The following is a 144,179-nucleotide window of genomic DNA, read 5'->3' on the forward strand; positions in this document are numbered from 1 at the left end:
ATGTCTCAAAGATTGCTTAAATGTTTATTTGCCTCCATGTATGTTTATGAAATGCATGGGTAACCAAATCACCAATTAAATCAATTTCACTTTGGGCATGTATTTAACAATATTCTTTGATTAATTTTGTGATTTGTTTCTGTATTATAAGATTGCATACATAGGAGGATGGAATTAAGTTTGATCTGTCCATCTTACAGATTCCATGTAACTACATGGAATCTATTGTATGTGATACTGATACCAAAACCACAGGACACTGGATATATGACATGGTTTTAACTGTCGTTTAGAGAAATGACCATTTCCATATAGGTTCAGCTAGCAAGCTTTTCACCACTGATATACTCTGAAAGAAAATGGGGTTGAGATTTATTAGTGGTGTTTAGGATTCCTAATTATGGGCCAAGGCACGTTGGAAATACACTAACAAACCTGAAATAAGCTGTAATGAGCTGATGGGCATCTATATGACAGAGTGGTTCATCACTCTGTTGTGAATAGGCAGCTTATGACAGAGCACTTAAAACATACATCTTCAGAGTGTAACCTGGACAAGTATACGCACAGCTTACCAACATGGGTGTCATGAATAGATCAGCATGGCAAGGAGTCATGAATGACTGTTCTCCCCGCAGTCTGAGAGAGACGTCTAATCACACTCTGGGCAGATGAGCAGGAATCCTGAGTGTGGAAAATGCTGAGAATTACTGACCCAGTGAACTGATGATACTTGGTGTTCTCTGTACATCAAATAATATGGGCAGCTCTGTTCACTTTCTGGAGTCCATGTGCCCATATATTGCAATCCCCACACATGCAGCCTTCACGAACAGCCTAAACCATGCACGGAATGTTCCTGGGAACTAAAATATGATGTAATGCCTGGAACAGGGCAGATGCAGGGAGAGCGGGACATGGGGCAACCTGAGAAAGCCCAAAGCACCTCATAACTTCTTCTATAAAAGGAAAGATTCCATCCTGACGGCTTTTCCTCCATTACTGAATGCTCAAAGACAGACAAAACAATTCACTTAAATGATAAAATGCTATTTGCCCAAACTGGCTATAAAATGACTGTTATCTCCAAGGTGCTGCTCTTCCACCGGATCCATTGTTATGTACCAAAATTGTTAAATAACATGGTGCTAATCTAAGGGTGTTTTCATGGAAAAAAAAATGCTACAGTCTTCTCTTATGTATTGAAGCAGCATAGAGAAATAAAGTAAATCCTGATCTCTGAGCATAAATTTCAGTATTTTAATAGATGAAAGGAAATGTAAAGACTATCTTGAAGTTGATTGTATCACACAACCCCACCCCATAACTAACTTGCAATCTTTAAACTGCTGTGTTAAAGCAAAAAGGGAGACAAGATAAAAGATAAAGAGAAGGAGAAGGGGGGAGGGGGAAAGTTGCTGTTTTATAAAATAATCGAATGATATATATTAAAGCTTAGTTGAAATTGTGTGAGTTAGAGAAAGGCAGCAAGGAATCCGTTACTGCAATTCACTGCGTCCTCACTGGTGTCTGAAATTCTCATAATTTTTTTCATTTTTTAAGGAAAAGGAAAAATGTAGAAAACAAGAGCTAGGAAAAAAGCAGGGAACAAAACTGACAACACAAGCAGCAATGCCATTTAAAAATAAACAAAAAACCAAAACACGAAAAAACCTCAAACACCTAGAATTTTTATTTTATGTTATGTCATTAAAATCATGGCCCTGTGTCTTCTTTCACTTGAACCAAACTGGGCAATGCCTCATGGCACACACAAACAGGCTGCACAACCAGCACAGCCAGTGGAGTATCACCTTAGCATGTGAAACACAGCACCAGGGCAACGGGAGTATCACCTTCATGCAAGGAAATGCAACACCAGGGCAACAGCTTCCATTCCGTCCCTAGCTCCTCCTCACTCAGACTTCCTCTGAATGTTAAAATCCTGTCTAGAGCTCAAATTAGAATACATGTTATGCTGCACAAAGTTGTAATAGAAGATTCTGTGTACTGCAGAGGCAGTTAAAAGGTTTGGGACCTTGAAGCAGTTCTGAATTCATAAGAAAGGTTTGAAGAGGACAGCATTTTCATTTTAAATGCATATTTTTATTGATAAAAATTGAATATAACAACACAGACATCTCATGGGAATAGGATATTATGAAATCTTGAATTTGAAGTTCAGCAGAACTGCATAGTATAGCAGCAGTAAAATGAAAGGGTTCATGAGATAAATCTGTTACACAAATAATCTACTCGGAACCCCAGGCCAGTTAAGGAACAAGAACGGATTTGATCCCTGAGTCTCTCTGAATGTGACAGCAGAGAGCGGCAAATAGGTTGCAGGTCCTACCAGCTGATAAACCACCCTGAAACATGGGCTAGAACAAACCAAGCGAGTGCAAAGAGTGTGGCGAGACGGGGCAAGAGGAGGCAGAGCGGGGCATCAGCACATCTCTGCACAGCTCTGATGCCATTATCAGAGCACCCATACGACACAAAAAATTGTCAAAACTTTTCCAGATCAGACTGTGAGCCACAGCCTGTGGCAGATGTAGCAACTTATTCAGAGGTGGCTTGAACATAGGCACTCAAACAAAATCTGCATGCTTGTCAACATTTTCCTGTTTTTCACATTGGTTATTTGGGGGATACAAAGTTTCACTAAAATATTACCTGTCAGCTAAAATATAGAGTCAGATTAGTGATAAACACTTTAATTAAATGGCTGTTTTAGCAGTTTGCCACTTATGGACTTGTTAAGAGAAGCAAAACAAAGACATTTTTATTAGCTAAAAAACCCAGCATACACTCTTTTTTGGGGAAAATAAAATAATGGAAAAAACCTACCCTGCTTTTTTGGCTAGTTTTAAAAGGCAAGGAATATGTGTATTCCTTGGTGTAGACTTCAACAATCCTCATTAAGACCTCTCTTCTGATTGTATTGTCAGCAACAGCTTCCATGGCCAGAGGAAAGATATGGCAGAACAAGGGCATATCTACTAAGAAAGCTAAGGAGAAAATTATCTAATAACGTTATGAAGTAAATTCTATTTTCTGTGCTGTACATTTTGTTCTTCTAACCAAACTGAGTACCAAAACTAATGAATTGCTAATGTAACTAATGATTTCCCTATAAACGCTTTTGGCCCATTGTGTTAATTAAGGCTTAATTCTGAAGTGGACAAAAATGAAAGGAAGCAAAGAAAAATCATGTCTATATTTCAGTGTAAATTGCTATGTTAATTGGGATATAATTCTGCTGCTGGGGGAAGCAGGATAAAAAACACCAAGTATTTTTAGACCTGTCATCATTAAATATACTTGGTCCTGTTTTAATATTGACACAAACCAGAAGTGAATATATATGTTAAATGCAAGTACTGCTAAATGTTGCACATCCCTCAAGGGTTGAATTTACGTCCCGGTATAAAGCTCATTAAAATTAACAGTAACTTTTCCTCTGTCTCCAGCGGTGTCTGAATCTGGATATAAATGAGTATCCTTATAAAAAAGAGTAACAATGAAAAAGAAAAAAAATCAAAGAACCAAAGAAAGGTGATAGTTAAAATGTTGGTACAGACATTCAGTTACAAACACTCTTTTCCCAAGTTAAAATTCTGTACTCTCATGTTCTGGTAAAGCGGAGTCAGAAGTACCCACTTCCCATGTGCTTGATTGGAACTGCCACCAAGGTCCCACTGCTGTCTGTGCTCAGGCCATTCAGTTCTATTCAACGTGTTATTCTAAAATATTTGGTAACAGGGTGAACAAGGACATTCTCAGGAACAGTGCAGAATTAGAAATGAGGGAAACTACGTGTTAGTTTAGAACTTTCTACTGCCATGGTATCTACCTTGTGAATGTGTCAGTCATCACCAGTTAACTGCCCTGCATCCAGTCCTTTCATGGATGATTTCAAAGAACTACCCAGGTATCACCAGGGCTGGTGATTCAGAAGGTACTAACCTTCTTTTTACATCACATGCCGTTAGAAGTGGAAAAGAAGGGAAATAAGTCTTCTGAAGCTTTGAAATTGTTAAAATGTGTGACTTTTTTTTCAAGAGAAGCATTTGCCCATATCCTGGACAGATTCTGCTCCAGGTAATTACATTCCTTCTCTAGTTCTGATTGGATACATTATTCTTCATTTACTCTTAAAACACTTACGTTATTGTGGCAGTCTTGTTCCTTATCTGCTCAGCTAGTTGTTCCATGCAATTTGAAAGGTATTTTCAACACAGGACAAAATAAAGTAGCCTTTTCCTTTTACCAAATTAATCCTTGTTTTTAAGACTGTACATTCTAGAGGTCAGGGCATTTTCTTGAATCTCTCTGCAATTCAGATTACAGTGCTTTCACAACAGTCATGTTGTGAAACAGCTATTCCTTGCTTTATCTGAAGTAACTGCAATAATATAAAAAGGAGAAAATAGATTTAAAAAATAAGACCCCTGCATGTAAATATTGACATTTACCATTCAGATTGCAGTAGTGTCCATTGCCTGTTCTTCCCCAGCTTAGAAAAACAAAGGCAAATTTTGTTCCTCAAAGAAGTTATCAGGGGGTGGGGAAGGAGAAAAATCACAAGATAAAGGGAGGGCTATACCTCATGAACAAATAGTAGGATTTGGGCCAATGGGAGGGAAAATGCTTAGCCCAGTAAAAGATATTGGCAGATAAATTGGAAGAGTCATGGAACATCCCTAAGAGATAGGAAAAAGCATTAATCCAAGATAGTTTGTAGGAGGAAGAAAAGCAGAGAAGTGACTGAGGATTTTCCTCAACAGTGAGGTAAACATGGAAAGTGAAAAAGACTTGGGGAAAAAAAATCTTTCAGTCAAGCTTGTGATTAAACCCCTCTTTAAACAACTTTGATTAGTAAATGGCAACACATGAAGAAGATGCAATAAAGAGAGTTTAAGATATAGAACTGCATAATGGAAGCTATGTCAGAAATGAAGATGATGAACTGGTAGTACTGATAATTATCAGTGTAAAAATCTCAGGCTGAAGCCATATCAGCAGATATGAAGACACAGAGAAACTGCATCGAACTGCAGGAGAAGACACATCTCTGAAACATCTCAAGGAGCTACTCAGGCAGGCAGGTATTCCCACTCTACGTGACTGAATCTTCTGATTATTGAGAAATATCAAACGAAAATCATGCTGAAGGATAAAGAATGATAAAGATATCTCATGCATCTTTGTCTCAAAAATAACAGACATTTTTCTTACGTGTCGGAGATGTTTCTTCCTTATTGCTCTCATGATCCAAAGCACATTCTGATCTAGTAAACACACTGTTGCTGGAACAACCAAGTCTCTGAGCTAAGAAGCGACCCCTTTCAGTCCATTCACCAGAAAATATGAGAACTTTGCTTCCTCTCTGAAAACAAAGCACCCTCCTAGATGAACCAAATGACATTTCTTTTCCCTTCAGGACAAATTTCTAGAAAAGTTCACAGCCAGTTGGCATGCAGCCAGCACAACATTCCCTGGCACCACAGGCCCATTAAACTTCTGAGTTTGCTGGCACAAGCCAGCTCTGCATTCTGTCCCAGAGATGGCCGTATTTCAGCAGTAATGAAACTGCAATACACATAGAGCCACATTCTTCGCTCCAACACCCATGCAGCCGCAGTGAAAACAATGCAGGCAAAGTTAGAAAAATTACATGGAGGTGACCAAAGGCCACCCTGTCAAGCTTTTATTAAAACATCATTTTAAAAAATATTCCTTTGTTTCCTCTGAATAATCTATCAACTCCCCACCCCTCCACCCCCCCACCCAATAATTCCACAGAACTTTCTAACAAGTACTGTCAGTATTTTCCTCCATCCACCGGACAGGATCTTCTATGTCCCTTTGTAAGCTGTTCCTCACAACAGCCATGACTTTATCAGACAGCTCCCTGTGATAGCAACAAGCAGGCCGAATTAGCTCCAGCTAAGCATTAGTCATTGAAATAAGAGGTTTTTGAAGCACAGGCAGGCAACTGGTAAATCAGGAGACAGAAGTTACAGCTCAAAGGACAAGTGGTACTGTGCCTTGGAAAGGTATACTTGTCATTAAAGTTTATGGGCATAAGCAGGTCTCTTCTGGTTTTTTGTTTGGTGAGCAGGCGGCTGGGTATTTGACCTCCTTCTTTAAGAACTCCAGAGCGACGCTGGGCACAGGCAGGCCTGCTAAGAAACGCTGATGCATCTGTGTTGCTCCTATTAAATACAACAGCTCTTCATCCCTATCTCCCCCATTTCTTCCATATTCTCAGCTCTCTGAGGAGTTGCTCTGTCAAAGGGGCACCTCCGCACTGGCACAGTTGCTTGAGTGACCATCAGCGAGTGGCTCAGGCGCATGTGCGACATATACCGAGCTGAGCAGAACAAGCTGTGTGGAGAACTGGGTAAGTACACTTAACAAGCACACCGATTTCTATTCGCCAGTCACACTGATATGAGTAAAGCCGGTTTAAGAATTGTGTTGAGGATTAGCTAGATGATTCATAGGAAAATCCAAACTTAAAGGCCCGATTTACATTCAAAGTATGTGGTTAAGACAGTTGAAAAGGCAACAGTCTGTCTCTTGCTCAGAATGGATTCTAATTGCCTATTTCTTCTAGTTACAGTGATCAATCTCCAAGCATGTCTATATTAAGTAAACCATATGTGTGTGTATGTGTATACACACTTCTTTTAAAATACTGAGTTTCATATTCCCCTGTATGAACCTCAAAGCACGAAGGTCTGATCACGGGAGATTCACTCAGACTCCCAAAGGCCCCTTCCTGTTTCTTGTCATTTACCAAAGAGCAGTATTTACCCCACTGCCTATAAAACACAGGGCAGTTAAAGGCACACTGCAAAATAGTACTACAGTAATGACACACATCTGTTCCCAGAACACTGTTTGTTATTTGTGATTAATCTAGTTCACTGAAGAAAGTTGGGAGGGGATATATCTTTGTGTTTGTTCTTTTCCTCTGTACAATGAAAATTCCTGGGAGCTGATGACAATATCTACTGACAGAAAGACTAAAGAAATGAGCCTTTTTTAATATGGTGAGTAAACACACTACACAGCTAATAATTGCATGAGATACTCTTATGATTTTTACTTGAGAGACTGTATTTTCTTGATTTTGACATCTCTCATTATTTTTGCCCCACATAGAACACCCTACTGAGAAAGGACTGGTTTCTATGTACTTGATTTTTCACGACCTGAGCTCTCTTGCATTATCCATCATTTACACGGATTCATTATCAAAGTACTGCACAAGAGTTTAAGCTGTAAAACACCAAGAGATGTGTCTGGACTTCAGAAGAGATTTTATATGACATTTGGGAGCTACACTCTAGAAGAAAAATGTGTTTTAAACGCAGCATTTTCTGGATGCCTTGAATCTAGATGAAGCTTCTTTTACCAAGGGCAGTTCATTTCGCTGGTCATTCTTTGAGCTCTAGCATCTCCCACATATTCATTTGAAGCTGTATGGTCTCCCAACATTTCTAACAAGGAACTCTTCATCATACAACTTGGGGAAATGTAATATTTTGGTTTTTTTAATTCCTTTTCTATCTCTGTGCTACAAACAGAAAGCCTGTGCTTCCTCCACACCCACACTCCTTGCCAAAAGCCTCACTGCAACTTCCTGTCAGTTTTACACACTGCTGTGCACTTCCTCCCAGAAAAACTTTTATCTGAATGTACCATGTTAACTATTTGCTTACTAAGTGTTTCCTAGAAACATAAATGCTCATTTAATTTTAACCTTCATCAGTTAAACCCTTTGCAACTGGAAAATATTAGTGACACTCAGGAAAAAAAAAAAAAAGTTACTTATATTATTTCAGACTAAAATAACATAAAGAAATATCCTAATTATTTACAGGCGATGGGCATCCTGCTCTATACCAGCAGGGCTAATAACAGGCTGTTTGCATCCAGAGCTGTAATAATCCACATAAGAACAGTGGTGCGTTGCATTTCTAAAACACTGTTCACCGATGGATCTCAAAACCCTTTTAGAAATTTGAGAGATACTGCCCTGGCATTTATGTCTCCAGCTCTTGATGTTCTAAATTAACTCAAAGCAACCATGATGGGCTTTTGACATGCTTTTGAGGTCTAACTAGCCCATGGCTTCTACTTGGGGTTTACAAGATCTTGGGGAGAGATGGACCATGTTATCCCACAGAGAACCTGGGGAAAGGAGAATGGCATTATCCCAATGGACACAGCTGTGGAGAACAGGGCATCTTGGGGACTGTCTGGCAGGGCTGGCACTTGAATACAGATGAAAGGCCTGGCACCGCAGGGCAACTCTGGGCTCTGGTCCCCAGCTTTAACACACTTCTCCAGTCCCTGGCTGCTGAACAGCACATTTTGCTCATACTCCATGCCCACCCCAAGTCCAAGAGCAGCAGCGTGAGGACAACAACGCGTCCTGCCCGTCTGTACCCAGCAGCCACACCCGCGGGCCCCGGGCAGGCCTCCCTCCCTCGCTGCCACCACGGGCGGTGGCGGGAGCCCGCGGAGGCCGCAGAGCCGCACAGCAGGCGGCCCGGCCCGCCCCAGCGGGGTTTCCAGTCGCGGCAGCGCCGCCAGAACGTGGGCCACCCCTCCCTATCCGCCCTCCCCTCCGCACCGGGGGTGTGTGCGCGGGGGACGGTGTCAGCGCCCCGCGGAGACCAGGCCGCCCCAGGCCGCCCCGCCATGGGGCCCTGCGGGCAGGCGGGGAGAGGTTGGGGGAGGGGCGGCCTCGCGGCGCCGGGCGCCTGCGCAGAGAGAGCGGAGCGGCGAGGTCACCCCTCCCCTCCGCGCCGCCCCCGCCGCGCCAGAGCGAGGCTGGGCGTGCGGCGTCACGGCGACGGCCCCAAGCCGCGCCCCGGCACAGGCAGCGAGAGGGAGAGGAGCGGGCGGCGGGCGGAGCGCAGCGGGCTCGGCCGGCGAGGCGGCGGTCGGCGGGGAGCGGAGGCGCTGTCCGGTAGGTCGCGGCGGGGAGCGCGGGCTGGGCTGCCGCGGCGGTGGGGTGGGGAGCGGCGTGTCTGGTACAGGTGGCGCGGCGGGGCGGGGACGGGCCGGTGGGGGCGGCGGCGGCGGCGGCGGCGGGGGAGGGAGCGAGCGGCAACGGGAGCGGCGCTCTGTGAGGGAAGGGGCACGAGCCTGAAACATGGCGGAGGAGGAACTGGGAGCCGCCGCCTCGTCCGGCCGCAGGCGCGGGGGGACACGGCGGGGGGGTGAGGGAGAGAGCGGGGCGCTGAGGGGCAGCCGCTGCCAGCCGGGCCGAGGGCTCGGCCCTGCCCTTCGCCGCCACCTCCCTCCCGCTGGTCCCCGGAGCAGAAGTTGGAGCGGAAGCGGAAAGTTGTAACCCCGCGGCTCGGGGCCGCGACGTGGGGCCCGGCCGGGTGCGGGGAGGGGCGGGTGACGCCCGGCTCGGCCCCGCTGCGGGCGGGGAAGGGGACGGTCCCCGGCTGCCGTCGTCGTCGTTGTCAGCGGGAAGTCCGAGCCGGAGCCCCACCTAGTCCGGTCGTCGGAGAGAAGCTGCTCGCTCTTTCCGGCCGGTGTGTGGGGGCGAGGCGGGAGGGGCAGGTCGGGTGCGGCCGGCGGATCGCCCGGCCGGTCTGCAGCGGCAACACCCCGAGAGCGGGCGGGCAGCCCGCCCACCGCCGGGGCTGGTGCCTGGGGTGGCCACGGAGTGGGACAAGCAGGCAGCGCCGTGGCCAGCGAGTTTCCCTCCTGCTTGTCACGAAATAAAAAGGAAAAGGGGTTGACAGGGATGTTCATCTCGCCTAAACAACCCCCACAGCCGTGTCAAAGCAAATGGAAGAATTTGACTGACGCTTCCTGCGCCAGACCGGTCTAATAACCCTGAGATACCTCATGTCCTTCTATGTGTGTTGGTGAAGAAGCGGTGGAAGGAAAGCGAAGTTTGCAAAGGGTTGAATAAAACCACATCTGAGTGTTTTTGCGTTAGCCTCAGATTACAAAAAAAAAAAGGATAAAAAAACCAAGGTTTCCTGCAGAAAAGACAAGTCTGCTTTTACCCCCTTTTCCGTCTTAAAGAGATGGGTTACCTTTTTCAGGGTTTATAGAAAAAACAGTCTTTTCTCTACTCCTTTGGGGTATGATAGTAAGGTAGTACAGCTCCAAGACAGAGGGTATTTCATAGGTGCTCAGCTTGAAAATTGCCCAGCTCCTGTATGTGTTCTTGCATTTAGATGTTTTGATTAGTTTAATGTTATTTCCAGCATATAACAGCTACATTTTACCCCAATGTGAAATGTGTAGACAGTGTATGACAAGACTTTTCAGTACTCTTTCATGGTAGAATATACGTTGAAATTACTCTTAAAAGAAGACAGGAAACACTCTTCTTTGTCATAAGTTACAATTAAAGGCAAAGAAGCAATCACATTGTCTTGTATAGTAACCATTCAATACCAAATGTATTTCCTTTTGAAAAGAGATTATTTTATTTTCTATGGAAAACTTGCAAAATGAATCAAATTATTATCTTTTGGATGTCTTGCCTCTGTGTTGAAATCACAAGCTTTTTTGAGAGAGGTGGAGGGGAAATCCACACAAAGAAAACAACTTGCTCCAGTCAAGTGTTTTCACTTTTTTTATTCATTGCATCTTTTTTTTGCTTGAAGTCTAACTGTAGACTTTATTCTAGCTAAAAATGAGCAACGTGAATAGTGGAGGTTACCTTAGCTGTTCACATCAAAAGCTTTGCAAATAAACTTTCTAACTAATTAGATGTAGAGTGGTATCTGCATATTTTCAGGGATGCTGCTCTATGGTATGAACTACTTCAACTTGCAACTGTAGTGTAAGGCTTTATGGCTATCTGTAGCTAAATAACTGAGTTTTGAGTTGTGCTGTATAGTATAAATGTCATGTACCTTTTTTGCAGCAAAGCTGATCATACTTGGAGCACCTGTCTGCCTGGGGGTGAAATAATATGCAAAACAGAGTTGAAAGACTATAAGTGTAAAAACAGAACTTGTATTTGGGGAAAAAAAACCCCAATAGACTTTTTACTGTCTGTAACTATGTGTCTTGCTTCTATTACTACATACATGAACCAGCTAAGTTTCCTGAGTGGAATTAAAATTGTGCTGTTTTGTTCTGAAGCTTTGCTGTAGGACAGTTCATAAAAAATAAATCTGAAGTGAACCATGACAGTTATCTTCGTGCTGTGCCAGTTTTGCAGAGTAAAACTGACTGTCTTTTTAATTGAGAGCCTTTCTGGAGCAGAGGCAAACAGATGGGAATCTAGGTGAGGGCCTACAAAAAGAGAAAGAAATAACTTGTATGGCTGAGGAAGGAAATGTGCTGAAGACTACACTCTAGCTTGTGATCTAACAGTAAATGTGACTGGGAACTAAAATAGTTGTCCACCTATCATCTGGGATGTGGGAAGTGCAAGAGTCACAGGAGTACTTGAGTACTTGATGCTTAGTGCTTTAGTGCCAATCCTGTCATCTGCGGAGCTCTGCTAGCTGCTTGGAGTTAGGTATGGAGAGGTGCTTTTAAGTGTAAGAATATCTTGCAGATAAAAACAAGCACTCTGTTGTCCTTGAGTGTATAGTAAGAGGGTAGGTGGGTCCTTTATGAATTGACCAGTCTGAGCAACACTTAGATGAGTTTCAGATACTTAACTGATGTTTGAGAATGTCCTTCAGGGTAAGCTCCAGTTGTTGAGAGTTTGAATCAAAACTGCTCTCTTAGTAAACAGATCACTAAGCATACCTTGTGCAAGAGAAGTTCATGTTTAGCTTGTAGCTGCCAGCGCTGCCACTCTTTTGCCACAGAACAAACACAAACTGAAGTGCACTGTGTATGTCAGTGCATAGAATCCCTGCTGAGTTGGGGCAGGCTTCTGCTGTGCTCTGTTGCATCTAGGTCAGGTAGAGGGATATTTTAGACAGCCTCCTTCTTCAGAGAAATTGAAGTAGTGTCTACAGTAACTGCACCTTCGTATTTGAAGGCAAACTTTGTTTTATCGCTCAGATGTGGCTAAGATGGTCTGTTTCTGTGCTTGTATAAAATGGGAATAGAAATGTTTTCTGTTACTGGAATGCCATTAATGGGGACCTGTTTTCAAGTCGATTGAATTTTCAAAGTTGTTCAGCAGTTGGCTGCAGCAGAGCTTTAGCATTTTACTTAAAGCATCTAAAGTATTGCTCTCTCCTTAAGGCGTGTCAACAATGAGAAAACGGTGGGACAGGCATAGTAGAAGCAATATTCTGATGAAGCTCTGACAATTCGCTTGTAGTAGACAAGCACTATTTGGAGAAAGTCAAAGACCTTGGCTGCTGCCACAAACTGTTTCTTCATGGAACAGTTGAATGAGGCTACCTTCAAAAGCGACAGTAGGTTCTGGCTTGAAGCTCTCATCTCTCAAGCTTTAGAAGGCCTAAAGAAACATTGGACAACTGAAAATGAAAAGGTTTTATTATTGTGTTTGCCTGGTTATTTATGCTGTTGTGAGCTCCTAACATACTATGTGTTCCTGTCCTCTAGCAGCAAGGAAAGGGAGGAGGGCTCTAAACACCAGGTTGGAAATTTGCCTGTTAGGCAACTTTTGAAATATAAAGTGATTTGGGGGCCCTCTAGCTATTCAGGATGCTCTTGTTTTCAAGAGCAGTGTTTTAGTAGTATTTTTTACTACTGAAGCAGTAAATGAAAGTTACTATAAGAACACGCAGAAATATGTGTAGATGAGTTAAAGGAACATTTTTAGAGTTGAACCAGGAAGAAGAGGAGGTGTTCAATAATATCTTGTACACTGTCCCACTCAGTTTTCTAGTTGTTAATCTAAGGACTTGATGTTAGTTGGAGTAAATCCCTGCTATGCAACTGTGAAAAGAGACTGACAATTACAGTACACATAGTTTGTTCATTCCTGGCCAAGGGAGGAAGGCCAGACCATCATGCAGGAGTGGAACAGCCCAGCTCTAATGGACTGGTGTTTGCATCCTGTGGTGGAGAAGCAGCATCTCAGGTTTCTCTCCAGCCTGAGATTCTCTTCAGGGAACCCCTAGTTTCTTAGATCACTTCATATCATTCCTGCAGCTGTTGCAACACAGGAAGGTGTCCTAACTCTGAATGACTTGACCAGGTCTTCTGCAAAAACGATATTGTGTGCCACTGTTACTCATTTGTGAAATAATTTTCAATATGACTCTAATTGTAGAGCTGTGAGAAACCTTATATCATTAAATTTTTGGACAATATTGAAGAACTGAATCAAGAGAACAGTTTATTTTCATAACTGAAGAAAAACTTAAAGCAAGGATCTGTGGTTATAATTCTTGCCTGTTTTTGTAGAAACTCTGAGAATGTACTCTTTGCATCAAAATTTGTTGACACTGAGGTACACGTTACTCATACTTGCTTTAATTAGAACAGTTTCAAAGTCTTGATTTCCATAGGTAAAATGGATTAAAGGAAAATATGTAGTTTAACAATATTTCCTTTAGTGTGGCTTAATTGATAGCTTTATGTGAAACTAGATTTTCTCTCTATATCTCAAATACTGTCTGTTAGGCAGCCCCCTCTTCAGTTAATCTAAAATACCTTGTGAACACAGATTGTCCCTGCAACTGTTTCCTTTTGTTTCTCTGTATTAGTTGTCTTTGCTTTTGAAGTCTTGTCCTATTTTTTCTGCTCATAATCTCCGTTTCTGCAACCTAACCAGTTGTGCCTTATTTTTTTTTCATGTTTCCAGTGAAGGGAAGTTTCTTAAAAGCATTCTTCATATGTCAAGAGGAAGCAAAAATAACACTACCACACCTCTGTTAAAGGTGAACTGCAAATATGTGAGTTACCTGTGTGGAGTTGGAGAGTGGAGGTAGAGGAGATAGGAGGAGGATCCATCTGTTGCTGGTGTGGCGCTTCAGCACTACTGAAGTCAAAGTGCTTTTGGTAGTTGTAGGGCCAGACCAGCTACTTGTGTTTTTTTCTAAAGGTTTGATGTGTGGTCCATTTAAGATGAAGCTAATATGCTGTACAGTGCTTGAGCTGCATCAGAACCCAGACAATACTGATAGTTAAGTTGTGCAGTTGTACAGTCCTTGCTTGCAGTTAATCAAACTTCTATAACATCTCATCTTATATTTCCCATTAAAGTAATTCATTAGAAAGTTGCAATGTGTTTTCTTTTTTCTGGATGTGGAGAAGAGTAAACTGGAGTGTGGAATAGAAGTAATTATAAAATTGAAGTTATCTAAGAATCTTATTCTCTGCAATACAGTATTTAGAACTAGATCATTGGTTTATAATGTGACATTTACAGTTGAGACTGAGCTGTACATGGCTGTGTGTTGTGGCTTACGTTGTTAGTAAAGTGTGGGGCAGCCCAGCAACATACAGTGCAGGAGCCTCTTTTATTAGTCTTGGAAATGTGAAGTGGTTGAGATGAATTGTCAGATGTTGTAAGATGCAGTCAGTAACTCTCCTCTGATCTTCCATTGTGAAGCTACTGGCAAGATAACATTCTGAAAGCTTGATATACAAGATGACCTATAAGCATAGCCTACTTGGCTTTGTGTGATTGCTTTTTGCTCACAATATTGTTGAAAGATTTTCTTGGGGTTGGGAAAGTGTATAAATTGATACTGCATGCAGAATCTTGACTCTTAAGCTTCTGGAGTTATATAGTTAGTATGTATAAGTATATATCTTGCTGTCTTTCTGTGACCTTTCTAACTTGTATAAAAAGGAGAATTGATGGGCAATAGGCATGCTCTGAGTGTGGTGGTTTTATTGCCATTCAAGGAACGGTCCTCTTTTTATTTACTGCCTATTGTTTATATTGGTGCAAGTGTACAAAAGATGCTGGGTGCTTTCATGGATATCATGATGAGCTACATCAGAAATGAGTTCTTGGCAAGTGTAACTTCACCTTCAGAGTTTTTGCACAGATTATGTCAGTCCATAGATGAATTTCCAAGGTAGTTTTATATCCACAGTATTCAGTGAATATAGGTTTACAATTCGAGATGCCTTGGACTTGGGTTCTTAGTGTGCTGCAAAATGCTGTGCTCCAAATCCAACTTCTGCTGACATTAGTAATTTGAGAGTATGCCATGCTTCTAGAAATTGATGTCACCTGGTCATTTTAGCACTTGGTGGAACATAAGAGACTGTGTAGTAGTCCTGTGGTGTCAGGGAGCACTGGAAGATGCAAGAGTAGCTGACTGTCATGCTGGAGGATTACTCTTCCATTTTTCTGATTTTTTAGTAGCAGATTTGGTGTAGTCTCACCAAAGTAGAGACACCCTGTTACTTGATCTAGATCATCCTGTGCATTGAGTAAGTTTGGAGGCAAAAAACAGAGAGATGTCTGCGATACTATAATAAGCAGGCATTCATAATTCATTTTTTAACTGGATGCTTGGACTTCAAATGTTCTTACTTTTGGTTTACAATTTTCTGCTTGCTTTTTATATTTGAATACTAGAGAGAAACAAGCATTTCTGAATGATACCTATTTCTGCTCATTGTATGTTCTTACAGTGTGTTACCTTTTCACCTTTATGCTCAAGCAAGTCCATTTTCTTCAATGACACTTTTTTATTTTTTTTTCTCCTGATCTCCCTAAGCCTTTTATTTCAGGAAACACCACAAGCTAAATTGAGGTTCAGTCAGACATCTCGCATAGAAAACTTAAATGTGATAGCTGAGGTTCTGCAAAAACTGAGTAGCTAAAAACAAGGTTTTACAATTAAGTGCTTTATACTACGGCATGTGCTACTCTTTGACATCTTTTTAATCTGTGTGTTGCTTTTCATCAAACTCTTAAGCGTAATCTCAGAAGAAAGGTGCTGTATCTATGTGAGTATGAGTTAGAGTGAGAAAGTAAGAATATTTAATGTGAAGCCCAGAATCAAAGATCAAGTGGGCTGTACAGTTTTATTCTTGATGAACAAAGAAGTCCTGATGCTATCTCTGCCTTTTCTACTGGAAGTCTGTGTCCTATCTAGCCAGGAAACTGATGAAGAAGCAACATTAGACTTACTTATAGTAACCAATATTTTGAACAATGTGCAGCCTGCCTAACTGAAGGACCATCCTGCTTCTAGCCAGAGGCAAGATCTTAAAACATAGTTTGCAAATACTTTTTTTCAAAGACAAATATATCACCTTGAAAATATTTGTATCTTCAGGTAACGTAGTTCTTCCATTACTTAATCTTATTATGGACTACTTCTTAAATGAAATTTGATGCTCTAAGCGTCACAGAGGGAAGCTGAAGCCTCTTCTCCAAACTGAATGCTGAATCTGCTGTGATGGTAGAAGTGAAAATAAGGAACTGTTCAGAGCCTTATCTACTGAAGGCTGAAGTCATAGATCCCAAGAACCTAAACAGAGGATGCATTGGGTAAACTAGGCGCATCCTAAGCAATGTGGGAGTAGAAGACTGTGGTTTCATGATTTATAAACTTGCTTCACTGGGACAGTCAAGGTGGACTGAAAAGTCATTTTTTCACTGAGGCTTTGCGCAAAATTCAGCTTATTTTGAGGTGCACGTATTTAACTTGCTGGAAGTAAAACTCTTCTTCAGTAAAAGATTAAGGATGCAGTATTAACACTTGTTCAAATGCTGTGGTGATTGTTGTAGTCTAAATAACAGATGATTCCTAGAACACCAGACATGCTGACTTGTATTTAGAAAGGTCTTCCCATCCAAACCTCTGGAGCCGATTTTAAATTTCAGTATCCTTTGGACATCTGCTGCTGCCTTATCAAAGTACGTGTTTGATTGGACTTAACAGCAAAGTGAGTGTTGAGGTATGATAAGTTTCTCCAGAAAATGGCAAGCTTTGAAGATACAGAGGAACCAAAAAGCATGGTCTAAACAAGAACTGGAGTGACCTTAAGAAGATTCAGATAAACTCTTGTGGAGGCTTGATTAAACAAGTGTAACCCTCACTCTCTACTAAATATCTAGTCCATGTAATAGAAAGTGATGTGGGGATGATTGTGATTCAGATTAATTTGGGTTGTCATCTTCTAGTCAAGGTATGTTTGTGAGTTCGATGTTCCCTGAGGAGCTGCCATTCCTAGGTTCAAGATACAACTGCTTCGCTGCCAGAAACAGAACAGGATGCTCTGCCCAAGTTTCAGCTGCTTCAGTTCAGCATTTCTGACCTTTTACAAACCCGCCTTCATCAATGGATTCAGCTAATAAACTGTGAGAAGAGACAGTCAAAGTTGCATCTCCATTATTGGAGAGGCAGCAAAACCATGTGGCAGAAGATGGTAGTTATTGCTGGCTGCTGGTGTGTGATTTATTTATTTTTTTTTAACTTAACCTCAGAACACGTCACAAGCTTTAACGAAATAGCTGTTTGTAAAATTACGTATAATTTTGGTGAGTTTGAGTGAGGTTTGCTGCTCACGTTTAAATACGATGTTTCTATTCAGGAAGTATTGATTGAGAGGTCAAAACAGACATGAGTTAAAATTACTTGGGACTTGGCTGGTATGGTTCATTTATCCTGGAAGAACTAATTTTATCCCTGTTAATGAATGCTAGTAGTTAGTATTCTCAATTTGCATAGAATCAGTGTCCTTTCAACAGATAAAACTTCTAATCTTAATTAAAATGACGTATGGGAATTTGTAAGACAGCTCTCAGGCTACCAACCTGGTTTGTAATAGAATTACTGTAAATCATACTATGGAAGGACGCTTTGTATGTAAAGGGCCTGCATCAGCCAGTCTTGAATGGCCAGTAACAAAAGATCATATAATGAAGTGTGCCTTGAGTATGTGTTAGCAATCTAAACAAACCCGAATACAAACCAAACTTTTAATAATGAAGACAGTGCAAGTAATGATACCTTGGTATGTAAGTTCTGGCGTTGCCAGGGATGTAAAGGATGTGTGGGTTATACAGAAAAGTAGGCAGGATGGACAAAAATTCAGGTGTTATTGGAATTGCAGTTGAACTGAGCATTGCCTTGTGTCTGTAGAAGGAAATCTGATACAGGGCTTTACTGGTTCAACAGCCAGTGGTACAATCACAGTAGAGCTAGGATTGCCAGATGTTAAGCAGATAACACATGGTATTGGATGCTAAGTCTTGTTTCTGCAACAGAAGTTAAGCTTTCTGTTTCCAAAGACAAGTGACTTAAGCCAACTGGCAAGTTTATTCTTGAAGTATCTTTAAAACTGCATGAGTGCGTTTTTACAAGGAAAGTATCTTGACTCTGAAAAATTCCATGCCTTGCTTGTAGTCCTGCTGGTTTTAACTGTTTTTGTAGCCTGAAAGATGAAATTTAGCATTACAGTTGTGCAGAGAAACAAATAATCATATCTGCTTTTAATCAGAAGGATGCATATCAGGTAAAGCATGTTGGGTATACCATAATGTGGCAATCCATTAACAGATGAAAGTTTTAGAGTTAGGTACTGATGCAATGGTACTATGCAGTGACTATACAGCCAAATTCACAGCAGTAAGTTGCTGTCTTAGTTCTCAAAACTTGCTGTATGGTTGAATACTTAGCTTATGCTTAGCAAGATATCATAATGTGGTAATTATACATTCTCTGAATTTACTATACTTTTTAAAAATCTGAGTGTTCTTTCTGTTTATTGTCTGCCTGGATTTTCTTTGCAAGCATAAAAACCATTTACACTTCAGTTTCTTCATGAGTTCTGAGGTCATCATATTAGCTGCAAGTCTGACTGGTAGAACATGCACAAACAACTTTAATGGGGGATAGTGACTGTTTTACAGAAACAGAGCAAAAATGCAAAACCATGGCAAACAGTCACAAAAAATAAAAACGTTACAAACTCCAACTGAACCTTAAATAGACTCCATAGCTTAGATTTCATAAGGGACTCCAAATTTGAATTCACATATTTGAATTTTTGCACAACATTGAAAGTTGAACTCTGTAAGTGTTGGAACATACTATATTTTTAATAGCTTAATGTTCATTACACCACTTGCTTTGAAATTACTTTTTATACCTTGTATGAAACTACTGCAAGTTGCACATGCTTGTTAGTCTCTCACACTAGGAAGCTTTAATCTTCAGATAGCAGTGGCTTCAAGCAGATAAGTTTTCATCTTTAGAACATGCATTAATTTTGTGTTCAGATTTCAGATCTAGCTGGGAGCTGACATTGACTTGGGGGGAAAGATTCCATTGAGCTATACTAATTATAGACAGTGGAACTAGTTTCACAAGGTAAGCTTGTGTTAGGTGCTTTACAGAAATTCTCTCTAGGTGGGGTATTAATCAAGGTGAAATCCTTGATTAATAATCCTTCAGTGAAAGAAGGAAAACTTAGTTGAGCTTTCTCTGGTAGGTGTCCCTGTGGGCAGTTCAAGGAGCAACTTAAACCTCGGTGCCCTGTTTGTGTTGCAGTACCTTGTTCTCATGTCTCTGCCTTTTTCTCAGGTGGTTAGTATTTATCACACAACTTTGTTTTTGAAAGTCCTCTCAAGATTCTCTGGAAACATTTAAAATATTTGAAGATAACTGAAGAAATATTTTTGTCCAAGAAAAATTACTCTATTAGTGCCCAGAAGAGCTAGCTATCCAACTGACAAAATACTCGTTTGTCAAGACAAGAAGCTATCAAAATCAGGTAAAAACTAGAAATAAAAATAGCTTCTCGCTTTGTTTACTGAACAGTTAACTTGCTTCCAAGAGCATGCATTAGTAATGAAATAGCTCTACTTCTAGGAGTCTTGAGTATAAAAGCCTTTAATTAGACCCGATCAGCTTTTCAGTGTATCTTGTCTTCAGAATTGATTTCTGAATAATGTTTTCTATAAATAAGTGTGAAAATCAGTTCTGTAGCATTTTAATTTCTCTTTTATGAGAGATACCACTTACCGTGTTGAGTAAGGATTATCTGAGTTGCTTTAATTCCTGAAGCATCTAAAAGTTGGTGAAAATGAACAGCTTCCACTTTGGCTTATATTGTCAAGGTGCTGCTTAGGCACTGAAATTATACTGGGGAACAAAATTAGGGAACAAAACACCATAAAACTCCTTGGAGTTGAGGGATAAGAATTTAGGACTTCCCTTTGCATACAAGTATTTGGGGAATATTAAGAACAGCACTAATCATCTGTAATTAGTTGCTTCCCTGGACAAAGGGTGCTAAATCAAGAGACTCAAAATGTGGTGGAATCTGGATGGTACAGACAATTAGGAAGGTGTAGATGTGGCTGTTTGAGACTGCTCTAGTACCAGAAATGGGAAACATCTTGTCTAGGGAGACTTAATCCTCTGACCTTGGTTGGTCCTGTGACAGAACTAGAGTTATTTTTCCAAGTGTGTGACCATCGTTTTGTTCCATCTTGGGGCAGTATCCCCTCTCTGAGAAGCAGTTTTTGTTCCTTGGCTTTTTTTTTAACCTTCGCTGCTATTGTAAGCAGGTAAACCAGTTGCTTAATTTGCTTCATCTGTCATTCTAATGTTTGGGGCTTTTTTTCCCTCATGCAAAAAGTTGAGACTCATTTAGGAGTCTGTTCTCAAGGTGGTTCTAACAATCTGTCTCTTACAGAGAGGTAAATGTGCTGGAGCGGAAGCATTATGAAAATTTTAGTGAACATGCTGCAACTTCACAATACAACCAGAATGTCAGGGTCTGAACAAGAATCATGGTGTCTGTAAAGTGCTGAATAATCATGATCCCTTCTGCAAATGCTAATGCTTCTGGGAGGGACTATTAGTTTAATTCCAGACCTGAACAACTAGTTCACATAGAAAGTCTTGGGGATATCTGTAGTGACTGTATTTAGTTCATGTCTTTAGCCTGAGGCTGAGCTCCACTTACAGCTTCATTTGATTTAGTGTCACTTGGAAAGACTGGATTATTAGCTTTCCTATTCCTCACACAGGTAACAAAGTGGAATCAGAAACCAAAATTTGAAGCTGAAGGAATTGAAAGAAAAGTAACAGAGTAAATTAAAAAAATGTGGGGGGAAGATGGGAAGATCCACAAACAAACAAAAAACCCCTTTATAAGTATAGTATCAAGCCCAACTGCCAGTGGTATTTGAACCTTGATGAATTCTTCATTATGTGGTTGCTTTTTAAGAAAGCTTTACAAGCTCTAAGTGTGCAGGTTCTTCATTCAGTGTTGAAGTTTGGGTTTCTTATTCCACAACTTTCTTAGCATCGTTACTTTGGTTTGCCTTTTTCTGGAGACATACTTCAAGAAGTTATTTAATGAAATGTCCAGAAGGCACTCTCCCCTGTTTTGTCTGATAAGGGCAAAAACTGAAAGCAAGTTCCACATTTACAGTCTTTGACAGATATGAAGCTTTTAAAATACACTTCTAATGTGTTGTCTTGGTTAACCTGTCTTCCTTCTCTTCAATGGTGTTTGTTTAAAGATCTGCTCATCCTTCAAAGAGAATATTGGAAAAACTGTCCATGTGCATAGAAAGCTCTTGCTCCTCTAGCTTATCAAGTACTTTAAGTGTGCCATTCAGAAGTAGAATTAAGCAGTTACTTCAATACACTACACTAATGCATTAATACATGCATAAATTAGAAAAAGTAATATGAACAGACTGAGCAGATGTTGCACAGCTGTGATGGTTTTATGGACTGTTCCATTTCAGGAAGTCTGCAAGGCAGTTACTGAACCACCACTCACAGTTAACGGAGGCGACCTGAAAGTGAGCTCTCTGCTTCTGAGAGATTGTGTACTTGAAACAGCAGTGGAATCTGGTTTATGTGAAAACTCTATTTCTTGAAGAAGAGTAGCTTCCCTCATTTTTCTGGTCTAGTCTTGCATTAGACATCTCCAGAGTTCACAGTGATGTCAAGTATCTGTGCATAAAAATACTTAGCTGTTTAAAGCCAGTACCTGGTCCAGTTAAGATGAAAAAAGCTTTACTTTTTTGATGCTTTCTATCTTCTTGTTCTTTAGTGCCTACATAGAGACCACAGTTGACAATACTTTCCTGCCTAAAGATGGAGGAGCAGAAAAATGAAAAAGGAAAGGAAGCTGGTATTGCTCTTACTCCTTGCATGTCTGTCACCATAAAGGTAGCCAGCCTTCAAAGCAAAATTTCTCTCTTAAAATAGGCTCCACTAAATGAAGAGGGATACAGTTTATTTGGTAGGAGTAAGTTTAAACTTATTTAATCTAATTTTTGGGTGATTCAGTGGGTGCTTCTCATCAACTGTCCATCAAATCTCAGGAGGTTTTGCTTATATGTTACCCAGTTATTGTAGTCTCTTAATTTCTGTTTTGCACCTTTTGAGTATTTCTGTTTTCCAACCATGAAACTGGGTGTTCTGGGGAGTACAGACAAATATTGTTGTTGAACTTGAGCCTATCCTAGTCTAGAAATGCTGACCATGCTGTGATATAGCTGTAGCTTTAGGGTGCTAAGTTTTAGATGAGGAAAGACCTAAACCTGTCTCCTTATTTGAACGACTGCGATCATGTGATCTAATGAGCCTTTTTCCTCCTTTCCAGTTAATACAATTGCTTTCTGATAGCTTTAGAACTGAAGGTTATCACTGAAATCACTGGTTAGTGCAGACTGCTGGAAATTATTCTTAAGGTGCTACCTTGAGCTCTGTCTTGACTGTACAAATGGTTTCATAATTACGTATTCTTTCAAAAGTTCTTCCAGTAACTTTTTTTTTTCTCAGATGTGAGAGGGGATGACAATGTGTGAAATGCAAGGCACAGACTTTATAAAGAGATATTCTATGCACTAAGTCCAGTATCTGTTTTAGAATGGCTAGAGAAGTGGATTTGGGGGTGTTTTGTTTTTTAAATATATATGTAAACAGAAAAGGAAATCCACCAGAAGTTTGAGTTTCCATCTCTGGTTTTATAGTTTGCATCTCTTTCAACAGTTGAACTTTTCACTTTAATATCTTTCTTGGAGCTTAATGGCTGGTGTTGTTTCAAGTGCTACATGGTAACTGAAAGCCAAGGTTCTTTATGGCTTAAACCTTCTTTTTTTATACTTTGTCCTCTTCCTCCTCTTCCCCCCACTGGTGTGTCATCAGTGAGTCAAAAGGAAATTGTGTTGGCAGTGGATGGAGCCAAACACAATATTAGTTCCAGAGTCAAGCATTGTGTCAATCTGAACAGTAAAGTAAGAGCAAGGTCGAGGTTTCGGATGAAAGCGGTCTGTACAACATGTGATATGGAAAAATAGGTTTGAGCTGGAGCAGAGTCAGGTTGGGCTAGTTGGGAATCACTGGGAAGTCAAGTTCAGGCAGGATCAGAGCCCTAACTCAGTCTGGGGCACACTTGCAGCTGATGGACATACTGGTCAGTGAAAAAGTGCTTGCTAGGCTTTTATTCCAAATATCATGGCAGACTGTAGTGTCTACCAGCTTCATGGACTGGTGGTTTCTTAGTTGAGAAGGAAGCTAAGACCTGTAACCAGGGAAGTTTTCTTAGGAAGGTTCTCTTAGGTAGGAATTGTGTGTTTATTTTTGTTAGAAAACAGTAGGAGGAAGGTGAAATGACATCAAGACTGCCATTCAAAGCCAGTGGGGTAATAGGTCTAAGTGAGAGTAGATGATAGATGATGCTTCTGCCACATGCTGTGTTACAGATGTCTGAGTTAGCTTTCTTAAATTGTTTTGGAGAATACATTTGTTTGTGTTTCGTTCCAAGGCGTCATGGCCAGACTGCCTGATAATAGACAAGCGCAGAGATGCCAGGCTACCTCTATCACTGTATAGGTGAGTGTATGTATAGAGGGTTACTGTGTGCTATCTGAGACTTAAGGAGTAACTGTACAAATGACACAACAGTTGTCACGGCGAAAAAGGAAGTGAGTACTTACTTTGCTCATCGCCCAAAGGTCAGAGAAATGTTTGAGTGTACTGCAGTCTGGCTTTGTCATGCCCTCAAAGATCTTAAAAAAACTTTTTGCATAGGTCTTTCAGAGATTAAGATTGGCCAACCAAGAGGTATATATATGCTTTAGTTATGTGCCACCACTTAAAGTAGCGAAATTGCCTCCAGCGTGTGGTACAGCAGTTGGATATTGAGGGCTGAACTTCCAAATCTGGATGCTGAAAGAAGCTTTGCCTTGTGTTAAATTCCTGAATCCCTGTTTAAGAGCCAAAATGGAATTGCTAGTCTCTTACTAAAACCAAGCTGTTAGCTTCTTATTCAGGATTTGGAATTTTCTTAAAGAAATTGTAGATCATTCAGTAAGAAAAAGTCACAAATTACTCAAACCACTAGGTAGAGCTGGTAGCTGCTGCTTAAGTTCTGTTACTTCTAAATTACTGTCAGGCTTCGTTATTAACATATCCATATTTAGTTGCTAACTTCAGACTGAAGACTGAAAAATTCGGCTTAAACTGTTCTTTTCAAGACAGTGAAATTGCTGCAGTTCGCTCAGATTACAGTACTGGGATTTCCCCTACACCCACTACATTTATGTCATTCTAGTGACACCTTTCAAAAAATTAAAACAAACATTCAGTTATGCCTTTAAGAAACGACAGGTAATGTTATAGGCTTAACTTGTACAGTTAGAGACAATCCTTTTTCCTATTGTTTGTAGGAAAGCTGGACAACTTATGGGTTTGTGGATCTAATTTAACATTTATAGTGGTGCCAAATAGATTAAACTTGTGTTGTGCATGGTTCTGGTGGTCCATGTTTGCAAAAAAAAATCCATGTAGGGAAGAAAACATATTTTTATAAAGTCAGGAGTGAAAAGATGTTCTGTTAGGTGTGAAAATCACTGAAGAGTCTCAAAATTTATCGGTAATGAAAACCTGTGTAGAGACTTGCTTTACTGGCCATCAGGACAATATTTCCTTATGGCATTCTCCTTGCACAATTGTTGCTTCTTGAGGTGCAAGAAATGGTTTAGGTAAGTTGAAAAGCTGCTTATGTGTTTGCAAGAGAAATTAAATAGGACCTGGCCTGTTTGCTTCTCATGTCTTCTGACAATGTGGAGTTAATCAGTGATAACAAAGATGGACACTAACATGGAGGTGTTCTAATTTCTATGTAAATCACTTTACCATTTTGTGCTAAACACCTAACAGATGGTGTGACTCCCAGAGATGCTGTGAGATAACTGCTGATGAGAGAGGTCTTTCTTACCTTGCTTCTGCTGCTTGTGCAAGCACCTGTGTTGGATTCCCTGCACTTTCTCTCTCCCCCAAACCCCAAATTATTTGTCAGCTGAGGTGGGTTTAATCTTTCTGAGAGGGCAGAGAGTGGAAAAAGCAGGTAACTCAATCTGATAAGTGCTGGAGGCAGTGTGGGAAAGGAGCTGAGAGCTCCCAGGGCAGCAGTAGCAGTCCTGTTAGCTCATTTGCTAGAAGGACTGCAAGAAGTGTGTTTTCTTGAGCAGTATGACTTGTCCCAAAATTTGTGACCTTGTTTTGTTTTTGCTCAGTTAGTTTTTGACAAAGATGAGCCAGCAGATCTGCTTGACTGGTGCAGGCAGTGGCTGGGGAACAGCTCTAGTTTCTAGGAGAGAAATGGTCTCAAAAGAATATTTCTAGTTGCCTCTAGTTGCTCATGAAACTACAGTCATTATAACTGTGGTTATATGTCTAGTGAAAGACTAATCAACTTGCACACATAAGCTGGGTTTTTTTTTTTTTAAATTGGCTTCTGAGATCCTGCTGTTCTTTTTGAGAAATGTTTGGTGGGAAGAGGTTGATTTAATATTCTTCTGCAAGTCTTTCTCTGTGACTGTTTAGCATTTAAGTGTTTCAGAATGAGAAAACGCATGCTATCTCCTCTTGGATAATTGTTTCTTATCAGTAGTAACTGTTAGCTTTACTATAGTAGGATTTGTTCAATATTTCTTTATGGGACAACAGTAGTGAGGTAGAGGAAATACCATATCTGATGATTTGCAGCATTTTATTGTAGCTGCATTAGGAGCTGATAGTTCAAAAACAGCCACTGTATTTAAAAAAACAAACCAAACAAAAAAAAAAACTAAACAAACAAACCAAACTCAGTTAAGCCCTTTTATCAAACCTTGCTTAGTGAACTGTATTGTGGTGTCATGGTTGTACTTGCTGCATATAGATCAAAGTTTGAGTCAGTAGATACAAACTTTGGATGTTATTTCAAGAAAATGACAATAGAAATAAAGAGATGCTGTTGCCTGGAGAAGTTTCCCATTCTGTTTTTTGTCAGCATACTGATGCTTTCAGTTCTCCAGAAGAGACTGGAGACATTTCATGCATGTCAGCTCATATGAACAAAATAATTTACACCTCTATGTGTATATATATGAAATTACAAAAACTTGTGTGATATAAAATAAGTTTGGGGGATGGATGAGGAGAAGATGTAGTAGCTGTGAAATCTGAGACATGTTTTTGGAATTACTGTATCAGTACCATAGATAGCAAACATTAGCAGCTGTTTACCCAATAAACCTATTCGGCACTGTGAATGTAGTGTTTGTAAAACTGCAAGCTCTCCAGGCATCTGTGTGGCTCTTGGGAATATTGGTTTTGGTCTGTTGTTGCAAAATATATAGTCCAAGCAACTTCTCATGAGTGAACGAGAGATCTCGAGAAACCTGTGAAATACCTTAATGCTTGCTGTGACTATAGCTGAGAGGTGCTGTGGACTTGTTTGCATGGCTAGAAGAGATTTGGTATGTTTCTGGAAAGTGTTATGAGGTGAACTTACCTCACTGGATGGTATGCCATAATCCAAGTAATTTACCTATCAATGAAGTAAATCAATTTCTATGCCTGATACCTTCTTGCTGTAAATAAAGGAGAAGAATCCATCCAGAGGCCTCTGAGGAAGTGATGTGTGCACGTGGGTTTGAGCAGTTCTTCAGTACACTTGTGCACTTTCTTTGAAACATGTGATACTTTGGCAAGACTGTAATACTGAGGTCTTTATTACAGGGAGTCTTAATCTGTTCTTGCCTTTTCTCTAAATTACTGTTTCATGGGATATAAAAATCTCCATTTTAAAATCTTTCCGAGTCTGCACTATCTTGACTGTGAAATTAGGCTGGATAACACGTGAATAATGATGGTTCTTTAAGTGTTAAAATCCTGGTAACAAGAAAACCTTGGAGGTACTTTATTTGTCCTAGAAGAAAAAGTAGTATTGTTCAGCATTTACTGCGTCTTGAATAAATGTCCGTTGTTTCTGTTAAAGTGACATCTTGCCTAGGTTCTGCCTGGTTATAATAATGTATCTCCTGCATTTATCAGTTGACATCAATTGTTCATGTTGTGTTATATATGCAGTCTTGCAGTGGCTGTAGTAATGCTGAAATAGTTGTCCCGTTGATCAAAATGGTGAATAATTTATTGTGTTTTAGGTATTGAGGGTGATTTATCTCCTGCATCATGCGTGAATACAAGCTAGTGGTTCTTGGTTCTGGAGGTGTTGGAAAGTCTGCTCTGGTAAGTTCTCTGTGAGGTAGTTCAAGTACATTTTCTTAGGCTTCTCATGTCTTTTTATTTTTCCTCTAATACGCTCTCTGCTAACCCATATTTTGTTTATGTAAGCATGCACAAATAAACATAAATATAAGTAATGACTGCTGAGGGTTCCTGGCTAGAATAGGTGCCTCCTTCACTGGGTGTATCCACATCCGTTGGTGTGCTCTCGCATGCTAATATTTTTGTATAGGGTGGGGTGATGGTCAGATCTTTGCCTGTCTTACACAGCGAAGTGCATAGGCACAGTGTTATGAAGGTCTCTGGCTTCACTGGGTAACCCAGCCACAAGTCTGTGAAACATCAAGCTGTGTCATGAAACTCACACAATGGACTGATTTGGCTGTGTCTGGCCTTGGTAACTCCTGGCTCTGGAAAGGTCTTCAGAGTGCTGGTTGCTTAATATTCGATAGCAGCCTCTAAAGCTTTTTTAAATGCAAATACAGACATATATTTGCATGTTTGTAGGAAGTTCAGCATGTTTTCTACATCTTTCCCTGTGAACATGTGTATAGCTGCAGCAGGTGGATGTTTGTAAACCAAAGAACTCATGCATTTTAGTTAAATGGTTACAGAAAAGTTTAATCTGACCTAGACTAGCAGTAAAAAAAGTCCACAGAATGAGATGCTCCCAGCCCACCTAAGAACTTTACATTTTTCAGTTTAACTTACTTTAACTTACTGTAAGTAAGGCCTAGAGGTCTGTTCTATCAGATAAGAAGGATTATCTTACAAAGTAGTTCCTAAAGGAAGACGTGACAAATCATCTTAGATTGTGAAAGAACTTCTTCTTTTACCTCTGAATTCTTTATCTTACTGCAGCATTTCTGGATTTGAACCTGTCTGCTCTGACTTGGCCATTGAGTCTTAAAGTTCCGCTTGTGCTAAAAACATCGTACATGCTAGGTACACTGGAATATCCTACTGAGTCTAGTTAAGACTAGTAAATGCTGGCAGCCTTTTTTTTGACTAATTCCTGTGCTGGCAGTAAGTAGCAGAAGATGCAGTAGTTCTAAATGCAAATGTAAAAGACATGCAGCTGTACAGTATTCTATTCCAACTAGAAACTAATAATGATTCCAACATTTAGACAAACCTTAAATCAATGCATGCTTTAATTCTTACACTCCAAGTGAGAGTGGATAAAGGAGGGTGTAGCATTGCTTTATCTAACAGTACTTAGTTAAATAGGCACGTATGTCTAACTTCCTGTTATTTCTTATAGTTATGTCAATCAGTTTGTCTTCAAAAATGTAATGGTTAACTGAGTATACACCTAGAACAGTAATTTGTGTACAATGTTGACAAAATGTCACTATGCAAGAAGAATCTTACAGGAACTTTTGTATTGCAGACTGTACAGTTTGTTCAAGGAATATTTGTTGAAAAATACGATCCTACGATAGAAGACTCCTACAGAAAGGTACATGCAAAAGACCTCTCTAGTGTTACAGAAACTTAAAACTGAAGTACATACTGTCATATATTTGAGTCATTGCTTGAAAAAGGGTATGAATGGTCACGTGACATAATACCAGGTAACCGAACAAGTTTGAAATCCAAAGGTGCTCTTAAAATCTCTCTACAGGAATAATGCAGGCTAGCTTTTTAATGTTTAAGCATGATACCTTACTAGCTAGTCAGGAAAAAATGGTAATTTCATTGTCAGAATTGGAAACATTTATTTTTTTTATTATTATTATTATTTTTTTTTAATAAAATATACTATCACTTTTTATTTTTCATAATATTTATTGTTAGTTTGCATGTGTGTTAGTGTCTGCAGGTAGATTTGGACTTGTATGTTGGAGGTTCTAAGCTTTTTTTGCTACTAGGAAAATGCTAAGAACAACTTTGCACTCACCTTCAGAACACTAGAGGCATCATACTGTATTCCTGACAATTTAACTGATAGCTTGATACACTTCCATTAGATGGGTTATTGTTTTATTAATAGGTTAACACAAACCTATCATAAATGAACAAACGCTTAACAGTAGCCTGTTAGTTTCTCTTCCCCTCTTCAGCATGACAGGCTGAAAGGTCTGACTCTGCTTGCATCACCTTGAATCTCCATATTGCTCACTCTTCAGTTTCAGCTGAGACCATGATTAATATTCCAGGCTAAGATAGTTTACATCTGAACTGCTACCAGAAGAGTTAACCATTTGCTGAAGCAGATTAGTCTTCAGCTATGTCATTTTCTTAATATTTCTTTTTGTAGCTGAATTACTTTTCATTTGCATTGATACTCTGACATAGCTCACTGTGTGGCCACAAAAATGCCACTGTCTATACAAGGGAGACAAGACGTACCAAACCCTAGGAAGTGGGCAGAAAGTGCAGGACCTCCTCTTTCAGCACTTGGCTACACTTATATTGAAATAAAGAGGCTGTATTACCAGAATCTTTTCTGAACAGAAGAGGAATTAGTGAGAGCAAAATGATAATTTCACACTTGTTTTCTTTGACCTCATAGAAATCTATATGTTGGAAAAATCATAGTCTTAAGTATGTGGGCTTCCAGCCAAAGATAGAATTCTTATTAAAGAGGCAACAACAAAACCAAAAAATCTATAAAGCCACTTACTTTTTCTGTATTAGGGGAGCAGGAATTTTGGATCCCATCCCAATGTTTGGTGCAGGCCTTTGCTGGGTCAGGCCCAATAAATGACTTCAAAAATATTCACAAGCTGTACTAAAGTGAAACATTTCCTTTGTTACATATTTATATTCTTCAGGTCATACTAGATGCATGATGTTTGCTGGGTGAATTATTCCAAAGACTGTTTCCATGGAGCTGAAGAAATTTTGCTTTTTGCTAATTAATTTTTTTGGTAAAGACCTTATGTTCCTTTCAGGTTTTGTCCTGAAATGACTAGGAATATCTCTGTGTATCCATCTTCTCAACTCAGCCAGATTGCTGAAGTCTTGCTTAAGTCTGGACAATACTTTATGCAGTAATTTTCTTCCCTTTACTGCTAGTTACAATTCTAACTTGCTGCTTGACTTGGGTGACTTTAAAATGTATTAGTTTGGCAGTTGCAATCCTGTACTATTAATCTTAGATCTTAATTTTATAATATTTGAAGTTGAAAGGATGTGGCTTGAAATATTTTGTCTGGAACTAAACAATTTGGGCATGAAGTCTTGAAACTTGATGCCTTAGTTTACTCGTCAAATATTTCTTCATAAAGAGAATAGATGCTGCTTAATTAGCTGAATAACTTTGTCAGCAATGCATGCTAAAATAGTGGCTATTGAAGGAATCTCCATTCCTAGGGGACATGGGGGAGCTTTGAGAGGCATGGAAATACTCCTCTTCCCCACCCCCGCCAAGCTCCAATTCAGTTACAAAATAAAAGCTCAAATCGGAGTAGGGGACACAAAGTTTTTTCTGAGTGCTGGTCTGCCAACTGGGAATTTAACATGCAAAGGGGAAAAGGGAAGTATACTAATAGCTTGGAAGGGAAAAAAGAATAAAAACAAACCACAAAACAAACAATCAAAAACCAACAACAACAAAAAAAACCCCACAGACAAACAAAAAAAAACATGGGTAGCCTGCTTGAATGTGCTTGAGAGCACTTCCGTGTCCTTTGATGCGCTCAAGGCCATTTGGGTCGTGGTTTGTTTTTTTTTTTTGAGGTAGAAGCTAGACAGAGGAACTCTAAAATAGATACAGAAACTGATCCAGCTTCTTAAACCTATTTTTTGCAAATTTTTCTAAGCTGGATCAGTTTCCTAATTAGTGTCACTAAAGGCTGTTTTTGAGGACACCACTCTTAGTGGTTTGCTTGGTTTATTGCTTGTTGTGTACTACTTATTCTCCTGTTGATCTAAACTGCTATTAAATGAACATTAGTATGCCAATCCAAGTTTCTAGCTTTCACCTGTACTGTTCGTTCAATCTGTGAATGATCCCTGAAACAAGTAGAAATTAATTGTGCTAGTTGCTGATAACCATCATTACAAATTTAGCAGCCTCCTTTTTAATAATCAAAAATCCCTAATCACTTTGCAAAGTGGTACTTGGCTGCTGACGCTTCTTTTGAAAATGTCAGTAGGGCCCTTTGAAAGGCTTCTTCCTGCTATTTTTGAAGTGCATATCCACATAAACTTTTTAAGCCATTATGTTGCTTTATGCATTATGAATTTGCTTATAAAATCACACAATTCCTGTTGTCTTTGGAGGGGAGACTTGAAAGAGGAAAAATTCTAACCACATCTTTCTCTCTTCACAGCAAGTTGAAGTAGATGCACAACAGTGTATGCTTGAAATCTTAGATACTGCAGGAACGGTATGTAAAACAAACTTTCTTAAATACCAGTGTGCAGTGTTAAAACTATTAAAAGCTGTAGGGATGTAAATGATGACATGTTTCCTTCTTCATTCTCTAAAGAGTAACTGTGGTCAGTGCATTGGATTAAGGGATGTTCTTTAACATACTAGTATTCAAACAAAGCTTGAATTTTGCAGCAGAAAATGAGTTGCAAGTTTCCTGTGAGGTCATCTTCTGTAATAGTGGAAACATGAGACCAAGAATTTTAAAAGAGGTTGATGTGCTGTTTTAAGTTCATATTGCCCAGAGGAAAACTTAGGCCCAGTGATTACTTGTGTTTGATTTCTGTTGCTGTAGAGAATGTGATTTCTTCTTCTCTCCTTTTTCTTTTGTGTGTGAGATGTACTCTGACATTGGGATAAAAATAGTCTTGCTTTAGTCAGCCTATGTGAACTCAAATTGCAGGGTTTATGCTGACCTTTTTCATACTGGTCAGGTTTTACTCTGACTTGTTCTAAAACCTACTGAAAGCGGTCATTTCCTTCGTTGACTCCAGTGAGCAGAAGCTCAAGACCCTTGGAGTGTAGTATGTGTTCTCTGAACTATAATAGTAATCTGGTCCAATAATAATTTATTTGAATTCCATATCAAAGTAGGGCCATGTAAGACAACAGAAAGATGGAGTGACTGTTGTCTCGAAATAAATTGCGTTTTTCATCTGACATTACAGCAAGGGATTTGGTGAGTGATTGATCAGTTCCAAGACAGCAGAGTCACCAGTGTGAGAAAGGCAAATGCTCTTCCACAGTCACACTGGTGAGAGTTTTCAAACAGAAAGAGAAGTCCTAATACTGCAGTGCAGTGCACCTGCAGGTCTTCATATGCAATATCATAGTTGTCATGGAAGTCTAGGGAATGTGACAAGTCTATTGAGTATCTCCATCCTCTAGTCAATGTCCTTGAAAATGAAAGTAGAATTTAACATAGAAAACTGCCCAGACTACAAAATCGAGGCTGAAAAGGGATGCATTTACTTTATGATGTGTTTTAAAGGTCAGGAGATGGGAAAAAGTTGGTATGTAAGAGGGGGGCAGGGAGGGCACAAATGCATTGTACTTTTGATCCATTTGTATCCTGAAGTATATGGCTTTTTTTTTTTCTTTTTTAAGGAGTGTGCAAACTGAATGCAACGTCTGTCTTTTTTTTTTTTAATTACAGGAACAGTTTACAGCAATGAGAGACCTATACATGAAAAATGGACAAGGTTTTGCATTAGTATATTCCATCACAGCACAGTCCACGTTTAATGATTTACAGGATCTAAGAGAACAGATTCTTCGAGTCAAAGACACTGATGATGTAAGCATCTCTAAAAATGCTTAGTGCATATATTTACAGTTTTCATTACAGATATTGTAATGTATACGCTGTGATTGCTTAGCTTCCAAGCTTTAAATTAAAAGACAAATCAACCAGTAGATGTGTAGTACAGAAGTGCAACTCTTAAGGCAAACTGAAAAAATTGTAAGTTGTCACGTGGCGTATAAAGATAATTCTCTTTTTCATCTCATCCTTTAAGATACTCTTTGAAGCTGTATGTAGCCTTATTCACTAGTACTGCAGAAGACATTTCTGAAGTAACTCTATTCTCACCTCAGTTGCTATCAATGAAGGTTAAAAAAAAAATACAGTTCAAATTTTCTCTTTGATATACCTACTGTTTATGGTATTTTAAAAGCACAAAATTCTAAGTTTTTGTAGAGGACATTACTGTAAGCTTTAAACTTGCATGTTATGTAGCTTTTATATTGTGTGTGTGCTTGAAAGTAAATTTAGTCATACTATTTCCACACAATTTCACTATGTGCCTTTTAGCATGATTAAAGCTATAGAGGCTAAAACATTCCAGTTTATAATTGATTAAAAAAAAACCTTACTGCATTTGTAGGAAGTGAGTAGTCTGTTAATAAAAGAAAGAAAAGTATTTCAGATGTGAAACAGCAGTAAAAGTGTGATTTTTTTAACAGGAAGACCTTGTAGGTTGCAGCTGTCAGACAGAAAATCTTCCTTGAAAAAATAATGTAAGGGATGAACAGTTTAAGTGTGCTCATCTCATTTAAAGTGTCCTCACGGAAACTTTGATCCCTTCCTTACTGCATGTATCCACATATGCTGCTGCTGCCAACAGAGACAGAATGTATTAAATGTTTCAGTTTCAGGGAAGTTTGTTGTGACTCTTGTGATACAAACTGCCTTGCACTTTGTTAAGTGTAAGCATTTTTAAGTCTTGCCTATGTTCAGCAGATTTCTTCTAGAAGTGATTTGTTACCCATTATCACAAATGTATCTGAAAAAAACAGTATTTAAGTAATAAAGTTTTTCCTGTGCCAAAGCTTAGGCATGACTTGCTTTCTCAGTGGGAGGAAATTAAACAAAATATTGTAAGCCTTTTTTTGAGCACTTGAGCTTGGGACAAACTTAGCTATGTCCTTTGAGTAGTAAAAAGGAGAGGAGGAGGAGGGAAGGAAAAAAAAAAAAAGCTACGCTTTGTATGATTGCCTTTTTTTGCCATAAGGGTCAATTCAGTGTTTTCTGTAGTTATTTTGATAAGCTATCATGTTTCTTTCCTCTGTGTGCATCAGCTTACTAATAAGAACTTGGAGCAAACTGTTGCTGAAAGGAGTGCAGATAGGCTGGAAGCAGAGGAATGGTGAAAGGAGATTTAGTGTCCTTCATCATGCTGCCCAGTACAGCCTACTTTTTCTAGGATTGCTGAACATGTAAGAATCTTGTAGCAGATTCTTCAGTAGACTTCTTGATACCTTAAACATCTAAAAATGAAATCTCATTAGGTCTTCTAGAAGATGTGAAATTTTTTCAGTTGGCAGTGTACTGAATCCTCAAACCGTTCCTCCCACGGCCCTGCCAAACAGCAGGCAAAAAATGCAGTCACGTTGCTTTGAAGATTAAAGCCTCACACAACTGTAACCTTAAGTTTCTGTTACACCAGAGCTTGATTATTCCAGAAGGCCAGGATCCTCTAAGGATTCGGGTAGGGTTTTAGGTGTGCGTTTACATTGTGCCTTCCAAAAATGTTAATGAATTCTTTGCTGGTATTGAATTGTTTTTAGGTGCCTATGATTCTGGTTGGCAATAAGTGTGATTTGGAAGATGAAAGAGTTGTGGGAAAGGAACAAGGTCAGAACCTAGCAAGGCAATGGAATAACTGTGCATTCCTAGAGTCTTCTGCAAAATCAAAGATAAATGTTAATGAGGTAAGGCACACTACCCATGCAGGGGAGGGTGCAGGGAGAGGAGGACGGGACACTGAATTCTGTTAACCAAACATTACAGTCCATCAAGAAGAAAGTAACAAAATTATTAATAGCATTCACTATAATAGACAAAACTATTGTGAGAACTTGTGAGTTGCTTCTGCTAATGGATGTAATTAGCTTTGATATAGGACTTTAAAAATTATATTAATTGTAGTATAATTAGTTTTCAAATTGTATTAATATGAATTTTGTATAAATACTTTTTTCATGTTACATTCCCTAGTTGATATAATCTCTATCCACTGAGAATGCACTGCTAGACTTCTTCTTTCATTTTTTAAAAAATACCTTTAAGAGAGTGAACTCCTTAAAACCGATGGATTCAAGTTATTTGGTATTAATTTATTTGAAGTGGTAAGGACAAAAACTCTTAAGGATTTTGTCCAAATTAGTTGATTAGATAAGAGACCTAAATAGGTACTCTGTAAAGAAAAAGGGAGGCACAAGCCTCTCTGCTATATAGCTACTTATTTATTTAGCAGGAGCTAGGTGACTGATCAAAAACACGTGTGTTTTTGGGACTTGCCATAGCCTGTGCAGGCTTATCCAGTGGGAGTGCCAGCGTAAAGAAATGGATGCAAAAATTTTTAGAAAAAGAAGCTGAGTGTTTACGTTTCTGGAACAGCTTGAATATTATGATAAACCCTATAATTTATTGTGTCTCCTGGAAAACATTGCTGGCAACATCAGTCAAGTTAGAAGGGCCTCTGTTGCAAGACTTGCATGTAATCAAATGCGTATGGTGGGTTTAAGCACAGCTGATTTTAAAAATGAGTGATGTGTGTTTAATTACTTGGGAATTTCTGGAAACTATTCAGTTTTTCTTAAATACAGATTAATCAGCCTAACTGTATAAAAGTCATCTGTTTAATAAACCAGAACTTTCATCAAATACTAAAAGCCTTTGTTAGAATGTTTGCTGCTTTGCAGCCAGTGCTTAAGAAGCTGTTAGAATGGCTTTCGTATGAGGACTTCCTGGATTTAGGAGATGCAGAAATAATTGGAACAATGTCAGTTATGCATGAAACAGATGCTGTTTAATTGTGGTGTGTAGACTTGTCTCAAATTAGCCTTTCAACCAAATCATGTTCCAATTACAATTCTAGGAGATTCGAAGTGTGAGTGAGTCTCATACGTGAATTACTTTTCTAGGAAATGTTACGCTTATGTCATACTGTAGTACTAGAGAAGCTGCTGGATTACTTTAAAAGTACTGAAGTCTAGAAAATTATCTGGAAAAGCACAATCTCATTTGAATACAGAAGACTATCACAGACCATGCAGTGTACTTGAGTTAACATGAAAATGTGGAGTAAAAACTTACTAAAGCTTTCTTTAAAGTAATACTTTTGGAGTGATTTGAGTTAGGAGAAAGCTGTGGCCTATTTCTTGAACTTGGTGCTGAATTGCAAAGTAATAGCATATAGTAGTTGATCATTGTGACATACATCATGCATGTTCAGATAAGCTTGACGCAGAGACTGCCTTGACACGCAATTATCTTAAACAGAAAATAAACAGGTATTAAGTGTACAATTTAACTTTCTGGCTTTGTGATAACTAAATATTTACAGGGGTTCTGGAGTATGCGAGTACATTATGTGTGAAGATTCAAGGCTTAGGGTTATGAGAAGCCTCTTAATTCCAATAACCAACTGATTTTTATATTTACAGATCTTTTATGACCTTGTGCGACAAATTAACAGAAAAACTCCAGTGCCTGGAAAAGCACGCAAAAAGTCATCATGTCAGCTACTTTAATACATAGCTGTACTGTAGCTCTGAGCCAGGTAAACCGTTTCTCTAGAAAACAGACAACAAAAGAAACTAAACAACTGTAGTAGCTGTTGATGCAAACCAGCATTGAAAAGTCTTGATTTACATTATCACAGAAATTTTTATGGTCTTTATTTTGCTATTCCAAAGTCAGAACTATAAATGTATGCAAGATATACTGTTCACACTAGTATCAGTTTTTTTCAAGCTTCAAGGTGTTGGTAGTGCTCAAATTAAGGATGTTTGTTCTGATACTTCAAAACTTGAGCTTTTGGAAACAAGTTGGTTTTTTTAAATCTGATAAACTGAGCAGGAACTCAATTATCGGGAATGCACACTGTAAAGTATCACAGTTTGCATGTTAAAATGTCACTTCTTGCTTTGAACTCCTGCATAGGAGGATGATGTCATAGGAATGTAGCTTGCTTTCTTTGGACTACGTGGATATTTTATAGGCTACGTTGTAATTAGTACATTTGGAAGAGAACGGTGAAGTGATCATTGTAACACTCCAAATATTTAACCTGGAGCTATTGGTTATTAGATCAACTTTTACTCATTGGCAGTTGGCTAATGTTCTGTGTGACTAAATCTATGCATTAAGAACTATGCTGAAGGCTCAAGCAAGCTCCAGCGTGCTCCTTAGCAGGCCTTTTCAGAAGGCAGTCAGCAGGCTACAATTTTTCTGCAACTTGTTCCTGGGCAGGTTGTTTCCCCCTTTCTACCTCTGAGCCTTAGGATGGCAGAGGTCTATCTTGATTGACCTGACATCAGGCAAGTTGTCTGTTTTTCTCAATTCCCTTCGGTTTTACTGGACATGTGGTGGTTCAGGTGCTTCAGTACTATGATCCGTTATTTTGTCATCTGATAGACCTGTTCGCTATACTGGAGGATCCTGGTAGAACCATAAATTGCAGGCTTTTATTAATATGTAGATAGTGCCATGCTCAACTCTTTTTAAAACTTCCTTCATTTGTATCAGTTCAAAGTTAAACTTAGAGGGTTTCAAAAGCACTAACTGAGGATGGCAGAAGTCGCTGCTGCAATTCCTCATCAGGGCTTTTGATTCAGGAGCTTTGATCCTCCAAATGTGTTTTTGTTTTTGAAGTTGCTGGAGCTGTCATAGTGTAAGCAGAACTAGTCCCACCCATCAAATACTTACTTCCACAGTTCAGCTGGGATTACCATATGTATCCTAATTCAGTTTTACTAATTGAGATAGTTTATTATTTGTGTGTACAGTAGAAATCGTATCTACTAAAAAGAAGTGCTACGGTTATGTTCTGTTTGCAAAGAACTGTGCTAGTTTCTGCTTTAGTTCTTTTAACTAAAGAGCAATGACAAATAGTTGTTATTAATACTAACCTCTTGTTTTGTTGTTACAGGTCTGAAGAACTGTTGCCCAATTCAACAGTGCCAGCATTCCAACTTTATTAAACCTACCAACATCTTAAATGGACTTTCCTGTGGTGGTACCCTTTAAGAAATGGATGAAAGCTACTACATCAGTTTGCACATTCTAATCACTTTCCAGTGTCATGAGAGATTTTTACTTATAAATATTCTAAGTGTATGCAACTGGTAAAACCAGAGCCTACATCCAGTATTACTGATAAGAGACATTGTTCATCCTCCAATGTTGTACATGTATGAAAACTGTGTACTGTATACTTCAACAATCCCCACTTTCTATTGGAGAGTACAATAATGTAAATCCTAAAAGCACCACTATTTTAGCATAATAAAAGAAAGTCCAAAGAGCTCCTATATAGACTACTCCAGATAACTTTGCTTCATCGGTATTTGTAGCTTATTGTAACTTTTTTAAAGAAATACAGGATCATCATCATCGTATTGTACAAAAGCGCTTTGATTAACACAACAGCTATATAGTTTTTTAATTTTAGGAAAAACCTGTGGAGACAGTGACCTAGTCTTTAAGAGTCCTTTCAGTATAACGTCTGACTAAAGACATGGCCTTTAATATCTGTTGGGAAGGAAATGTCCAGACTTTTCAACCTTTTATTGTATGTTTCCTTTTCCTTGTTTACATAGGGAACAATGTTTATAGTTGTGTGTACAGTGGGGGTCTACAACAAGAAGTGTATATTTTAAAACGATTTTTTAATGATTTAACAATTTTTTGTAAATCATTTTCGGGCTTCTGCAGCTGTAGATTCTCACTGTGAATTCCCTTGCTTGCTCATGCATAAGTGTATTTGCAATACCAAATATACAGGTTTAGTACTTTTGCCTGTTAGTGATTGTTTTACATGTGTAACGTTTTGGTTGAGATGTTAAATGGTGGAAGAGTACTGTGGATGTGAATGTGGGAAGTAATTTTAATCATGTGTAATTGGTCACAGGGCCTAAGTTGCAGTAATTAACTTTTGCTGATTTATTTAACAATGCCTTGTTGCTTTGTATGCATTAACGTTTGGGTGTAAAGATTGTGTGTATATCCAACAGGGAGCCACAGTATTTAAATTGACCAACCTAATGTTACAACTGCTTTGAGGTGGCCAAATGTAAACTAAAAGCCTTAATTAAAGTGGTGCAATTTTGTATGACTTAGCATCAGTAGTTCAATAAATTTGGATTGCCATGCAAGGGCTTGCATTACAGTTAAATACTACTTGAATGTTTTGTGTTTTAGTAGTGCTGGTAAATATTGATTTTTACATCTCTTACACAGTGCAGATTCATACATCTTAGGACAAAAAGGAACCATTATGATTTTGTCTTCTGACAAATGTATACCGTAAACATCTCTTCTAATAGCATCCCATGTGTTAGGGTGGGTAAATTTCTGATTGAAGGAAATTCCACTTACAGTTTTGGATTTGGAATATTCCAAGTTCTAATGTAAGGCAGAGTCTAACAGAAAAATATCTCTTCAAAGGTCAGACTATCAGTGGCTGTTTTGGAAACTTAAAACAATGTTGCCTGCTATTTTCCTTCTTTCCAGGAAGAATTAATTGTTAAAATTGACTTAGTGTAGCTGAAAAAAAAAAATCTTGGGAGAAAATACAATTTTTTTGCATGATTAAACCATATTTGTTTGGTTTCAAGGAAATCTGCAGAAGAGCACTCTTGTAGTATTGAGTGTAGAGTTTTGCAGACTAAATGTCTGTTAACACTGTTGGACTGTAAAGTGGAATGCATGGACTGCAGATGATTTCCTGATCTTGGCTGTGCTCCCGAAAATTAATGTCGCACCCAAATAACTTGGTACCTCCTGTTTCTCTGGCACAGAATTATCAGAGCTTGTTCTATTCCATTCCTGCAAATTCAATCAGAGAAGGTTAGCTAATACCAGTAAGCTCTGAGATGGTTTATGTTGCCCAGAGTGAATTAAGGAGCCCAGCTGATCCTTCCTACTGGTAATTTCATCAGTCATCACCATGGTTTAATAGAGGGTAATACACTCTTTCACTGTGCAGAGTCAGAGTTAAGGCTGAAGTTCCTTTTCATTTACCATTAGAAACCAGAGCATGTGGTTGATGATCCCTGTAAGCATCTCTTTTGGCACTTTCTGCATCTCGATTGGTCCACAGAGAAGATGAGACTGGAGCACTGAATGCTCTAGTTCCTTTTTCACTAGGTACCTTCCTTCTTGATGAGCTAATCAGTATTTTTCCTTCCTTTCAAGATCTGCTTATTTGGGTCTTAGAACATGTCCCAGTTGTCCTTTTCTCTGTGTTCTTCTTAACGTGTTTCTTTTTCCAGGCAGCTGTACAGATGGCATTAGGTAGGAGGGAAAGAAAATTCTTTGATAACAGCAGAGTGGGGACCCTGGTCTGATCTCCATGTCCAGCCAAGGAGTATTGCTGATGGGGAACATCAGGCTGTGGCCTGACAGCTCTGTACTGAAGCATTCTTGGTTGCTCTGTGGAATAGCAAATGCACAGTTTTCCAGCACTGGAGGTAGTCAGTTTGGTGAAGCCCCAGGAACGTAAAATTTTTAGGAACTCCAGGTTTTACCATCTAAAGATTGTGCTAAAAAAGTGAAAAATGCTTTTGCACCCTTATAGTTGGAACTTAGGCCAGATTTGTAAAATCAACACATCACCCAGGTAATATCTAAAAACCAGTCTTTTTCTCCTTGAAATCTTAGGCAGGCTTCAAGGGAGCAGTGTCCTGTCCCAGTTGTTAGAGGGAAGATGCATGACAAAATAACGTTGATGAACATGAAGCGTAAGGAAAAACACATGAAAGAATTTTCTTCATATCCGAGTAATTGTGGCATAAGGAGCTGTTCCCACTGAGGAAGTGGAACATCCAGTTCCACACAGGAACTGGAACTACGTAAGCAGTCACTGCTTCTAGAAAAGAATCCTGTCTGCTGCAATTTTTGAATAAACTTTTACATATCTTCATGATAAATGCTTTGTGTACCGGCGCTTAAGAAGTTCACGCTTGAACTACTTGTACAGGAACAGAACACTTCTCATAAAGCTTCAGATGAAAACATGCATAATTGAAATTTTGAGAACTAATGCAGTAACTTTCCAAATTCAGTGTTAATACCCATGTATTACTGCTTGTAAAGTTAGCTTAAGCTTACAGTGCACACAAGGGCTGTGACTGCTCTATTTCCACCCTAATCTGAAATTGGTATATGTCAGTATTTAAATGTCTGAGCTTTCTACGGAAAAAGTAATGTTTATGTCCTGAAATATAGAAGTAGTATTTAATGGAATTGCACTCTTCCTATTAGGATTCTTCTTTCCTTGCAGTATAAATTTTTCTTAGACCTTACTTTGTTACTAATGCCCTATTTCATTCTCAAGTTATTCTGTGAAATGAATGTCTACTTGCATAACTTACAAAAATATTTTGAGTTTTTGCAAGATGTTTTCAGATGCCCAAACAAATGCACTGTAAACTCAAAGTAGTATTGCTCTTCTGCATAAGAGAACGTAACTTCTGGAAAAGTATTGTAGAATTTGTTTCATAATATGTACTGATGCTGTGATGCTAGAAAGCGGAGGTGGGAGAAGAATCCTGCTGGAATTTGGATTAAACTGTGCATTTTTTCTCCATTTCTGGTGTAATGAGAGTTGCTGTTTCCTTGTGGGTGAATGCAAAAGATGAGGATTTTCTTCTTGTAAAATGCTAAACTGTAGATGAATCAAACTTGATGGTTTTTTTTTTTTCAAAGTTTTCTAATCTTTGCCAGTTTGGGGAAAACTTAGATGGGGAGAAATTTTGCCACAATACTGTACTAATTCTAGATAGACTTCAGTTTAGACATATCAGCAATAGAAAGTTATTTCTAGATGTGAATAGACCACAATAGTGGTGTATATACAGTTGTCTGCAACACTTACTTTTTGAATTGAGATATGAAGATGTAGCCAAGCATTTGCATAGACAAGCTTTTTGCCCAGTGTTAAACTGCTGTCCCAACAGCATTAGGTACTTCAATTCATAGCTTTTATTTTGCCCATGTATGGGGAGGAAAATAGAAGCAAAGAAAAAGTTGCTTAAATAAGTAACAAAATGCAATTTTATCTAGTTCTTGCATTAGAGAAGCAGAGCACTTAAATTAGGTTCTTATTTCTGAGTCTCAAACACCTTATATTTTTCTTTGGAAGGTTTATGAACAGTTTGAAGAGTCTTAAACCCCCTAATTTAACTTATCTGTTGTAGAAAGTAAAACTTTGCAATGATACTTAAATTTATTACAAACTTTACATTCATAGTCTGGAACTATAAGCAAAGCTGTTTTGTAGTCTTGATTTTGTTCCCCGTGTTGCAATATCAGAGGTTCAAACAACAGATAAATGTGGATTTTGCTTATTTTTTTTTTGCTTTTACTTTTTGAATACCTTCCAAAACCATTTATTTTCAGAATTTTGAATCATCAAGAGGGTGGCTGCTTCCTGTTTTCAATGAGATATTCTTTAGGGAGAGATTTGTGAATGGGGAAAGGAATGTCTTCGTAATTCCACTGCACTCATTTCAGCCTCGAGAAATATTAGTCCTGCTGACCAACAAGCTCTACAAGTTCATTGTTTCAAAAAAGTTCACTGCCACCAGGATTTTACTTTTTCCTTTGAGGTTGTGCCTGGGGTGAGCTACTTCATTTGAAAGACACTGTAATTTCTAATTAATTCATGTAATTTCCTTTGGCTAACGTAAACTTGCAGGGAGGGGGCATGTCTGCAATATTGAGTACGGAGTTAAATTATAGTAGTAGTTATAGTCCCTTCTTAGGTCAGTATACTTTGCTTTTTCATATTCTGTGGCATTTTTACCTTCTAAATCTAGCAAGGAGGAGTCAGTAACTTCACTCCTGCACTAAGTACAAAAATCTACTTGTGAATTCCCAGCTCTCATAAACTGGGTTTACTGCTTGTGATGTCCTCAGTGCAACAAAGACCCCTTGGCACTACGGTCATGATTTTCAGACACAAATAAAATTACAGCTACAAATTAATCTCTTTATTTCTCCTTTTTAATAAGAAAGGGGTTTAGCTGAGCTTCCTTAATAGGATTATGCATGGGGATCAATTTGTTCAGGGTAGGACCACCAGAAGACGTTAATTTGAGAGTCAACAGAGGTGTTTTAATACTAAGCAAGCACATAAACACTTCAGTTAAATTATTGAGATTGGTTAAAAAAAAAAAATCCTTAGATTTAAACTTTATAAAGTAAAAAGTCACACTCTTCCAGGAACGTGTTTCAACTAAGAGAAGATGGGCTAAAACATGAGCTTTGTTCCTTCTCTTACAAAAAGGCAACACATAGTTCAGGTTCCACTTTTTTTTTGTACTGAATGCAGTTGTGCTGCTGTGACACTTTACCTAGGAACTTGGCCATCCTCTTGCTTTCGATAGTTCTGAATTAAGACTAGAATTTGGTATATGCAGGTGTCATGTTTGCAGCTTCACAATGCATATGGGGAATTTATTTCATTTGTGAGCTGTCTATATTTAAACATATGTTGTAAAGGGTAATTTGAGTTAGTCTGTTTAATTTTACTCTAGTATATCCTGAACGTTAACTTAGTACATCCTGTAAACCCTGATAATTCCACAAAAAGGCAGTAAGCAGCAGAGGAATCCTGCGCATCGGCAATAAACCTGTGTGTTTGTGTTAGTCGCGCTACCTGCTGGGTTATCTTGGCTTGTCCTGCCTCTAAGTACGGAGCGTTACTACCCCTTGTGAGATTCTGACAAAACCGCTGTAGTTTAGATCGGTGTTGATGCAAATATGTGAAACTTCAGATGGGTTTGTAATATTTAATTTAAATTCAGAGTCCTTTATGTCATGGTAAAGAAAAATTGTATGTGAGAATTGACTGAAAATTTGTATTCCCTCCTGTTTCTTGGAAATGCAAGATGCTTGCATGAGACTTCCAGTTCTGGTTTTCTCCTTTTTTCCTCCTCTTTCCCTCCTGTTGGATAAAAATGAAGTAGGATGCCAGTCAAAAAATACTGCCAGAAAACACCGTTTCCCTCTCTTGTACCATTACTGGAGCCAACTTGAAGCTTCTAAGGTGCTCTCCCAGCCTGCGTTTAAGTTGTTAATACAACAAGTTCTCAAGGCTCAAATATTTTTTCTTTTACAGTTTGTTTGTTTGTTTGAGTTTTTCATTAAAAAAACCAAAACAAAAAACAAAACAAAACAAAAAACACAGAAAAAACCAACACATACACAAAAAACATCAAACCACACAACTCCCAACCAACATACAAACAAAAAAACCCAAACCAGTATGTTATGGTCTTAATTTCTCCTCAGCTTTATTTCTTTTGCTTTCTTCTCATGTCATTGCTTTGAATAAACTTGAGATGGCATGCAAAGGAAGCGTTTTCTCTGTCATTGCATCTCTCATTTGTTAACACTTTTCTGCCATGAGAAAGGGTCAGCCTGAGAATTGAACCGGGTATTAATTTGTGCGTTACTCTGTTTGAATTTCGCACTGCACTACAGAGACAATAATGCTGCACTGTTTTGTAAGGATGTGTTGACAGGTAGAGTCTATTAAATATGTAGTACTGAATTAGAATAGTCCTTTCAAGCTTCTTTTAGTTTTCTGCCGTAATGAAGGTTGTTGCCTTCATTGGTGTGTTCATTATGTCTTTCTATCAGGTAGAGTAACTTATTTTATTTTTTTTTTTAATCTAAAACTATATTTCCTGGGTGATTCATCTACTCTCTCAGGGTCTTGCACACCCAGCCTTCATCAGGCTCCTCAGCTTTCTTCTTCTGGTGAAGCCACCTGAGGTCAGGCTCTCCAGCAGCTTCACTGGGACACCCAGCTTGGGCATTTCATGGGTATCTTAAGCAGCCTATGGGACTTTGTATTATCTTCGCTTTTCTGCCCCTTTTTTTTTTTCAGATGCATCCTTCTGTATGACGAATTTACACGCCCAATATGTGCAAAATACCCTCTGTAGCCCCAAATACACCCGAGTACTCGCCAGTTTTTCGGAACTTGTCTGTCTACTGAAAACGCAGTTTGGGCCGTTTTCATTGTACCAGAGTGCAAGTAAACGAACTGTCAGTAGCACCCACTCACTTCCACTGCTGCAGCAGTAACGATGTTTTCCTGTGGTTGAAAAAGCACAGGATCCATTTTGGGGAGGAACGGGAGCAGCAGTTGGGGAACGTTGTCGCTTTGCCCAGCCAGAGAAGGGCCAAGTGGCCGCACACGGCGGTTACGGCTTCAGGTCTCGGTGCCTGTACCCGAGTCACACCGGGAGGGACGCGAAGAGAAACACGAACGAGCGTGTGAACTGCTGAGAACAGCCTGGTTTTGACAAAGTGAAGCCCAGGACGGAGGTTGCTGCAGCTGAACGTTTAAGAAAACATTTTCGGCATGAGATTCGTCTTTCTCTGTGGAACGGCATAACCTGAACAGCATCTGAAATGTTTCAACTATTTTTATATATTTTTTCGGTTTTGTCGCCTAACCCGGGATCCCACTGCCCGGGAACCGACAGAGCAGAGCGACATTTTCCCGGGCAGCGAAGGCAGCTCTGCCCGTCACCCCCTCACCTCCCCCGCGGGCCGGCGCTGCCTGCCCGGCTGCCCGACGGGGCTCCCCGGCCGCCGCTCCCCAGCCCCAGGCTGCTGGCCGTGCCGCTCACAGCTGCCCGCCCCTGCGCACCGCCGGCTGCGGGGCCGCACCGCCCGGAGCGGCGCAGGCGCAGTGCGGGGCCCCGCCCGGCGCGGGCGGAAGCTCGCCCGTCTCCTTCCGGGCCGGCGCAAGCGGAGGCGGGAAGGCTGGAGCCGGGAAGGCTGGAGCCCGGAGCGCGGGTCGGAGGCCGCTATGGAGCGGTGAGAGGCGGGGGAGCGGCCGGCGGCGCGCCCCGGGGGAGCGCGGGCCCCCGCGGGTGTGGTGTGCGCTGCGCGCTGCGCGCTGAGCTGACCCGGCCCGGCGCATCCCCCGGCGCTGCGCTCACACTGCGGGCTGGAAACCGCAGCGACGCCGGAGGAGTTTCTGAGGGGTATCGCGGGCTTTTGTGTCACCGGGAGCTTTCACTCTGCTTGATCTTTTCTGGAATGTACCTATAGGTTAAACTGACGTTGTTAATTACGCAGGGCTCATTGAGCCGGGCCTCTGTAGGGTGCTCTGCAGACAGACCTGCTAGGGCAGGCACAGCTGCGGCCTTCACAGGCCACCGGTGGCTCTTCCTTTGCCTTTTAGTGACTGGTAACCGTATTTTCCTTTTATGCGAGATAGGTGAAGTTTCTCAGTCTGTGGTTATTTTGTGTATCTGAAGAAAAAAAAATAGTAAAACCATGTTATTCTTTCAGTTGAATTTTTCAGTTCACAATTGAATTTCATACTGTTGCATCTCTGACTAGCTTTTTTTTTTTAATAAGAAAAAGTCTGTTGTGGTGTAGAAGGAACAAAGTGTGGGTTCTTAGAAATACTAATTTTCCCAGGCTGATGAACAATACTAGATGTTCTGTAGAGGAAACTGGACATCAACACTAGAGTTAGAGGTGACTTAGACTTCATTTAAGTTTCCCAGTTGTGGAGTTACTTGAAGCAACAAAAAAAAAAATCTTGTATGTTCTCCTTGGATTCACTTGCTTATGTTGTTTCTATGTTGCTGTTCTCTAGAAATGTTTTTGAAGATGTGTCATCCCCCCATGATGCAGAGATGGCCAGACCTGGATGGAAGCAAAGCTCTCAGAAAAGAGTCTCTAGTATCCTTCTTCTGTAAATATTTTTTTATCTTCTTTTTAATCATTGCTTGGTGTGCTCATGAGGTGTGTGTAATTTTACCACTGCTTTTATTTTAAGCATGTTGAGAATGGTTTTCAAATACACAGTAAGTTACTCTTTGTTTTATACCTGTTTAAAGTGAGACATGTGAATACAGTGTGAAATTGTTATCTGGTTTGTGAGGTATTCTGCAGTAAAAATTCTGCTATTGAACTGTCTCATATTTTCCCCTTCTTTAGCCTGTATTTTGTATGCTATTTTCATGCATTAAGAAGGAGAAAAACTCAAAATCAAAGTTGTTATTGCAGTATCTGAAAACTAATAGAGAGGGCTATTAGTGAATGACTGAAAATATGACTGGGAAATCTGGATGAGTTTCATTTAGAAAAATATTCTGTTTTCAGCAGCACTGTACATTACTTGGCCTTTACAGCAGAACTTAGGAGCCAAAAGATGCAATTCTTTGCCTTTTCACAGAATAGTGTTTCCTCTAAATGGAGTTTTCTCCCCCCTCATTGTCATCTCAAACTGTGTCAAAGCTGTTGTAGTGATGGTTCAGAACAGGTTATTCAATGGATTTCAGGGAAAGTAAGAGATTGTTGAAATGCTTTTATGATCAGTTCTTGACTACAATTAGATTGATTATTTTGGTTGCGGGCTAAATATATTTGCAGGGATGTTGGATTGCCTACCTCCTAAACTTGTGCCACCACATTTGTGTAGTGTGGGGTTTTTGACAGTTTTTGTGGGCTTATGAACTCAGGTTGACATCAGCTCAGAGAACTGTTTCAGCCATAGCTAACTCTATCTCTGAGTTTTTGAAAAATAGAAGTTTTATTCACTCCATTTTATGGTTTTATGCTCTTTTGCATGTATTATGTTATCCAGAGTATTGTGATTATTCAGTGTATCTTAACTTTCCATCCACAGTAATAGGAAGAGGAGTGCACAGACATAGATTTGTATTTCCACAGAATTTTTTCTCACCACTTATTTACAATAAGAAGAGAATAGTGTGTAATTTGACAGCTAATATAATGGTATTTTTCTGGTTATGATAGCAAAGGAATCCAGTACATTTGCTTGTCCTGCTGCTTTTTCCAAGCAGAATAAAACTAGGGAGATATTTGCCCTGATTATATTGCCCCTAAGAATCGTGATCTTGGACACTGACATAATGTAGGATACTGACATAAAGTAGGATACTGAAACTTTTACACCACTGCTTCTTAGTAAACCATACCTACAGCACTGACCCTAGTTTCTTCCAGGAAGAAGCAAAGTAGAGAAACAGAGGCTTTTTTGTCAAAGCCATCAGCATCCTGGAACTGAGAGAGGATTCAGTCTTAGATTTTCTTTTTATGGTTTATGTAGTATAAAGAAGCTCCTCCTGGGCAGAAATATTCTCTTTAATCTGAGCACTTATGAGCAATGAGGAGTCCCAGACCTGTTGTGCTCATATTTCTGAACTTTACTTTGCAGCATCCCTTTTAGCCCTCTAGCTTTTAAGCTTTTGGTGAAACATTTTGTGACATAATTCAGATTGATGAATGGGACTTTCTGCTTTAGTCTGAAAGACAAGATGTGTAATCTTTGTAATATTTGAGCTACAGCAAATTATTTTCCATTTCCAAGTATTCACAATCATTTTGCATAGACCCGAAAGTGTGTTTAGGATACTGTTTCTTAACTTGTTTATTAATCAGTACTTACATCACTGGATGACACTATTGGAAACATGACGCCCAGAGGACACTTGATTTCCCGAACTCCTAATTCATTACTTCGCCAGCCAGGTAAGACTATTTTCTGTAGTATTTAGTTAAAGGAATATTATGCTTGGACTGCATAATTTATAACAATTCATAAGGAGAAAGACATGGATGCACTGTAGTGGGTCCAATGAAGGGCAAGAAAGTTGATGGGGGAATTGGAGCATTTGACATAACAGGAAAGGCTGAGAAGAGCTGGGATTGTGTTTAGCCTGGGAAAGAGAAGGCTTGAGGGGGTCTTGTCAATGTATATAAATACCTGATGGGAGAGAATGAAGATACAGCCAGGCTCTTCTTGGTGATGCCAAGTGAAAAGACAAAGGCAGAACAGGATATACATGGAATTCTGTTTAAACATAATAAAATACTTTTTTTTTACTGTAAGAGTGGTTGAATACTGGAATTGATTGCCCAGATGGTCTGTGGAGTCTTTGTCTTTGGAGATAACCAAAGCTGACTGGATGAGGTCCTGAGCAACCTTTTCTAGTTGACACTACTTTGGACAGGGTGGGTTGGAGCAGATGATCATCCAAAGGTTCCTTCCAACCTCAATTACTTGGTGATTCTGTGATTCTGAAGTTAAATACATTTATAAATATGAAAAAAAAAGTAGCAGTCAACATATGTTCGTATGTTATATATTTTATATATTTATGCTGTTGCTGAATGTCAATGGATTTTCGCCTTTCAGTTTTTTGGAGGGTGTTTGAGCTTCATTTTCTTTGTTTGGCATAAGAGTATGTCCAATATCATTTCAGTTTCTCCGATGTAACATGTTGAAACTGATTCTAGCTTTACTAGTCAGCAGTCTAGGTTGTTGTTTCCTTTTTTTCTGCAGCCTTCTTTTGGTTTTGCAGGAGGTTTTAATTCTTCAAGATTGTCTGTTGTATAGTGTCTGTCATGTAAAGTCTCTTCAGGTATTTTTTCCATCCTTTTTCTTCATGGCAGGTTAAATCTGATGCTGACCTTTCTACCAGGTGTATTTATTATTTGCCTCAGTAAATTATTTCCCTCTCTGCTAGCAGGAGAAATAGACAGTACATCTTGTAGAAAGGCTGTGGAACCACACATGGTGGCTAGGGGCAGATTGCCCTGAAACATCCCAATCTCACCTCCTGTGTTCTCCATCACCTGACCTGTACTAAGTGTGTTGGGGATTATTCCCAAACTGGCACTGGTGCAAAGATACCAAGTTCCAGAGGGGGTTCCTGGCAAGTTCTGTGTAGCCTCTGCTTCATCTCATTTAGGGTGATATCTTAGTGGCTTCTCTTTTGGCAGCCAGCAGCAAAGATAAATGCTGATAGCATCAACCTTCTTCTCAAGCATGAGCTACTCATGTGTCAGCACTGACAGCTCTCACAATGAACAGGCAAGTTGTTCTTAGTGTTGACTTGACACTAAACATACTGTGAAGAGGTCTGTAATCCTCTTAGAGCCACCCTCACTAGTTGTGGCTGAAGTGAAGAAACATGCCCATTCCTCACATTTCCCTGTTATCACTAGGGTTTATCTCCCTTTTCTTTGTCAGCCTCTTCTTGTAGTCTTTATTTTGTTGTCGTTCAGAGAGTTGTGTAAGGGATTCCTGTTTTTTATATTCATCTAGTCATTGTGCTTTCCAGCAAGTTCCAAGAGGATAGTTGTACCTTCTGCTGCTTCACATCCTCCTTTCAGGACTGCTTCTAGATGAGTGATGTGTTAGTTCTTTTTAAGAGAGAAGCGTTGTGTGTCATACTGTGATGGTCAGAGAGCACTTCAAAATCAAGTAGCTTTTTTCTCACTTTTATCTTCAAATTGGAACATGTGCATACCATCTTGACCATTATCTCTCATCAGTGAAGATCTTTATTTCCGTTAGCATGTTGATCCAGCAGCTTGCCATGATTTTGTCACTGTGAAGTTTCTATCCGTTTTCAGAAAGTTCAACAGTACAAAATTCCAGTAAGAGGTAGCATACAGTTTGCTTGTACAGCAGCTGCTCCCAAAAATATAGAGTCAGTTGAAAGTAGAGGTCACAGATGCAAAATACTCTGATCAAGAAGGTTTAATGTTGGGCAGTTCTGTTCATTTGCCTGGCTGGTCATCATAGAGATGTTACATCAGGAGATGTTACTAGACAGCATATATTCTGTAAACCTGCCACCTGTTTTTTAACAGACTTCAGAAGGATGATTTCTCATTTCTTAATAATGATTCTCTCTGCAAGCTTCCCTAAACAAAGCTGACAATTATCCACATGTGTGGCTATGATTTGTGATACGCTTTATTCAAGCAGCATTAGGAGTGGGCAGGCACTCCTTTCAAAAGGTTTACTGTTTGACATACCTGCACGTCCAAAGACTGCTGCGCTTCTCCCTTACAACCCTGTGTTTCTCCTTGGCTTCCTGGCTTGCTTCTGTTTTACCTCTGCCACTGCCTTGTACAGATTTTCTGAGTCACAAGTGTCATCTGCTACGTAGGCCAAAGCTGCTCCTCTTTCTAACTGTCTGAATATTATGCAACAAACAACACATTGGCATTTTCACTTCTGTTTCTTTTCCTCTTGTACAGTCCTGTTCCTACAGTGGAACATTTGAAGTGTTCAGATGAACCACATCCATTATCTCCCTTCTTGAGGACAAGGTTTTTTGCTCCTAACTGTGGATTTGGGGATATTAGAAACTGTATTTGAGAATTATAGAACGTAGTGATTTTCTGCCATCCCATAAATTCCTAATCCTGGAGTGTATTGTGTCATATGTGTAGGGGGGTTATAACAGTTACTTTCTGCTACCGTGGAGAGGAGAAGTATGACCTATTAACATTTAAATGCTTTGATCTACAACTTCAGAGTCACACTGTTAATGTTAGCAGCCATAATTCTGTCTCTACAGATTGGAAATTGATTTATCTCTTTGATCTTCCATATGCCTGACTTTCACATCTCAAGAGTTTAGGGAAAATTTGTGGTGATTCAAGATACGTGCTAATACAAGGACAGAAACCTTTAGTTCTTCAGCTTTCTCCATCTGTGTGAAAGTTATGCATGGAAAACCAAATTTACCTATTGATATGAAGCCTTCCACTTTTTCTGTGCCTGTTTGCAATAATCTTGGCCCCTTCGAATTTGAAGGTCTCAGAGATTTGATGAGATACACTACTGGTGATTTTCAGGACTAGGGGAATTCCAAGAAAGTTCTATTTACCTCAGTCACTGAAAAAAAAGTGCCATAGGCATTTGATCTTCTTCTGAACTGCTGCATAGTGTCTGGCATCCTGGACGTGCTCTGTATTTTGTGGTCGTATATGCTGTTCTAGGTAGGAATCTTTGCCTCTGAGTCTAACAGTCCTCAAGTCCAATAGAAAAAATAAGTTATCTCAATGCTGACTGAACCTGTCCTGTTATCAAGAACTGCTGTTGAGGGTTATACAACCCCTTCACTCTCCAAATTTGTAAACAAAACCTTGGGACTATGTGTCATTCCCTCTTTACCACTGTTGACAAAGCTCCTGGTTTGGCTGTCACAGTCTTGATGCAACCAATGTTTTTAGATGGCTTCACAGACTGTTTTTGATAAGGGGACCAAAGCAGCCACTGTCTTGATGCAAATTCTGTGGTGTTTGGGCTGTCTGAAGGTCTGTTGTGGTGGGGCTCCCTGTTGTCATAGGATATGGCATTTATTGTCTTGCAAAGCAATGTCACTGTTTTTAACATGGGTCAGATATTCCTGGGAACGCTAGCCACCGATGTGCAGGAGTATCCGGAGCAGATGTAGTGCTTGGTAAAGCAGACTTGTGGTTGCCTTTTGCTTCAAGGGTTTGGAGACCAATTTCCAAAAAAGAGCAACTGCAGAGGTATTGCTGTTTGTGGTCATGGTGTGTGTTTACCAGTGAACTCTAGTGAAGTTGTGTCACATATTTGGTGCACATATACACTCAGCTTCAGCCTGGTTTCATACTTCTATCAGGAGTGCTGCTGGTCTTGAGGAATTGAAATGACGGTAGGCTTTGTCTTTATGTTTATATATGCTCTGCTTGAAAAACTAGGGCTTGAGTATGCTCCAGACTTGGTCAATGGGGTGTTTATATAACTCGAGTGTAATCAGATGTGAAGATTATGAAGTTCCATTATTGGTAATTAACCTCCTTATTTCTAAGTGTTGTTTGGCCTAAGACTTGTTTTTCTTTTATAATTGGCATTTGTGGGTTTGGTACAAGCCTTCTGATGAAAGGAAAATGAAGATGGACAGGAGCAAGTTACTTCTCCATCAGGTTGTTTTGTCTGTTTCTTCTGTGACTGAGCAGGATTTCATGAATACTTCAATATCTGTTGTAAGAGTTCCTTTGGAGCTCCTTGATAAAGCGTAGTGGCTTTACCTTTTCTTTTCAGAAAAGGCTCTCTCTCTTTCAGGTACTGCACTAACTCGAAGCTCAATGAAGTCATCAGATATGTCTGCCATCCTGGGAACAGGAGGGAAATTGCCGCTGATTCTACCATCTCCTGGACTTTACAGCAATCTGTCAATGGTAAGGTGGTTAGAGCACCTTTTTCTCCTTTTGTTCCTGTGAAACTGATAAGAAACTACAAGTTTACAGTGTTTCAGTGCTGTTTGCACTAAGGACAAACTGCAGGTGGTACAAGCTTGCTAGTACTACTTCTGGTGGTTGTTACTAGTATTACTTATTACTGTGGTGTTCTTTGGGGTGTGGCAGTGAGGAATAATAGAGGCATTTAAGAACTTGCTAAACACAACACATGTGTTAAGCTAGTCCTTATAACATCAGCTTGTGACTACAAAAATCTTGACTTTCCTTGTTTACAAATTCTTCAAAGACAATTGTTTGACGTTAGCAAGTTAAATCTTCAGAATTTTTCTTATTTTAGCACTCTCCAGTGTTAGGCTTCACTTGGTTGTTAAAGTTTGGACTTCAAAGAACAATGTCTTCTGATGACTTTTCAGATTACATTGATTATCTTCTACTATGATGTCTTTGGAAAAACACTGATTAACAAAGTTATCAGTAGGGATGTCTGAAGTATTTTATCGCCATTTATTTTTAAATTAACTCAAAACAAGTTAAGAAGTCTCTGTGTGTGCATTTTAATTCATTCTCCCTTCCGGTTGTTTCTTTAAATTAATCAGGTTCTGGGGCCTAGCTGATCAACATGTATACAGCTCTTGGCAGTGGCATTTTTCCATTCCTTCAGAGCCTCTTGTCATTCTGTAACGGGTGTTTTGTGAGTGGAGTACATTTTAGGTTAGCATTTAGTGCTCTGACTTGAATCCAGTTTAGATTAGGAGGGGGAAAATTGAGACTAGACAAAGGCTTTCACAGGAGAGTGATGGAAAAAAGAACTTAAAATTGTGTATCGTGGAAATATACTTGCTGGTAGATAAGAACACTTATCAGCCCTTCTCGTATTTTCCTCAGAGACCTGACATGATTTTACTGGAACAGAGTTTCTCATTATTTTTACTCTATCATCGGAATGCTGTAGCATTCTGTTACAGTTGGATTAGAGGGTAATAATGGCAGAGGAACACTGTGGGTAGAAACAGGAGTGTGAAAGGAAGACTAACAGGTATATGTTCACAGTTTTCGGATGTGCTTAAGAAACCTCTGCAGCAATGTCATCTGGTTCCCTGTTGTTTGGATGGGACCATTTTAAGAGTCTGGAAAAAGAATCAACCAGTACTACATCTCTAGGTCCCTGTGTAGTATTAATTACTGCTGAGAAAGGAATTGCTGTCATGGAAACAGCTATAGGAGGCTGTCCTGTCAGTGCAGTGTATGTACAGTCTGTCTTCTGTTTTGGCCATTTTGTTGCTCTGATGTCTAATATCAAATACCTCCCCTGAAATAGCCCCAGAAAGATATAGGTATGTCTTTATTTCCCCCTTTAATATTCTGATACCTGCTATTATTTTAAAAACATATTGCTTCATTTGATCAAATGGTTTTGGGCAATGCACAAAGAAGGTTGAAAGGCTGGTAAATGTTTCTAATCCAAATTTTAACTATTTTGTTTAACTGACAGCTGCTTTACAACCTAATCAATGTTATTGTGTCTCTTTTTACTTTGAGGCAGAATACCTAGTAAACGTTTAGCATAAAGCATAATAGAAATGAAAGTTTAGAGTGATTATTTGTTTTAATATGAAAAATGATACAGTGTTCTGAAGTAGGTCATCTTTTAGATTAGCTTCTACTTTAGTTGTTTCCTGAAAAAAACATTCAGAATTTCTTCTTTCCAGGTTATATCTTTTCAGAGCCATTTCTTAAAAGCATAGTTGCACCTTACCTAATGGCAGTTATTTCACCATAAATTTTTAGAATTGCTCTGTTTATACCACTCACAGAGAATGAAAACCTTGAAGCTAGGCTTATAATAGTCTGAGATTGCTATTTATTTTCCTTATGTTGTTGTTATGATTTTAGTTGGATGAAAGTAGCTGGACAATGGCACTTTCACCTCAGCAGACAGGAATGTTTGCCAATCTAGACATGTCCAATATGACAGAAGATGTCACAATGAGCGCTGTACTGTTGCGTGAGGATGATCCTGGGGAAGCTGGTGAGACAATATGAAGTTTTCATAATAATTGACTGTATTTTTTATTTGCGGGATATCAATATATGGTTGCTTTGGGGTTTTTTTTCTGTGTTAAAAAGTTCAGAAAGTTAATCTCTTCCAGTTTTTGGTGTTTTGAGAGTTTGTGTCTTCTGTGGAACCTGATGGCACAAATAGGATGCTTTGGTGATGTAGGGGACAAACTGGATTAATTTTGTGGCGATACACAAATGAGTTTGTTGTTAAAACTTTCTCAGGTGACATGTTTACAGCAAAAGTTTTAGAATTATTTGACATACCTCATAGCTTTTGTGTATCTTACTGTCTTAGCTGATAAGTTCTTCTGACTTACGTGATATAAATAGTTCATATCATCATTGTCCTCATTTAGATTTATAAAAGACAAGATGCCTTCTTATCAGAAGGGCTTTTTTTGTAGCATATTGGGGCTTTTTTTACCAAGTTGTGTCTGACTAATGTGTCTGTTTCTTCTTTAATCTGTTCTAGCTACTATGAGCATGTACTCAGATTTTCTGCATTCCTTCCTGAAACATACATCAACTACAGTTTTCGATCTTGTGGATGAGTATGAAAGTATTTGTAGCAGTCAGGTAAGTAGTTTGCTTGTTTTTTTAATTTATTTTAGAATAGAATCGTAGAATCATTTTAGTTGGAAGAGACCCTCAGAATTGAGTCCAACCATAACCTAACCTAGCTCTAGCACTAAACCGTGTCCCTAAGAACGTTGTCTAAATGTCTTTTAAACACCCCCAGGGATGGTGACTCCACCACTTCCCCGGGCAGCCTGTTCCAATGCCTGACAACCCTTTCCATGAATAATTTTTTCCTCATATCCAATCTAAACCTCCCCTGGCACAACTTGAGGCTATTTCCTCTTGTCCTATCACTTGCTACTTGAGAGAAGAGACCAACCCCCTCCATGCTACAACCTCCTTTCAGGTAGCTGTAGACAGTGATAAGGTCTCCCCTCAGCCTCCTTTTCTCCAGGCTAAACAGCACCAGTTCCCTCAGCTGCTCCTCATCAGACTTTGTTGCCCCAGGCCCCTCACCAGCTTCATCGCCCTCCTCTGCACTCTCTTTAGTATTTCAATGTCCTTCTTATGATGAGGGGCCCAAAACTGAACACAGGATTCAAGGTGCAGCCTCACCAGCACTGAGTACAGTGGGACAGTCACTTCTGTAGTCCTGCTGGCCACACTATTCTTGATACAAGCCAGGATGTTGCTGGCCTAAACTGTTTTACAGTCTCTTCCCTAAGTACTGTAGCTATTTTTCTTTAAGCTGAGAAGTCACAGTGCTTAACATAGATAATTTAAATCTTCCAGCTGGTTGCAGTCTTATGAGTCACTGAACACTGGCATTGAATAACATCTCTCTCCTCATACACTACTTTGGCACAGGAATACCCATTGTGTAGCTTGCTGAATGCTAAAAATGTCAACTGGATGCCATTCCGCTGCAAGTGTCAAGAGGCAATAAACATGAGCAGATATATAGATTTTTTTTAATGATAATAAACTGGATTTAAAAGTACTTACTTCTCTTGAGTATAAGTAAATAAAATCATATTATGATGTTTTAGGAGTTTTCTGCTACATTACTAATAAGCTGACAGTAGAGGACTCAATGTTATATCTAAGGTGTCTCTTCTCTTAGACAGTTTTTATTTGATTAGCTGTTGACTGATAGTTTGGGATCAGCAGGGATTGGCAATTTGAAAGAAAGAAATTGTGATTTTTCCGTCAATATGTGTTGATCATAACAGACGGAGGTGGGCAGATTATTTTTTTAAGAGACTTCATACCTGTGTCTATGTTAACAAAATACATTTTTGGTAGAGGGTTGCTAGCCCTGTTTTGTGCAGATCTGTTGTTGTGGCTGAGTTGGACAACGTCGAAATCTTTAATGAGATGTGTCCCACAATTATGTGCCCAAGTGGGCAGCAGATGAGTGGTCTGTCTTGATTTGGTGAGAGACTTTCTTTTCCATTTCAGCTCAGAAGTTCCACCATCTCAAAGAATGATCAAGTTCACATTTAGTTTCCTTCTCAGAATCACAGAATGTTAGGAATTGGAAGGGACCTCAAAAGATCATCTAGTCCAGTCCCCCTGCCATAGCAGGAACACCTAGATGAGGTTACAGAGGAAGATGTCCAGGCGGCTTTTGAATGTCTCCAGAGAAGGAGATATTAATGTACATGGAAGAAAGTTGGTTATTTTAGTGTTTTGGTTTTTGTTTGTTTTGTTTGTTTTCCAGTGGTTGCCTTCGCTTCCTCACAGTCTTTTGATGCCTTTTAATTGATCAACATAAGCTATTTTTATCCTGGATTTGTACAGTACCTTGCAAAACAAAGCTGTTCTCTTGGTTTATGGCCTCTAGGCTGTGTTAGTATTATTTTTATTAATAAGGGAATTTATGGTGTGGAGTATCATCTACCTATTTCAAAGAGATGGTAATCAAAGTTGTTGTTGAAAGCATTCAGGATAATGAAAAGATTGCTGTAATGGCGTAGGAAAAAACTACAATGATGGGGAATATTAACCGTGTATCCATTTATTTACCTCAGGTGAATATACTAGGGAAAATAGTTTATCGAGCAACTCCTGGACAGCAAAAGTTTTCAAAAACTGCCAGTGTCTTGTGGCTTCTCAAGCAGGAGATGGTAACTTGGAGACTGTTGTCCTCGCTTTATAGGTAATTCATTTGAAAAGCACGTTATGTTTTTGCACTGAGCTTGCTTTCTTGGATATATTTTTTATGAGTATCTAAATATGTAGTAAAGCAATCAAGTACCTATTAACAATCTGCTTATGAAACTAGGTGCTGATACATGTGCCTTATCTATTTATGGAAATGAAAGTTATAAACATGCATATTCTTTTTACCTTTGCAACTTCTAGTATTTTTTAAAAGAACATTTTTCTAAAGGTATTTTTAAAGGCTTTTACTTATTATGCATTCTGCTGAATTTTCTCAGCTTTATTTTAATCATTAACCTTTTGCACTTTTATTTCTAGAGATAGAATACAGTCTGCACTGGAAGATGAAACTGCATTTGATATCACAGTAAGCTTAGACTTTTGGGTTTTGGGGTTTTTAAGCAATATGATAAGCTAAATGCTTGTATTTTATTTTTACAGTGCCAATATTGCAGCCACTCAAAATTCAAAGATGAAAAAATGAGATTGATTTTATTTTTATCACGACAAATATATTATTTCATGTATCGTGAAAACCGAATTTCAATATTCAGTTGTGAAGAGAAAATGTTAGTGTAAAAGTATTATAAACTATACTTTGTTTTATTTCCTGAAGTATTCCACATACACTTGGAAGATTCACTAGACATAACTAACTTATTTACTTTAAAAAGTTGCATCAGTAGTGGTAATGTTCCCATAGGTCAGAGACAGTTTTGGTTTGCCTAACAGAAGAACATGTGGTCTTAAGCTGTCTAGCCTTCACAGTCCTGATTCCAATTTTTTTAGCATTCTTGTTTCAGATGTAGTCATCTATGTCAATACAGTAATTCTGGCCTTTGCTGCCAGAATATGCTTATGAAGACAAAACAATAAGTGACTCTGCCTTTCCAAAATTTATTATCACAGTTGCTCTTTTCTCAGTCATAAAATAGCTTCCTCTAGGATTCCTACTGCAAAGTTGTCACTATTAAATTAAACGCTGTTGTGCCAAAAACCAAGCTCCTTTTACCTGTGTTTTTTAGGAAAATGCATCTTCTGTTCTCTTTTTGTTGCAAGTCTAATGAAAGCTAAATTAATGCAGGAGAACAGATGAAAAGATCAGGGTTCTGGGGTTGAGTTTTTTGGGTTTTGAGTTCTTTTTTATTTGTTCATGTTAAGTGTGCATATGGTCTTGGAAAACGTAATATTTTTCTGTGTACAGTAATAAATCAGACTTAGGATAATATGAGTGAAGCTAGTGGAATCAGTGGTTCTACTATGTAGAATCTTCGTGTTCATATGTTTGGGAATTATATTCTGACCCTAATTTTTACAGTTTTTAATGTGAGTGGATGTAAAAGATCATCCGAATAAAACACATGTATAATGTTGTCTGCTCTTAAAAAACTAGTAGAGAAGAGGTAGCATACAGAACTTGTAGAAAGTTTATGAGTTAGTATGTGTTCAGTTTAGTATTTGTTTTTTCTGGCAATTTTTCTATGAGGTGATGATCAGCTTTTTCTTAAATAGGTTTTAACTGCTAGTGAAAAGACGACTGTGGACAACTTGTTTCAGAAAGATTCACTTGTTCGCCAAAGCCAGGTATGATGGAGCGTTTTTAAGATGAGAATAGAAATAGCTCAGCAGGAGATGAGATGAAATGTTTATAACACTAATGCTTTATGCACTTTATAAGCTCTTTCTAATACTTTTTTTTTAATATATATATTCACTGAAGTGTGATATTCTCTGTATGTGTAAAAATGGTGCTTTTTAGCCTCTAAAGATCAGAAATGTTTCTCAGGCTGGCTTGGAGAGAATGGAAGGCTGAGAGCTATTCGCATTTGGAGCATCTGTTACGTATCACTGGTGATTAATAAACCATTAAGTAGCACTGTAGTAACTGCAGCATCTAGTGAGAAATATAGATCAGTTGCCTAAAGAACCTTCATATTGGACACTTAAAATGAGAGTGGAATAGTCTTCAGGATGTGTATACACCTTTTGTTACCATGTAGACAATTAGTAGATCTAGAGATGAGAGGAAGGCGCTTAAAATATTATTTGTTACATGTTTGTTTTAAAAATATGTCTTAATTTTATTCCAGCTGGTGGTAGATTGGCTAGAGAGCATTGCCAAGGATGAAATTGGGGACTTCTCCGATAATATTGAGTTTTATGCAAAATCTGTATATTGGTGAGTTCAGACTTTCTTTGATTGTATACATGCTCCCATGAAGTATAAGGTGCACAGACACAGAATCCCTCTTATAAATAAGTCAATTTTTAAAAGTTGTTCAGTTCATTTACTTATTTTCTTTAAATTCTTAGATGTAAAAATTGACTTCCTACCCATCTGCTGAAGTATATCTTCTCAAAAGTCAGCTACTGCTTTTGGGAGGAAAAGATGGAAGGAAAACTATCAGAGCAATTTAATTTAATCTTAACTTGGATGCAGATTTGATTTTTTTTCATCATAATGCACCATAGGAGATGGTCAGCTGCTGATAAGCCTGTTATTTATATTGGATGAAACAATTTTTATTGTGTGTCTCTCTGGTCACTTCTTTGGCTCTAATTTTTGCCTGTTTTAAGTTCTTGTCATCACTTCGTGTCATTGACCCTTCACCAGAAGCCATTATTGTTGTCTGTATTACCAGTGATGGATTTTATGGCAGAAAAGACCAAAGACTATCTTTCATGCTATATGCCTAGAATACACCTGCCAGTAAATACAGGCTTTTGGAATCATGTGTTCATCCTAAGTTGAATTTCTGTCCTAGACTAACTTTACAATGAATGCTAATGGGAAATTTTGCTCAAGCAGAAATCAATTCATAGTTAATAGATTAATGATTGAAATAATGGGTGCTTCTGAAATAAATATATGTGAATTGATTCTAATATTGTACCTCTTGTGAAATGTTGTATTTTCACAACAGTAGTGCAGTCCATTGACAAACCAGCAAAACCAAGTGTGTCCATTCTATAACCATATTCCATGTAACAAAAAATATTTTTCAATATTTGTGTCTTATTAAAAGATGCTTGCTAAAAAAAACATTTTTCATTTTTCTGAAGACCATTTCACTACTTTCAGGGAGAACACATTACATATCCTGAAGCAGCGACAGTTAAGTACATACATCGGAAGTTCTCGAGCTCTGGTAACAGAATTAGTAAGTATTATTTAAAAATAAGTTTTGGTTTCAAAATGTATTGGAGAGAGCATATATGCTATTTTCACAGGCTTCCACCAATTTTTAGATAATTGTACTATCCAAAAGTAGTTGTGCTATCTAAAAATTTAGTACAGAAATTGTGAGGCAGGGCACCTCTGGAGTTCCTTTCGGGATACATGGACTTCTCTTTCAGCAGTCACTTCCATAACCCCACCCCTCATCACAAGTACCTATGGTCTATTTGGTGAAGTAAATGGCTTTATTAGTACTTCTTACATCTGAAACAAACTCATGTTTCTAACCAGAAAAGCTTATAAAACTGGAAGCCCTTGCGGATAAGGGTGTGCTGGTTTTGTACAGTAACTAGCAAAATGAAACCAAGTCCTGATGAGATTCCTTGAGAGCTACTATAGTAAAAGCTAATAGGAGGGAGGTCAAGGAAAGCACTGTCCAGCAGAAGGAGGTAATGAACTGTCTCAGTGACAGTGGAGCATAGCAGATTAATTCAATTGGGGACTGAAATGAGGTATTGATTGGCTTGAGAAAAAAATCGTTTGGATTAAATAGAAGCGAGTACAGCTGTTATGAAATGCCTTCTTGGTTAGAAGGTGGAGGAAGAAAAAGTCTGGTAGGTAGAGAGGCAGAAGGGGAAAGCATGTTTGAGGGTGAGAAGAGCTGGAAGATGAGAAGTTTAGGGCAAAAAACAAGGTGCTGGAGTAAATAGGAAATTTCAGCGGCTCCTTCTGATAGGCATGGTGACAGAAGAGGTATAAAAGAAATTAGAGAGGAAAACAGGGAAGTATCATGGTAGATATTACATGGGTTGTATAGATTGTTGTGCCAACATAAGAAGTGACTCCAAATTATAAAACAGGGCAGGAAATCATCAGAAGAGGTGGTGACTTTTTGCCTTCCAGGATCCGGATGCCCCTATAAGACAGAAACTGCCACTTGATGATTTGGATCGAGAAGATGATGCACGGTTACTGAAGTATCTCTTCACTCTCATCAGAGCAGGAATGACAGATGAGGTAAGCTGCAGAAAGTTACAGTACCTTCTTGGCTAACTAGTGTAACTATTTTAAATTTTACTGTCAAAACTAATGGAAAGCTGTGTACTAAAATGTCTGTTTGAATTTGACTTCCAGTGATTTAATTTTCAGTATATTATCAATACTGACAGTGATGGACTGCTAAATTAGTATTTTAATAAAATCTTGCCTCTAGTTAGGTAATTTTGGGTGTAGAATAGATATTAAGGAAAAAAATGTATCTTTGGGCTTTTTTTGTTTTTTGACAATATTTTTTTCATTTAGTGGCTTGATACTAAATACAGCTAGACAAACACACAGGATGTTTCAAAGAATTTCTAACTGCATCTCTAATAATCAGTGGATTATCATACAGGTGTCCTTCTCCATATACTAGTATGGAACACACAATTTTAACCAGACAGAGGGGTTTGATATATGCTTTTCTTAGAAACAGCATTAAATTAAACACACTTTACTTGCTCTACTCCTCTAGTGTTCCCTTGGGTATGTGATCTGAGTGGAGATGAGAGAGAGTTGGCTTTGTTTTTATCACTTTGTTGTATGAACAGTTGCAACTGTACATTTGGAGCTGTGTCCCAGGACTGAGAACTGGGGACCAGCGCACAAATTCCATAAGCTAATACTGCCATAGAAGAAACCTAGTAATGTATGGCGGTTACTGTTATTAGTTAAAATAACTTATTTGTCTTGCTGTCTACCTTTAGTTTTCTTACCTTTATTGTTTGGCAGGGGTCTTCAGCAGTGAAAACTCTGATAGACTTTATCTAGAAAGCATGTTGTTATCCTCCATTTGCCCTTTCACTGTCAGTCTGCTTGTTCCCCCACCTTAGAGAATATATGGTGTGTACCTTGTATTAATCCTTAGCTGAGTAAAATCCAGGCAATTTCAGTCTTAAAGCTGTTCTGAATAACGATTCCCAGTTGTGAAGTGACTTTCATGGTTCAGTCATGTAAATACTTGTATTGTGATGTTGTTTAAAGGCCTCAGCTGGAAACTGATTCCCTTACACTAGGCTTTGTGTATATACGATAGCCTTTGAGTAATGGGGCTTGAGATTCTTGTGCCCAAGACCTTAGACACAGGAATATGGTTACTTGCTAGTATTCTGTTCCAATATGGTGTGGATCTGTTCATTTTCTGAAACTGTGGGCACATGAGCATGTTGCTGCTGGGCAATTTAAGTACAAATTTGCACCACCAGTTGTTCTGCAGTTGCTACTGTCGTGTCCCTACTGTCTAAGCCTAAAGTGGGTTATTCACTACTGAAAGAGTTAACATATTTCGAGTTTACTCTGAATTAAGAATGAACCCCTGTTCATTTACCATACAATAGGTAATATACAGGAGGTAAGCTAGAACAACTTGTCTATTCTTTAAGTTTACTGTTTGTCCCCATTCCCAAAATGGCTGAATGTCAGCAGCCCTTCCAGTGTGAAAACAACAGAATTTGGCTAAACAAAGTGACACCTTAAACCAAACTTCTCAAAGGATGCCTAACAGCTGTTTAAATAAGCAAAGATGAAACTGTAGCATATTTCTCGCATTGCCGTGAATACTGACTGAAAACCTACAATGTTTAGTGGGAAAAAACTGACATTTTATTAGCTTTGAAATCTTTCAGTTATTTTGAATTTAAGATCCTTTGTGCTTATTTTTTGCATAGTAGAATCTCTACACGAATTAACTATTTTATTAATGTTAAGATTCTTAAAGGAGAAGCTGGTTGTTTTCCTACCTTGAAGTCTGTTGCTGAGAATATCCATTATTTTTCAGGCACAGCGGTTATGCAAACGATGTGGTCAGGCCTGGAGAGCTGCAACTTTGGAAGGATGGAAGTTGTATCATGATCCTAACATTAATGGAGGTATCTACCTCGAAGGGCATTTGAGACAGATGTAAAAATAGGGCAGAGAGCATTTTCTTTAACTGTCTGTGGCAAAGAGAAATAGCTCTTTTCACCTTAAGAGCCTTTTCTGTATCCAAAATATGTTACCGTGTCTGAACATTTGAAAACTAATTATGAAATTAATTTAATTGAAAGGTTTACTGGATCCATTTAACATGCTAAAGTCACTTTCTTTTTGAAAATTGAGCATAATCATTAGGATATCTATGTCTCAGAGTTCTGGACAGATTTTCTCCACCTCTGTATAATATTTCACTCTGTATTTTCTCAACATCTGACTTGTGCCGCCTAGCAAACATGGTGTTTCTTACAGACTCAGTTGGACTCTATGTCCAGCTTCAGAAGGGTATAGTAGGACTACAGTTCAGCAAATATAAATGTAGGATAAAGATGCTTTTAAAATATTTGAAAATTGTTAAATTACCTTTCTCCTTGTTTCTGGGGTTCCTTGCTTCTCTTTATGCTCAGGACATTGCAGGATTTAGCAAAAAATTTAAGAGCATTTCTAAATGGAGTGTGTAGCTGGGTCTGGAAGGCGCAACGCTTTCCTACTTTTTCAAGCTCTGTTACTTTTATCTGAATGCCTCACCAATGTTCTGGTCTTGTTTTGAGTGTACCTACCTACCTTGCTGTCACATGGGTTTTAATTTCATGATGCATGCCCTTATACAAGTGAATGCAGAATACCAGCACTGAAGCAGTGACATTTTTTAGAAGTTTGTCTTCCTTAAGATATAAAAATTCCTTTTCTCCTTGTGTTTTCCAAATGTAAACATTGTAGATATGCTACAGTCAAAACCACTATTTTCTTTGAAGCTGGATAGCAGCTAAGCTTTCCAAATACTGTAAACAAGATAAACGTGTACCGAGCTTCCAGAAAAGCCACCTTCTGGTCCAGATGAATACATCAAAGTGCTTTGGGAAGAGTTCCAAAGGGATTTAAATTGGGTTAATAACAGAAAATTTACTTTACCTTGTTACTGGTTTCTCTTCTTTTAATAGCACCTTTTTATTTTTTTATCTTTTTCATATAGGAAAAGAGCTGGAGCCTGTTCAAGGGAATCCATACAGGTGCATTTGGAAAATAAGTTGTTGGCGTATGGCTGAAGAGGTAAGATAATGCTGATGTACTTGATAATAACACAGAGATTGGAACTTTTCTGAAATCTGTAACATGATTTTAAGTAAACCTATCCACTTTATGTTTGCTGCTTATAGGATTTGCAATTAATGTTTCTAAGAGATCTTATGAAATAACATATTTGCATCTTGTAGTGAGAAATCTACATAATCACAACCAATTTTTCCAGCTTAGGAAATGCCTGACTTTTTTTATTTGGTTGAAACTGCTTACATTCACTTATACTTTCATCTTGACTTATTTGAATAGAAAAGGAAAAACATTGCTTTCTTTCCAGGTCAATATAAATTTTTCAAAGAAGTTACACAGGGATACCAGTGAAGGGGAAGTCACTTGCTGTTCTTATTTTGTGTCCTGACGTGTCCTGGGATTTTCCAGCTTTTCTTATAAACTGTTAGACGGAACATTTTGTGATGGATTAATCTCAAAATGTAAGATGACTAGAAAACATATATGCTTTCTAATTAAAAGTTATATTTTTTTCTGTTTATTTTAGGAGCAGTTTAATAGATATGAGAGAGCAATCTATGCAGCACTCAGTGGAAACCTCAAACAGGTATGTCAAACCTCCTAGTTAAATGGTGTTTGGTAGTTGTGCATTTTCTTTCTCATATGTGACAGTGATATCAGAAATACTGCAATTAGTAGTTATTGTACTTTTAAAGATCTAGTAAACAGGACAGTAGCAAATATTGCTGCTTCAGTAGACATGTTCTTTGTAGATTTGACATGCCTTAATTAAATATCCTTGATAGACTTTTCCTAGTATATGCTAACTTACAGTACAAACAGTTCTAATGCTGTTTTAGTTCTAGTTTAGTATTATTTAAGAGCTTATATGATGTCACCGTTCTTGTAGATGAGTTGGAGTATCCAAAGATTATTCTGTACCTGAATTTCATTATCGATAGGTTTTATACTATGTACAAGGCTCACTTTTTAAGTAGTTCTCTCTTTTTATTAGTTTTAATCCTCCAGATGTTTTTTGTGATTTCCCACTCCTAACCGGTGATTTTTTAAAATTATTTGTAAGAGCAGTGAGGAACATTGCAGGCTATTGGAGAAGATTCCTTGCTGTTTTAGTAATTGGTGGTAAGCTCCTATTTGAGGAGCTTGATTTGAGCCCCACACCGCCAATCTTGGTATGATCTAGTAAAGATAATTCAGAAAATAAAAAGAGGGGGAATGGGGATTGTTTTCAGTTTTTATTCATTGAAATTTAAAATTAATTCTTTTACATGAAAAAAGGCATTGCAGAATTAAACAGACTTATAGAACAGAAGATATTTACTTTCTTGTGACAGAGCAAGAAGACATTGAATAAAATTAAATTTCAGTAATTTTTAAATTACTGTAAGAGAGAAGCGTTTAATGAAATGCAATGTTTTCTCTGGAACTTGTCCCAGGGTTTCACTTGCCTGAAAGTGCCTAGCATGATTCAGAGAACTGGATATAAAGTTCTTTAAATCACCATAGTGGCAGCACTCCCTTCCTCCTACCTCCCATTGCTCGCTGCTGCACTGAGACTTGTTCAGCCCTGACATAAACCAAAAAGGCAAAGTGATCCTGCTGAAAAACGATGGGGCAGAACCGTGGATGGTCTTCATCTGGATTCCTTGGTACACAAGACAGGGAATGGTGTCGGAGTGGTGCTGCCTCTGGGAGGATAACAGGACCATTTATTTTGACTACCTTTGGTACAAGATAATCAGGGAACTAGAGCATTATTCAGTGAAACTATTTTTTGTGTCTTGCTTTGAGGGAAAGGCTGCTGTTTAAGATGGTTATTAGTCTGCTTTGGTGCCCAGAAATATTATCCTAAATTACAGTTGCTTTGTTTGGATTTTGATAGTTCTCCATCTCAGATAATTTTTGTTCTGTTTTTTTGTTTTGTTTTGTTTTTTAACATGTAGCTTCTTCCAGTTTGTGATACCTGGGAAGATACTGTTTGGGCATATTTCAGGGTCATGGTGGACACTCTTGTTGAGCAGGAAATACGGACCTCAGTAATAACTGCAGAGGAGATGGAAGAGCTCCCTAAGGATTATTTAGAAACAAAGTAAGTTTTAGGTAAAATTATGCTTCTGCACTCAACAAAAGGTCTTGTATGATCTGTTTGGAATATTCAAGGTAACATTTTTTGCCTTTTCTCTCCTACTTTGAAGCTGGACTTCAGAAAAAGTTTTTGAAGAACTTCAGGCAACAGACAAAAAGGTAGGTACTAATTACAGTGTTTCTCCTCATCATTTTAAACTATTCACTAGGATGTACTTTTACTCCACTATTAAACAAAATGCTCAAATATGTGCAGTAACTGATTTATTTCGGGTTTTCTACCTTTGTGATGTGTAATTTCTCAATTAAAATAGATTTTTGTGTATGCTGCCACCTTTTAAGGATGAAAAAGTTACAGGTTCTGTCTTGCCCCGTATCTGCCAAACTAGCTGGGTGTGATAGAGGAACAGCTGACTGTCAAGTGCTGTCAGACATACAAAGCAGACAGACTAAATCAACTATTTAATACTTTGATAAAATGTGCAAAGATTGATTACATGTTGTTTTATTTATGGGAAGTTTGTGTACATATTCCAAAACGGGCCTTTCAAAATTTAAAAGCGTATGTGCTTAGACTATATTTCTTTGTTACTTTTAACAACCACGATACTTACTTAATTTAAGATGGAATACATAACTTATATGTTAATTTTGTAAAGATTAAATTGAAGCTACACTTATTTTTATTTGATGGAATAGACGTATTTCTTACATTGCTAAGACAAAGACATGTTGAAAGACAGCTTACAGATTGGTGCAGTCAGCCACATATACCCAGCTGCCTTTGCCTTTCTAGTGCAATCCTCACTACAGAGCAACTTTACAGGTGCACTTGAATTGTATTTCATGCATTAGTTCCTCTAGCAAAAGAAAAAAAAAATCCCTTCCTCCTCAAGTAAGTTTCTTTAGGCCCTTTGTTTAAGGATTTATACATATTGTTGGTTCTTCTGTGACTGCAGAATCTCTTCTCTGTAACATTGCTATTTATTCTCCTCTTTAGAGAAAAAAGTCCTTGGTCTTGGATGTCTTCCATGAAAGTATTAACTCCACAGATCTATATTCTGGTTATTTCTTTCAGTTTGTCAATATTCTTGTAATTTGACACTGAGATACCAAGTGCCTTTTCTCCTGCTTTTTGTGCAGAATATCCTTTGAAATAGGATAGATTTTTTTTTCCCAAAGGAACTTTTGCTTTATTTATAAGTTTGATTTCTTTATACATTATGCTATAAGATTTTACTCAAAGTTTGAACTTTCTTTTTTTGTCCCCAGAGGGTTATAGAGGAGAATCAAGAACATTATCATGTGATTCAGAAATTCATTATACTGGGAGATGTGGATGGTGAGCTTCTCTCTAAGTGATTTTTAAATGTCAACTGACTACATTATTTCTAGTGACCTTTCCAGAAACTTATATGTGAATGGATTTTAGAAGCACACAGTAGGTAAACTCCACCTAAAAGCTAAGCTGCTTCATTAGTCAAGAACTGTAAGGACTTTCTGCAGTTTGACGTACAAGGTAGTTTTCAAAGAAGATTTGAAATCATGTAAACATGTCAGAATATGTGTGAGACTACAGTGTTTTCTCAGAAATTACAAAATACCTATAGCAGATATTTAAGCCAAACAGCTAAATCTTTCCAAACCATTGCTGTTCTGTTTTGTTGGGCTTTTGAGGCTAAATTATATTTGTTAAATAAATGCATAATTTTGAAATATTTATTAGGCATTTTTTTCCTTGTGATATGGCTAATATTGACGTTTCATTTGTGGCTACAGGCTTGATGGAAGAATTCAGCAGATGGCTTTCCAAAGACAGAAGCATGCTCCCAGGACACCTCCTTCGTTTCATGACGCATCTTATTCTGTTTTTCCGCACTTTGGGTCTGCAGACTAAGGTGAGCTCGCTTCTGTTTGATTTGGTGTCATAGCAATAGCTAGTCTGTCAATTAGAAAGGGTTACGTGTAAATATATCAGCTACATGCAATGATGGTAAATTATTACCAGGCTGATGAGGAGCTGCTCGCTTAAATAGTGTATTTGTTGGTCTTAGAGTGTAAGTACAACAGTGAAAATTAGAAAAGAACATCCTCCTCACCTCCAGTTCAGCTTGAAAATTATTTTTTGAGGATCTACTCAGAAGCCCCTTATTGAGAAGGACCCGACTCACACTTCAATGTCACGCTTATTCATAGCAGCCAAGATGCTTCGAATATAACCTTATCTTATACACAGTCCTTGAAATTGTACCTATTGCTCTAAACTCATAAACATTTTTGCTTTAGGTAACTGGTACTAGCTGAAACTTTATTTTCCCCAAATATATACTAAGTGTAGCTTACTAGCTACCTAGCCTGTTCATGCTAAATAGACAGATAGGTTGCATAGGCTGCAATTAGTCTTTTCTGAGGCAATCACAAGGATTAGAAGCTCTCCTTTTCTACTGTTTTAAAAATTAGAAGCACTTATATATTGAATGAGTTCCGGAATGTAACCTGTTTTGGCAAAAGACAAATCTGTGCTTTCATTAGATGATTTGAATACAGCTCTGAGTTATGTTTTTCCATGCCTCTAATCACTGCTTCATTCCCCTGTTGAAATTTATTTTGAAGTCCGTTAACATTTAGCTAATTAAGGGGAACTTGTGTGTGTGTATACACATACATTTTTTTAGCAAGACTGAAAATTTGATAGAGTAGGTCTTTAAACTCAAGTATGGTAGAACATAAAATAGAACCATAGAACTGTTTTGCTTGGTCATGAGCATATGTTTAACAGAGGGGACAAAAAAGGTGCAATTTCCTACATAAATTCCATTGTGAGATTGTGAGTTGATTACTGTTTCTACAGTTTTGGAGTAGGTGAATTAATGATTGCTTGATCCAACTCTCAGCAGACCTCAGAGGAAAGAGGTAGTAGTGCACGCTTTTATGATACTGATTATTTGATTGAAGAATCATTTGGGTTGGAAAAGACCTTTAAGGTCATCGAGTCCAACTACTAACCTAGCACTGCCAAATCCACCACTAAACCATGTCCCAGAGTGCCACATCTATATATCTTTTAAACACCTCCAGGGATGGTAACTCCACCGCTTCCCTGGGCAGCCTGTTCCAGTGCTGGACAAGCCTGCCCGTGAATAAATTTTTCCTAATATCCAATCTGAACTTCCCCTGGTGCAACCTGAGGCCATTTCCTCTTGTCCTATCTCTTCTTACTTGGGTGAAGACACCAACACCCTCCATGCTACAACCTCCTTTCAGGTATTCATAGACAGCAATAAGGTCTCCCCTCAGCCTCATTTCCTCCAGGCTAAACAGCCCCAGTTCCCTCAGATGTTCCTCATACAAAAACAATTTTAAAAATAGCCAGTTAGACCAAAAACTTTATGATGCAGTTGCTGAAAAAGAAAATCCTTGGAACACTAAGTCTTTGAATCACAAGTTGTACTTTTTTTTAATCATTCTCCAAGAAAAACAGTTCTTCCAGATGAGCCTGTTTGAATGTGTAGATTACTGAAGGCGGGGGGATAAGCAAATAACCTTGTGTCTGTGTAAAAATGGTAGCCTGTAAAGTTTGTGGGGGGGTGGTGGTGGTGTTTGGTTGGGTTTTTTTCTGCATTATCTGATTTAAAATTGACTTTGTATTTGTTTGCAATAAGGAGGAAGTTTCTGTTGAAATCCTGAAGACATACATTCAGGTAAGCTTAAAAATAGTTTGCTTTCTCTGATGTAATTTTGACATAAAGGAGGAAGAAAAGGAGACTTAAGGTTACAGAAGGAAAGAGCTATGATGCAGTTAATGCTCTCTTATCAAGAAATGCATGGCAGCTTGCCTAATAAGCAAAGTTTCTGTCTGCAGTGCTTAAATAAGAGATGGTTTTATTGATCCTTGTTTAGAAACTGAGGAGAGGAATCTTACTATATCAGACCAAAACAAATATTTGTTACATATTTATGTTTTTAAATGAAACATCTTTTTTACATGAGCAAATGTAAGTAACGTACTTATATATTAAAAACAGATGAATATAGTATGTTTTTCTAAATATTTGCTTCTTATTCTGCAGCGCATGATATCTGAGAAGCACACAGATTTAATAGCATTCTATGTTAGCCACTTGCCCCCAGAGCTGGCTGTTGCTCAGTATGCTTTATTTCTCGAAGATGTTACTGAAAGTGATCAGCGCCACCACTGCCTTGAATTAGCAAAAGATGCAGGTGAGATATGCTGATATTTGAATTATCATTTTATACTCTGGGTGATTTTGTCTTTCAGTAGTTTTTAATGCAAGACCTAGCTATGAAGATGATGTTATTTCCTTCCTGTGTCTCTTCATTTTTCAGTTAAATAAAATTATGTGCTGATCACTTCTTCAAGTAGGTATATATCAAATACATGCTTTGGAGCTTGACGTGATCATATTATTTCAGAAAACTAATTAAAATATGTACCTGTTTGTGGATTTAGGAAGGTTATGAGTATCTTAACGTTTTTGTCCTATTAGTAGTACTCTTTCCTAGCTGTGGTGGGTTGCTTGCAATAACTGTAAGATTCCTTCCAAGCCTATACATCAAAGTAAAGGGATTACAGTGAAGCAGCACACTTACCATTGTCTGACAATGCTTCTGTGCCACTCGAAAGTCACAAAGAAATAGATTTACTGCAGATTTCAGTGCCTAACTTTTCTGCAATCCTTTTTTAGTCATTTTATTTTAAAAACTTGGTGCAGGTTTCAAAAATAAAACATTCTGCTTCACCATCTCTAAAAGAACTATTCTGAGCTTTTCCTGGTATGTTCCTGTCAAATCATAGTCTTGCCATCAAAACTGTAGGAATCAGTGGTCTTAGCAAATATACCTGCATGCTGGTCCCCAGCACAGACCAAAAAATTTGGTACTTCTGTTATTCTTTTTCCCATGTTTGATATTTTCTGTTACCTCAAATATCATTCTTCTAAAATACCTGCAATAAATCACATATCTCAAAAGCTTATAACTTATTCTGACAATGTGTGAGCAGACTGATAAAAACTACTAGTAGTAAGGAACAAGATCAACAGCTGGAGCATTTTGTGGTGTTTGAATTCATGGTCGCTCTTACACAGTTCTCTCTTACCCTAGGTTTGGATGTTGCAACCATAACAAAAACTGTTGTTGAAAACATCCGCAAGAAGGATGCTGGTGAATTCAGTCACCATGACCAAATGTTAGATACAGGCACAACTGAGGTGAGTATACTTTGTAGCGCAGATACTCCAGTTTGCAATCAAATACAGAGTCTTTTACCCCATATGATCCATATTTCTCATTCAGTTATGGTGGAAATTGCCTTGAAAAAGCCTGTGAGGGAAATGCACTTTCCATGTGCCCAAGTGAGGAGTAATTGCACAAATTCGTAACTTCTGTTTCTACATCTCCTTGATTTTTCTGGGCTGTGGTGTATGTTGCTCAGCAGCAGGTCTGTATGCAAACAATAAGTGGAGATAAAGCTCTTGAAAAGACTATAACAAAATACATTGTAGCTGAGAGTAGGATATTATTGTAGCTTCTCAGAATTATGAGGATTAACACTTTGGATCTCAGATGTAAGGTGTGACTTGCTCAAGTGTCATATTCCAGCTATAACAGGCGTTGCCTTCACGACAGTTTCCTTGCTGTCACTATTGAGTGTTGGTTGGATCCAACTCAGTACTTCAGTGACAGTGCGATACTGCTGATAGCTTGCATTCAAAGTAGTGTTTAGAAAGCAACTCATAGTTTGGAAACTTGTGGGGAATTTTTTGCTGTTCAGTACAAAGTTTAGACTCTTTAAGCCCAATAGGTAGTTTATCTAACACAAGAGTTGGAAGACGGTGATTGCAGGCTGATGGCACCTCTGAAGGTTGTAGCAAGGGCTCCATAAACGATGTTTGTACAGTGTATTCTTATTAAAGTTTGAGGAAGATGGATGGTAATCCATGAAGTTTTTTTGAGAGCTGTTGCTCATCCATTGGTCTATCTTGGGAATATTTAGAAATGAATTTTTGAATTATTATAGATTGCAGAGTGTTTTCTAAGCTTTTGATGCTAAAGTTGTGAATAAAGCAATCCTTGTTAGTATGTCATAATGCTATCCAAAGATCTCTAGAAACTTGTGTATTTCATTGACCAGATTTGACGTGTCTAACATCAGCTGCATGCTTGAAATGTTAGTGAATCTATATGTTGTTTTTTACAGGCGGATCAGCTGAAAATAGATGTGATTGACTGGCTCGTATTTGATCCTGCACAGAGGGCAGAAGCACTTAAGCAAAGCAATGCAATCATGAGGAAATTCTTGGGTACTAAACTTCACAAATATTGTAGAGATTTAAAATGTTGGTTTTATTCTCATTGGCTTTTGGCACTACTTTTCATATAGCTTTGAATCTAGTCTATTAAAAAGCATGAGTTTGTCAGTTTATAAAAATGAAGTATGGAAATTGCAAAGCTGTTGATACTCAGCTTGCATTCTCACAGCATCCAAGAAACATGAAGCTGCAAAAGATGTGTTTGTGAAGATTCCCCAGGACTCTATAGCAGAAATATATAACCAATGGGAAGAACAGGGAATGGATACTCCGCTTCCAGCTGAAGATGACAATGCCATACGGGAACATTTATGTATTCGGGCATATTTGGTGAGTTTCAGACATGTTATATTCCAAGGTATTACTGATAAATAATGCTGGCTTTGCCTTGGTGGTGAAACTTTAAGCTTTATTCATTTGATTTAACTTTTGAATCCTGGATGCACTATAGCTGTGCAATTAATGACATTCCTGTAATTATATGAGTCAAAAATGTCCAAACACTGTTTCCAATGCAATCCAGGAAGCCCACGAAACCTTTAACGAATGGTTTAAACACATGAACTCAGCTCCACAGAAGCCTTCTTTGTTACCACAAGCAAGTTTCACTGAAAAGGTGGCCCATGAACATAAGCAAAAGAAGTACGAGGTAGGTCAAAGTTCAAGTTGTTATTTACTATAAACATTTACATTCTTGCTTAGCAGGCAATCTTAGCTTAATGAAACAGAGTAGAAGACTGCTAATTCATATTGCTTGAGAACTCTATTATAAATTATTCTATTTTTATGTTGAAAAGGGAGTATGAGGATAGTAATGCCACTGCACAATAAGCTCTTTTTTTCTTCTATGACTCAGCTTTACATATAGTATTTTATGCTGTAATAGTAATTATTCATTAGAATGTGTTGATTGTCAGTGTTATTAAGAAATCTGAGTACTTGATTTTGCTATTTTCCCTGGAGATGGAGGATGAAGGCTATCCTGTGTTCTTGCATGTGTCACGTTTTCTCCTCTAAAAGGTGCTGCAGTTCTCTTTCTTCTGCCAAAAGTTATTTTTGCCTGTCTGCCCAGTGTGAACACACTGTATTCAGTTTATACATGTATTTGTTATATAAGCATGGCAGAATAAGTTCTTTAAAATTATCTTTCTTTAGTGGCTTCTAGTGCTTCTGAACAACCTGTCAAGACTTTCTGGACAGGGAATTAAGCAAGAATGGAAATAGCTGTTAGCAGCAGGCTTTTAGGTTTTGGCATTTGGCTAAAGACCCTAATTTGAATTAGAGCTGCACTGGCTGCTGCATGCTAGATACAGAATCTGTGTTAAAATAGCCTTGTAAATTATCCTGTTCTGCAGTAGTTTATTTTTCATTTCTTTGCCAGATGGACTATGGTATTTGGAAAGGCCTCTTGGACGCTCTTACAGCTGATGTGAAAGAGAAAATGTACAATGTCTTGCTGTTTGTTGATGGAGGATGGATGGTTGATGTTAGAGAGGTAAAATTAATTTTTATATCATGGCATAGACCACAAAGTATAGATTTTACCCAGTTGTACCCTTGTCATCTTTAGTTTGATGTGCTTCTGTTTACTCCGGTATAATTCACTCTGGCCTTGCTGTGACCAGTTACAAATTGCTTCTCCTTCAGTTACCACATAAATCAGATCTGGCAGTCCAGTCTAGGCTGGTTAGTCCAGTTTTGTGCCTCTGACACTACTAGTTATGTGGTTATGCTGAGTTGCCTTTTAAAGGTAAATTTTCATAATACTAATACATTATTTCGCTGTGGTAAGGATGCCGAGGATGACCCAGAACGAACACACCAGATGATTTTGCTGCGAAAGCTGTGCCTGCCCATGATGTGTTTTTTACTGCACACGGTGTTACATAGTACTGGACAATACCAGGAGTGCCTGCGACTGGCTGACATGGTCGCTTCTGAGCGACACAAGCTTTATACGGTGAGTTACTGAGAGCTGCAGACAGCTTAGCTGCCATGTAACAGATCTGTGGGTTGACTGTGGAAAAAGCTTCTATAGAGAGAGGAAGATGCCATATGTTCCTTAACAGCATAAGTTTCTTCATCTCTTCCCATTCACTGCAGTAGTAAAGGGTTTCCTTGTATGCTGACTTAAGGAATCAAAGATTCAACTTTGAAACACTGAAGATGATGACAATGTTTTGACAAGCATTTCTTCAGGGTAGCGCAGTTACTAATTTTTGGATGAGGGCTATTGAATTGAAAGAAGTCAAATTGCAGAATTGTAATAGATTTCAGAACACTGAACAAGCAGGTTTTGTTTTGGGGCACTTGATCTACCTAACTAACTCTTCCTGCAAAAGCCTGAAAACCAACCCCGAAAAACCTTAGTACTTAACAAAAAAAAAACCAACTAAACCACAGAACTCTCTCTCTCCCACCCCCTCTGCCCCAGCCCCCCAAAAAACAAGGATTAGAAATCTGAAAAGAAACATCAAGGCTAAGAAAAGTACTGTGATGCATTCACCTGGATTGGCTTAAGATCTCTGCCAGCAAAACCAGGAAGATTAAATTTGGCTGTTTCCCAGTAATCTCTGTAGTAGTTACGAGACAGAGCTATCTTGAGACTACCTTCAGGTTTTGGATACCGCTACTACTGGTTTCCAGTCCTTTACTAAAGGCCATTCTGAAACGTCTGATGTTCACACTGTCTTAAATAGAAAGCAAAATAGTACATTAACCACCATTTACTTTTATATCATGCTATTTATTGCAAATAAATATAACATCATTATGCTTTTTTTTTAAATTATTATTCTTAGGTATTTTCAAAAGAAGAACTTCAGAAGCTTCTACAGAAGCTGCGGGAATCTTCTCTGATGCTTCTGGACCAGGATCTTGACCCTTTGGGATATGAAATTCAGTCGTAGGATTTGATGTAGATACTTGCAAAAACTTCTGAACATGGACATTCTGGTTATAAAAAGAACCAAACCATGACTCGGATAAGCTGTTCTGATGGCTGGGGAAAAAACCTAGCCCTCAGATTTCAATTTGAACTTGAAAAATTCTGACCAACTCCAGAGACTATATTTGTTATACAGCCTTTTTCATCTTTTTTTTTTTTTTTCCTAATAAAAGTGCTTCACAAACAGAAAATGTTTTTTCATTTTAATCTAAAATGTTATTATGCCTATATGGTGATTGTATGAATGCCCTTAATCTCTTTGCTATGGGCCAAATTGCTTCCTGCAGCCTGGCAGCATTACTCAGGAAAAGAATGTGCAGGTGTACGGTGGAGAGAAGAATGAGACTGCAGGAGGATGTAAGCGGAAAGCAGAGCAGAAGGCAGCAGATACAGAGGGCTGGAGGAAAGGAATGTCAAAGGAAGAGAGCCAGTGAAGGGCTACCACCAGCCTGTCCGAAGAAAAGGGCTTGTACTGCTCTCACCTACATTGTGTAGTTGCTAAATCTCAGTCACAGAATGGTTGGGGTTGGAAGGGACCTCTGGAGATCATCTACTCCAACCCACCCGCTAGAGCAGGTTCACCCAGAGCAGATCGCACAGGAATGTGTCCAGGTGCGTCTTGAATGTCTCTAGAGAAGGAAATTCCACAGCCTCTCTGGGCAGCCTGTTCCAGTGCTCTGGCACCCTCCAAGTAAGTAAGTTTCTCTTCATATTCAGATGGAACCTCCTGTGCTTCAGTCTGTGCTCGTTGCCCCTCACCCTGTCATTGAGCACCACTGAAAGAGGATGCTAATGTAATCCTGAACTTGAGGGAAGGTATCATAACTTGAAACTCCAAGTTTGAGATTTTGCAATTTATTTAGAAACCTTATTTCTGGCCCTGTTTATGTGTGTAAAAACACATTCAGCTGCTTTTCTTTAAACTGAAGAGTGCAGAGGCCAAAGCTGTAGTGCTGAGTACCCAAGGGCTTTGGTGCCTTCACCCTGGCAGTGTCTTCTGACACTTGACAGAGAGCTTTCTGTATGTATGTGCTGTATGTATATATGTATATGTATTTTCCTGTGTGTGTAGAAATACACATTACAGTTCTGAAAGGTACTTGTAGCCTGGGGAGAGGGTGCCTTCCTGCCCGTCGCTGGGCTGTTGGACAGCAGGGCAGCAGGTGGGGTTTTGCCTGCGGGGGTGGGGTACCTGGAGGTGTTTAAAAGACGCTTAGTCGAGGTTCTTAGGCACATGGTTTAGTGCTAGTGTTAGGTTATGGTTCGACTCGATGATCCTGGGGGTCTCTTCCAACTGAAACGATTCGATGACTCCATGGTACTCGGGAGGGGCGGGGACCTGCACCTTTGCGGGGGTGTCCCCGGGGCCGCTTCTGCTGCGCGTCCGGGCCCCTGCCGGGGCGGCCGCAGCTCCCGCCTCCCCGGCAGCGCCGCCCTGCGCCGCAGCTCCGCCCGCGGGGCCGGGGCGGGCGGGGCCACCGGAAGGCGCCAGCCCACGTGTCGCGGCGGGGGCGGTGGCAGCGGCAGGCGGGGGCGGCCCGGCCGGTTCGCTGGCGGCCGGCGTGGCTGCCTGAGCCGCTGCTGCCCGGCGCCGCGGGACGCCATGGGCTGGCTGCCGGCGCAGGGGCGGCTGGCGGCGGGGCTGCTGGTGAACTTGGCCGCCTCCATCTGCATCGTCTTCCTGAACAAGTGGCTGTACGTGCGGCTGGGCTTCCCCAACCTCAGCCTCACCCTGGTGCACTTCGCCATCACCTGGCTGGGCCTCTACCTGTGCCAGGCGCTCGGCGCCTTCTCCCCCAAGAGCCTGCAGCCCGCGCAGGTGCTGCCCTTGGCCCTCAGCTTCTGCGGCTTCGTCGTCTTCACCAACCTCTCCCTGCAGAGCAACACCATCGGTACCTACCAGCTGGCCAAAGCCATGACCACGCCGGTCATCGTGGTCATCCAGAGCCTGGCTTACGGGAAGACCTTCCCACTCCGTATCAAGCTCACCCTGGTGAGGAGGCGGCGGGGCGGGAAGCGGGGGCGCGGGGGTTCCCGCCCGCCCGGAGGCGACGCCCGAGGGCAGCGGCCCGGCCTAAACCCCCCTCTCTGTTCCACAGGTCCCCATCACGCTCGGCGTTTTCCTCAACTCCTACTACGACGTGAAGTTCAGCGTCCTCGGGATGGCGTTTGCCACCCTGGGTGTCCTGGTGACCTCCCTCTACCAAGTGGTGGGTTTGGGGGGGTGGGGGGGTGAAGGCGGGTGGGAGTGTTATGGTGGTTGGTCTTCAAGCTGCTGCTCCTCGGTTGGATGGGCTTGGAACGGCACCCCTGTCTTCCAGGAAGCCTTCTGTACTCCATTATTTATTTTAAAAGCACTTTAAAAACGTGATAATACACCATAACCCCTGGTAAGCTGTTTAAGGAGTTGGTTGTCCTTGCTGCTAAAAGTTGGGGTGTCATTTTTAACATTATCATGAGCATATTTTCAAGGGGTGAGGATTGCTTTCTTGGTAAAACTCCGTTTTTGTAGAGATCACAGATTTTCTCCTTGCTGAAGCAAGTGCCTTGTGTTTGAGCCCTTTCCTATATTCCAGTCCTTCAGTTAATCCCATGGTTTATCCTTGAGCTATTTACATTTTACCATCGTTCTTCAATTTTGACTATACGCAGTCTTAAGATGTTTTTGTTGAGGATGCATTAACATATGTATGTGCAATATAACCTTTCTGGATGATTGTGGTTGAAAAAATAGATACATCCAAGGACTGCCTTAGCCTTCTCTGCTGTAACGTTGTACTAACAGCTCGTGACCAGTTAATTATCAGCCTTGACTGTAAAAGCCTCCCTGATTAAGAGTCCCCTGTCATGTTGATGTGATAGTCATAATCAATTTAAATATGAACTTAGTTGTAACAAGTGTATTGTGTGTCCAAAAGAAGTTTTTTTGATCTATAGTGTGCAAGATGATAAATAATCTGTCTCTTGACCTGTTTTGGGGCAGGAGGAGGACAGAGATGTTGCATCATAACTGTAAGTGATGATGTGTGTACTGGAGAAATGATAGTGAAAGTGAGTGAAATTATTCTGTAATTAAAAAAAAAATAGCAAGTTTGTGTGCTGGAATCCATGTAACCAATTAACGTGATTTATGAAGTATTACACTAAATGTCATTCATCAATACGATATAAAGATGTATCTTTTTGCCTGTAACATCTGTCTTTATAACCATAGATAACTAATATTGTCTCTTAAAGCACACTACATTGAAAATCCAAGTTAGAGTCAATTATAGTCAATATTGAAATGAAATCCAGTAAATTAGGAATAAACTGGCAAAAGAAAGCCAAACATTTCCTGGTTTTATTAGCTTGTGCATGGAGGAAAATGAGAAAGAGAAAAAGCAGATCTCTGCTTAGGCAAATGTGTTCAGCCCCATCATAGACAGGATCTGGAATTTGTCTTTAGAATAAAAGGGAGCTGGCATTTTCTTCCCAGCTGTGCTACCGTTTGTTCTCCAGGCTCTGGGAAAAGGCAGCTTTAGGCACTCAAGGGCACCCCTGCATATGATTTTATCCTCACAGGGCTCATGGGCTCACAAGAGACAAACACATGGGCCTCCAGTTACACAAAAGTAGAAGGTGATGCTCAGCAGTCTGTTTATGCGCTATTGTCCACAAGGCTGTGTTAGTAGCCAGGTTGCTTTTGCTCAAGTTTTCAATTTTATATTTTTTTTTCCTCATGTTTAACAGCTTTCTCTTTTGCTTTTAGTGGGTAGGAGCCAAGCAGCATGAGTTGCAGGTAAACTCTATGCAGTTGCTGTACTATCAGGCACCAATGTCCTCGGCTATGTTGTTGTTCATCATACCCTTTTTTGAGCCGGTCTTTGGAGAAGGGGGAATATTTGGGCCCTGGACGCTTTCTGCTGTGGTAAGGCTTTTATTGACTTTATTTAAATAAATAAATAATCATTGACGTTGTTAAATTTGAGAGCAGGATCTGTTTCTTTGTGAACAGATTTTTGTACAGTCCTTGACTATGATGAGATGAGAGGGGCACGTGCAGGAGAAAAAAAGCCCTTATGTCTGCCCAACTTCCTCCCAGAGGAATCTGTCAATCGATTTACCTCCTTATTCTTCTTTCTGTTTAGAGGACATCTGAACAACAGGAAAATCTGACAAAATCCAGAAGCTTCCCCTAGTGTATTAAATTAAAAATGTGTAAGTGCCCTAGTTCTAGCTCTTACTGTCCACTCAGAAAAGAGAAAAGCATGCTCACTTTTGACACCCTCCTTTTCTGTGGAAGGATGCCAATGTTGGTTGTTCTCTAGAATTGCTAGGTTTTTTTCACCAAGAAGACTATAATTTCTCTCTTTAACCTTCTGTCCAAAAAAGAGCCAATGGCATATTCTTACCACTGCTGATCGTACTGCTCAGTGATGGGTCATTTCTCGTAGCTTGGCAGTTGATGAATGGGGTAGCAAGTATTCCCAACAATGAAATCAGATATTTTTCCTAAATAGTTTTTGTGTGACCATAAGTAAGACTTTGTCTCAAAGATGAAGAATATCACCTCTTTGGTATGAGTGGCCACATTTTCCAAATCACTCTTAAATGTTCACTGAGAGTAAAGGAGAAAAGGCTTGTGGTTATATCAGTGTATACTTATGGACATCATACCCAGAGCTACTTATACACATCACTAGTGTCTGTACTGATTTGAAGCTGTTTCTATTTTTGTTCTCCATATGTTTTTCTTGCCTGATATTTTGCATTTTGAAGTAAAGGAAGCTAACTAAATAACCTGAAATGTATCTACAGATGGCCAAAAGCATGTCAAGTTATTGACTGTATCTGTTAATCCGCAGATAATGGTACTGCTGTCTGGAATAATAGCCTTTATGGTAAACTTGTCCATTTACTGGATCATTGGAAATACGTCACCTGTCACGTATCCTTTGTAACATCAGTTGTTTCTCCTGTTTCCAGGTGAATTATATTAACATTAATTTGGGCTGTTTCACTGTGGGAAAATTGTTTGGTAACCTTCCTGCTTTATCTTAAATGATGAAGCAGGAAAAGCATGTTCATTTTTTAGTGTAGTTTGTTTCTTTGTTTGGGGTTTGTCTAGATAATGGCGTTTAACTCACTGATGTGCCCTTCAGACCTACAAAGAGTATTCACCCAGGCTTTGGCTGCTTTCAGGAAGCATTGTCATGTCAGTTTGTCATGTGTGGTGGGTGAAGGGCTCTGCATGGAGCTTAATTCTCATAGCTACAGAGATGCAGGAAAGTCACGTGAGTTGAAATGGAAGTGATGCACCACTGCATGCTTTGGGTGTAATTAACGAAGTTCCCAAATGTGTGTTTTTACAACAAACAATACTGATATTTGCCATTATCCTTAACAGGTGTCTAGATATAACATGTTTGGACATTTCAAGTTCTGCATCACACTCCTGGGAGGGTGCCTCTTATTTAAGGATCCACTGTCTGTTAATCAAGGCCTAGGGATTCTGTGCACATTGTTTGGCATTTTAGCTTACACCCACTTCAAGCTTAGCGAGCAGGAAAGCAATAAGAGTAAATTGGTTCAGCGTCCATGAAGCAAGGGGTTCTGGAGATTAATAATATTGTGAAGGAAAGCAAGTATTTAAATATGCATTGATTCTAGAATGCACAAAATTGCCTCGTTCATTTAGATCTATGGTTTTAGTTTAACTGCCAGGATCATTATTCTGTAACTAAACTGAAGGAACTGAATTATGTAAAACGCTGGATTTTTGCCATCTCAGTCCATCCTCTCGTTTTCATTACATTTAAATGGTAACTTAAAAGAGAAAAAGGCACACTTCAAATTGCTGTGGAAATTGTACCGGAGTAATTATATTTTTTTGCATACCAAATGAGATCATGATGGCTACAGTTATAATACAGAGAGAGAAAGAAAAGGGATCTTGTCTTTGTGATCATGCCAGTATTACTGTTGTGAAGAAACTTGGAGGCACTTTTTTGCAGATGTTCTGGCATGTAATGATGCTTCCTCCTTTTTGTCTGGTGAACGATGAAGAGGAAACGTACTTTGTTCAGTAGTTTTAAAAAGGGCCGCCAAGCTTAATCCTATTTCTTGTACGGTTTCTTATGTATGTTTGGCTTCAACACATTGATTAGATTTTGGCTGAACAAAGTAGATAAAATTACAGGTGGAGAGAGACTAGAAGGGAGACACTGGAAAACCTGAAGCCACAGGCCAAGCTAAAGAAAAGTAGGAAATCAGATCTAAACAGTTAATTTTTTCTTTTGATCCATCAGGACGTGAATGAAGTAATTTGTGGTTTAGAAAATTCTGTTACTGGTTTATAATTTTCTCCGTGCCAAAACCAAGGCTTTATGTGACATCTTGTAAATACTAGTGAGCCTAACAATACCTCTGATTTTGTGGTAATAGCCAAATATTTTGCAGCCCATGCACGCAGACACCCGTGCTAAATATCTCCTCGGATAAATCTTTGGAAAGGTCACCATCTGTAATGGATGTGAAGGTTTCCTGGTTCTCCCTCCTGCCTTCAGCCCCACCTCCCTCGCTCCTGCACCTTTCCCTGAGAGTTACGTCCAGTGGGATCCGCAGATTTGTCTGTTGGTGTTTCGGAGGGGAGGCCCGAGGGCTGTCCGGGCAGTGCTGGGATGGCAGCATTTCCTCAACACTCAGTCAACTGGAAAATATCGAAGTGAGAGAAGAGCGTGAGGTGGGACCTGCTTCTGCTTTAATTTGGGAAGGCTTTGAAAATTATTTTACGCCGGTATCAAGTTCTGATTTTGACAACATGGAAGGAAGGAGAAGTTGAGCACTCTTCTATTTTTAAAAAGGAAGAAAAAATAACTGCTTTCAGTAAATCTGGTGAGAACATATGTTCACTAGATTTTCAGGGTTAGAATTTATTTGCAGGTCTTAATCTTTACATTTTGGGGTTTAATTTATCTTCATCTACCTCTGGCAGATTTAAAGAGGGGAATTACATGAACAAAACTAGCTATCTAAGTTTTACAGCCACCAACAGAAATGATATTTAATTCCTCTGAGCTTTTTTACAATAGAGGCAACAAGTCTTTGTGTAAGAAACGATGCAGATCTTCTCAAGTTTGTAAATTATTTATCTGTTACAGAGTTCTCGATTTAAGAAAAACTAATTTCTCTGTGTAACCTAAGTTTACACCATAATACTCTATATCATTTCAGAATTAGAAATACCTGAATCATTTTGCATCTTTACCAACTGTGTCTTAGACATTGTACTGGTCCAAGGATAATTTTTTGTATACATTTTTATAAGTCTAATTAGTTTAAAAATACAGCCTGAAGTACTGAAAGATGTGTTCGGACAGGACAATCTCTGGTTGCATATCCTTCAGTACGTACACTGAGAAAGCCATTTGCATTAATTTGTGCTGTGCACAAGTTCTTCTAAAATGTAGATAGACTGCAAAGACTCTTACGGTTAGAAAACAACAAATGAATATGAAGCCTATATGACAACAATATTAGGGATGAAACTGATGTAAATATAAAGCGGTAGAATTAACAAAACAACCATGTCTGAAAATATGAAGGACTCCTTAAGGAGAGGAGCGGATCTGCAAGAGAAAGTTAACAGTATCATGTAAAACAATACATTATGAATACAGTCTTGCTGGAATGTGTAAGTTGTGGAGGTCACTTAAGTGACATGATTTTTTTCATGTGTTCAAGAGCTCTCCTTTGAGATTTAGCTGTTGTATCTAACAAATAAAGTATCTCGAACTTGGTCATATGGTTCAAATTACTAAATCCAGGAGGCTTGTGAAATTGTGGGATAAATAGATCTTTGTATGTATTGTATCTCTGGATACCATGTGTAGAGTGGGAATAAATTTTTAATTACTTGACAGATACCCACTTATTGCAAGGAAGAACAGTTCTTGATTTTTTTTCCATCTTCTGTTTGAATCGCATACACTACGTGGCTCTCGGTGTGTATAAAACAAAATGATGCCACTTGGATTTATGTCTGTATAAATATTTCAAGGTGTTTCCATGTTTTGGGGCTGAACTCATGACACAAAGCAGGGAGGCTGCGTGCCTCTCCTCCCTGGGCGAATACAGGCACCCACATGTGTGCACACACGTGCTTGCCCACTGAAAAGCCACCTGGGAGGTTTTCACCATTATCTTTTGCCCACCTGAGTCCTCCCTGAATGCTCCAGCCTCTTTGTGGTCTCCGTTTCCTTCTCTGTCCGGCACAAAGTCCCCAGTGCGAGGTTCCTTGGTCCGGCTTTGTCCCTGTGCCAAGGCAGAGCTCACCCCCACCCTTGGCAGGGAAGTCCCGATGATCTCCCAGTGGTACAGCACAGGAACAAAATGAAGTTAACTGTTATGATGCCAGTACAGTAACTGGTACCAGCCAACTCCTTCCTTCACAGACAAGTATCTGTTGAGTTATATGTTAGGGGGACTTAATCTTCAGCAGGTTGTAAAACGACAAAGAAAAGGACAGGGTATAAGAGACTTTCAGTTTGCATGGATTTACTGCAAGCGCTGTGATAGTGTACTTGGCCAAGCTTTTAAATTCTGAGGTAAAAGTGGAGTCTTATAAAAATTACTGATGCTTACCTGGTGGGAAACTTGCTTATTCTAGTTTTTACTATATCACTTTAATGTGTTTTCCTGCTAATTATTTGTATTTAATTCAGTTTTGGCTTTCCTGACAGAGAAATCAGAGACTTGGCATCTCTAACAATATGTAGTCATCACCCTGTATGTGACGTTGCAATTGGAACCGTAAGTGTACAAACCCCAGTATTTACTTAAATTTGTTTTTTTAATTCATCTTCTACATATGACTGAACTGTGGTAACAAGATGGATCTTAGTCCTTTTCTGCCATCAAGTCCTTATATTGGCATTCTTTAAAATGCTGCCATTAGTTCCAGTGGAAAAGCTATCGTAGGTACCAGGGTGGCATTTAAAAGTGAGAGCAGATCCAGATGATTCTGATTACAATGAGTGACTGGTGGTAAGTTATCTCCGCTAGTGCTGGCCCTGCAAACACTTTAGAACAACATATGTGAGGTTTTCTCATCTTCCCCAAAGGAATAAGTAGTATGCTTTACAGATACTCAGTTCAGAGCTTTGTGTTACCTTTAACTTGGGTAACTCCGCACTCATTTGACAGACTTTGCAGCTGGTTTTGTACGACTTGCTGAGTTCTTGCAGGCTCGGGGGGAGCCATGCCAGAGGAGTTTTCCTGGTGCCGGGTGAACAGCTGCTCTCTCAGGCTTCAGGTTGAAGGAGAGTGTTTTGCTGCTGCTGTTGGATGTATGAAAAGGAGGTTTGTCTTGCAGGAGTTCCACCTTCAAGACAGAGCTGCAATTCAGCAGGAGTGTATCTTCCGTCTCATTTCATGAAATGAATGCTCAGTGATGGCCTGGGGCTAAAGCAACATTAAAGCCTTGTTTGGGCTACCCATGGTTTTTATTAAACTTCTTAAAAAATACTAGTGGTAGTCAATGCTGCCTGATTATTAAGGTAAAAATCTCATTTTTATAATGTCTTACATAATAGGAGCTTTGGAAGAGTGTTTCATAACATTTTGGAGTACAGCTGATGTCTAATCCGTGTCTAGTTTGTCACATCTTCTGCAAAATCTATCAAAGGGTGATGATGGATTTTGTAACTGGCTGTACATATTTACAGGGACGGGATGCTGAAAAGGGTCTTACTCTTGAGCAACACTGTGCTCCCGAACACTGGCATACTGTTCACCTGGATTTAGTGGTGATTTAGAAACATCTAGCCTGAAATTAACCAGCATGCTTAGGAAAGGAAAAAGAAGGCTCACTGATTGGTGAGAGCACTTTTTATCTTCTTGCTTTTAGAAACAAGCATGAGGCTTTTTGTTTAAAGGAATTCAGAGAGCAGGCCTCAAATCACCTTTCAGAATAAGATTTTTCTTCCAAGATGTGTGCTTTGCTCCTAGTTACATAGTTGTCTTACCTGGATTTGAAAAGAAGCAGAATTTGGATTGCAGACTTGCAGGCCAGCTTCTGCGCTAGCCATTTACAACCCAACTTCCCTGCTTGGTGAGAAAACAAAAAAGAAAAGAATGTTGAATACATGAAAGGTAGACTGGCTATATAGCGAAGCTTTGATTTGGACAATAATTTCAGTCTTCTAGTTGTAAAGATGCAACTCTTTCTGTTTGTTTCTCTACTGTTACAATCTGGTAGATGCACAAAAGCACCAGCTTTCTGCTCCACTCATCTTGCTGGTGCTCTCTGGTTGCAGTCTCATCTTTTCATTTGACAGCTCAGTTGCTGCACAGGTGATTGGGATGTCAGCTGAGAACTGCTTAAGAACATGAAGTGAAAAAACTATCAGCAGGAGCTGATAGAAACTCGGGTAATGAAAAATCGTAAGGCACAGAGGCTAAGACATAGAGACATCTTACCAAAAAGATCTGTGCTAAGCAGCAGGGAGAGGTGTGGATTTATCTCCAGGCAGATATTGCAAAGGATGCAAGAGCTGAATTGCATGAATTCTTGCTGTTCTGCAGTAGTTGACAAATTTAGTTTCAACTAGCTTTTAATGTAAACATTCAGACAGTATAAAACCTTTCCCAGACTCGTCCCACAGCGACAGTTAACCTTCCCAAAAGAAGGGAGCTATTGTTCTGCCTCCCCTTCGCCCAGCAGTGCTGGTGAAGGAGGGTTTGTGTTCCTGAAAGCTGGGTGGCTTTTTTTCAGATATATCATTTGGTCCAATGAAAACATTTCACTTCTCCCTACAGAGCCTGTCTCGCTGAAGTCACTGTTCCTGCTTTCATCTAACTCATTTGGGTGGTGCTCCCATCTTCTGTAACTCCAAAGGACCTTGGGGAGCAGAACACGCTGCATCGCCTCATGTAACTGCAGTCCACCCTGCTGTAGTGAATCCAACCCAGCCCAAAGACACGTGGTTGCAATCTGTGGTACAACGAGAGCTAAAGAAAGGGGAAATGCAATCCATTTTCATTGGTTTAGTTGCAAAGCAGTTACTCATCCTTTCAAATTTTAATCTGTCATTTCCCTTTAGTAGGTGTGCAAGAAAACTCCCTTTCCTGTTTAAGTCTGCTCTTGCTGTATAAAGTATAATTATACTATATTTTCTGGAATTGAGGCATAAATTGTACTCACTGCTCACATAAATATATTGACTACACCCAGCATTCCTACTTTTACCTAAGGCCCCTTAACTGCCTTATAATCTAGAAAAAAAAAAAAGGTTTAAAATAAAGGAGTCGAGTTAACCTGAATTAAGAGGTAATTTGCCCGCTCAGGAGTTCCATGTGCCTTCCCAGCTGCTGCAGCTCAGTACATAATAGGTGCAATATGGTGCCTTTATAATGGAAAGGCAGGGGCAGACGTGGACAAATTAAACACAATGTTATGAAAGTAAATTACGTATTTAGAAGCAAGTAGTGGGTAGGGTCCAGAGGTTGTTTGAGGATTAATATTGCAAAGATATATGATGATTTGTTAGTGGCTTCACAGGAATATGAATACAAGCCTTTCATTCGAAGGCACATGGTAATATTTTTCATAAGCTCCAAGAAGTCCAGCACAGCCACGTGGGTAGCTGGCACATGCAGGGCGCACATGCAGGCTAGCAGTGTGTCACAAAACAGCAGGATTATTTTTAGAACTGTAGATGGCTGTGTCATGTCCAGGAAGTACAGGGAGGAGATCTCTGGTTGAAGGACAGCGCAAGGATGTAATTTTTAATGACTATGGCACAGAAAACAGTTGTATTTTTTTACTTCCTTAGCAAAGCAGAGACTGAGAAGCAAACTTGTTTAAAGGAGATGTGTTCTGATTGAGCAAAGCACGTGGAGTAATCACGGCTACTGGGACCACAGAACAAGGGTGGCTGTAATTAAAAAAAACAAAAAAAAAGGAAAGAAAAAGGAAAAAAAAAGTGATACAGAGACAACCGAGAGGAGTATACAGCCTGTATACATCTAGGCAGGTTTTAGAATATAACGTCTAAGTTTAGATGCTTAACTCTATGATTAGGCATCTGAATAGCAGGACCAGATTTGTCAGTGTGAACTTCTTCCCTTTCAATTGTACTTAATGGAGAATGGCATGTGCTCAACATTTCCAGAAGTGAAGCTGCATAGTTGACAAGTTTGACATTTTCTTGGTCTCCAACTAAATTAGGTATGCTGTTTAGCAAAGAAACTGAGTCCTTGTTCTGCTTCCTTACCCTCTCCATAATGTTTTTAATCCTCCTTACTCGTTGGGGAAAAAGAAACCATTTGCACACTTTTATTTTTCTGTTGTATAACTAACTACAGTGACTGAATAGGGTTTTTTTTACAATACACTGGTGTTACATATTTATCTACACGTGTGCATGTTGATTCCACTCAGGTTTCTGTCGCTGAGCTGAATGGAAAAAGCTGCTGCTATTATACAGCATCAACTGTTGTGAATTAAAGCGCTTTGCTCCAGGGAGTGGAAAGGCAACATTAAGGTCTTCAGGGATCCAAAGTGGTTTGCTTGCTAAATGCATTTCTTATGGTGGTTAGTTAAAACCTGATTTCCTATTGGTTAATCCAGTTGAGAGGAGAAACCGACAGTGGTGGTCATACATCCTTCAAGCAATTATGATACATTTCTGAAAACACACAATCTCACCCTTCTGAGTGGTAAAATGATTCTTCTGATCAATATGAATAATGTGCCAATGGTTTTTAGCTAGTATCATTCCCCAGAAAACCACTTCTTCAGCTTTTGTTCAGGCACAGTTTGCATGAGACTTTGGTCTTACAGGTAAAAAGAAGGAGAGAGATGTGATAGATTTGTTTCCCAAAGAACACTCAAGGGAACCTTTCCTATAAAGGCTGTTTTGATTTATGGATATCTTTGTCTTTATTGGGGATGGACACATAAACCTTAATTCTGTAGCCCTAAACCTACAGTTTCAATGGGGTCCAGCCAACAGCAGACACGTGGACACATGGGAGGATGGCACTGAGCTGGGGTTGTGCAGCACCTACAGTCAGTTGTTTTAGTACAACTAGATGCAAGATTATGGAACCAGCTGTACTTGGGTGTCGTTCAAACCTCATCTTGGATGCCAAAGAGAGAAATTAAAATAGGGGTAGTTTGAAAATCAGAGACTTTGCAAAACCAGCAGATTTTGTGAAAGACATACTCTTAGCACACATTATATGAGATGGCAGAGTCGGTGGAACAGCATGTTACTGCTTTAAGGCACATCTGCTCCTCCTCATGGACACAGCTTGGGCACTTGTTTCTGTGCAGACGGGCAAGTTCCAGTGCTGGGACAAGGGGGATGATGGACCCCACACAGCCAGGAATGGGGCTGAAGGGGGTGGGGTGGAGAGGAGGCACCTCCTTCAGTCACAATGTCCACATGCCCTGCCTCGGGAGGCAGGTTTTTGAGAGAGAAGGTTTCACACCTAAACAAACCAGCAAGAAAGTCCTGTTTTCATGCACAGCTACCAACCCCTCAGGCAGAAGACCTCACAGATTTTCTCAGGCGGTCCACAAGGTATTTATGTGCCTATCGGTGGTCTTGAAGCCTCTGGGAGACTGGCTGGCTCTGAGCCTCAGTGGCTCATTACCCACCTCTGCAGCCTCCTGTGGACTGGCAATTTTCTGTTTTCCTCGTCCGCTCTTTAAGGGGAAGATCTTTGGAAGGTTAGTATGTTGGTCCTGTTTTTCAGTGTGCTCCATTTAGCTGAACCAGTCTCTGCTGCCTCAGCTGTTTCTGCCACTATGAAGGCAGCTTTTCTCATTTGAGAGCCTATAATAATTCACAGGGTGCAATACAAAACAGAAATCATTGGGATATTATGTTTAAAGGCTGGTTAATTATCTAATTGGTTACTTGTCCCTAAGCAAGCCAGGATTTAAATATCTTGTAGTTAAGTATTCTTAGTGTTTTCATTGAGGATAAAAAATAAACAGTCCCCTGATCTCCTGAGTTTCCTTTTAAAATTTGATGTAAATTAATGCATACAGAGATATCTAAATAAATTATTTTAGGTTATGACATCCTTTTTGACTAATGAGATGTAACATTTTGGGACTAGGAATGACTGAAACAAACTTCTGGAAAGAATTTTCTGCCAAGGTGGCTTGACAGGGTTGTGTTGTAGCAGAAGAAGCCAGAGACATTGGGCTCTAAAGGGGCATTTCTTGCATTGAAAACTGGAACCAAAACTTACTGAAAATGGAGAGCTGATATGCATATGTAAAGCATGGATAAAACCATAAAGCTTCTTTAGTTTTACTGCAGTCATCTCTTTTGTCTTGCATAAAAGATGCAACAAAGGGCAACAAAGATGATTAAGGGAGTGGAGCATCTCCCTTATGAGGAAAGGCTGAGGGAGCTGGGTCTCTTTAGTTTGGAGGAGGCTGAGGGGTGACCTTATTAATGTTTATAAATATATAAAGGGTGAGTGCCATGAGGATGGAGCCAGGCTCTTCTCGTTGGCAAACAATGATAGGACAAGGGGTAATGGGATCAAGCTGGAACACAAGAGGTTCCACTTAAATTTGAGAAAAAACTTCTCAGTAAGGGTGACAGACACTGGAACAGGCTGCCCAGGGGGGTTGTGGAGTCTCCTTCTCTGGAGACATTCAAGACCCACCTGGACATGTTCCTGTGCGACCTCACCTAGGCGTTCCTGCTCCAGCAGGGGGATTGGACTAGATGATCTTTTGAGGTCCCTTCCAATCCCAAACATACTGTGATACTGTGTGAAAACAATTCTCTCCCTGAATGGACCAAAAAGACACTCTTGTATCAGGAATAGTGTGGCCAGCAGGACTAGGGAAGTGATTGTCCCCCTGTATTGGTGAGGCTGCACCTCAAATCCTGTGTTCAGTTTTGGGCCCCTCACTACAAGAAAGACATTGAGGTGCTGGAGACAGTTCAGAGAAGGGCAATGAAGCTGGTGAGGGGTCTGAACCACAAGTCTGATGCGGAGCAGCTGAGGGAACTGGGGCTGTTTAGCCTGGAGAAAAGGAGGCTGAGGGGAGACCTTATTGCTGTCTACAACTACCTGAAAGGAGGTTGTAGCATGGAGGGAGTCGGTCTTTTCTCCCAAGTAGCAAGTGGTAGCATGAGAGGAAATGGCCTCAAGTTGTGCCAGGGGAGGTTTAGATTGGATATTAGGAAAAAATTATTCACGGAAATGGTTGTCAGTCATTGGAACAGCCTGCCTGGGGAAGTGGTTGAGTCACCATCCCTGGAGGTGTTTACAAGATGTGTAGATGAGGTTCTTCAGGACACTGTTTAGTGCCAGTGCCAGGTTAGCAGTTGGACTCAGTAATGTTGAAGGTCTCTTCCTACCAAAATGATTCTATGATTCCTTGACTCTTGACTCGTATTCTATGTGTACACGCTGACAACGATGTGAGACAGTACTGCTCCCCAGCTACTTGGAGCTTCTCGTTCTCCAGGCATGATTGTCCTTTCCCATCTTTTTCTGCAAAGAGGAATGTGTGCCCATGCTGTGGTCTCCCCTGGATACAATCATATGAGTAACAGTTTAACATTCCGGACTGTGAACTGAACCTGCTAAGATGTGGGTTGTAATCCCTCCAATTTATTGTGTTGCAAGGGCAGTAACTTTTGCTAAGAAAGTACCATCAACAGCAGAGGGAAGTGATGTCTTGAGCTGCAGCAACTTTACTTGCTAGAGCTGATTGATCAAAGCTGTCATAACAACAGCAAATCATGCCTGCTAGTAGGCAAAGAAATATCAAGATCATAATTTTGAAACTGTGTGGGGAAAAAGCTTTGAAAGTGATGGAAAGATTAGCCATAAGATGAAAGAGTGTCTTACTTCTCAGTCGTTTATCAAAAACAAAAAGTTGCCACAGTAAAAAAATGTATTTGCTATCACAAAGGAAATTCCCTTGATTATCTGCACAAGTGGAATGCAAAATACACAGCTGAAATATGCTCTCTGCAGACATCAAGATATACATTTCCAAAGAAGCTTTCACAGAAGAGAACAGGTTCAGCTTGAAGAGCACAGCAAACGAGCTATAAAACAGAACAGCTTGCAAATTATCATCAGAAGTGTCTTCAATAGTACAATCAACCCAACTCATCTGCAAACAGGAAAAGCTGGCTAGGACTAGCTAAAGTAATTACCAGTGGTAACATGTCCTGTTTCCTTCTCCCTAAGTGACACCTGAGGGAAACTTCTGTGAATTTGGATCCCAGTTCTATCACAGGAGATACTGCAGGGGTTTAGCCACCCAAGTGACTGATACCTCAGGTAACAGTAGGACATTCAAGGTGCAGTTAGATGATAAAAGACCACTGAATGGTTCCTTGCCTTCAGAAGGGGTTATTTCCCCTTTTCTATCTCCAGTTCTCTGCTTCCAGCTGTGTGTTCTTCCTGCTTTCCTTGTGATGTCTCATGTTATGTGAATGCATGATAAAGCAAGCTGTCATACTAGCAGCAGATAAAAGTATCTGCTGTTGAATCAGCTAAATCTGTTGTCAAATGAGCCAAAGCCAGCTCAAAGAAATACTCGGCTGGGAATGCACAGCTCCTGGGAAGGCTGTTGTTTCAAAAGGACATTAGATTGGCTCAGGACATTCTTTCAGTTAGATATTTGATGGGCTCAGCTGTATTACCTTGCCGTGCAAGGTGGCTGGGTCACTCCAACACCACACTGCTTCCAAAAAAGTTCTCACCATCAGAGCTTAGAGCCAGCAGTGAGGAGATGAGGAGGGGAATGGGACACCTTTTGCAGCTACCTGAGGCAGATCCCGCCTTTTCCCCTGTGAACCCACTACCACCATTCCACCATTCCTGTGCAGCTACTCAGGATTAGCTCAGGGAACAGATCTGTCTGAAAAGAAACCTTCAGGAAAAAAAAAAAAGCTTTATTTCTCATGTGTGCCACATCACTTTATACGCTTTCTGCTGCAGATGCACAAATATATCTGCCAGTATAACAGAAGAGGCAGCAGGAGGATGGAAGAGGTGGATGGGAACAGATCTCTGTGAAGCAGCATGTCGACCAGAGAAATGCATACTGAATCTTCGCTATCTCACCATTAAAACCAACCATCTTATTGTAGCTGCACAGCTAGGGAAGCCCCACAACTGGTAGGTTTCTGTGAACAGAGCATGTATAATACATAATGTGGCTGATTAGGGAACAAGAAGAGGGTAAGACAGCCCCAAGTTAATGATTCTCTGTGGCTTTACCTACATCCCACTTGGTGAGAAAGAATAAATTAGATAGTGTGGCATCTCCTGCATCAAATGAGTTAAAGATCAGGATAGGCAATTATCTGTCAAAGGGGATGGGTTTGGATTCTACCAGACCTTCTTCAGTAGATATTGCGGAAAACAAGTGTTCTCATGAATCTTCTTGAAAATCTGTGTTTGGGTGAGGAAAGCCAGAAGACCTGTGCTTGCAAATATCTCACTGCAGGGCATTTCAGCATATGTGTTTGTGAGGCTTGTTTTAGTTGTATGAGGAGACTGCAGCCTGTCTCCTGACAGCCAAACCAAGATGCAGCAATATCTTGCAGACCCACAGCCATGGATTTGGGATTCTTCCCTTGTGAGTAACACCATCATGTTGTATTTCTCTCAAAGTGTCCTACCATGCTGTGTCCCCTCTGGTCTTGGCTCATATCTGAGTAACATGGTGTTGAGATAAGTGATGTGAATCAGAAGACGAAGCCCAGTGCCTTCATGTTGCTCCATGGAAAAAGAAAGGCAGAAGAATCTGCCAAGAAAAATGCACAAAATCAAACTATCGCAGCTAAAAATATTATTTTAAAATGACAGAAGTGATCTAAATTGAGTGCTAAGATGGGTCCTGTGAAATCAGCTGAATGAAGGCATGCCAAAAAGTCCAAGCGCTTGCTTTCTCTGACAGCAACAGAAAAAACAAGATGTTAATACTTCAATGGAACCAACCAAAGCACAGAACAATATTTTTCATGGCTTCTTCATCTGCAGAGTTTAGTTTGTGTCCTGCTTTTCCAGTGGCATCGATTGGTTTATGCAAGTTTTCTCTATTTATTTCCAAGAGCCTTTCTTTCCTGCTGTAGAAAACACCTTTTCTCCAGCAGATGGCGCAAGTGCCAACAAAACGCCGGAAAGAACATCGTGTGCTTCACTTTGTATACTTTTTATCTCCTCTCTCATGAGATCGAGAACACCTACTCCTAATATCTGAAATATTGTTTTGTACACGTGATGACTGAAACCTGTCCTCTCTGAGTGCTTTGATTTCCAGTAATAGCTTTCCAAACTGGTCTTTGGGTTTTCAGGCGGTCTCTCCACAGCTGAGACACAGGCCCGTAGAGGGGTAGCAAGATTGTCCTTAAAGTCACGAAACTGGTCAGCCACATCATTCACCTTTTGTACACCTTTACTTGTACAGCTCATTCCTGCCAACAGCCCAGCTTATCCTGGTGGTGCACTCTATACAAACTTCCACCACACAGGTTATTTACAATTGATTCCTTCTGGGCTTGCCCCTCCTGATTATTTGGGCCAAAATAAATGATCTTCTGCATAGCTAATTCTCTCAGGTACCAGTTACCTCTCTCCACAGTGTTCCACTTCCCTGGGTGATATAGAACATTGTTGTTGGAGGGATACCTTGGCTTCATGGCTGTCAGACGTCACCTCCAAAGGCTGCAGGATTCTTTTTGAAATTGTCCTGTCAATGGCCACATCCTCAACAGAGATCCCAGCTGCCTGGCTTCCTTACCCTCTAGTTCCAGACCACTGTCTCCACTGTTCCAGCAGCAGAGCAGCCATGTTACAATGTTCTCAACCTTCATGACAACTAAAGTATTTTCACACATCTTGCAGCTCACCTTGGGAGAAGGATCGAGTGATTATCTCTTGCACTTCACCTTGTGATGATGTAATGGCCCCTTGTCCTTGTCCGTTGCACAAGCTTTTCTTGTGACTCTTATACAGGGGCAACCGATTCTGACATGGGATTGTCATCTGCTTGACTTATGGCCATAGTCCGGGTGGTCACAGTGCGTCACAGGGTTTTGGGTGGCTGAAGTGACTGTCACTGGAATTGGCGTAGCTGCCGTGCCCGTTGCTGGGTCTGCAGTGGCTGCAGTGGCTGCCTTGGGAGCTGCAGCAGCTGCTGTGCATGTTACTGAGGCTCCAGCAGATGCAACGTCTGTCACAGGAGCTGGAGTAGTTGCAGTCCTCCTAATTAACCTTATCTCCCTAAATAATCCTGTCACTAGCAAGAAATGACACCAGTGCAGCAGGCCTGACAATACCAACAGGGTACAATCAACTCCCTAAGGATATTAAAAATTCTAAAAACCATATTTAATCTGTCCTAACGGAAAAAGAAGGGTGTTGTTAGATAGCTTTTCTATAGATTGGCTCATCCAGTTGAAAAAAACATAGGTGCAATTCCATCTCTCAAGGTACAACAATAAGGAATATAAATTCACTGTCAACTGAAGTATGATAAAGTAAATGAGTACTAAGCCACAGCAAAACCATCACTGTAGAGCAATTTCCAGAGGTGACAGATCACACAAAAGTATTGGTAAAGTATGCCCGAATCTAATAAGGTACCGCTGAACACAATTTAGAGAGCAGATGATCCAACTTTTGCCACAGCATTTTTAAACCCATATAATAAGTGCAATCTGCTTTAACACCGCTAGATGACGTCCAAAGCACACAGATCTGTGGTTATCTCAAACCTATGATCCGGCACCTTTCCAAGAAAACTGAATTCGAGTCATGGCAGTAAACCCACCAAAATCTCCAAATTTTAGCCCTTCTCTGGTGCTGAATTTTAGCCCCTTTCACCCCACATTGGGCACCTTTTTGTTGTCACGGTTTAACCTGAGCTAGCAATTCAAAGCCACAATAGCCACTCACTCACACCCCACTCCCCACCCCCAAACGGGAGAGAATTGAACGAGAAGGGAGAAGCTCATGGACTGAGATAAAACCAGTTTGATAAAATAACAATAATACTAATATACTAGTAGTAGTAGTACTATACATTAAATAAAAAATAGAATATAAAATAAAAGATACTCAATGCAATTCCTCACTAACTCTGTCTTGTGCTGATCAACCAGTCCCAGGAAGCAAGCAGCATGATCCCAAACAGCCGATCCCAGAGGAAGAGGGAAAAAGGCAGAAGGGCCCAGAGGCCACTGCAAATGGTAGGATGGCAAAAGGCTAAACTAAAGAAACTCCCAAATGGAACTCAACTGGGAAGGAGCAGAACGAGAAGAGGCTCTGGTCCCTAGTCAGAAAAACCTGACTCTCTGTAAAGATGGAGCATGATGCTAATGGCATGGAATAATCTCACTGATCAGCCCATATGCCAGTCAGGGTCTGCCCCATCCATGCCGCCCTTCCCAGCTGTCTCATAGTTGCGGATAGAGAGCCCAGAAAGACCTTGGCTCCCAGACAGCAACTAAGATTGCTTGCAAGTTCTTGCTTGTAAGTTCTTGCATTCTCTTTGTTCCAACTCAAAACCACTGGAAAGTTACTTGGAGAAAAACATCAATTCTGTCCTGGGTGTTATCTTCTTGTTCTCAAACTGAATCCAAGCTATGACTGTGCTAGCTATGAAGAAGAAAAGTTTCTAACTGCATGAAGAAAATTAATTCACTTTCAGTCAAACCGGCACACAGGGTCAACATGGCCCCGAAGCTGCAACACGGTGTCATGGCTGTTTTCCTTCCACATGCTGTGGCCCACTTAGTGCTGTACTAATGGGTCCTACAGATCTCTCAGTCCCTGCCACCTTTCCATGGTACCTCTGTCTTTGCCTTGGAGATGCTGACAGTACCTGTCTATGGTCCTTCTTCCAGAGGTGCAGCAAGAGCAAGGCAAACAGAGATGAGTATGGGATTGGTACCCACAGTTTGCTGTTAATGCTGCCTCTGGAAGAGGCTGTGAGCCTCTGTTCCCAGGCTTGGAAAGAGCACCCTGTGATGGAGAAAGCCAGGGAGGGCAGAGAGTGTCCTGGGAAGGGGACTGGGGAGGGGAACACAGTGCAAATGGCTTCGTTTCTATCACACATCTTGTTTTTCTCATTTTCTTCTTTTCTTCCATCCGCAGACCTTCCCCCCCGGCCTTTGCCCGTGATCTTTGTTCTGTGCTAGCACAGTAGCACATGGGTGGATTTCAGCTGCCGACTGCCAGTGGTGGTGATATGGTGCCCACAGGTTTTAAAAGAGTCAGTATCTCGAGGTACGTCAAGCTAGGCTGGGCGTTAGCAGATACAGAGGTTGGAAATTCTTTTTGTTAATTTTTTTGTTGTTATTTCCATGACATGATAGGGAGCAGGGGTATATTTCTGTGATGAGGATCAGAATGATTGATCTCTTCATGCTGTGAAATGTGTTGATTATATGGTACGAGGTTATGTAAATGTACGTACGGCTTGAAACAACATTGTTTAGCAACTAATGTATGCAGCTCTATCACAAGAAGCAAAGCTGGGATGTGCATAACTCTGGTATTATCTTGGAACTCGAGATAATTGATTAGTAATGGCTTATTTTGAACATTGCACTGCAGATGGAAATTTTGTAAGGAATAGCAGTTCTCAGCTGGGTAGATACTTGACAATATCTACTTGGTTAGTAGGATTAGTGGGTCCTTCTGGTGAAGATGACCATATTTTCCCTCAAATGATACCTACTTGATCAACTTCCTGGTGAAGGTGGCTTTTTGGATATCCCTGAGGCTCTGGCATGTTGAGACTTGGGACTGAATCCCTGTCTAGGTGTCCTTAGATGACCAAAAATACTGTTGAGTCCAATGCTAACAGAGAGAGTAAAACCAGGCAGACTTAACCACTTCACAGCTGAGCAGCACAGAGTTCTGTTACCTGGCCTAAAGACCTGACCTTGTCCCTTCCTTATCTCGTTGCTATGTCACTGGCACAGGAGGCTTCTTCCCCACCCTTGGCTTGTCTCCTTGGGAAGTACAGTTGGATGTGTGTAACCACCCCAAACCAAGCAGCCATCAGGGATGCTCAGGTGCCTTTGATTTAAAGCTTGGGCTGGTGTCGTAGCCATGAAGAACTTGCAGATTACATGTCATTCCGCATGAGATGTGTCAATCTGCGTGAGCGGAGGAGAGTTTCTCACTCCAAACAGATCCATCACACTGGGCTCTTGCCAGCCTTTTTGTTTCTCCATGGGAGGGCCGTGTTGGGATTCATCTGGCCAGACATCAAGAGCTGTGTCCAAGCAAGGCCTCTCTGTGTCAGTGCAAGGCAGCGAGCACTTCTAGCACATTCTTTTATCCAAAGTAAATGTTTAAAATAAACCAGAAAAGCTGTGCCCTAATTGCATTGGTTTTCTCCTGTTGACTACAAAAGGAGGTCAGGGCAACTAGATCAGGTAGGTATGTTTGCATCATAGGCATCTCAAAGTGGGGAGATGTGCACGTCCTTCCTCTCTATATGCTACACTGCTGTATTGGAGAAGGGCTTTGATGAAGGCTTGCTTTGGGTGGCTAACTTTGGGGCAGCTTCACTAGGTTTGATTCTCTTTCCTCTTACACCAACCTGATAAGAATATCTCTGTGGAAATGTCAGTGGAGCTTCACTACCGTAAAATCCAGCAAAGCTGAGTCATCACATCTGCACCGCTCGGATCCTTTCCATCTCCATGTAGGATGAGAGCTGTTGCAATGCAGCAACATAACCTCTGAGCGTGTTGAGAGTGTCACTTCCTCCATTAAATAAAACAAAACTGAACTACAGAGTCCTGAGGGCTATTGCTCAAGGATGTGAGACAAACACTGGCAAGTGGAATATGCCAATATAGGCAATGTGAGAAACAATCTGAGCTGGTCCACCAAGCACCGACCTCAAGTGAAGAAAGCTGAGGCTCCTTTCACCTTTCTGCTACTGACTTACTGGGCCAGTTAAGCAAGTGACTTCATCTCCTTGCCTGTCCTCAGTATTAACCTGTTCGAAGCACAGACCACCTCTTACCATGATTTTAGCCCAGTCTCAGTGGCAGAGTCTACCTGCTGACATGAATAACATTAACACATTCTAGTGCCTATCCAGTCCTCCCCAGGCTGAGAACTGAAATTCCTGTGCTTTGCTCCGGATGGTGCCAGCAAACATGAGGAGACAAAAGGAGAAGTCTCTGGGAGGGAGACCATGGTGCAGCAATGCCATGCTGCCATGACATTACCCTGCAGAATGGCTCACGTGTCATGGGTGCCTGTGACGTGGTCTGCTGGGGGGATGTCTCATGCTGAGTTTCAGTTCCTTCAGGAAGTTTGACTAATGGCTTGTATTCCCTAATTCTGGGATAAATTCCTTCAAAATCCTGAACCACTCATTCTCCCACAACTGAAATGTACAAATGCCTGCTACTGCTCTTTGTCTCATTTTGCCCATCCTTTTGCAACATCCTTCTCTCCTTCCTGCACACTCCTGCTCCAGGTCTCTTCCGGCAATACCAGCCAGTCCATTTTCTCCTCCTCCACTTCACTGCATGCTCCATGCCTACTCTCTCTCCTCCTATGCATGGTCATCCCCTCCTAGTCACCTGCCTGGCCATCACAGTCAGTTCTTGGCCACCTTGCAGAGTGCCCGGCACAAGCCTCCCACTTCTGTTTTCAAGCCTGCTGGCTTCATGGGGAGGAAGGACATAGGGGTATAACATCCTGGATCTGCTCTCAGGGCTGTCCATTAGGAATAGGACACCAAAGGACATGAATCAGAGAACATCCCCTGGACCATCCACTGCTTCCTCTTCTCCCTGCCCTTCAGCTTTCATCCAGCCAGGATGGCCCACCTCTTCTCCCTGTTCTTGATCTTTACCTCATTTCACTGCCTCTTTTGTTTCTAATACTTTTTCTCCCATTTCGTGTACTCCTCTGTGGGCAATTTGGCCAGAAAGCACACAGATATCTGGCCAGAAAAGCCAGGCAACACTGGTTTATATGCTCTTTGCACCACACACTTTTGGACCCTTAGAAAGAAAGCAGGAACATTATCCTGCCTGCCTTGATCAAAGGGCCCATGAACTGCTTGCTGAGTGGAAAGCAGGTCTATCCACAGCTGGCCACATGCTGTGTGCTCATCAGCATCCAACACCTTGGTGGTATAAATAGGCATCTATAAATAGATACGTAGGCATCTTTTCTTTCTGGAAAGCCTTCACCTGATGGGATCTGTCAGGTCTTAGCCTGCACCTGGTACTTTGTAGACTCTGTCACAAGTGATCATAAAGATTAATGTCGGTATATCACTTGAACTACGGAGTTAAACACACAGTGCTCGAGATATTTATAAGGTTTTTAGAGAGACAGCTGACAGGTCATCTGTCTTACAGGTAATATCACTATCCTAGACCCTCACACCAGAATATGGTACACATTCAATATTATCAGTTATCTTCAGTTTGTGTATTGTAATGAGAAGATGTTTGGTGGTCTGACCAGGAGTGCAGAGACTGTCACCAGTCTGGGAAGTTCGTCATCCATGTGGGTCCAGCAAGTGAAGGGTGAGGGCCTGGGTTGGGGAGAACCAAAGGACATAAAGAGGGGAACAGCTTTCCCAGTACCACATGGTGCTCACAAACTGGTCAGTGGCAGAGCCTTGTGTACCTGATGGTCAGTCCAGATCTCTCGGCATCACAGTTGCTGCAATGGGGGAACTACAATGTCTGATTTACCTGGCTTCTCCTGAGCCAGGCAATTAAGATATCCTGGTTTCCACAGTAACATCACTACTGGCACGCTGCACCAACATCACTTTACTGTATCCTATTAACAAGCAGGTGCAACTTACAGTAATAGACACATCAGGTGGAAAGGGTGAGGCTTCCCCAGTCTTGAATTGAACAAAAGCTTGAGTTATTGAGGCCAGAATGCCCCTTTTGGCACAGCTCACCTGACCTCCTGCATGACACAAGCCTTAGAGGTCTGGCCAAGGAGCTCAGCAATCAAGGCACTCCATGGGCAAAAGCAAATTCTCACTGATGTAAAATTGATTTGCTTTCCAAGAGGCTGGAAAAGTAAGGACTCTAAAATAGCCATGAAATGTCGATCCCGAAGGGGCTCAAAGTTTTCCCCAACAGACACTAACAACTAGTAGGAAGGCAAAGCACAGAAGCACACGTATTCATAGCCAGAACTACACAAAACAGACAAGTGTGGTCATGAAGAATCAGGCAAGATAGATCCATGTCTGTATTTCACATGACCTGGCGGGCTTATTGCCGCAGTGCCTCCCCATGCCATGCTATATGACTGTTTTCCAAAACCTCAGGGGAGAAACTAGGACTTCTGCTGTTTTGTCTCTTGTACTGAAGAAAAGGGTAACGTTAGGTCAGAGAACCAGCTCAGAAGGAGAAGCCTAGCATCTGAGTCCCTGCTCTATGAGAAAAAACAGAAGACCTATTTGTTTGTGGCTCATGCTGCATGCCTCAAACCCAGAGACACACAATTTACAGTCATGACCCCTTCACCTTTCTTGCTCCTCAGAGGATAAAATGGTTTCCTGTTTATTCCAATGGGCAGCTGTTGTATCCACAGGGGAGAGCAGCACTCATGGTTAATGTGGCTGATGTCCAGATAGAGTTTGCAGTTGCTCGTTTGTTTGCTGAGCCATCCAGCAGCTGCCCTTGGGAGTCAGAGACTCCCAGGCAATTCTCAGATGCTTGAGCATGGGAGAGAACTCACTTCCCCCACACTAGAATCATCAGGCAAGAAGGGCAAGGTCCTGAGGGCTTCTTCAAACTCTGCCATGTTCTGGAATATACCAGGAGCTATAGGGCCTCCTTCAGCTTTTCCACCTGGTTCATCTGTGCCCCAGAGATGTTTTGCATCACCCATGGGAGGGCGGAGGCAATGCACTGCCTTGCAGTCCCATAACCTCAGCAAACACTGCTAGACGCCAAGTAGCGTTGCCAAAGCTCTGAGACATCCAGGACCAGTGAGGGAAACTCCCTGTAGTCAGTGCCCAGGCATAAGAAGTCTGGGGACATGGGCAATCCCTGGAAATCACCAGAAAAAATGATTTCAACATGGGAGCCACTCCTTGGGCTGCTTTTGTGATCATTTGGACAGAAGAAAGTGTTCCAGGATGCAGAGGATGCAGCCCCTGAGGGGTTCCCTGCCAGATGTGCAATCACCATAGGCCATTTTTAGACTCCTCCGTCAACACGGAAGAGGCAGTTGAAATTTAATGCCCTTGGGAAGGAACTATCAAAGACAATTAAATACAGGAGAAAGACAAATCCAGTTGCCTCCTGTGTCTGTATTTTTCTCTTTTGATATCAAGAGCACTTCTCATGTTTGGTTTCCTTCTTTGCTTCTACCTGGCAGGGCTGTATCGGGTGTTCATGCTTTTAAATGTCACAGTGACCCAGATTTGGAACAGGCAGGTGGTGATCCAGGCAGTGGGTTTGTGTCTGTCTCTGCTTATGCAGTCAACTACAAATTGCTGAAATGGAAAGAAATCAAAGCCTAATCTCCAGTGACCTGTACACGGGCATCAGAGTCACCATCAGTCTGGAACTGGGACGCTGAAACACAGGCTGCAAAGTGGAGATGTGGAGCTAGCCTAATGAATCAGCCGTGCCCTCTGGTCAAGCGATAGCTGGTACCAACCCTGTGTCTGCTTATTGGCTTTGCTTTTCAGCAGCACCTACTGTGCACATCTCCAGGCTGTGAAAGATGCTGGCTTACAGGCATTGCAATAGCCGAGGGCTTTGGAGAACCCCTGTTGAAGTGGTAATTTGTTTTAAGCATGTAAACCACCTGCTTATTACATAAGAAAGCATGTAAGTGGCTCTGTTCTGCATCCCTCAGTGAGCAGTAAGGGGTAGGTGAAATCTGTACAGCCCCAAATTTAGAGCTCAAATTGCTCTAAATGAGTTAGCTTCTCTGACTTTTCTGACCACTTTTGTGGGCTCCCTCAAGTGAAGGTGACAGCAAAGCAAAGGGCTATTGGTGCAGTTGAAGCCTACCTGGACAGTGTATGTTAGAATATCAATGGGTGCTGGTGGAGACAAGGGCCACCAGGCGCAGGGAGGAGCAACCAGCTTGAGTAGCGGGTGAGTCCCACCCACACTGTGCTGCAGCAGCGGGTGTGGTAGCTTGTGCAACAGGGTGCAGAGAGCACTTGACGGTTGCTAGCCCCTCTAACTTATTGCCAGCATCCCAGACTACTGACGACCATGGTCGCCTCCAGGAGGAGAGCTGGTCTCAAACAGACGGTGGCAACGCAGACTGAGGTTCTGTCCCGAACGGTGGCTGTTCAGGTCTCTGGCTGCAGGGAGTGCCAGAGCCTGCTGCTGCCGGGGGAGGGAGGCCAGCACTCCACCTGTGTGAGGTGTGAGCAGGTGCAAGATCTGCTCCACATGGTTGTGAAGCTTAAGGAGGAAATTGAGACGCTGAGGACCATCAGGGAGTGCGAAAGGGAGATTGACTGGTGGAGTAACACCCTGACGTGCCAGTCGGAAAGGTCCCAGGGAGGTACCCCCCAAAAGGAGATGGACCTCCTGCCCTCTCGGAAAGAGGCGGAAGTACTGAGACGGCCCCACCTTTGTTGCTGTCGGGCAGAGGTAGGGGACCTAAAAGACGACGAGGGTTGGAAGCGTATTCCAATTCGGCGTCACGGGCAGCCCCCCTCCCTGCCTGCTTTGTCTCCTCAGGTGCCCCTCCATAATAGGTTTGAGGCCTTGGATCTGGAAGAAGAGGTAGGTGAGGAGGCAGTGCCAAGCCTGCCTACAAGATCACGTAGGAAGAGGCGGTTGACTCCACAACTTAAGACTGCCTCTATTAAGAAAGAAAGAAGGGTGATAGTAATAGGAAATTCCCTTCTGAAAGGAACAGAGGGCCCAATATGCAGAGTTGACCCTCATCTTAGAGAAGTTTGTAGTCTACCTGGAGCCCGGATCAAGGATATTGCTAGAGAGCTCCCAAGACTGGTGCACCCGACAGACTACTACCCGCTGCTGGTCTTCCAGACAGATGGGGAGGAAGCTGCTTCCCGTAGTCTGAGGGCAATGAAGAACGATTTCAAGGTCTTGGGAAGGATGGTGAAAGACTCAGGGGCTCAAGTGATCTTTTCTTCACTCCTTCCATCTTCAAGTGACGATGTGGGATGGAATAGGAAAATTCATTCTCTAAATGGTTGGCTCCAAGAGTGGTGCTACAGGCAGGGCTTTGGATTTTTTGATAATGGTTGGTTCTATAAGACACCAGTCCGGACAGTGTCACGTGGGAAAGGTTTATCTCAGAGGGGCAAAAGAATGCTGGGGCAGGAATTAGCTGGGCTCATTTGGAGAGCTTTAAACTAGGCTCGAAGGGGGATGGGGTTGTAGCTGGGCTTGTCCCAGTGGGGCAGCATTCTAGAACTGATGAGGACCAGGTGGCTTCCTATGCTCCTAGGGAGAAATGGGAGTGCTCTGCTCGCTCCTTGAAATGCCTGTACACCAATGCGCGCAGCATGGGGAATAAGCAGGAGGAGTTAGAATCCTATGTTCAGCTGGGAGATTATGACCTGGTGGCAATTACAGAAACATGGTGGGACAGTTCACATGACTGGAATGTGGTCATGGATGGCTATGCCCTTTTCAGAAAAGACAGGCCAGCCAGGCGTGGTGGTGGAGTTGCTCTCTATGTGAGAGAGCAACTACAATGTACTAAATTCTGCCCAGGAGTGGATGATGAGCGAGTTGAGAGTGTATGGGTCAGGATCAAGGGGCAGGCTGGCAGGGGTGACACTGTTGTGGGTGTCTGTTACAGGCCACCAGATCAGGCTGAGGAAGTTGATGAGGCCTTCTATGGGCAGCTGAGAGTGGCCTCGCAGTCACAGGCCCTGGTTGTTGTGGGTGATTTTAACTTCCCTGATGTTTGCTGGAAGGACCATTCAGCCAGCCAGCCACAGTCCAGGAGGTTCCTCCAGTGCATTGATGATAACTTCCTCATGCAGATGGTGGAGGAGCCGACTAGGAGAGGTGCACTGCTGGATCTCATCCTCACTAACAAGGAGGGTCTGGTCGAAGCAGTAAAGGTTGAGGGCTGCCTGGGTTGCAGTGACCACGAGATGGTGGAGTTCAGCATCTTGTGTGGCAGGAACAGAATAGCAAGTAGAATTGCAACCCTGGACTTTAGCAGGGCTAACTTTGGCCTTTTCAAGCAATTGCTGGGGGAAATCCCATGGGCAAGACTGCTTGAAGGAAAAGGGGCCCAAGAGAGCTGGATTGCATTCAGAGATTGCTTCTTCCGCGCTCAGGATCAGAGCATCCCCACACGTAGGAAGTCAAGGAAGGGAGCCAGGAGGCCTGCGTGGTTGAATAGGAATCTATTGGGTATGCTCAAGCAGAAGAGGAGAGTTTACAGGTCATGGAAGCAGGGGCTGGCCACTTGGGAAGAATATAAGGCTGCTGTTAGAGGATGTAGGAAGGCAGCTAGGATAGCCAAGGCCTCCTTAGAATTACAGCTGGCGAGAGGGGTCAAGGACAGCAAAAAGAACTTTTTCAAATACATAGCGGATAAAACTAATACCAGAGGCAATGTAGGCCCACTGAGGAATGGGGTGGGTGCCCTGGTGGCGGAAGATACAGAGAAGGCAGAATTACTGAATGCCTTCTTTGTCTCTGTCTACTCTGCCGGAGGCTGTCCTGGGGAGCCCTGTACCCCTGAGACCCCAGATGAAGCCAGGTCAATGGAGGAGCTTGCTTTAGTTGATGAGGACTGGGTTAAGGAGCAATTAAATAGACTGGACATCCATAAATCCATGGGTCCAGATGGGATGCATCCGCGGGTGCTGAGGGAGCTGGCTGAGGTCATTGCTGGACCGCTCTCCATCATCTTTGCCAAGTCTTGGGAAACGGGAGAGGTGCCCGAGGATTGGAGGAAAGCAAATGTCACTCCAGTCTTCAAAAAGGGCAAGAAGGAGGACCCGGGTAACTATAGACCGGTCAGCCTCACCTCTGTCCCTGGGAAAGTAATGGAACAACTTATCCTTGGTGCTATCTCAAGGCATATCAAGGATAAGAAGGTTATTAGGGGCAGTCAGCATGGCTTTACCAAGGGTAAGTCATGCTTGACCAACCTCATAGCCTTTTATGAGAATATTACAAGGTGGATGGATGATGGCAGAGCCGTGGATGTGGTCTACCTTGACTTCAGTAAAGCCTTTGACACAGTCTCCCACAGCATCCTAGTTGCTAAGTTGCAGAGGTGTGGTCTAGACAATAGAGTAGTGAAGTGGGTTACAAACTGGCTTAAGGAGAGAAGCCAGAGAGTGGTAGTCAATGGTGCGGAGTCTAGTTGGAGACCAGTATCTAGTGGAGTACCTCAGGGGTCAGTACTGGGGCCAGTATTATTCAATATATTCATTAACGACTTAGACGAGGGAATAGAGTGTACTATCAGCAAGTTTGCTGATGACACTAAGCTGGGAGGAGTGGCTGACACGCCAGAAGGCTGTGCTGCCATCCAGCGAGACCTAGACAGGCTGGAGAGTTGGGCGGGGAATAACCTAATGAAATTTAACAAGGAAAAGTGTAGAGTCCTACATCTGGGCAGGAACAACCCCAGGTTCCAGTATCGGTTGGGAAATTACATATTAGAGAGCAGTGTAGGGGAAAGGGACCTGGGGATCCTGGTGGACAACAGGATGACCATGAGCCAGCACTGTGCCCTTGTGCCCAGGAAGGCCAATGGCATCCTGGGATGTATTAGAAGGGGGGTGGTTAGTAGATCAAGAGAGGTCCTCCTTCCCCTCTACTCTGCCCTGGTGAGACCCCATCTGGAATATTGTGTCCAGTTCTGGGCCCCTCAGTTCAAGAAGGACAAGGAACTGCTGGAGAGGGTCCAGCGTAGGGCAACCAAGATGATTAAGGGAGTGGAGCACCTCCCTTATGAGGAAAGGCTGAGGGAGCTGGGTCTCTTTAGTTTGGAGAAGAGGAGACTGAGGGGTGACCTTATTAATGTTTGTAAATATATAAAGGGTGAGTGCCACGAGGATGGAGCCAGGCTCTTCTCGTTGGCAAACAATGATAGGACAAGGGGCAATGGGATCAAGCTGGAACACAAGAGGTTCCACTTAAATTTGAGAAGAAACTTCTTCTCAGTAAGGGTGACAGAGCACTGGAACAGGCTGCCCAGGGGGGTTGTGGAGTCTCCTTCTCTGGAGACATTCAAGACCCACCTGGACATGTTCCTGTGCAACCTCACTTAGGCGTTCCTGCTCCAGCAGGGGGATTGGACTAGATGATCTTTTGAGGTCCCTTCCAATCCAGAACATACTGTGATACTGTGATACTGTGATACTGTGAAATACAAGGCTAACAGGGCTGCTGAGAGGCAGGAGGGGAGATGTTGAGTAAAACATGCCTGTGCAACCTCACTCCTCAGCCCTAAACTGGTTCCTAGTCCCAGCAGTGACTTGGCACCTTGCGATCAGTAACACATCTATCATTTCAAACCCTTCGGTGGCAGACAAACCTGGTAATCCCTCCTACAGAGAACAGAGTTGGAGCACAGGAAAACAGCATGCTTTAGCCCAAGGTGCACAAGACTTAACAGGAAAGAAGGACGAATGAAATACAGCTTCTTTAATCCCAGACTCTGTTCATGGGGATTTCCTTCATCCTATAGATGCCACACATCCACAGCATTTTTAATCCTCCTGAACTCTCCCCTGGTCTTTAAGACGCAGAGAAATGTGAGCCCTGACTTTTCACCTCTGTAACATCCCCCTCCTTCTGTTGTTAGCTCTTGCTTTCCCACCTTTCTTCCATCTCAAGCCTTCCTCTCCTCACGGGCTGAATCACAGCCCCCTGTGTGGGACACCTCTGCTCCACGAGAGGCCAGTGATGTGGTGAATAAATCCTCTCTGAAGCGTTTTGCCTGGCCGATCTATATTTGCTGTTGCTTCAATTATGTCTCCTCAGTGACTTTAATGAAATGAAGGCTAATTTTCACTCCCATGCTGATTTGTGGCAGGATAGTCTTCCCAGTACTGATTTCCCAGATTTCACTCTCAGTGCCTGCATTAGCAGCAGCGGTGAGCCATGCTCACCTCCATGGTATTGTCCTCTCCATCCCTTGCCTGTTCTCATCCTGCCCTGTGTGCTCCTAGCCCTGTGCCCATTCCTGTGGTGCGTACATGGCCTCATATTGTGCATTTCCTCAGAGCCACCAGCTTCTGCTCAACATTCATTCAGCCACCCTGCTGGGTCCTCCTCCCAAAGCCACTCGCTGTGGTTTTGAGTTGGCTGGAGCCCACAGGCAACCAAGTGGTGCTGTGTCCCCTTCTGTGTTTCCAGTCAAGAGGGAGGGAGGAATGACCCCAGTTAAAGAGCTGCTTAGAGCTGTCATGATTGTTGGTGGCTAACATGTTTATTGCAGCAGGATTTCAGGAAGAACGTGGATCCGTACCTCAGTGTCTGGAAGGAAAGGAGTGCCTGCTTCAGGGCATTTCAGCCAAAATGCATTGACAAATAACAGAGGTGAGGACTGTAATATGTTAGTGAGAGAAAAAGTGATTGCAGTGCTTCTCTGCAGAAAGTAAATGGGTTTCTGTTTAAGCCTAAGTTAAATATCAGAGGAATGATGATCTTACGAATGAAACACAACACCTCCGGGGAATTATTCCCGTATCAGCCACTAATTTACTGTGTGACCTTTGGTAGTTCATTCAAGCTCTCTCTGCTTTGGTTACTTCTTGCATCAAACAAGCCCAGTGACAAATTCCTTTCTTGTAGAGGTCTTGTGAGGACCCACGCACCTCTACGAGAACCTGACAGGATGTATTGAATACAAAGCTTTATTTTTTTTAATTTTTTTTTTTGCTGCGACCACTTTTAATATCCCTGGTGATGTGATGTGGCACATTAGCTCACCGGTGCTAAGCCTGGAGCCTCCCACTCGGAGCCGGTTCCACCTGCCTCAGGCGAAGGCGTGTGTTGCCCCTCCACAGCCTCTTCTTAGCACAGTTCCTTCCTCTCCCCCTGCTTCCCCAGCTATCTTTTTAGCCTCCCTAACACCTCCCCCCTTGCCATAGCATGTCAGTCTTCAAAGAAGAGCCCTTGCCTTGGCACAGATGGGCACAGCCAATCGCTTCCCTTTAAAGGGACATGTTGCCTCAGCAACCGAAGTTTTGAAGTCAGGCAAAGTTCTGAAAAAAAAAAAAAACCACAACAATTGTGATGGAAAATGACACTCAGGAACAAATGTACCATGTTGCCATGGCAGCCTCAATACTTGCACGGAACTTGGTGTTTTGAAAATATAAAAAGACTGTGCTTCAAGTGAGTCCAACCAACTTAATGCCTTTGTCAGGTAGCTGTACAATGCCAAGTGTCTGGTGTTCATATTTTATACCTGGCATGTGAATGACTCTATCACTTCTGAAATTGAAGTAGCTTCTGCTCTTAATGCAACAGAAGACTATTTGAGACTGCAGGTTTTTCTGGGTTGCCTGGTCTGGTATGGATCTGTTGAGGTTATTTCTGTCATTTGAAGTCTATCAGTTCTTGGTTGTCTTGGTTTCCACATGTGTGCTTTATCTGTTATTTCGTTTAGTGGACTTTTATGCCACAGTGTCTGGGCTAAAAACAGCAGGTGATTTGTTCAAAAACATAGATCCTCTTCTGAGTCCTACAATAATCTGTGCCTTTCCTTTGAGCCATGAGGTGTGTGAGTGGCTTTGAGGGAGCACAGTCTGCTTCATTCAGTTCTGCGAGCTGAACCAAAAGTGATTTTTCTCCATCAAGTAGGTGCCTTCTCCTAATTATAGTGAGGAAGCGAAATAACCAGCCTGAGGGTATTCTTGTGCCTGTTGGATGGACTCCCTTTGCAAACTCAAAGGTGAACTGAATTCCTGTGAGAAACTGTAAGACCATCCAGTGCATCACTGTTTGCATTTGAAAGGCCTGGTTCTCATTTGGCATATACTTGGTAGGGTTCCCTGTGGCGCGGGAAGCTGGGAAGAGCAGAAGGAAAGAGAGAAACTGGATTTCAGTTTCTGTTGTTGTTATTCTTCACTGTCTCGGGCAGCCAGCCCCCTGGTAAAAGCTGTGTGGCTCTCCGGAGGTGGAGAAGCGAAACATACACTGGTCCAGTCCTGAGAAGATGAAATCCTAAATGTCTCACAGGTTTGGAGGGATTATCTGTATTTAACTAAGAAACAATCTGGGGCCCTGATACCATGGGCCCTATTTCGTTCCTTGCTGGTGAATCCTTAGTGAGAGCTGAGCACAGGGACAGCTCTCTCAGCTGGGCAGAACCAAGCAATGCCTTTGGCAGAGTGAATCCTCCTCTGTTGGCAGAAAAACATCCTTGCTGGGGACTAACTGTGCTGCAAGTGCAGCGAGACCGGTGATGGACCCCCATGTACCAGCCTGGGGTGGGTACCTGCACAGAGCACTGTGCTGGGAGGACTTCCCACCCTAGGCTGGGCCACAGCTTGGAGATCACATTTCACCATCATCTATGAAGACCTTTTGTTTTCCCTTGTCCACTGGAGTGTATGTTTCTATTGCCCAATCCCCCTTTGCATAATATCATCTGCGGTTTTGCTTCATCTTTGCTAGCCTCCTCCCCATTGTCCTGGGTGGTCCGGTGTTGGCCGCTGTTACTTGTAGGCTGGGTGGGAGTGACCTAATTTGGAGAGACTGTAGAAGGAGCATTGGGAAGCCCAAAGGGGAGCAGGGATTTCTATGCTCCTTGGCAGGAGCTCAAGCCATGTACCCGACCCCTGCAGCTCCTGGGCTTTCTTCTCTGGGTTTCCTGCTCCCCTGGTCCACATGTACATCTCACACCAAACCGCTCCTCTCTAATTAGAGTATTAAGGAGATGGTTTATCTCAACTGCTTTGGAGAGATGTCACTGTTCTTTACTTAATTACTTGGCATTGCAAAGGTTTCTAGCCTCTTATTTCCCCTTGACAGTTTTATTACGGAAATGTTTTTGACTCTGGGCCTTCTCCTTTGTGTTTTTGTGTGGTGTTTACAATAGGGGCTCCTCAGCGCTTGCTCTCAAGCAGCTCAAATGAGAGATTTGCTTTAGAAAAAAAGCACAGCTGGTTCCAAGGAGGCAAGCAGAGAAATACCAACTGTTTCATAAGGACTCACTCTGCTCAGCGCCAGCTCTCCAGCCTCCCATCCCCTCACCTGCCTTTTCTTCTCTTGGCCTCCATGTCTGCAGAAGAGTCAAGGAAGCGGACTGGTCCTGTGCCCGGTGCCCCGTTCCTCTTTGCAGCAGTGCTCTCCTCATGCTATTTAGGACAGCAGGGCTATGAGCTCCATCCCTCATTGGAGTGCCCTCTGCCACTCTGCCTAACTTCTGCTTCTTACCTACTGTTTGTACAGAACTCTGCTGAATGGATGGAAAGTTATGGTACTTACCAGGTAGACGGATGCCAGAAGAAATTAAAAGGGTGTGATGTCACTTTAAAAATTCACTTGAAATTGAGCCCTTGATCTGAGCTCATTTGATGGCCATGGCAGTTTTCTTGGAGACTAATTCCACAATTAGACAATAAAAAAAAAAAACTGTATAAAATCCATAATCATCAGTACAGCTGGGATTGTTCCAGTTTACTGGAAGAGCTCTCACTTGTGCTTAAGCCGACAGCAATCCTATTCAGGAGGTTTACTTTGAGCCGTGAGGGTTAAATATGTTTCTGAGACGTATACTGTACTAAGTATAGAGTTAGAAGGACAGAAACCGCTTCTCAGTCTCTAGAAGAAAAAAGAAAAGCCCACTTCTGTCAAGGATCATTTACCAAAATTGAAGTATCACCCTGCCCATGATCCTGCCCAGTGCGTTTTCTTATTTTATGTGAAGCAGGTCTGATTTCTGACTGCATATGTGGTATAAGCATATCACAGTCACCATATGAGGAACAGGGCATTTAAAGTAGATGGTATGTACCCCAGTCTGAGCTGGTCACACTGCCCCAGTGGTGGAGGCTTTCAGGGAGTGGGATCTGTGTAGGGTGTTCAGATAAGGAGCCCAGTTCCATTTCATGTTATGTTAGCATTTGCCCTGAGGCTGTAGTTTGTATTAGTAAGGATGACTAAAGCTGGATCAGTGGGAATGAAGCAGAAATGGTTTCATAGAGAAGTCCCAGTGGATCCATGGTGGTTGCTTTGCTAATACTTTATTGCCCAGAGTTGACTCACTCTGTCTGGAGCAGATCTGATCAGCAGTGGCAGAGTCTGCCTTGCAGGATAGAGCCTGGTGATGTGGACTTTTTCTGGGATGGTGAAGATGGCCACATGTCATTCCCTCTGACGGTTCCTCACAGGACCTGTAAGTAAGGTTTCTGCAGGTAGGAAATGTTGTGGGACTGTGCAGTTACCTGCAGTTTTGGTGCATTGCTTGGGCTTTGCCACTTTTGATATGTGCAAGAGTTTGTGTGTGTGTGCATGCACTCATCTATAAGTCGTAAATCACCAAGCCCCTCAGCCATAAGAGACTGTAGCTGCTTGTTCCCAAAGACCCCTGAGGACTGCCAGCTGAAAACACTACCAGCATAAATAACCAGTGAGACTTGCAATTTCCCACAACCCAAAATAGGAAAATGGCTGTAATTTCTCACCAACCTTTTTTTAATTTTTATTTTAAAAAGGGCTTATGGCTGAGTGAACCCCTGCTTTCTGGTCTCAGCATCTGGCACAGGCCTCTGTTTATAGTACATGTACAGGCGTGCAGAACCAGCCCCTATCCTGGGGCCGGATCTATCCACAGGCTCCTGCCACCCCTGGACTGCTGCTGAGCTGACACTGCAGGAATTAATTATAAAGTCAGGGAAGGGGGTGAGGGAAGAGGGAGCTGAAGGTCACACTGGTTTTTGGCACCTGTAGGACAGAGGGGAGGGTGGCATCGCTGACAGTGCCAGAAAGAAGGAAGGGCAGATGAGGTAGGAGAGATTAGGTGTTTGATGTTGGTGGTTGCCACAGATTATGCAGAAGGAAATATGAGAAAGGTCATGGGGAACCTACGTCAAAAAGGAAGATCGGGGAAGGGACATTGCAGAGATGCCAGAGGATAAGCCAGTAGCTAAGGAGACAAGAGTGGGGTTGCTGTAGGGAGAAGCAGAGGAGACCTCAGTGAGGCTGGAGAAAGGGGATCAGAAAGGAGGTGCTTAGGGAGGGACTGTGGACTCTGCAGCCAGTGCAGGTTCTTGATGGGGGCTGAGGCAGGTCCAGCACACCATGGCCAGGGTCATTAGCATGTGCCACAGGGCCACCTACACCTATGCTGTTGTTAGGTTGCCCCAAGCAGTGGACAGTCCGGCAGTCCTAGGAGTGACAGCAGCACACAGGGCCAGTGCAGGCAGCCAGCTTTGGAGCTATGGATCTCAGACCACCCTGGTGCAGCAGGAGATAGGTGGTGGGGCTTGGTGCCCTGACTGGGAAAAAAAAACAGGAGACACAAACAGTGACAAAGCAGCAGCAAACAGGGTTGGGCTGTGGCCAAATACAGCTTGCAGCCACTACTAAAAATGTCACTGCTTGTTCACAGTAAGAAGATGCCAGCTGTTGTCCAGCTACACATTTGCCAAAGTAGGAAAAAGGGACCGCATCTGCCAAGATAAGCACACCCTGCCATTGAACAGTGTGTTTCTCTCTGGCCTCCTCTACATCAAAGGGACTTCTAGTCCTTAAACACATGGACATTGATTTCCAGTAGATATCGGCTCCTGAGGACAATTGCTCTTCATGTAAATGCTGTTTGTCCCCCAGCAAGGCATGCTGCAACATCCCTGAAGTAGCAGGGCTAGGTACAGCTCAGCTCCTTGCAACCAGGGCAGAGCTTTTATTGGGCCCCAGGACAGCCAGGGCTGCACTCCTGCTTCTTGTGTGCATCCCTGAGGGCCCCTAGTTTGGCCCTGTACTGATCTGGGCTTCATTTGTGACCATTTGCTAACAGCCAGAGTGAGGTGCCATGAGAAAATGGGTTTTCCAGCAACTGTTTCATCAAAAGAGCTCTCATCCTTAAAGAGGGGAGGGCCAGCATCTCCTCTTGGGACATGTTTGCACCCAGCCCCAAGCCCAAAAGCATTGCTGCTGTGCAGGAGTGATGGCAGCACAGCTTTCATGTCCAAGGGAATGTGCAGAACACAGCGGAAAGAGATGCAAACATGCTGATTAAGTTAACACCCAGGAGCACCTGAAATCAAAAAGGAGGAGGGAAGGATTATCTTTAAGTATCAAGGCCCTCAGGATGGACCTGGAGTACAGCAGAGTGAAACAAGCAATGACAAGTATACTAAAATACATGGCTCACTCAGAAAAAGGTTGGTCATACTTGATTTGCCAGACCCAATTTGTGGTAAGCATGTAGGTTGTGACATGCACCAGTAGCCACTTTCAGATAGTTCATTTTGAGGCAACTGTGAATCCATAATCTTGGGAATCATTGCCCTGAGAGCCTTCAGGCAGTGACGTCTGACCCTGAGGAGGGTGGATTTTGGCAGAAATGGGATGGAGAGGGGCACAGACAAGGGTCTTTGCATTGTTGGTGGGAAAACCTGATCAGCAAATAAAAAATTTTAGTGAAATTTAAAAATTAGGTTGGTCGGTTTGTTTGTTTGTTTGTTTCAAATCTTCATATTCCTAATGTTTGCTTTGTCATAAAGAAAAGGAAAATGTTGGGATTTCAAAAGAAAAAAAAATCCTTTTTCATTTGCAATACTACATCTTCCACCAAATCCAGGAATGAAAATTGGTGAAGATGGTATTCATCTTGGAAGAAATAAAACAGATCATCTCTAAACACATTAAATAAAAGTCAGATGACTTTCCACAACAGTGTTTTGACATGCCATGTCCCAGATCTCCCACAGTTTGGGCAGGGGGTCAGTCCATGAGTACCCACTTATGACACCCTTTGGTAACAACATCTTCTCAGCAGGGTCTTCCTGGGACAGTCCAGACAACAGAACAAAACATTTATTCTAGAAACAGCTCCCAGTCTCTGAGCACTCTCAGCGTGGTTATATAAGTGGCTTTTGAGTACAAAATGTGGTTTGGTCATTACAAACACGCATCCTTAGACAAATTTACATTGGTGCTTCATGGGGATTGTTTACTCCTGTTCCAGCTGTCAAACAAATGGGTTTTGCTTAATGAAAAGCACTCCACAGGAGTGCTCCCTTACCTGGGAGATGGGAGGTCAGGAAAGAAATAAATAGGTAAACTTGAGATGTGTTTCTTCTTCTCTTTGAACTGCAGATTTGTGGCAGGATCGCTCATTCTGCAAATTTGTTTCACATGGGGTTGTTTGACTTAAGAGTTAAAAATCCATAAAGTAAACTAAATAATTTTAAGTTTCCCACATGGATCTCAAAAAGAACAAGATATTCCTTTGAATTGCAGCACAATTGGGAGTCTTTCATTATTTCTTTTTATTTTTTTTTTCTTTCCCTACCCTGGTATGTATTTTTGAAGGCTACTATATCTCCTTCTTGCTTGAGAAGGACTCCCTGTTTCATGGTAGAGAACAAGGCCAACTGAGAGGAGTCAAGAGGGAAAAGGGTAGTATCACCACTGCAGAAAACATGGACTTAGCAGAGGGATGGCTATCATCACATCTGAACCTGTGAGTGAATGTTCTCAACCATAAATCTTTTAAAATATGCTGGTATTAGCTGTTAAATGGAGTCATACTGTTTGAAAAACGCTCTGAAGATTAATGCTGGTGTTACAGCAGCCTCCAGACAGCAGTTCTCAGCCCTTTCCACCAGTGTGTTGTGCTTGCTCTGGCTCTAAGAACAGCGCTGCTCCTCGTTCCAGCACGGCCGTGTTCACAGCAGAGTGCTCTCGGGGATCCTGGATCCTGAAGGCACAACAGCAATTACATCTACGTAGTCTGTTAAAGAGTGGTTGCATTCCCAGCAATGAGCTGCAAGATGAAAAGGGCACCCGTTAGCAGGTGCGTACTTCTCTGCCTGTGCCCCAATGCAGTGACAGAAATGAGAGCCAGGATTTCCAAAGTTGGTTCATGTGATTTGTGTCAGCAGAGCTGATGCAAATGTAAGGTAAAAACAGCCATGGTGGTGCAAACCCAGCTTGTCTATGCCTCTTCCAGCAAAGAGTGTTGCATGCATGAGAGTACAGCATGCAGGGTAACTCTTGAGTGGTCTTGCCTCAGGAAAACCCTTCCACAAATCAGTGGTTACAGGAACTCCGGAGCCGGGAGATGCTTCTGGGTGACTGTGTCTAATAATCACTTGAAAACCCAGTTACAGCTACTATAGCACCTGGGCAAGAAGTTCCACAGTAAAATAATTAGCATTTTTTGCCTAGATTCAGAGTTCTTACTGCTGTCATTTTAACTACATTTTTATATTGGGCATCTTCGAAAACATTGTGAAGTTATAGGAGAGTGAACTGGATGCAGTTCTGCATGTGTCAGATTGTGAGCTAAATTCGGTGTTTCAGGTTAGACTCTGTCACTAGAGAGAAAAATGCTCACAGCAGCCTGGTGATGAGCAAAAAATCCTCCCAGTCACAAAGGAGACAGAGGAAACAAATAGCTCAGAACTCTGTTCTTATTATTTATAAGACAAGAATATTTTCTATTCCTAAGAAATAATGTGCAATGTTATTTCCATAGAAAGTTTTTGCAGGACACCCCAGTGCTGAATTCTATAACCAAAAAATAGTTTCTTGGTGTTTCTGAACTGCTTTTCACAAATTCAGGTAGCATATAGGATTTCCCAGTGATCTTAAACACTAATTTGGCCAGTGAATACCTGGGATGTCACAATGTTCTGGAGCCAAACGATGTTCCTACAGCGCTGCCTAGTACTGAGCTTAGCCATGCATGCAGGTGAAGGCTGCTGTACAACTTTTACGTTATGAAAGTGTTCCTAGAACAATGGAAGATGGAGAGTTTTAAACAGCTGTTAAGAAAAGGGGCTTATGTAGGAGTGAAATGTTTCACATAACAAGCGAAATTTTAAAAGTAAACCAAACATTAGAAATTAACAAACCAACAGAAGAGAAAGCAGAAATATTTTGAAATGTATCAGTGCATCCTCATGGAGATGCCCTTAATACAACCTAGTACTGTTGGTTTTGCTCTTTACTCCCCATTTAAGGAGCTCTGCGCATTATCTGTATATCATTGCAACATTGACCCTAGTATGCAATGAGTAATTGTGTTTGCTTTCAGTGAAAAGCACCAGCCCTCTAGCTTGGTTTCTATAGCCGTATTCTTGAAATCATTCTTGAGATGGTGCCTGATATTGTTCCACTTACTCATTAATAACATGTGTTGTGGCTTCTTATGATGTAAACATTACCCAGGCTTTCACAAAGTTTTTAACAAACTTCTCCACCATCACATACATTAAAATAAAAAAGTATCTACAACCCTTTTTGCAAGCCATTAATGGTGACTCTCAGTTTGACTGATGAATCACAAGTTTGCTGTAGATTTAGGCTATGCTTGTGTCCATCTCGGTGGAGTCTGTCCCCTTCTTCTCCATGGTAACTGTTCTGCCTCTGACATCACTAGCCAAAATAGAGCAAGGATGTTATAAAGTCCTGAGGGGGTGTGGGATGGGGAATCGTGGAGACAGAATGAAAATATCATTCAATAAAGGAAACTTCCTTAACGCTGAAGTCACTGGACAGTGTCCAGTGCATCGATCAAGCAAAGGACATCTGAAATCTGATAAACAGAGATATCAGCATTTTGGGGCTGGAAATTTGGGTAAGTTTATTGAAACAACTCAGAAAGCAGAATAATCTGTTACTTCTTTTTGGACTGAGTCGTGATGCACTCGATCCATATGATTGTCTTTCTTGGCACTAGAAATCCTCTTCATCACAATGAGGGTGAAGAGCCCCATGTTGGGAGTCAAGAAAGTTCTTTGGCAACTACTGAAGCCAACAAGATGAGAGCAGAAATATCAAAGTGTACTAAAGCAGATGCCAGTACTGCTTAATGTCTCTCACAGTCTTTAACTGTGATCTGGAGTGCTGCTTTTCTAAAGGCCAGATCCCAGAAACCATGAGCTACATGGCCATATCAACTTCCATTAACAAAAACAAACCAAACAAAACAAAAAACCACAGACAAGCTAAAAAACCCAAACCAAAACCAACAGGCTTTTTGTTTTAGGAGAGACAAATCTGACAAAAAAAGACCAACATACCGTGGAAGTTCAGTATCAGAAGGGAAAGACAATGAAGCCAAAGTTTCTCAGCCACTAGCATTTCACAGTTCAAAGTACAATTGGGAATTTCCTGGACTCCAGTTTAATGGTCTGGAGCCATCAGTACTGCAGATGCTACCAGAGAACAGGAGAGCTTAGAAGTTATAACACACGGTAGAGAGAGAAAGCAGGTGCAGAGAAAGGTAGAGAGGAAAGGAGGATGTTTAGGTTCAGCTCTGTTAATTTCAACAAGGTTGTCAGTCTTGGAAGGGTTAATTGTTTCCAGGCGAATGGAAACTCAGCTCCAGCCTTGTCAGAGCTCTGACATGACAACACATATAAAATAAACAGAAGTGAAGCGTTAAGATAGTGCACATACACCAGGTCTGTGCAATGTCGGGGTCATTGTGGTTCACTTCACAAAGCTATTATCCCTTTTTCACTTGTATGGCTAGCCAATTTTAAACATCTTGTGGATGTTTAGGAGAAAAAAAGCTAGTAACGGAGACCTGTATTTCCTTACTGCAGTCCTGCTGTATTTATGAAGAAGGTACACAAAACCCTCTTTCCTTGGACAAAACAGGAATGAAACAGCAGGAAACAGTTTCTTTGTTCACAATTCTGAGCCAGCATTTAGTCACAAAATCTTTTTCTCCATGTTCTTTCATTGCTGTGTTTTCCCTTTCTCAGAGCTATCTTCCCCTCCTCTGCCCCACCATGTATGTAGCGATTTAGTTTATTTTTACTAAAATAAAATGTCTTCTAGGAAATTTAGAAAGCAAGTTGTCCAATTAATAGCAGAAAGAATGTGATGTGAGTTCCTATAAATCAGTACCCACTGTCCTTGTCTCTATTTCCACTCAGAGCCCAAACACCACAGACAGTGATCATCTGGCTGATACCCATTTGCAGTTTGTCTTGACAGCATACCGAACTGGAAAAATTACTTAAAATGTACACTGCGGCCTTTGCCTCAGCAGGTTCCTAGCTTAGATATCTTCACTTGGTCATTGATTTGCGTGCAACTTGTAAGAATTTGTTATTTTTATAATTTTCACTGTAGAAACTAGGGAGACTGATGGCCAGACAGTGTTCTCTCATGTACTATTTCCTTAGGACAGACAATTGGAAAAAAAATAAATCCACTTTCTGTTTGTTTGTTTTAATGAACTAAAAAAAGAAATAAACAAACAAAAAGAGGGAGGAAGAAAGGAAGGGAGGGAAGGAGGAAGGAAAGGAGGTAGAAATACAGGGAAGCTTGGTGAGGTGAGCTTTAAACTGAAGGACTCAGAGAGTGGGGTTCAAAGTGGTAAAGCTCGTGGCATTGCAACCAACTGAGGAATCAGCCAGGACAACCAGAGCAGTGACAAATGTTCCTTAGCTGCCTCCCAAGAAGATAACATGAAGATTAACCATCCTAAATGTGTGTATACCAATGCACACAGCCTGGGGAGCAAACAGGAGGAACTGGAGCTCTCTGTGGAGTCAGAAAATTATGGTTTCATAGGAATAACTGAAACATTGTGGGACGACTCACGCAACTGGAGGATCACGATGTTGCCTGTTTTGTAAGGACAGGCAGGCGAGAATAGGAAGAGGAACCTTGCTTTATGTTAAGGAGAACCTGGAATGTATAGAAGCTGACTATGACAATTGTGGAAGGCCTATTGAATATCTCTGGGTCAAGATCCAAGGGGTCATCTCCAAGGGGATCTTACAGTATGCATCTGCTACCGACCTCCAAACCAAGACAATAAGGCTGGTGAAGCAATATTTGAGTCACCTAAGCAAGCTTCAGGGCAACTATAAAAAAAGTTGTGGACAGGCTGGAGAGGGTCCAGAGAAGGGTGACAGAGAAGACCAAAGGATTGGGAAGTCTGACATATGAGGAAAGGCTGAGATAGCTGGGCTTGTTCAGCCTTGAGAAAAGAAGGCTTAGGGGAGACTTCATCACCAGGTTCCAGTCTTTAAAGGGTGACTACAAAGAAGATGAAGACTCCCTTTTTACAAGGAGTCACGTGGTAAAGACAAGGAGTAATGGGTATAAGTTACTCCTGGGAGATTCCGATTGGACATGAGAGGGAATTTTTTCACTATGAGAACAATCAGCCATTGGAATAATCTCCCCTGGGAAGTGGTGGGTTCCCAACACTGGACACTTTCAAGGTTCAGCTGGGCAGGGTGCTGGGACGTCTTGTCTAGTCTGTGCTTTTGACAAGAAAGGTTCGACCATATGATCCTTGTGGTCCCTTCCAACCTGGTATGCTATGAAAAATATATTTTAAGCCAACATGAGAGGAGAAAGCAAGAAGGGAATAAGCAATTGAGGAGAAATAGAGATCAAGAATCAAAAGCAATCAACACATAATTTAAGTAAAGGAATTCTATTCTGATTATTTTATAAAATGAATTAAAGCTGCCTCGCGAATACTGGTGCAATTAAGTCACCTTTTTCTATTGAAGTCAAATGTGAAACAACAGTAAAATTTAGTTATGCCATCTGCAGAAACAGCTGTCAAATGTCTGCTGCTTCTGTTTATTTTGGTGAGTCTGAGTGAGTTGGGGCCATTGCGTATATGCACAGCAAATATATTCTTATTATGTATTAAGAGGGCAGGTGACGTGATGTGGTCCTGTCTCAAACTGGTTTTAGCCAGCCACATGTGCCAAAATGCTTTTGGCTGAAAGGATCAATATTACACTGTGATCAAAGACCCAGTGTTGAGCTTCAGACTGGTGTCCAGCAATACCAAGGGTGGGGAGCTGTTGAAGAGAAGCAGCAGGTTCTGGCCCAGGTCCCTGGCTCAGCTCCAGCTCCACGGACTGCAGGGTCCAGGGACCTCCAACCACCTCCTTGGCCTCTCTTGTCTCTTCAGGACCAGGTTCTCCCAGGTCCTGCAGAGCATCTGCTGCCACACGGTTTCATACTCAAGAGAGAGACATATGGTGTAGTCCATCACCCTTCAAGCTTCCTGCCCTATTTTGTGCAGCAAGCAGCTTCTCTTCCTGCCTGTGCCCATCGCCATCTGTGGGTGGCCCCACTGAGTGGAGAGACCGTACTACCCTCTGATGGAAACTTTCTGCCCCCAGCCCTCGCAGCCGTGCACCTGTAAGACGAAGGCTGCATTGTTTTTTAGCAAGCACACCACAATGGCAGAAGTTTCTTATGGGGTCACTGGTGTGCAGCGCACAGGATGACACCTTCACTTGTTTTCATGACCAGGCAAGAAACTGGCACAGAGTAGGAAGGGGAACGCAAACACATTATGACAGAGTGATTCAGATGTGAGCAAGCCAAGCCCAGAGGCACAGACGTTAGCTCAGGGGTGACGAAGAAATGTCACCATCCCTTTACAGGTCACTGTGTTTCACAGGTGGGCATCTGTAAATCCCAAGCATTAGACTCCCATCTCACTTTCTCCCCCATCTCATGCTTTTGCCACACCGTGAGGTGTGGCCTGAGATGTGCAATTCATCACCGTGCCACAACTGCTCCGTGGGGTCACAGGAAGCTGCACCTAGCAAAGGGTAACGGGATATATAGATATTTTTAAATCAGTGAGGAGACAAAGCACAGACGACAAGAATCTGCCCAAGAGCCTAAACCCCAGCTAACACTGCAGCTGGGATCCAACTAAAGGAGCAGAGAGGGTTTATGGGCACACTTCCAGGGGTGAGCAGGCAGGTTGGCTACTCTTTCAAGGTAAAGATTGAACTGCTTTTTCTAGACTGATTGAAGAGCATTTCTGCCCATCTCAAAAGTGGGATAAAGGTATTTTGCTTTTTGGGCTCAGCTGTCCTGTTCCTATTCTGTGGGCTTGACATAAAGCTTTTTTGAGGACGCTTGGTTTTGTGCTGACGTGGCTGGTGCATTCATTGGTACAGAGTTGCCTGGAGGCCTGATCAGCTTCATCAGGTCCCTATGTCTCATGAGAGACTCAGGAGAAGGAGCTTCTAGCTGCTACTTGACATGGCGGTCTCTCCCTTGTACTGGGTTAAGCTGAAGATATGTCAGGTGACAAATGTGGGTTTGCTCCAGCCATGTGACAATGAATAAACCCTGACTGTATGATTCAGATCATGCAGGTGCTGTATGATCTGAGAAAGGATGCAAGGGCTGACACGTAGGTAGGAGGAAAGTGGAAGAACCTGCAAACTGGTGTCCTCCTTATCAGTCAGGGAGGCAGGTGCTGATGAAAAACACATTTGGCTTCTCCAGCAGTGGTTTCCCTGCTTTTTCATGCCTGTACCCTGAAGTTTGCGATCTGCTTCAGGAGACATACAGTGATCCAGGTTTCACAGCATTCACATTTGATTTCACCAGGGTGTGCCAGGTGTGTGCCAGGGAGAAAGATGGGGTGGGTCTTGACTAAATCCTACAAGAATATCAGATTTAGATATTAAATGGAAATGACAAGGAAGGCAGTGACATGATTTTAACTGTGGATTTTATGGATTCCCTGGTGATTTTTGACAGCTGTACTCAATAGCCCCCCATAGCAAAAGACACACTTCAGAGCGTGGGGTGGAAATGTTCCTGCTGCCTGGTTGGGATGAGCACTCTTCTGCTGCAGAGGGCCAGGTGCTACAGCGTGTTTGCAGAGAAGGTGCTTTGGGAGGCAGAGGATGTCTGCCTGCTGATAGGCAGAGGATGTGATATGATAGCGTGGCTGGCTGCCATTGGACCCAAGTTGTAGCTATTACTGCAGATAATTACAGGTGTTGCTATTTTACCAGTGTGCTTTTCCCAGAACTGTGTACCTTAGCACATTTCAAAGGAAGCAGGCAACCCACAGTAAGCATACTAATTAGCAAGCGAGGTTGATGGGAGACCAAAGAGATACTGGAGGAAAAAATGCCACGAATCTTTCACAGGATCCAACATTGCGGCTCTCAGCCAAACTCAGATCCTGCAGCCAGTCTCCTTGCTTTGTGGGGTGACATTTCTAGCCTTTGAAGTCACATTTTCTTTTGACACCTTTGTGTGCAGAAGATGAGCCTGCGCTGCACTCCCTGATGTAGCAGAGGGGGATGCAGATGTGCTGGTACAGATAATACCTGCAGCAGAGCAGAGCCAAGCACAGGCTGCAAGCCCTGCGGCGGGCAGGCACTGGCTGGGGACACGTCAGTCTGGCTGTGCTGCTGTGGCTGTGCCGCTGGCCAGGCTTGGGCAGGCTTGTTTTTGAGCGAGGATGTCCTTGGGCAAGCCAGGCCAGGCACATGCTCTGCACAGCACCCAGTTGGAAACCTGACTCTCGGGAATGCCAGGGGGCTGCTAGGATTGTGCCTGGCTGGAAGAAGTGGCACTTTGCTTCAGAAACAAATCACAAAGTCTTCTCTTTCACATTCCCATAAACCACACAAATTTTGTCCCTTTTTTCCCTTCTTCTTTTTCTGGGCTCTCTCCCAAGTGCTTTCTCAGAATTTCCATGAAAACTAACTCACAGCATAATGGAAATAGAATTTTAAATTGTGTTTTATCTTTTTTTCTTGTTGGTCTCAGCTTTTTTAAGGTCAGAATGTCACGATGGATGAATAGGGAAGTTTATTTCCATTTGAATTTTAAACTGCAATAGAGTGGGTCATCCACTTAGTTCTCTGAATGAGGTTCCGTGTGCTGAAACCTGTTATCTCTACGCTTGGCTGTATTAAGAGGCACATTATGTTAACTTTAAATCTCTTCATGTTATAATAAAACTCTAAGTGTGCCTACTGCAAAGGCTACTGTTTGCCTAGCAAAGCCAGTCTCTCCCAAGGAGCTGCCCTTGTAGCCAAAAGTTCAAAGTTCTGTTCAAAATTCTGTTTAAAATAATGGAAATCAAGGCCCTGACTTGGACTGGGTGCAAGAGGGTCCTTCATAGTGTGGAGTAAATATCGGGAGAGGTAGAGGGGATCGTTTGGGTCCAACTGACAGAGAAACTTTTACCGGTAGATTTTTGTCAACAAAAAAAAAATGTAAAAACATGAAAAACAGAGTTTCAGATCATCCTGAAGCTTTTTTTCACATCACTGTTGTCTTGCAAATCTTCTGTAAATATTACTCTTTTTTTTTTTAATCAAAAATACTAGTCAGCCATTCAATCAAAAGCCATCATTTTGAAATTCTATGGTTGGAATGCTGTTTGAAAGTCTGAAGTCAGTCTGAAAAACTTTGATCCAAAATGGAACATCTCATTTTTCACATGTCTATGTGACATGGTGTGGCATTTTCAAAATTCCTCCTTCTCTTCACACTTTTTCTTTTCCAGCCAAAATTATTTGCTGATTTTGACCGAGTTTTGCCAGTAGCTACATTTAGTGTTCATATAAAAAAATTCCAGATGATCTAGTTGCTCTGGGGTGAGAGGCTGGAAGAAGACACAGGCAGCAGCAACAAGGGCTATGTGAGGAAGGAACGGAGGAGCAGGGATGTGGATGGTTGGGCAGGGGCACATCTGCTAAGCGTCCTGGCCACCATCCTCACTGGGGACGCTTAAATTCAGTAAATGGGGTGTCACAACAAGGACACTGCTCAGGGAACAGAAGTGGGAGGAAAACCTGGTGTGCAAAAGGCACCAGGAGAAGAACTGAGAAGAAACAGAGTAAACTGAAACAACCAAAATAAGCCACGAGTGTATTCCTTGGTGACAGTAAAGCCACACTAATTCATCCCAGCTCAGTAAGGAACTGAATGCAATGAAATTGACTTAAAGCAGACTTAGAGTCTATTAAGATGGTCATGCAGAAGGTTAAGCTCAGCTGAGCAACATATCTTTCTTTGAGCTGGCCCAAACGGGAATGGGGATAGGGCAAAGTCTGAATTGTGGGCTCAGGGATGCTTCACAGGTAGGAGGCAAAGCTGGCAAACGAATTTGTTGCCCATTAGCCTGCCAGTCTTAAGACCATGAGCTCTCAACCACACTTGGAATATGTCGGGCTCTGTTTACATCTCTATCCCAATGCTGGCTGCAGAAGACAAAACCCTCATTGCCCAGACACACCCTGGAGTGGGCAAGGAGAAGAACTGAGCTCTCTGTACAGTGCCAGGTGAAAAACACACAGAAAGCGTGGATGATATCCCCTAAATCCACCCCGCCTCGGATAATGCTGTGCTTCTTGAAGGTCAAGCCTCTGTGTTCAGACACTGGCTGGGTTTCTTCTCGGTCCAGGGCCTCAGCCAGGCTCCTGGGGCAAGGTGGCAGGGCCAGACCCATGGCACGCAGCAGAGCAGACCCGTGGAGAACAATAGGAGCTGCCTCTGCGGGCAGTAAAGGAAAGCAGAGGCAGGAGCACACTAACACATGGACATCAGAAAATCTAGGAAAGGATTCCAGGAAAAGGTGTCTTAAAAAAATAGCTGCCAGTTTTCCCCTCTTCTCTTTTTTTCTGGACACCCATCCCTCTATGCTGGCTGAGGACAGGAGCATCTGCTGGGGCTACACAGCGCTGAATGCCACAGCAGTTAGAGCCAAGCAGATCTTCCAGGTCCATGGGGACCTGTCCTCCCTCCTATTATTTATGCATTGGGCCCGCTTCCATGGTGAACGTCTGTAGATCTGTTTCTCTTCATGTCTGTGTTGTTTTGTGATATTTAAGCAGAAGGAACATCCATGGGAAAGAGGACTCGCCCACAGGGCTGGGAGAAGCACACATATTTTATGTATTCCTCAAGGATACAGAAGATAGACTGGGAAAGAAATCCTCACAGCTTTGGACTTGTGCAAGCAGTGGTGGAGACAGACAGGACAATAGAGCCTGGTGATTGAAACGTGAAACTCACAGTTGCCTCACTTTCCCTTGCTTCAGGCCAGGTATCCCATGTCTTGTGTGTATGACATAATATTCTGTCTCCTTTGCCACAGCCAGATGGAGCTGCACATCCTGGGTGTCTTCTGGTCCATGGTGCGTGGGTGGGAGAGACACTGCACTGCTGCTGGGAGGACACCAGTCTCCACAGCTGCTGCTTTCCAATATAAACCCTTCCCCATTCTCCCTGATATGCTGGAAATGCCTCTCATCACATAACATGATCCCTCAAGCATTACACAGGAGAATGCTTGAGAGATCTGGGTAAGCAAGATAGGGCCTTTTAGATAAAGGAGGGGGGAAACTGGTACTTGTCTCTCCAGGGTTAATTGGAGAGAGTTATTGCAAGCTCTAGTTTCCTCTCTGCATAGAGCAATAACAGGGTAGATGCTCAGCTAGAGTAAATCAGCATTGCTGCACAGCCAAATGAGTGTCCCTCAGCATGCACAGCAAGTTGTTCTCATGCAGTCTCCTCTGCCAGAAAATCAAGATCATCCTTCTCAGTTCAATACGGGACCAAAATCTTTAAATCCCTGATGGTGCCTTCCCTCCAGTACCTCTCTCTGGCTTTGACTATATCCTCTGTACTCTGTTTTCAGTTACCTCTGTCTCACTTTTCATTTTATGAACGCTTTTCCAGTGAAAACGAGAAAACAGGTAAACAGAGAGCTCTCTATTTTGTCCAGAAAGGATGAATGACTCCATAGTGAGGGCCACAGCTTGGCCATAACATGATCAAGTCTCTGCTCTAGCTTCCCTAGACAAGTTCTCTAGCTTTTAATCCATTAAAATAATCTCATGTGAAAATAACAGCTGGAAGTACAAAAGCCCAATGCTATGCTATGTTGGAGAGTCTCAACACCTTCACTCAATTTCCACCTCACCCTACAAGTATTGAAGTGCAGTTCTGCCCTGCTTGCATGGTGCCTCACATGTAAGTAAAGTATTTTTAGGAACCTGTCACAAGCATCAGCTGGAACAAGGAGCCAAGCTGTACAGAACTTGGTGTTGTACAAGGTGGATCTCTGAAGGGGGAGGAAGCAGCACTTGGCCAGTTTTCTTGAATTAGGGTGCTCACAGAAGACCACTGCTTCAGTAGGAGAAGGGGACTATGTAGACCCCAACCTGACCTGCCATTGCTTGGACATGTACAATTGAAGAAAGATTAAGTTGCACCACATTCTGTATTTACAAGCAGCGGATGCCAGCAAAATAATAATAATAATAATAATAATCTGACATAAACATGTCAAGGTTAAAATGGAATGTCTGAGCAATGTGTTAGTAAACAAAGTACGAAGATCTGGTGAAAATGGTAGAAAAGTTTTCATTCTAAAAAATACCCAATACTACAATATAGGTTAGCTGATTCTTTGGTCTAATCCCTTAGTTTAAATTCATAAAAGCACTTTTTGTCATGACAGCAGCTGCAGGCATACACACCCAGTGCTTCTATCCAGTGGATCCAGGGTATCCCTTTCGCTGAAGAGGGGAAAGTCATATGTCCCTGTAGTCTCTCATGCATACTCCTGACACACATTGGGTTCCTTGATCTGCTGATATGACTCACTAAATCGGCAGAAAATTAGTTCAATGGCAAAATAAAAATGGTTAGGCTGCCGCTAAGCTACTGAGCTGAACTGATCTCTATCATGGGAAAGACAAGAGCTTGTGGATAGGCTGGGTTTTGTTTCAGAAGAGGATGGGACAAGTGCACTAAGGAGAACAGGTTGCCCTGGGATATATGGCTTAGGGGAAGGATGAGTGATCAGAACTCTCTTGCAGAAAAGCACACAGTACAAGGTGTTTCATTCCACCCAAACAGCACAAATACCTTCATGTGTATGAAGGACATACATCAAAAGCAACCTTCGCATCTTCATATGGGACTTCTACTCTCCTTCATGAATGCCTTCCCGCTCCAGCCATAGTACGTGGCTTCAAGCTATTCTGTCTGACTTGATCTTATCCCCCCAGAAATATCCCCTGCCATTCTGCGATATTTCTGCCAATGCTGTAATCAGTGAGTATTAAGCTCTATTTTCAATGGCAGACTTAAGGGATTTTTCTATCAGGCCCAGACTGCCTGTTGTTGACTCAAGATCTTGACATAGTGCTTTCCATTCCTCTTGCCCATGCATCTCCTTGACAGTCTCACTTCCCTCAGAGTAACAAAGAAATGCCTCTCCCCGACCTATTGTGTAGAGCTGCTAGGGCTAAACTTCTCACACAGAAGTGCCCTTAGAGCAGTTTCACAAGCTTTTAAAATCCAAGCACCACCTTGCCTTTCTGAAATGGGTCCACAGACATCCTATACTGTGTGTCACCACAGAGGCTCTCATTCATAATCAAGTAGCAATTGATCCATTGGAAATGCATCTATTAGTTTTGTTTATTACATCTACATATTTTCCAGTTCCTACATCAGGAGACTGGCGAGTGGGAGCAGGTTAGGATAGAAGGGGTTTTGCAGTTATTTTCCTGGTCACAATCTTACGTTTCTCAAGTACCATCTGAGGATACAATGCTGTAAGGGATATTTCTATCTTTCACTCTACCGACAGCTACTATCTCCCCTCCTCTCCTTCCTGACAGGGCTGGTGCTCATTTGACCCCTCAGTACACTGGTTTACAGGTAAAAAACAGTCAAGAAGTAAAAATTTACTTTTTCCTTTTACCTAACCCTGTGTTCTGGATCACTCTGGGAATAGAGGATCACCAGTGTCAGGACAAGGGAAGGGCTGAGGGCACCTGGCTGGGGACAGGGTGCAGGACAAGCTTGCTAGAGACAGGTGGCCAGTGGATTTGAAACCACACATCAGACAATACTGGTCCAGTGGATGGGGAACACTGCCCAAGGACCTTAATGCTGGCCTAGGACTGCTAGTATCTTCCATTTGCCTCAAACTGATGAGCCTCCCTGACATATTTCTTCCCACACTATAGATAGTCACTAAAAATAGTCATATTAAAACTGAAGTTTTGTCTTTAGAAAAGAGTAGTAATCAGACTCTCAGCAATGCAAGAGATACAGGTTTAAAAGAGTCCTTACAAAAAAGAATGAAATTAGGAAGCGCTAATACTTTCTTATGCCAGCCACTCATTCAATCCCAGCCTTGGTCATTAGTAACTGGAAGTGGTTCCTGCCTGCTGGATTTTCATTTAGCTACATAAAAAGAGGTGAAATAGAGAGGATCCTTAATGCAATGGCCAGATGCCAACATCACAGCCCTCCGATATCTTTTTCAATGGAACTAAATAGATGAAATTAATTATAAACAACACCTTTTTCACTTGGTCTAAGTACTTTCATCCAGCGTCCTTTCCTGGTGGTGAGTAGCTTTTTTTTTTTTTTCCTGTGGATAAGTGGAAGATTTCACTCTTCTGGGCTGCTGATTAAGTGTGTTTCACTGCCAGCTAGAGCCAGAGGGACGATTAAAATAAAGTGGATCCTTTTGTCTTGCCCTTTGCAAAAGGAACTATCAGCCACTCTGGATGAGAATAGGCACTTCTCCCACCTCTTGCAGTCCAAAAGATGGAACCGAATAACTTTCAGAATGTTAGAAATGTACATTGATTTATCACAGTTATTGTTGCTAATTTAAAGAAACAGCTTGTCTTTTTTTGTATGAATCCTGGCACTTCATTTTAGTGTTTTGGCTTTTTCCTGGACCCCTATTCAGAGTGTTAGTGGAAGTGAGTGACCAGTTTTAGCCTAGCTCTTACTCATAAAATGGACACGTCGTTTCCTGCTACTTGGCATAACTGTACAACTTTCTGTTCTCAAAAACATAATAACGTCTTTAAGGGGAGACTGACATTCAGATATCAAAAGACACTCTACATTCTGGTCAGACAAAAACCCAGGCTACTCACCATTTATGGTCACTTACAAACAAAAAGCACCTTCTGAAAGAGCAGCAGTCAGACTGCTCATGTCCTGGCCAGATCTCAGTCTGGCAAAATCTAATTGCAGTTTGGGTTGGAATATTTTTTTTTTGCTCCCAACCCTAAAGCTTTCTGCAAGCTGTTAAACAGATGCCACATTTCATACCAGATGTGAATTTCTTAAAGTAATTCCTGCTGTATATAGAGAGGAGTAATCTAAAGCCTTTGAAGTGAGTAGTAAGACCCGCTGCTGACTTTGGATCACATATGTATGGGTTGTAAAGTTATTTGCAAGTTCTTTGGGATAAGAAGACCACATAGATACAGAACATCACTACAGGCCAGTAGAGGAGTCTGTGATTCATTTAAGATGGGAATCTGCCTGCTGTCTTCAATGAGAGATGTATTTCAGACTAAATATGGATAGTAAATGAATTTTTCCATCCTTAAAAGTTTTTTGGAATACCAAATATTCTTCTATTCTGGCACTGATATGAATGTACTGGGGGGGTCTTTCTCAGTTTCAACAACCACAAAAAACACACAGCGAGGTGCTGAACGATGACTAACCTCCCCCAAGAACAGTTTCATCCCAAATGGTATATCCCTGAAAAAAATCCTCAGTTTCAGTGGATGAGCATTTCTACATTAAAAAGAAAATAAATAAAAGCTTATTTGGAAAATTCCTGACAGGGAATTTTGTTACAGAGAATTCTAAGAGAAGCTGCTACTGAGAAGGAGACTCGAAGGTATTTGGCTCCTGCCAGGCATCGTTTCTCAGTTTGATTAAGCTCTTAATCTTGTGTTTCCTCTGTGGGTATCAAGCTCCAGGAAACTGCCTTATTCAGATGCCTAAAGGGAAATAAGATTCAACTTCAAACAAACAACAATGACCACTCCATTTTTGAGCATAATCTGGGGGGAAATGTATCATGAAGCACTGCGACTCGATACCTCTAAAAATCAACTTTGGGAGTCAGAATTTAAGAATCTGTCAGAGCTAATCACTTCAAATAATGCTGCAATAGAAGGTTGGACTTGCCACAATAAGCAGTTGCAGCAGGAGATAAAAAGATTACATGCTGAATGATCTGATGTGAATAGGAAAGATGCTATTCTTAAAGCCCTGAGCTCCCATGATGCAGTATTTCAGCTTTGGGCTGAAATGGTAAAGCTAAACTAGAATTGTGCACTGATAACGTCAGAGCAATCAGCCGCTGGAATGGGAGGAGAATTCCTACTTCAAAAACATTTTTTTTTTGTTCAGTTGCAATCATTAGTATTTAAAACAGCAGCAACTGGAGTCTCTGAATCTGAGCCACGCCATCATAGGCTTTATTCCATACATTATGATACACAGCCTTTGCCCCAAGGACTGTAAATGTGTAAACAGACAGAACAGACATATGGTTGGAAGGGATATAAGGAAGAAATGATCTGCCTAACACTTAATATCAAATCACTGTCAGAGCCAAAAATACAATACAGGGTCTTAGTGTGCTAGCTGCTTCAGCCAAACATCGCCCAAAACTGCCTTCCTCCCATCCCCCTGAGGATTCACATGTTCACGATAAAGGAATGTCAGTCTCAGTGAGACTTTATGCTGGTGGAAATGGGGAGGGAAATGACAGAAGCTGTCATAAGGTATGCCCCATGAGTTATTGTAGTTACCTGTTCTGCTTTCACCTCTGAAATGAAAAGCCTTTTGGAATGAAGCATTCTGTTTTGGAAAGAGACATTCCTAAGGGAAGAGGGATTGAGTCCAGGTCTTCCTAGGATATATGTGGGCACCTTTTCAGGGAATTAAAAAATGCTCTGCAGATGCTTAGACATCTGAAGAACAGTGGGTATCAGCTGCAGTGAAACCTGGCAAATGCAATCAACCCTAGTCGAGCCGTGTTCAGGAAAGGTGAATTCAACAAACAGAGAAAGGAGCTTCTTGGGAAGATTAAGGAAACGCTGTCATAGGAGGAGAAACTACAAGAGCCTGTCTGTTGAATCTGTCTCCAGCTAAACACAGCAGGAGGAAAATATCAGTTTGGGAGAATATAGCTGTTAAAGCTACAAGATGATGATAAAAAAGCAGCAAATGAGCAAAAGTTTTCTGCAAATGCATTTAACCTTAGTGAAACCACCACTGATAGGACTAGTGAGGCAAAAACTAGTGGTGCTTTTAAAATGGAGCTAGGACAGCTTGTGAACTGGATATTACGATGTGCTTCTCTATGGAGATGGGAATGGAGTTAACTGGCCCTCACAGGCCTTTGTTCCTAAGAAGATGCTGCTGTTCTTCAAAAGATACTTTTCTAGAACAAAAAAATAACCAAAACCTCTGCTTTTCTCAGAAGTCTTTTAAGTTTCCTATTGCAACATCATGAAATATTTTATAAATCTGGGAATATCTGATAATGTCTTGGAGAGGCTCTTGTGATCATTGAATCATTTAGTCTCCTTTTCTTTTTTTCAGCTGACCCTTTCACATTTTTAAGAATTATGCTTCTAAAATCTGAATCCTGTCGGCCAAAAACCACCAAACTCCCCCCAAAATGCAGGAAACTGAAAGAACAACTATCCTAATGTGAAAAGCAAGCCAGTGAACTCCAGTTATCCTAGAGTTCGTAACAGATATAGCCATCATTCGACCCCCCCTCAAGATGATTCATTTTACAAGAAAGTTTGAAGTCTGCCTTTAAAGGATATTTTCACTACCACATACACCCATATCTCTTGCCTCTGGGGAAAAAAATATAACACACTGCGTTGGCATTGGTATCTTAATCAGGCATATGTCATGATTATTCTTGATAGTGCAGCGTAACAATATAATACAGCATTAAGGTAGAGGTCTGATTACGTGTCATTCAGCAAGGGTTGAGCCACTATATTTAGATGCTGACTAATTTCAGAGAGCACCCATCCATATTCCCGAGGGATTTCTGCAGCTCCCCTTCCTGAGGTTTCTGAAGACTTCACAGCCACTTGGGAGTTTTGCTCCCAGGGTTCATGCAAGGTTGAAGAATGCTGCCCCACATCTGTCTCTCGGAGCTCCCTGCCGGTGCTTGCCATGGCAGCTTGCAGGTTCTCCTGGCTCTCACAAGGGTGGCAAAGCCCTGACTGCTTTACCTTTAGTCCTGGTGTCACCTACACTGGGCTGAACTGGAGGACGCATTCCAAGAAAACCGCATTTGTAATGATGGAGATCTGATTTCTCTTATACAGTGTCACCCAGATGTACACTTGCACCATAGGCTTGAAAATATTGGTTTAATTGAGTCTTATTCTTAATTAAAACATGAGCACTTTACTTTTTGCCCAAAGTGTATATAGGAGGGGAGGAGTAGAGAGTTGTTGAGTAGGTGTAAATGCTCCCCTTCAAATTCCCCTGAACAGTGCTGCAATGTGTATCTCCAGTCCAGGGCACCGCGTTCACCTGCAAGGTAGCTCTAAGGAAGCATCCTTACCTGAGGGACATGAGGTCCCCATGTCCACACTGCTACTGAGACACATTTGCTGGGAGCTAGAAAAAAACACTGCTCATATCTGAGGAGCTACAGTTACAAAGCCCTCAGGGACAGGAGAAGTCAACTCAGCAGTGACTTTCTCAGGCTGAAAAAGCTCCATGTCTGGGAGAATTTTCAGGAGCCTGTGAACTGACTGTGCAGGCAGACCCATCAGCGGCAAAAGCTGGAGGAGGCAGCAAAAGCCTGGCAGAGGTTGGCAAGGAGCGGCTGTGAGAGTGAAACTAGCCCAGGAGAGCCAAGAATTGCCCACCACTCAGCCCAGAGCTATAGCAACACAGAAAGACAAGACAATCAATCTTTCTAACTTACTTGGCTACATGATTGAGGAACTTTAAGCACTGCATCATAAGGTTGCTGTACTTGGAAAGGTATTTCGAGTCCACAGTGTACTGAACCGGAGCGCACTGAGTAAGGCTGGATGGGAGGTTATTGACTGATTCTTACAGAGACAAGTAACTCCTCGGCATAGCAAGAAAGGACCACACATAAAGATTGTGCACATGAGCTACACAACTCTTACATTCCTTTAATCAGGTCCCTGATCCAGGCAATAAAGAACATCTGAATGTCTTTGGCAGGAGCGCAATCCCACAGAGGACAAAGGCAGCGTGGTGCCTGCAGGGTGAGAGATGGCTGAGCCAAAGGACACGGGAACTCAATCTCGCTTCGGCACAGGGACCCATCTATCCCTGCTTTGTAACAGGTGGACGGCCAAATAACAGGATCATATTTGATTACCCCCTCAGAAATGTCAGGTCACCATTGGCAAGGGCAGCTAGGTGAAATTAATGGGATTTAAAAATCTCCACATTTTGCTGTGATTAAAGCTAGCAAACAAGAAAATTTACTATTATTATTATTTGGGGGGGCAGAGGGGAAGGGGTTGCATTTTTGCTTTTAAATTGCTCCTGTGGAAAATGAAATGTTTTTTTATTTGGCTACTTGACAGTCATATTTGCAACTAGTTACAACCTGAAGAATAAATCAAGTATTTATTCTTGTTAATCAAGAGAATAACTTAGGCACGTTTAAACATGTTGGTATATTCAAACAGTCATTCACAGTTCTCTAAATGGTTACATTATTTTTTTAATTACTAATCTATGTAAAGATTAGGAAACAGCTGAGAATCAAGAAAGCTAACATTTAAACTGATATTATTAGCTAAGTCAAATGACATTACATTGCTGGATAGAAGTCACTTATCAAAATATTTCACATTAAGACATCTTGTTTGTTCTGCAAAGAAAACATGTTAGTAGAAATTATTTTCCTTTTGGAGTTCATCAGGATTGTAGAACTAGTAGATCTCAGCCTAATTGTTAGTCCTGGCTTTAAAGAGAAAAACAAACATCCCTTTTCTAATGTCTATGGGTGGGTTAACTGTTGGACTGGTGTAAACTGGAAAGAAAACCAGAAAACTTTATTTAGCTGCAAAAAGGATCTCAGTTGTCAAAGTGATCCACCACTTCAGTAAACTCTCACTCCTGGAAATTAGCCAGTTCAGGCAGTTTTAAAAATTTAAAGCAGTTAATCTCTCTTGACAACTGTTATTTTTAAACCTTGGACCTTCACCTTTCTGTCCCCCGGAGGAAACAGGTCAGACCTTTAGGGCTAACAGCAGCCTCTGCAGCACACCCCATCCGTGTCCCCCTGCTCTCCTCCAGCTGTGGAAGCAGCTGGCTCAGGTACAGCCAGGTACATCTGGCACCTCCTGTATGGGGAGAGGGAAGGGGAAGAGGCAGAGGATGCCCCAGGCAGATGCTATAGGAGGGGAAGAGATACCTGCCCAGCTGGCTCGCCCTGAGTTAGATGCCTAGGCAACTCCTTGGGAGAATGAGGGTTTGCAATTGCTTTCCTCCTGGACTAAGACAGAGCCTAAACTGTCCAATACATGCCTGAAAAGACAGTTGTGGTTAAATCCCATCCCTCTCAGGTGCTTTGCTAACTGAATTGCTGGGTAAACACTGCAAAAGATCAAGGTGCTCAAATACCGCTGCAAGAAGCAGATAGGGATAGGCTGCATTTTAAAGCATGTACGTAACCATGACTTATTTTTGTTCTGAAAGCAACTTATGTTCTTCACATATGGGTGTTTTTGAATGCAGCCCCAAAATAACAACCTCCAGTTGGCTGGGAGTGAGAGTACAGAAGAATGAGCAAAGCTGTAAACAGCCAAATTCTCCAGGGAAATAAGTTGCAGTTAGGAGGTCTTAATCAAAGGCTATTTCATATATTTATAGGCTTTATTAGGCTTCTAAAGGAGGAAGTTTGACTTGGGAACTCCACATCCCTGTGATTTCCTCTGGCAAGTAAGTCTTACACGAAAGTTATGTGGTGTTTCACCACCAAGTTTCAGATGCTGGAAGGGCACTGTTGCTGAGGACATAATCTCTAAAGCAGTTCCCACAGATTTGGAAGGCACACAACAGTACTGCAGGAGCTGGGGAGAGTGCCCAGGGATCAGCCTAAGGCTCACACCAGACCATCAGTGCACTGGGCCAGATAAAGGAACAGAAAAGGGCTCCTGGCAGAAGATGGCTGTGGTTGCAATGTGAAGTTATCCACTCCAGAGAGACCTCCCCATCCCTCGGCCATGCAGTACAGTGTTGTATCTGTCCTGCTGAGAGCTACCCACGTGACAGTGTCCAGGCTGTATCTACATTGCATAGTGCTTGGCCTGGAGCGTGCTTGGCCTGGATCATCCTTGGCACTCATGTGCACTAAAGATACATTTATTATTCCTCTTGTGTTCCTCTTCCACACCCCTGAGCTTTGGGTTTTGAAATTACGAGAGCTGTGCTGCAGCCCACCAGAGAGTTTTTTATAGCTCCATGCTGGGTGCATATGTTGCATGCTTTGGAAAGTAGGATAAGGGATGTGTGAACATGCAGTGTCTGGGAGGACAATAGTGGAGGGCTGTATATGGCTGAGGAAGCCAAGTCTGGTGCAGACTCCACCATGCTGCCTGAAAGGCAGAGCTAAATGTCCATAGAAGGACACTCAGATTTTTGCCTCAGAAGCAGCTGGTTTATCCATTCCAAAAGAGGCCAGGAGTGAGCTAACGTACGTGCAGTGTGGATGATTCCACAACAAGGACTCAAGAGAAAAGCTAGGAGCTAAGTTATTGGCAGTATAGACATGCTCTCCAATGTCCTGTCCTGTGGAGTGGAGAGAGCTGACCTAGAATCACACCAGCCCTGTCCTGCAGCTGGGATGTAGGACACACTGAGTTCACAGCCAAAGCTGCAGGCTCTTTTTCTCTCCAAGCCTTGGAGTGTCTTGAAATGTCTCTTAATATTAAAAACTGTTGGGTTTTTTTCCACTCCCCTTTCTCTGATGTTGCCTTGAGTCCTGTTAGTGCAAGGCCTCAGTCCGTTCCCAGCATAGGGTGGATATACCAGTGCAGACTGGCTGAGTGAACATCATTCCACTATCCAGGTGGTAACTGCAACATAATGCTGCCCTAACCCATGATTTTCCACTCTTCTCCCAAGTAAGCTGTATGCTAAAGCAGCCTCTGCACAAATACAACGTGCTGCACGGTATTTGGGAGATGTTGAGTCCCACCTCCCCTGACATGCACACACATCTCTCAGACCTACGCCAGCAATGAACAGAGCTATTCCATCCATCAGCCCCTGGTATTTATTTTCATCTGTCAAAAAATAACTCCAAGCCTGAAGACTCCCAGGAAGATCCTGGAGTCCAGATCTAGGCTTCAAACCGAAGGAATAAAAGTCATAGGTATTTATATTAACACATATAGATTCATGTATATGGAAAACATCTTAAGGAAGCCAGAATTATCAAATATACAGCAGATTTTAACTGTATCTTTGATGTTTAACTCTACATCCATGTTCATGTTCAGACTGGCTAATGTGTTTTGCAGCCATATGGAGATGCCACATTTTGGTCCTGGAGTGAAAAATATGGCATCAGTAAAATGCCATATTTCAATAAAAAAAGCCTCAAAAGAATAGTCTGTTCTACCAGTAATGAATGGGAAAACTACACCTAAGAGGCTTTATCTGTAAGAAAGAGATGGAAACTGGGTAGGACTGCCTGACCCGCATGTCCCATTTAGGACTGGGGTTAGTGGCAGGTTTGAGTCACCTCCCTGAGCAAGTGCAAAAGGCACCCTCTGAAAGCTGCTCCAACCAATGTCTTTGATGATTCTGTGTATCCACAATATGCCTCTTCCCACATTTTTTTTGCTTAAACCCTCCCTTTTAAGAATGAGGAAATGTATTTTTTCTGGACTGCCAACTGTGGCGATGCACAGACTATTCATGAGCCAGGCTGTGACAGTGGTGCCAGACACAAGGCTTAGCCTGTGGACATAGGTTATCCCGATGAAAACCACAGCAATCTTTCACCACTGAGTAGCTAATTACCCACGACATGTTGGGATGCTTTACAGGTATAGCTGGGGGCAGAGCTGGCTTCTAATACGTAAACTGTGTTAGTCTGTCTGTAAGTCCTGCATCCCAACTCTAACAATAGAAAGACAACCTCTTAGTCCCTTGCAGTTAAGGTATAGTGTAAACTGTGAATTACATGATCAAATATCTCTTCCAGGGTGGATTAATAGTCTCTGACTCTACTCTCTTCTTTTAACTCAGATGGGGATTTGCAGCTGTGTAAATGATATGAGAATTGCATCTATATCTGTGCCAAGAAAATGTGCTAAATATACAAAGAGGCTGAACTGAATATGGTTTAATCTTCAAAGCAGACGCATTTTTAAGGATTTGATTTCCTTTCCCTTCTAAAAGTCAAGCTCTCACTTGACTCAGAAAGAGACTATTTGCAGAGACCCACTAGCCCTTCCTTTGGCTTAGGGAGTACCATGACCCATACCAGCTTGGGTAAGGAGCAGCTTCTGTCTCAAGGATGTAATAAAGAGTGGGAAAAGCTCAGAGAAGCTTGCTGGGCATTTTTATCCCCTCTCTCTCTAGATATGTATCCAGGCCTAGGAGCAGAGTCATAAACCAGATTCACCTCCAGCTAAGGAAAGACTGTGATGATCACAGCAGGCTGTGAAGAGGTTGTCTCTTGCTGGTCATTATAGCAAAAAATCATGGAAGAGGCATGAGCCTACATGGTGTTCATAAGCTGGTGCATGCTCAGAGGTGAACTGGTAGCTGCCTGCTATCAAACATCTAGCTGTGGCTTGCTAGCAAAATGAAAACCCACCTGGGTTGGATGAGAGCTAAAAATCCTTTCGGTGGGTGGCAGAGTGTGACAGGATGTTGCTGTTTTGGAAGTGGACCCATAATCAAAAGCTTTGCAAGATGGTATTTCTCAGATGAATCACACAGAGGAAGACTTAGGACAAGGTGTCACGTGCCCAGCCTGGATTAGCTCTGTGACAATGATGCCTGTTTCTCTGTGCTACGGTGCTTCACTTTCAAAAAGCTGGAGAAGCCATGACTTGGTCAGCCATGCACTCATGGCCTTTGCAGAGGCACATCAGAGCTGGGCTTGGGGCCATTCTGGCAACATTGGTGGCTTCAGTTTAATCCGCCTGTTTATTAAGGTGACGTTTGTCCAAACACCCTCCTGAACTCTGCCGTCCCTATCTACACAGATGGTCTCTCTTAGCCACTGTAGCTCCGGCAGACGGCTCTGCTGCTACCCCGCTACATAACTTACCACAACAAACCTTCCCTACTGATGATTCTCTAGTCTTTGTGCTGAGACTCCAGCCAGCATCACAGCTGTCAGTCACCTCCATCCCCTCCGAGGTGGAGGTGATTCCAACAGGCTTAGAAGGCATTTTGGAGCATAGCACAGCTTTTCAGGGAGTGGCAGGGAGCCAATGAGGTTCTGCGAAACATTTCTGCATTTTCGTTGTCTAACAAATTTTTTTGTTCAGGAATGTCCCTGATTTGTTTTACTGTTGTTGAAAATGCTCAAGGAATTGCTGCTGATGGGCTCATCTGGGGCCCACCAAAGTTCCTCCCTGTGCTGAGAGTTTTCTGTAAGTGTGCAGACAGATGCATGTGTAGGTGCAGCACAGTGAGTAAGATTGAGAGGAGGGAAGCAGAGGTTATATCCATATGCGGTAATAACACAGTCTGCGGAGGTGGGGTGAGCAGGCAGGAGAGGGCTCTCACCCTCCTACTACAGTGAATGGGAGCCCCAGCCCACCTGAAACATCGCTTTTAGGGAAGTTTCTGTCATGTGTGTTTGCACAGGTACTGTTTCATATCAGGTGTGTGGTTTAATGAGAGGGATCTACCTTCCTTTGTCATAGGCTGGGGCACTCGACAGCTGAGCTTGAAAGACTGGGCTGCAAAACTGTGGGAATTCAGTCATTTATTGTGGGCTGCCCAGGCCCTGGTATAAGCAAGGGTTCTGGCTGGAGAGAGAAAATATCTATCACTTATGTTAAAGGAAAACACGAAAGCAAGAAGAAGCTAATGCTTATTCTTGATAAAGCGTTTAGCTGCAAAATGTCACATTCATCAAAACTCTGTTGGCCAATCATACTCTAGGCTTTACCAGTTGTAACTCTACTTGAACCAAGAAAATCAGTTGATTTGCAGCATGAAAATACAAAACATAGCAAAAAAACCTAGTTGAGTTTGTGGGGGAGGAGGGATGGCTGTACTACATGGGTATTGTCTGTCCCCACTTCATTGGCAGTGTGGGCTTTCCAGCCTCCCTCAGATGACAGATCCCACTCTGAAATCTACCTCCAAAATGCTTGAGCTCCTAAGATGCAGCAACCATACTGATTTGCCCCATAAAGAAATGTAGTTTTAATTACAGCTGTCAATCAGTCTTCGAGTAGTGGAACAACCAGCTCACCCAAATGATTGCTGGAAGAGGGTGAGGCCAGCCTTGCCAAGGGAGGAAAATGTTGATTGACACCTTCTGACCCTCACCACGCTGCTGTCTCCTTCCCTGGGAGAAGGGCATGCTCCCCTTTGTCTATGTCTGACAGCATCACACACCACCTCTCAACCTCCTGCAATATTCATCCAGTCACACAACAAGAACAGCTCCAGACCTCGGGGTGGCGAGAGACTGCACGGGGTCAGGTTTTTGAAGCAAAAAAAATTCTTCCAAGAGGCAGTCAGATGGGCAGCTTCCCATTTTAAGCTGTGCATGCCTTATTTATTTATCCACACTGCCTCCCAATCACCTTTGTAATGGCAGACCAGAGCTGGATTTCTGCTTGTGAGAGATCTCTGCAGTGCTATGTCTGTAGACTGAGATGTGCTGCAGTCTGCCCTGGGAGGACTCTTGGGACTCTTGTCACAGAGTTCCTCATGAAAGTCAGGGCTATGAATGCTGGTTTGTTTTTTTAGGGGTCAGAAAGGCTGGTATTCATTGTGATGGTGTGTTCTTGCAGAGTCCTAGAGATAGAAGAGGATCTGAGATGGTAGCTTCTTGCCAGAAGAGGGCTGGTCCTTACAGGGCACTTCCCAGAGCCTGAGTCAGTCGAGTTGTACAAGTGACAAAAAGCAACATGGCTTTAACATGGCATCAGACTAAATATTCTGCTCTTCAACTCATGCTAAACAGTTCTCTCTTTTCCTTCATGTCTGCATCCTTGTGGTGTTTGTGGACTATGATTATATTCTCTATTAATCTCCTTGTTTAAGGCATCTGTCATGTTCAATGGTCTTACCACTTAGTGAGGGGTAGATATACAGCTGCTATCTCTTTCAACTAAAAGGCAATTTCCATCAGGCAAATAAATTGCTAATACAGTTGGGGATTTTTGAGATGGTTCTGTATATTTACGAAGCCAGACTGAAATTCTGCTTTTGTGCACACAGCAGGCATCAACTGGGTATAGAGAGCTTTCCTCTTGGGTCCAAAAATCTTTTAAAGAGCATACAGCACAGAGGCCTCCTTCTCTGGCCTTTCTCCAGGGCCATTCTCCCATGCATTTCTTTTCCACATGTTGCTGTCTGTTTTTCAAAGGCACCCAGACCTTTATGGAACACTAAGGAGCCCAAGCCTTTGGTCTGCCTTTAATTTGGGCAGAAAAACCTATCTATATTTGAGGCAGCAGACGATCTTGTTTTAGTTACTCACATCACAAAGGAACTTATCTACTATCTTATCGGAAAGGCTTTATGGATATCTCATACATAAAGCTGCATAATTCCTTAATTTGCTGAGGTATCACAAAGATTGTCATTGGATCAACATGAGCAACTCAAGAGACCAGAGAGAAGTGAAAGGCATTGTTCCAGGGTTCATGGGATAGCGTCATGGCCATCCCTTCTTTCAGCAGTATCATTTTTTTTTCAAAGAGGAGTAGCCCCAGAACTTGGGGTCTTTAACTCTTGAATCATCAGGGATGTGATGGGCAGGTCACACTTCCAAAGGTTGGGGTATAGTCCCTGCCCTAAATAAGGCAAAACAGAGATGTCAAAAGCAGATCTCTCCCTTCACAGATTTCTGTGGTGGATTCTGGCAGGCTGTGACTGAGAGGAGAGGGAGACATGGCCCTCTGGGAGAAAAGGGTGATCTCAGCTGGACTCCAGCCAAGGAGTCACAGTCCACCACTCCCCAGGATCTTTCTAGTAAAGAACGACACTTGGGCTCGATATTCCAAAAGGCAGCTGGCCAGAATCACCTAAATAGTATCTATTGCCTTTCAAGACTGTGACAGAAACCAATGCAGGCCAAACTGTTTGTGTTTAGTCTTGTGGCTGACACACATGGCCTTCCAAAATCAGTTTGCTGCCCACTATTTCTCTCATGTGTCTCTTTAGTCACTGTTTCTTTGCATTTCTCCCAGGGAGCATCTCTGTTTTTTTCTGTTTTCAACAGTCAGCATTTTACACGACTTGATCTTACTGACTCCTCTACCTATACCTTCTCTCATTAGGCTGCTGATACAATCATGATTTATGCCTTTCAACCTGGATTGGTGTGCATATCTCAGGGTTACTTGTGACTGCAGGCTGGGCTTCAGATATTAAGTGCTTTGCTGGGGTCTTCTCTGAGAACTGGAGAAGGGCCAAGTGTGTCCATTTCACTATGCAGCCATCCATCTCCCCAGAGTTTCATAATAATATCCATCTGTTTTTTAGCTTGCTTACGAGAAAGGATCATGGGGTTACAATTAGCACATCTTGTTGAGGCTGTGTTTAAAAATATTCACTACCCGTCTGTGTGGAGAGAAAAATCCATTTCTGTTAACAAGGTTGTTTTCCTTCTGACACTTGCTGTCTGCAGTACCCAGCTTGGTGCAATGAGTGTTGGGAGAAGGGGAGACCTTTGCAGAAGGTGGACCAGTGCCTAACTTTGGATGGGACTGGCCAGAGTCAGCTCTGGAGAGTGAGAGGAAAGTTTGGGTTGCATGAAACTGGCAGAAGAACATGAAGCAGGTAAAGTATTTGTAATGTTTTCCCTCCACATCCCCAAATCCTACTGGAGACAAAACCTACAACAGTATGGTACTACACCTGGAGTGCACTATCTAACAGGACTCTGTTAAGTGCACACTCGCTTGCATCTTGCTGGCCAAAGAAGGACCATGAAGGGTGGTTTTGCACAAGCACTGCACTGACTAGAGGTTGGGATCTGCTTGTCTTACGGAGATCCTTAAAGGTCTGACAGCAAAAGTTCCAGCCATTCCCCACAGCCACTCGCTCCAACTCCATCATGCTTGAGCACTGTATCCATGATCATCTTTCACTCTCCCTGACAATGGCAGATGACAAAAAGCAGCAGAGATCTGAAAGAACTTGACTGTCTTCTCATTTGAGGGTGGCTTTGGTAATCAGGCCAAATTCAGAAAAATGGCTGGCATGGAGTTCTTGTAAATCCCTGTGCGAGCAGAGAGATTGAGGGGGGTAACTGCTGGGGAGAAGAACAATGAGCAGCTCTCCACCACCCCTCTGCCATCCCCAGCAAAGCACCCCCTGCAAGAGCCACTCAGCCATTTTTAAATTTATCCCCTGTCACCTTCCTTCTCAGAGCTAAAACTTTACTCCAGCAGCAGTGTAGTGCTGTGAAAGGCACTTACCATGTCTCCCACAACTCCTTCCAACACCTGGGATTTGGCTTCCTAACCATGTCTGTCACACTGGGTCAGGCTTGCTGCGGGTACATTGAGGAGAAACGCAAAGCAGC

The 144,179-nt window shown here is 41.6% G+C and overlaps 3 protein-coding genes across 6 annotated transcripts; all 3 read left to right on the forward strand.

Annotated features, from left to right (window-relative positions):
- The first annotated feature begins 8,702 nt into the window (after positions 1 to 8,702).
- Positions 8,703 to 41,882, forward strand: RAP1B (RAP1B, member of RAS oncogene family). 3 transcript variants are annotated; one of them, XM_080345996.1, is made up of 9 exons: positions 8,703 to 8,992; positions 13,745 to 13,820; positions 27,320 to 27,404; positions 28,795 to 28,863; positions 31,685 to 31,741; positions 32,942 to 33,082; positions 34,855 to 34,998; positions 36,736 to 36,851; positions 38,223 to 41,882. In XM_080345996.1, exons 3-8 carry the CDS (start codon positions 27,348 to 27,350, stop codon positions 36,820 to 36,822), a joined length of 555 nt encoding a protein of 184 aa, XP_080202122.1. In that variant the 5' UTR covers positions 8,703 to 8,992; positions 13,745 to 13,820; positions 27,320 to 27,347; the 3' UTR covers positions 36,823 to 36,851; positions 38,223 to 41,882. The 3 variants fall into 3 exon arrangements, with proteins under 3 accessions (XP_080202122.1, XP_080202121.1, XP_080202123.1); XM_080345995.1 differs by lacking the exon at positions 13,745 to 13,820 and having other exon boundaries at positions 8,705 to 8,992; XM_080345997.1 differs by lacking the exons at positions 8,703 to 8,992; positions 13,745 to 13,820 and adding an exon at positions 22,015 to 22,052.
- Positions 41,883 to 46,063: 4,181 nt separating this feature from the next.
- NUP107 (nucleoporin 107) lies at positions 46,064 to 77,022 on the forward strand. Of its 2 annotated transcripts, XM_080363361.1 has the most exons (28): positions 46,064 to 46,132; positions 46,926 to 47,011; positions 48,737 to 48,826; positions 53,190 to 53,305; positions 55,220 to 55,355; positions 55,860 to 55,963; positions 57,940 to 58,067; positions 58,391 to 58,439; positions 59,585 to 59,656; positions 60,163 to 60,251; positions 61,155 to 61,233; positions 62,154 to 62,267; positions 64,066 to 64,156; positions 65,233 to 65,309; positions 65,836 to 65,895; positions 67,253 to 67,398; positions 67,505 to 67,553; positions 68,667 to 68,736; positions 69,174 to 69,292; positions 71,057 to 71,095; positions 71,465 to 71,615; positions 72,519 to 72,625; positions 73,615 to 73,717; positions 73,896 to 74,056; positions 74,250 to 74,375; positions 75,108 to 75,221; positions 75,519 to 75,686; positions 76,528 to 77,022. In XM_080363361.1, exons 1-28 carry the CDS (start codon positions 46,125 to 46,127, stop codon positions 76,633 to 76,635), a joined length of 2,760 nt encoding a protein of 919 aa, XP_080219487.1. In that variant the 5' UTR covers positions 46,064 to 46,124; the 3' UTR covers positions 76,636 to 77,022. The 2 variants fall into 2 exon arrangements, with proteins under 2 accessions (XP_080219487.1, XP_080219488.1); XM_080363362.1 differs by lacking the exons at positions 46,064 to 46,132; positions 46,926 to 47,011; positions 48,737 to 48,826 and adding an exon at positions 53,923 to 54,017 and having other exon boundaries at positions 53,291 to 53,305.
- Positions 77,023 to 78,276: 1,254 nt separating this feature from the next.
- On the forward strand, positions 78,277 to 82,257 carry SLC35E3 (solute carrier family 35 member E3; the record flags this gene model as incomplete). Its single annotated transcript, XM_080363659.1, has 5 exons — positions 78,277 to 78,666; positions 78,773 to 78,883; positions 80,425 to 80,583; positions 81,521 to 81,603; positions 82,071 to 82,257. 5 exons carry the CDS (start codon positions 78,277 to 78,279, stop codon positions 82,255 to 82,257), a joined length of 930 nt encoding a protein of 309 aa, XP_080219785.1.
- Positions 82,258 to 144,179: the final 61,922 nt, after the last annotated feature.

The sequence above is a fragment of the Nesoenas mayeri genome (assembly GCF_963082525.1).
Source record: "Nesoenas mayeri genome assembly, chromosome: 1".
In the NCBI taxonomy this organism is placed as follows: domain Eukaryota; kingdom Metazoa; phylum Chordata; class Aves; order Columbiformes; family Columbidae; genus Nesoenas; species Nesoenas mayeri.

What these genes read in the sequence shown, in the direction of transcription:
- RAP1B (XM_080345996.1), top strand. Translation starts at nt 27,348, where the DNA reads ATGCGTGAATACAAGCTAGTGGTTCTTGGTTCTGGAGGTGTTGGAAAG. An exon ending in GTGTTGGAAAGTCTGCTCTG is followed by an intron (nt 27,405 to 28,794) that starts GTAAGTTCTCTG and finishes TTTGTATTGCAG; the next exon opens with ACTGTACAGTTTGTTCAAGG. An exon ending in TCTTAGATACTGCAGGAACG is followed by an intron (nt 31,742 to 32,941) that starts GTATGTAAAACA and finishes TTTTAATTACAG; the next exon opens with GAACAGTTTACAGCAATGAG.
- NUP107 (XM_080363361.1), top strand. An exon ending in GTTGGCGTATGGCTGAAGAG is followed by an intron (nt 65,310 to 65,835) that starts GTAAGATAATGC and finishes TGTTTATTTTAG; the next exon opens with GAGCAGTTTAATAGATATGA. An exon ending in TTCAGGCAACAGACAAAAAG is followed by an intron (nt 67,554 to 68,666) that starts GTAGGTACTAAT and finishes TTTTGTCCCCAG; the next exon opens with AGGGTTATAGAGGAGAATCA.